The 121896-nt window shown below is 33.6% G+C and overlaps 23 protein-coding genes and 1 pseudogene across 29 annotated transcripts; 10 read left to right on the forward strand and 14 right to left on the reverse strand.

Moving 5' to 3' along the window:
• Nucleotides 1–834: 834 nt before the first annotated feature.
• Nucleotides 835–6633, reverse strand: LOC114193952 (ABC transporter C family member 3-like). Its single transcript, XM_028083958.1, has 10 exons — nt 4133–6633; nt 3884–3970; nt 3154–3801; nt 2832–2996; nt 2369–2663; nt 2045–2259; nt 1548–1853; nt 1379–1442; nt 1058–1297; nt 835–969 (listed from the first exon to the last, which is right to left on the reverse strand). Exons 1-10 carry the CDS (start codon nt 6503–6505, stop codon nt 845–847), a joined length of 4518 nt encoding a protein of 1505 aa, XP_027939759.1. The 5' UTR covers nt 6506–6633; the 3' UTR covers nt 835–844.
• A 1822-nt stretch (nt 6634–8455) lies between these two features.
• On the forward strand, nt 8456–9624 carry LOC114195184. Its single transcript, XM_028085574.1, has 2 exons — nt 8456–8558; nt 8628–9624. The coding sequence occupies exon 2, from the start codon at nt 8743–8745 to the stop codon at nt 9622–9624; it is 882 nt and encodes a 293-aa protein (XP_027941375.1). The 5' UTR covers nt 8456–8558; nt 8628–8742.
• A 3461-nt stretch (nt 9625–13085) lies between these two features.
• On the forward strand, nt 13086–19843 carry LOC114194046. Of its 3 annotated transcripts, none has more exons than XM_028084079.1 (9): nt 13086–13177; nt 13246–14286; nt 15092–15334; nt 16717–16789; nt 17935–18205; nt 18293–18505; nt 18581–18847; nt 18934–19490; nt 19581–19843. In XM_028084079.1, exons 2-8 carry the CDS (start codon nt 13356–13358, stop codon nt 19321–19323), a joined length of 2388 nt encoding a protein of 795 aa, XP_027939880.1. In that variant the 5' UTR covers nt 13086–13177; nt 13246–13355; the 3' UTR covers nt 19324–19490; nt 19581–19843. The 3 variants fall into 3 exon arrangements, with proteins under 3 accessions (XP_027939880.1, XP_027939882.1, XP_027939883.1); XM_028084081.1 differs by having other exon boundaries at nt 13267–14286; XM_028084082.1 differs by lacking the exon at nt 13086–13177 and having other exon boundaries at nt 13189–14286.
• A 1420-nt stretch (nt 19844–21263) lies between these two features.
• Nucleotides 21264–23745, reverse strand: LOC114195384. 2 transcript variants are annotated; one of them, XM_028085836.1, is made up of 3 exons: nt 22674–23745; nt 21864–22128; nt 21264–21771 (listed from the first exon to the last, which is right to left on the reverse strand). In XM_028085836.1, the coding sequence occupies exons 1-3, from the start codon at nt 23131–23133 to the stop codon at nt 21747–21749; spliced, it is 750 nt and encodes a 249-aa protein (XP_027941637.1). In that variant the 5' UTR covers nt 23134–23745; the 3' UTR covers nt 21264–21746. The 2 variants fall into 2 exon arrangements, with proteins under 2 accessions (XP_027941637.1, XP_027941636.1); XM_028085835.1 differs by having other exon boundaries at nt 21264–21774.
• A 1427-nt stretch (nt 23746–25172) lies between these two features.
• LOC114193689 (cytochrome P450 71D10-like) lies at nt 25173–27168 on the reverse strand. The gene is made up of 2 exons (XM_028083581.1): nt 26045–27168; nt 25173–25799 (listed from the first exon to the last, which is right to left on the reverse strand). Exons 1-2 carry the CDS (start codon nt 26939–26941, stop codon nt 25188–25190), a joined length of 1509 nt encoding a protein of 502 aa, XP_027939382.1. The 5' UTR covers nt 26942–27168; the 3' UTR covers nt 25173–25187.
• Nucleotides 27169–31140: 3972 nt separating this feature from the next.
• On the reverse strand, nt 31141–36192 carry LOC114193930 (annotated as a pseudogene).
• On the reverse strand, nt 35005–35478 carry LOC114195185 (glutamyl endopeptidase-like). Its single transcript, XM_028085575.1, has 2 exons — nt 35410–35478; nt 35005–35298 (listed from the first exon to the last, which is right to left on the reverse strand). The coding sequence occupies exons 1-2, from the start codon at nt 35476–35478 to the stop codon at nt 35005–35007; spliced, it is 363 nt and encodes a 120-aa protein (XP_027941376.1).
• Nucleotides 36193–45604: 9412 nt separating the features above from the next.
• On the reverse strand, nt 45605–46907 carry LOC114195186 (chitinase-like protein 1). The gene is made up of 2 exons (XM_028085576.1): nt 46678–46907; nt 45605–46019 (listed from the first exon to the last, which is right to left on the reverse strand). The coding sequence occupies exons 1-2, from the start codon at nt 46905–46907 to the stop codon at nt 45605–45607; spliced, it is 645 nt and encodes a 214-aa protein (XP_027941377.1).
• A 7173-nt stretch (nt 46908–54080) lies between these two features.
• Nucleotides 54081–58020, reverse strand: LOC114195187 (pentatricopeptide repeat-containing protein At3g06920). Its single transcript, XM_028085577.1, has 3 exons — nt 57996–58020; nt 55059–57889; nt 54081–54570 (listed from the first exon to the last, which is right to left on the reverse strand). Exons 1-2 carry the CDS (start codon nt 58018–58020, stop codon nt 55197–55199), a joined length of 2718 nt encoding a protein of 905 aa, XP_027941378.1. The 3' UTR covers nt 54081–54570; nt 55059–55196.
• A 1742-nt stretch (nt 58021–59762) lies between these two features.
• LOC114193276 (proteasome subunit beta type-7-B) lies at nt 59763–63337 on the reverse strand. Its single transcript, XM_028083004.1, has 9 exons — nt 63183–63337; nt 62850–63010; nt 62119–62260; nt 61881–61977; nt 61731–61800; nt 61527–61631; nt 60972–61070; nt 60791–60878; nt 59763–60094 (listed from the first exon to the last, which is right to left on the reverse strand). Exons 2-9 carry the CDS (start codon nt 62988–62990, stop codon nt 60021–60023), a joined length of 816 nt encoding a protein of 271 aa, XP_027938805.1. The 5' UTR covers nt 62991–63010; nt 63183–63337; the 3' UTR covers nt 59763–60020.
• A 1306-nt stretch (nt 63338–64643) lies between these two features.
• Nucleotides 64644–66094, reverse strand: LOC114193175 (serine acetyltransferase 1, chloroplastic-like). Its single transcript, XM_028082889.1, has one exon. It carries the CDS (start codon nt 65950–65952, stop codon nt 64903–64905), a length of 1050 nt encoding a protein of 349 aa, XP_027938690.1. The 5' UTR covers nt 65953–66094; the 3' UTR covers nt 64644–64902.
• A 2045-nt stretch (nt 66095–68139) lies between these two features.
• Nucleotides 68140–70395, forward strand: LOC114195469 (pectinesterase QRT1-like). 2 transcript variants are annotated; one of them, XM_028085951.1, is made up of 5 exons: nt 68140–68556; nt 68935–69166; nt 69294–69491; nt 69600–69838; nt 70003–70395. In XM_028085951.1, the coding sequence occupies exons 1-5, from the start codon at nt 68294–68296 to the stop codon at nt 70148–70150; spliced, it is 1080 nt and encodes a 359-aa protein (XP_027941752.1). In that variant the 5' UTR covers nt 68140–68293; the 3' UTR covers nt 70151–70395. The 2 variants fall into 2 exon arrangements, with proteins under 2 accessions (XP_027941752.1, XP_027941753.1); XM_028085952.1 differs by having other exon boundaries at nt 68142–68556; nt 69603–69838.
• Nucleotides 70396–72589: 2194 nt separating this feature from the next.
• On the forward strand, nt 72590–74370 carry LOC114193039 (pectinesterase QRT1-like). The gene is made up of 5 exons (XM_028082732.1): nt 72590–73121; nt 73304–73499; nt 73571–73774; nt 73855–74090; nt 74223–74370. The coding sequence occupies exons 1-5, from the start codon at nt 72817–72819 to the stop codon at nt 74368–74370; spliced, it is 1089 nt and encodes a 362-aa protein (XP_027938533.1). The 5' UTR covers nt 72590–72816.
• Nucleotides 74371–75666: 1296 nt separating this feature from the next.
• On the reverse strand, nt 75667–80303 carry LOC114193156 (mitochondrial import inner membrane translocase subunit TIM50). The gene is made up of 10 exons (XM_028082862.1): nt 79939–80303; nt 79640–79728; nt 78911–78947; nt 78608–78669; nt 78391–78504; nt 77920–78024; nt 77747–77845; nt 77314–77473; nt 77015–77117; nt 75667–76099 (listed from the first exon to the last, which is right to left on the reverse strand). Exons 1-10 carry the CDS (start codon nt 80162–80164, stop codon nt 76057–76059), a joined length of 1038 nt encoding a protein of 345 aa, XP_027938663.1. The 5' UTR covers nt 80165–80303; the 3' UTR covers nt 75667–76056.
• Nucleotides 80304–86420: 6117 nt separating this feature from the next.
• LOC114193793 (meiotic recombination protein SPO11-1) lies at nt 86421–90352 on the reverse strand. Its single transcript, XM_028083733.1, has 15 exons — nt 90252–90352; nt 90051–90150; nt 89905–89978; nt 89630–89731; nt 89006–89079; nt 88839–88855; nt 88307–88376; nt 88197–88233; nt 88017–88064; nt 87868–87926; nt 87763–87794; nt 87498–87603; nt 87208–87328; nt 87057–87120; nt 86421–86966 (listed from the first exon to the last, which is right to left on the reverse strand). The coding sequence occupies exons 1-15, from the start codon at nt 90322–90324 to the stop codon at nt 86840–86842; spliced, it is 1104 nt and encodes a 367-aa protein (XP_027939534.1). The 5' UTR covers nt 90325–90352; the 3' UTR covers nt 86421–86839.
• A 268-nt stretch (nt 90353–90620) lies between these two features.
• Nucleotides 90621–93061, forward strand: LOC114195645 (two-pore potassium channel 1). 2 transcript variants are annotated; one of them, XM_028086185.1, is made up of 3 exons: nt 90621–90843; nt 91656–92561; nt 92745–93061. In XM_028086185.1, exons 2-3 carry the CDS (start codon nt 91675–91677, stop codon nt 92893–92895), a joined length of 1038 nt encoding a protein of 345 aa, XP_027941986.1. In that variant the 5' UTR covers nt 90621–90843; nt 91656–91674; the 3' UTR covers nt 92896–93061. The 2 variants fall into 2 exon arrangements, with proteins under 2 accessions (XP_027941986.1, XP_027941987.1); XM_028086186.1 differs by having other exon boundaries at nt 90749–90843; nt 91577–92561.
• Nucleotides 93062–95185: 2124 nt separating this feature from the next.
• Nucleotides 95186–95600, reverse strand: LOC114195224. Its single transcript, XM_028085619.1, has one exon. The coding sequence runs from the start codon at nt 95490–95492 to the stop codon at nt 95196–95198; it is 297 nt and encodes a 98-aa protein (XP_027941420.1). The 5' UTR covers nt 95493–95600; the 3' UTR covers nt 95186–95195.
• A 434-nt stretch (nt 95601–96034) lies between these two features.
• Nucleotides 96035–98539, forward strand: LOC114194358 (cysteine synthase 2). The gene is made up of 6 exons (XM_028084526.1): nt 96035–96295; nt 96365–96439; nt 96673–96816; nt 97212–97598; nt 97687–97922; nt 98070–98539. The coding sequence occupies exons 1-6, from the start codon at nt 96095–96097 to the stop codon at nt 98290–98292; spliced, it is 1266 nt and encodes a 421-aa protein (XP_027940327.1). The 5' UTR covers nt 96035–96094; the 3' UTR covers nt 98293–98539.
• A 137-nt stretch (nt 98540–98676) lies between these two features.
• On the reverse strand, nt 98677–100551 carry LOC114194360. Its single transcript, XM_028084527.1, has 3 exons — nt 100283–100551; nt 99416–99513; nt 98677–99306 (listed from the first exon to the last, which is right to left on the reverse strand). Exons 1-3 carry the CDS (start codon nt 100323–100325, stop codon nt 99034–99036), a joined length of 414 nt encoding a protein of 137 aa, XP_027940328.1. The 5' UTR covers nt 100326–100551; the 3' UTR covers nt 98677–99033.
• Nucleotides 100552–101928: 1377 nt separating this feature from the next.
• LOC114193802 lies at nt 101929–103710 on the forward strand. Its single transcript, XM_028083743.1, has 2 exons — nt 101929–102381; nt 102503–103710. The coding sequence occupies exon 2, from the start codon at nt 102814–102816 to the stop codon at nt 103582–103584; it is 771 nt and encodes a 256-aa protein (XP_027939544.1). The 5' UTR covers nt 101929–102381; nt 102503–102813; the 3' UTR covers nt 103585–103710.
• Nucleotides 103711–105548: 1838 nt separating this feature from the next.
• Nucleotides 105549–106767, forward strand: LOC114193521 (nuclear transcription factor Y subunit B-3-like). Its single transcript, XM_028083352.1, has one exon. It carries the CDS (start codon nt 105828–105830, stop codon nt 106398–106400), a length of 573 nt encoding a protein of 190 aa, XP_027939153.1. The 5' UTR covers nt 105549–105827; the 3' UTR covers nt 106401–106767.
• A 1129-nt stretch (nt 106768–107896) lies between these two features.
• On the forward strand, nt 107897–108923 carry LOC114195453 (protein TIC 20-v, chloroplastic). Its single transcript, XM_028085934.1, has one exon. It carries the CDS (start codon nt 108012–108014, stop codon nt 108654–108656), a length of 645 nt encoding a protein of 214 aa, XP_027941735.1. The 5' UTR covers nt 107897–108011; the 3' UTR covers nt 108657–108923.
• A 3368-nt stretch (nt 108924–112291) lies between these two features.
• LOC114193516 (nicotinamide/nicotinic acid mononucleotide adenylyltransferase) lies at nt 112292–116140 on the reverse strand. Of its 2 annotated transcripts, none has more exons than XM_028083344.1 (11): nt 115787–116140; nt 115631–115694; nt 115349–115428; nt 115170–115243; nt 114681–114766; nt 114311–114394; nt 114054–114138; nt 113871–113950; nt 113070–113171; nt 112724–112782; nt 112292–112626 (listed from the first exon to the last, which is right to left on the reverse strand). In XM_028083344.1, exons 1-11 carry the CDS (start codon nt 115831–115833, stop codon nt 112524–112526), a joined length of 864 nt encoding a protein of 287 aa, XP_027939145.1. In that variant the 5' UTR covers nt 115834–116140; the 3' UTR covers nt 112292–112523. The 2 variants fall into 2 exon arrangements, with proteins under 2 accessions (XP_027939145.1, XP_027939146.1); XM_028083345.1 differs by having other exon boundaries at nt 115620–115694; nt 115787–116127.
• A 332-nt stretch (nt 116141–116472) lies between these two features.
• Nucleotides 116473–119634, forward strand: LOC114193675 (probable L-type lectin-domain containing receptor kinase S.7). Its single transcript, XM_028083561.1, has one exon. The coding sequence runs from the start codon at nt 116728–116730 to the stop codon at nt 118771–118773; it is 2046 nt and encodes a 681-aa protein (XP_027939362.1). The 5' UTR covers nt 116473–116727; the 3' UTR covers nt 118774–119634.
• The last annotated feature ends 2262 nt before the right edge of the window (nt 119635–121896 follow it).

Genomic DNA, 121896 nt, shown 5'->3' on the forward strand with positions numbered 1-121896 from the left:
TAAAGGTGGATTATATTTTTCTAAGTGAATTATAAATGCCATTTTATATATTAGTATGTCTCCGACATCCTTGTATTATATAAATCGCATTTTTTTAATAATATTTAAAAAAATTACAAATAGTTTATTTTATTTTTCAATTATGGATCTAAAATTGCGAGAATTTACACCATAAGATAAATAAACATTAATGATTTATTTTTAACCCATTCAGTATAATTCATTTCAAAATATATTCTTGAGGTACTCACATGGGGAGACGCAAACTTCGAAGCACCGATATAACAACATTTTAAATATTTGATGAACTAATAAAATGACTAAAGTTCTTAGATAACTTTGTGATCCGTGTTCCTCGGATTTAGGGATTAAATTAAGGATTTAATCAAACAACAACAATAATATGTTTTGAAACAATGCATTTGTTAGCTTATTTATTATAATACTGTAATGCATTAAAACAAACAAACAATCAACTATCATAAGCAACAATCGAATCAGCAAAGGCCATCGAAACAAAAAATTTGAATCACTCTAACACAAGGTGAAGCTTTTTGTTAAGAATTAAGATCTATTAAGTCATTTCAATGGAGTAATAATCTTTCTGAGTTCATCATCCCAGGTTTTACCACTCATGTAGCAGACACTGAACAATAGCATTTTTCCCAGAGAGTGATTGGTAACAATATCTCTTCTCCAACAGGTAGATTATGTCTTTGGTCTACACTACACATACCAGGAATGCATCAAAATCAATTTGATTTTCTATTTCACTATGTACAAATACAGATTTTCGTCATTGTCAAGAAACATTTTTGTTTCTGTATGTATGCTTCAATTTCAATCAGTGATCATCAGATTCCTCAAAACTGGACTTGGACCTCATAGTATACTCAGCAACAAGTTGAGCAAAAGATGATGACTTATTCTCTAGCAGTTTTGTTGGGGTCTCATACTCCTCAATAAATCCTGCAACAATGTCTATCCAAATCAGAAAATGAAACATCAAGGTGCAGAGAATATCAATGCTATATGAAGAACGAGAGCATTTCTTAACCTTGACTAAGAAGCAGAACCATATCACTGTCAAGAACCGAAGTTATTCTGTGTGCAATGGTGATAACTGTGGAGTCAGTGAAATGTTGCCTAAGAGTTTGCTGAATCAAATTATCTGTAGCTGAATCAACTGATGCAGTGGCTTCATCAAGAACCAAAACCTTGCTTTTCTTAAGCAGCACCCTGCCAAGGCAAACCAACTGTCTCTGACCCATACTCCAATTCTCACCATTCGCACTAACTACAACATCAACTTCAACATTAGCAACAAGTTCAAGATCAGATTTATTAGAGTTATGTTCAACAAGGTTCCAAGACAAACCTTTGGAGTCAAGCTTTCCTTCTTTCTTTCTAACTTCGTCTCCAAGTTGACACTTATCCAAGGCCTATTTAAAAAGAATGTTAACGAGTGTGCAATACTATCTTTCAAGAAAGATTACAAGTATCGTCTTTTGGACAGAACATAGTGTCCCCATATAAAACCAACCCACCTCCCAAATCTGTTCATCAGTGTGTTCTTCCAGGGGGTCCAGATTATTTCTTACTGTCCCTTCAAACATTGTAGGATCCTGAGGAATAATGCTTAGTCTAGACCTCAAATCATGAAGTCCAATGGAACAGATGTTGATGTTGTCAATCATAATTTTCCCAACAGCAGGCTCAACAATTCGGAAAAGCGTTTGTATGAGTGTGGATTTACCACTTCCCGTTCTCCCAACAATACCAGTTTTCAGTCCTCCATGAAATTTGCACGTAAGACCACACAACACAAGTGGAAGATGTGGAGCATAGCGAACCTTCAGAAAGGGAAACACATCATCTTAAACATAGCACAAAACAACATGTATAAATTACGTTATATGTTGGCATGACTTTCTTACCATTTAGGAACAGAAAAACTTCACATGCATATCATAAACGGAACGATCTCAGAATGAAAGAAATCAAAAGAAACCAAAGAAACCAAGAATGTAATAGCTTGAAGTACCTGCAAATCTTGTATATCAACCTCGCCATTTGAGGGCCAAGAAGGATCTGGCTGATTTTCATTTATAACAAGGGGAGGCTCACTAGGAATACTAGTATACTGAAGTATTCTCTCTACTGATATAATTTTGCTCTCCATTTTGCACAGACTCCATATCATCAAAGCTTGTATATTGTTCAAATTTAGCCCATATGTAACTGCTAAACCAGCAAGGCCTTAAAAGTCACAAAATTCATAAAAAAGGAAAACAATCATGTTCAATTCCACATTACATTAGCAGACTAAACTTTGATTTGTAACATATACCAGACTGGAATAACGCACCTGGATCTATGAATCCTGGTGGAACTGATATTATGAATATTAAGGAAAAGGCAAATATGATAGAAGACAACATATCTAAGCGGAAGCACAACCATTCCATGGCACCAGCAATGTTGAACTTTGGCCGAGAATACGCATCAGTCAGTTTCATATTTGTTTCCTGAAATCTTGATTGCTGATCAAAGCTTCTAATGGTTGAAGTACCAGAAATTGTTTCAGAAAAGTGTTGTATGAGTGGGGCTTTGCAGACTCCAACTAAACGTGTTAGTTCTTTGGCTGATGGAATATAATATTGCTGCAGAATTACAAGTTTGAATGATCTTAGAAATCATCTTAAAATAAAATTGATACATAATCCGTATAATCCGTGTAGGCAAAGCCATTGCCAGAAGAGAATGAAAGCAATGCAACAAATGTATGCCACCTTATTATACAAGTCTACATTACGCTGTCAGATTAATACCTGATAGCAAATGCTGACAATAATCACAGGTATAAAGACAACGAAAACCTGCCATGCAGCCTGAGACATCACTGCTATAATTCCTAGAAGTTGGATCATAATGAAGGCAAATGATGCAATTTGACGAGGAATGTTTGTATCCAATGCATTTTGATCCGTTGAAACCTGGAAGAGAACAGGAGGAGAGACAAGTGACACAATATTAAATAATGTGTAGTTGTCGAAAACAAACAACAAAATAAGGGTACCATACCATTAATCTAGAGGAAAAATGTTATTTAAGACAGAAGTCGTATCTCTAAAAGTAATGAGGTATACATACTCTGTTAAGCATTCGCCCACTTGGAGTGGAATCAAAAAATGACATTGGAGCACGAAAAATGCAATAGTGCATCTTGGTGAAGAGTATGGTAGCTGTTTTATAACCAGCTGTGACAAGAAGCATTGATCTGGCAAGAATGCATAAAGAACTTCCAATAGCCAAACTAACATAGATTACTATAAGAGTTGTTTCTTCAACAGGTGGTTCCACATCTGTTGAGACAGGAGTCGCCCAAGCCATCCAATAATTGCTACCAATTTGAAGAACTTGAAAAAGAATCTGAGCTAACAATATGAATGGTACAAGAGCTCCTCCATATGCTGTGGTGATACATTTCCAATAAACTGAAAAACTAACTTTACCTTTCACCCTTTCTTCTTTCTGAATAAACTGGCATTTTGGTTCACTTTTGTCAGTTTTGCCATTTTGTTTATCTGTACTTTCCTCCTCTTCTTTAGAACCTTGCGTCCCAGAGACATTTACATCTTGTTCCAAGGTGCTTATTTCATTAGAAACATTTGTGCCATCCAATGAATCTATCGTAGACAGAGCTATTTTGTGTGCACCAACAAGTTCCATAAAATCAGCTCCATAACCAAGCAAATCATTATACCTTCCACATTGAGTAATTTTTCCATCTTTCATAACCTAACGACAAAGATAAAATGACGATTTAAAAACAAAGCTATATTTTACATTCATGGCTATTAAATTACGAGAAACTACTCACCAATATATGGTCAGCAGCAGGTAAGAACTCGACTTGATGAGTGACATAAACCACTGTTTTTGAACTTAGAAGGCCTAACAAGCATTCCTTGATACAACACATGGAAAAGTTCACTTACAAAATAATACAAGAGTCGTGTAGTTGGAAGAACAAAATTTTAGAAGAGTTAAATCAATGATTATTCGCATTATGCCGTGTGTAGTTCAGGTTATATTGCAGATAATGAACAAAATAATGAAACCAAGTTACCTTGAAGAGGTGAGAGCCCGTGTGAGCATCCACACCACTGAAAGGATCATCAAATAGATATATATCAGCATCTTGGTAAAGTGCACGTGCGATTTGTATTCTTTGTTTTTGTCCTCCACTCAAATTTATTCCACGCTCTCCTATGATTGTCTGATCACCAAATGTCAAAATCTCCAGATCCTTCTTCAAGGAACACGCTTCAAGTACATTCTCGTACTTTTCCCTATCCATTTGTTTACCAAACAATATATTATCCTCAATCTTGCCACTTTGTATCCATGGAGATTGAGCAACATAGGCCTTTGTTCCACAAACCTTAAGGATGCCTGATATCTTAGGTACTTCTCCCAGTACACAAGAAAGTAAAGTAGATTTGCCTGATCCAACGGTACCACAAACTGCAACCCTCATCCCGTTAGAAACTTTAAGGTTTATATCTTGCAATGTTGGGTTGGGGGAAGATAATTCCCAAGAAAAGTTTCCATCAACTAGTTCAATTGCTGTATCAGAACTTCCCCGGGGAAGCTTCTCTACAACATCAGAGGGTAAGTCATCCATACGAAGAAATGATGCAATCCTATCGAGAGACACTTTAGTCTGTGCCATCATCGAAATTGTACCTGGAAGATTATAAATGGGTTCTTGAAGAATCTCGAAAGTTGCGAGTGCAGACAATATATTCCCAGATTTTAGGGGGACCCCTCTAAGCATACAAGTACCAAAAGTAACCACGGCTACAAATGTGGGGGCACCCTTAAACAAAAACGAGGTAACGGCTGCAGTATAGGCACCTCTTTTAAGCCAACCCTGCTCAGTTTTCCTGAGCTCAGTTATTTTTGATAGAAACTTCATTTCCCATCCTTGAAGTTTGAGAATCTTCATATTCCTTAAAATCTCGGTTGTGGCTTTCATTCTTCTATCTTTCGACTGCATCAACCTCTTTTGAAACTTCCCCTGCAATGATCCCAAGGGAACATTTGTCAGCATAACTACAATAGTTGCAACAAAAGCAACAATGGAAGCCAGCCCAAGGTTTTTATACAAAATCAAAAAGGCCAATGTAACTTTCAAAGCCACCATCCACAAATCATGTATATGCCAACTGAACACACCAACTCTTTCAGCATCAACAGCCATGAAATTGATTATTTCCCCGTCAGTGTGCCCCTGCTTTGATTGACAAGAAAGGGTCAGAGCCTTGTTATAGATCATCGTGACAAGCAATGCACGAATTCTAAGTCCAACTTGCTGCAACCTAAAGCACCGATGCAATTGAGACAGACACTCTACGATCTTTGCAAAGAAAAACGCGGAAATCAAAACATAGCCCTGGTTTTCATAAAGCCGTTGTCCATCAAGGTACTCAACAAAACCATCCATAAGATAAGGACCAACATAAGAAGCCAAAGCGTGAAACAAAGCAAGAAAAGCTGTGAACAGAATCTCCTTCCACGATATCATTACCAGCGACTTCACCAACTTTAGTGTGGTGACACTATTAATTGCACCACAATCAGCCTCAAGTTTATCTCTGAAACCAGGAAAAGCTCCAACTACACTGTCTCTGCTGTCTAGTTGAGGAACATCCTCAAGGTCCAGGGTCTTCTTATTGCCAACAGCTATAAGAGGACCCACCCAAGAGAAGGTAAGAAGGCTCAAAAAGCCAGCATACGAGAAAGGGGTAATAGTGTTCCCACCCTTGGTCTCTTTTATCTCCAAGGCATCATCAACACTTGTGTCACCGTCCAAAAGAGGTTCCTGAGTACCGTCATGTTCTTTTGCTCGCATGTGTCCTTTGTTTTTCGCAAAATACCCCACGTAACAGAATAACAAACCAACACAAGTGGAAAGCACATTAGAAACAATGCACTGAGTTGGCAAAGCAACGCGTCTTTCTGATATAACAACAATGTCCACCACGAAGCAATAGCAAGACACGAAGAGGTACAAGACGCACCAAGCTTTGAAGAGGAATGAGAACCTTCTCTCGGCAGAACTGAAGAACCTCCTGTGCAAGCAAATACAAACAACGCCCCACGCAAGTGTTCTGAGCGCCAAATCCAAAAGATTCACGAACTTCTCTTCTGACCAGCCACTAGAGTACCAGCAGAAGTAATTGAACAAACAGAGGAGAAAACTGAACGTAGAAACACCAAGAGAACAAAACACGGTTGTTTTGAAGAGGATGTTGTCGTGTTTCTCCTCCGACTCATCCCTGATACGTGTTGTGAATTTCTTCCAAGTCCATGACAGTGAAACCGCGATGAGTAACAGAAGGTGGAAGAATCCGGATAAGCCATGAAGGAAAACGGGTTGGAGGAGAACATTGTTGGAAAGGTGTATGTAGGAAGGGTGTAAGAAAAGAGACAACATGGTAGTTAAAATGAAGTTGAAAAACTAAATTTGCTGAACTTGAATATGTGGAGTGTGCTTGGAAGAAATGGGACAGTACAAGACAGTTCGAAGTTTTTGAGGTTACAAGGAGTGGAAATTGTGTGTCGAAAAGTGTAGTAAAAAATGTAAGACAGAAAGAGTCAAAAAAAAAAAAATGGGGTTCGTTGGGAAGACGGTAACTTGGTGGACAAGACTCAAGTTTAATTGAAGGAACAAAATGGTAAAAGAGACAAAAGGGTGGCATTCCCAGAAAAAGGAACAAGCTTTGAAAAAAAAACCACCATTAAAATGAAACATAGTCTCGTTGTTTTTTTATTTTATTCTTGTCGGCCAAGTAGAAGGTGACGTTAAACATGCATTTCTTTAACCTAACTCTTTAATATTTTCCTAAAGTTACCAATATTCAAATGAAATATTAGAAGCTTAATATAAATTAAGACTCGTTTAATATAAATTACACGACTTGGTGTTGATTGATATCACTCACCACTCACCTAAAACTAAGCTCTGAACACTCCATTGCATACTTTATCACACACTCAACTTTTTTCCACATTTTCCACATCATACATAGTTCAGTCACATGTTTATGTCAAATTTAAAATCTTAGTCATCTATTGTACATGTCCTGTTCCAAAACCATTTAATAACTTCTTCATACTTGGAATTCATTTCATCACACATGTTAATCACTTTACATCAGACAAACATCTTTTAACTCTTTCTTCTTCTGCATTATAGTATATTATACATTCAAATTTTATACACAATCTTCAATAGGAATTTATAAACATGTAGAATTGTATATCCTATAGAATCGTTATCTTATATAAGTTCTACAAAGAAACATATCTTATATATTAACATTTGGTTTCCATTTTTTGTTATATGAATGGTAAATTTATATAAAAGCATGCGTACTTTTCCGGTATACAGAATAATACATGTGCTGTGTGAAACTGTATAAAATGGTTTTTAATGTTTTTACACACGAAACACTACTAATAAAGATTGAAGTTTTCGTATGAAAAATACGATTAAAACTAGTTTGTTAATATTTTCTCTACAAAATGATATTTTGTATAACGGTGTTAAATAATTATAAATAAACACATAAGACATGTATTCTGATTTACATTGTTAAACATATTTAGACTGAACAAAAAAAATTTTCAGCACTGGAAGAATGTTTTCGAAATTTCTATTCATTATACAATTATACCTTCACAATAATTCTTATATCCTATGTTTGAGGGTTTAAGTTTTGTGATGGAAATGTAAAATCTGTTGCCTTCTACCACCACAATCACCGTATTTAAAAAAATATATATAGAATTTCGTTATGATTTTATATTAGTTAAAAAAATATAAATCTTATTTAAATTATTAAATAATGTGAGAGTATCAAATAACTAAAAAGTATAATTAAGAAATTATTCTATTTTATCTCATTTATATCAAATATTTAATTAATATAGTCAAAACTATGTTTAACTTTCAAAGTCTCTTTTATAACAAATATTTTTAATCATATGTAAAAATATTGTTGAATAAAAATAGCTTAAAAAAATTACTTCTCCCGTCCTACAATACAATGTGATGATAATTTACTATTCTTTCCACATGTGTATTATTTTCACATAGAGTAATTAATTTGAGAATAACTTAAAAAGAAAAAGAAATAATGTTGTATTAAAAAAGGAGTATGTCAATAATTTTTTTTAATTATAATAGAAGAAGCATGTCACATAATAAGAAATAAGAATGCCAACATTTCTTTTTAAATTATAACTATTGAAGAAGCCCGTCACAAAAATAAAATGTATTTAATTAATATTTAATTTTTGTGAAATATATCCTGTACTTTCTCAACTACTACAAAGTTACTTATTGAAATCTTTCTTTTGCTATCTAGTCTTTCATTCATTACGTTGTTCCCGCCCTTTCTCACTTCATCTTCTTGCATACTCCTAACACAGATTTTCTGCTTCTAAATCAAAATCAGCATCAACAAAACACAAAACACAGTCAGGTACGTTTCAAATGACATCTCTTTTGTTCTTTCATTCTCTTCTACTTAATATAAACTCTCATTCTGCAGATCAAATTTCATTTCTTCTTAGCAAGTTTACTTGCACCAGAGGAAGTAACGTAGTAGCACCTTCTTCCTTTGCTAGTTTCCCCCACAAAAAAAGTTTGCGTCTTTTGAACCTCTTATGGCATTTCAACCCAAAACCGAACCTGGGTCCTTGCCTTGGTCCGTTTCTACCTCCAATAAAAAAGAATACGGTGAAATGAGCATATCCGAGCTAGTTTCTGTGCTGCGTATTGCGTATAAAATTGTGGATTTTGATAAAATTGATAAAATTGAGCAAGAGTTGGTAAAGAGGGAAGCAAAACATAGGGCGGAAATTGGGCCACTCCGGGAGAAGATTGAGCTGGAGAGGCTCAACAGAATTGAAGTCGAAGAGAGACTGAAAATCAGAGAGGAGCAATGTGAAGAGGGGAAGAGAGCCCAGGAGAATTATGAGCAGTTGTTGGAGAAAGTGAAAACAGGTGGCTTGGTTGAAAAACATGCTACTGAGGAGTTAAGGAAAAAGAACGTTGCTTTAGAACGTGAAGTGTGTGAGCTGAAGGAGTTCAGGAAAATAATGCTAGATGAGATGAAATCTGTGGCTGAACTAAGGGACACGATCCGTGTGTTGAAGGAGGAGAAGGTTGGGGACAAGAATGCTCTTGATGCCCTTAACATGAAGAACATTGAATTGGAGGAAGCAGTTGAGAAGAATTTGAAGTTGGAGAAGAGATATCGTAAACTCCGTGCCAGAGTTATGAAGTTGGAAGAGAATATCATGCTTTTGATGTGTGAAAATCACACTGAAGTGGAGCTTAATCCTGCAGTTTCTTTCGCTGTCAAAGACGAAAAGGATGTTCAGTCTCCCAAAAAAGGGAACAAGGAAGATGCTGTAGGTGCATTAGGTATGGAAATTAAAATTCTTGCGCTTTATGTTCTATTATATTTTGTTTCCTTAGAAAACTGCAAGTCATCTCTTTTTGTGTTTTCTTCCTTTCTACTGATAACTTTTTCCTTCAAATAATTGCAGAAAATGAACATTTACAAAGGGTTGGAAGGATCAAAAGAAAACGAGCTTCTGATATCGAGGCTTCTACTTCCACATTTACATCCTCTGCTGATTTATTTGAAAAAGAAAATTTCCCTGTAAAGAGAAGTAAGTTCTCTAATTAATATTATATGTGAAAATTTTGAGTTGTTCTTAGTTTAAAATAATAAGCGTGTTGGAATTGTATATCTAGCTATGGTAGTCACACTTCATATCTTTCTGAATGATTATAACATTGGCGCAAAAAACTACTTTGCTCGAGGACTATTATTTGTTGGAAAATTTGACTTATATTTAGTAGAGTTTTCTCTTCTAGTACTCATGCATTAGTTTTGTCAGCTGCTGTCACCATATCAGGGTAATCCTTTTTTCTTAGGCATTCTGATACATGAATGTTAAAGTTAATATATAACAGCAGTAAGTATACCTCCCTCATGTTCCTCAACAAGGTCATGATCAGCTTTCAACACACGTAGGAGGAGTATTTGGAATGATCAATTCACAATCTTCACTCGCTTTAACCTCCTTCTCTATGGTGTTCCTCAACAGTGTCATCACCCTTTTCTCTATGGTGTGGTACCCAAAAATGAATTTTAAAAAAGAAAATAAAAAGCAAGAACAACATATCTTATTCTCTTGCATAGAAAAACATTAGTCTGTTTAAAGTGGCATTTGGCACTAATCATTTCAACTCACCAGTCTAGAACAATCAATTTAAAACACAATTACGATACCTGTTGTTGTATATTATTTTTATTGCTTCTTTTTAGTTATATTGACCTCTTGTTTTTTCTTGGCACAGGTGTCATGGACACATGTCTTCAAAGTCCTGCAAAAAAGATAAAAACAGGAAATCAGGCTGATAGGACCCAAAGCGTAAATGGGTCCAGTGAGCCTCTAATTCATGAAGTGAAACAAGGTTCAAGATGGGGAAGGGTATATGTGAGAAAGAAGTAGAGTTTCCTCTCCTAATCAAATTTTTATCCTTTTTTGTTTTCATCTTCAAAGCTCAAATTTGAGACTTTGTTGCTGCAAGTGTACAAGTTCAGTGTAACTCAGACCAACATGTTGTAAAATTGTAGTAAAAAATTTATTCCATTATCCTAAATCTCCCTCTGTTTCACTTCTTTTTCCTTTATTAGGATTTGTTTATTTTGTTGGAACTTCAACATCGACTCTAGTCCTTAACACATTTCTTTCTCATCTTACTCTGTTAGTGTTTGAAGATGTAGGTAAGATTACTTGTATATTCTTCCTCTCTTAAGGTATTTTTCTCTTTTTTTCACTTAGTGCCAAAATAATTCTTTTTATCTCCACATATTCTTGGTTTATTTAAATTACAGTTAATATTCATGAATGTTTGGCATGTTATATGTGTTCCTGCTTATATAACTGCTGTGACTTTGCATTGTCCGATAGATTGAATTTGAATTCTCTAGTAAATTTACTGATTCACATATATCAACTATAGAAACTTAAGAACTGCTAGAACCGAGAGAATGTGTCTGTGTATGCAATGACCAACCCTCTAGTAAATATGTACTTAACTGTATTATGAAAATTCATGTATTTAACTCACGAAGATTTGAATGTGTAATACAGGTACTTGAAGGTCTTCAATGATTCGTGGAAGCAGTTTGTGCAGATTCGGTCTAATGCATCTTGGGAGGTAAATGCAAATTTATTATTGTTTTGTTAAATGTTAGTAATTGTATGAAGTACAATGGTGTACAATTGATTGCAGAAAAAGAGAAAAAAAAAATCAAGAAATCCAAAAGAAGAACCATACTCTTCACCTGTTATCTGGAGGGAGTTATCAGGTAATATATATAATCAGTGAGGATGTTATATTATCCATTGCACACCATTGTGAAAAGATTATGTTAGGACACTGGTTTAAGATGTTTAAGATGCTCATTAATCAAGTTCAAGCAGTGATATTAAACGAATTTTTTTTAGGGAAGTATTTGAATATTTCAATCATACAATGAGCATGTAAATCTATAGAAGTTAGAAATGTTCAAGACATGTACAGCTATTTCCAAGCATTATAACAATGTGCATTTCTTTTAGTCAACAATTATGTAATATGTTTCTTGTTTCTTTAGTGTATGCTGTGTTTTGGTGCTACAATTATTGTGTTGAATGTTCTGTTTTTTTTTATGTGGGTTATTGCCGAAATATTGTTGCTTATTTAATAAATAGTTGTCCAATTTTGTTTGTTAAAATTTGTTTTAATATTAAAAATGCATGGATATATTACACGAAAAATGACATCACTCTCTATATCTTATCTAAGAAAACTTCATTTTATAAACTTTTCAAACCGGCTTAATCACCTATATTGATACTTCAATTTTTAATTGCTAAAATTTTATAATAAAAAATAATATTTAAAACAATTTTCTAATTACAATATAAGAAATTTAATTGACTATTGTGAAATTTTAATGATACAATCATTATTGCATTTGAAAAAGATAAAAAAAAAATGTGTTTAAGATGTTGGGCTGACTAAGTAAATCGGTCCAACGCATTTTAAATCTGGTCCATGAAATATATCCAATTGTAGGCAAGTGCTTCCTGTACTCCATTAATTTTCTACGTAATTAAAATATATCAAAACAAATAAATTAAAAGATTAGTTTACCCAAACTAAATTAAACTGAAAAATAAATCAAATTTATATATTACTTTGAAATTTTTATTCATTGCACACTTATTATTCCTTCACAATAATTATTATATCCATTGTTTGAAGTGATGAAAATGTAAAATTTGTTTCCTTCTACATCACAATCACCGAATTTAAAAAAGGTGTAGAATTTCTATTTAATATTTATTTTAAAAGTTAAAAGAAAAAAATATATTTAAATTATTAAATAATGTTGGACTATCAAAAATTAAATAATGCGGCCTATTAAATATAATAAAAACAATTATAATTAAGAAATTATTCTATTTTATCTCATTTGTAGCACATATTTAATTAATATAAATTCAGTCAAAACTATGTTCAACTTTCCAAGTCTCTTTTATATAAAATAATTTTAATCATATGTAAAATATTGTCGAATAAAAATTACTTCTCCCTCCCTTCGAATAGTTTACTATTGTTTCCATACCATATAGATGTATTATTTTCACATAGAGAAATTAATTTGAGAATAACTTAAAAAGAGAAAGAAAACAACGTTTTATTAAAATGAAAATGTCAATAATTTATTTATTTTTAATTATATCATGGTAGGATAGAAGATGAATCTGACGCAATAGAAAATAAACGAGAATGTCAATATTTTTTGTGAGATATATATAATTATTGTAGGATAGAAGAAGCCTTTCACAAAATAAAATGTATTTAATTAATACTTAATTTTGTGAGATATATACTTAACTTTGTCAACTGCTACAAATTCACAGTCTTTTCGTCCTTCCCGCGTTTCATCTTCTTGCCTATTCTTCGCTAGCTAACACAGATTTTTTGGTTCTGATCAAAACCAGCATCATCAAAATCAAAACACAGCAGGTATGTTTCAAATGACACTTCCTTTATTCTTTCATTCTCTTATCTGAAAACAAACACTCGTTATGCAGCTCAAATTCGATTTCTTGTAGCAAATTTACTTGCACCAGAGGAGACAAAGTAGTAGCACATTCTTCCTCAGTTTTCCTCACAAAAAAAGTTTGCGTCTTTTGGATCTCTTATGGCATTTCAACCCAAAACTGAACCTGGGTCCTTGCCGAGGTCCATTCCTACCGCCAATAAGAAAGAATACGGTGAAATGAGCATATCCGAGCTAGTTTCTGTGCTGCGTATTGCGTATAAAATTGAGGATTTTGATAAAATTGAGCAAGAGTTGGTAACGAGGGAATCAAAACTTAGGGCGGAGATTGGCTCACTCGGGGAGAAGATTGAGCTGGAGAGGCTCAAGAGAATTGAAGTCGAAAGACCAAAAATCAGAGAGGTGCAATGTGAAAAGGGGAAGAGAGCCCAGGAGAATTATGAGCAATTGTTGAAGGAAGTGAAAACAGGTGGCTTGGTTGAAAATCATGCTATCGAAGAGTTAAGGGGGAAGAACGTTGCTTTAGAACGTGAAGTGTGTGAGCTGAAGGAGTTCAGGAAAATAATGCTAGATGAGATGAAATCTGTTGCTGAACTAAGGGACACGATCCGTGTGTTGAAGGAGGAGAAGGTTGGGGACAAGAATGCTCTGGATGTCCTGAACATGAAGAACATTGAATTGGAGGAAGCATTTAAGAAGAATTTGACTGTCATAGAGGGGTTGAGGAATGAAATTGGTAAACTGACAGACGAGAAACACGGACTTAAGACATTATTTGAATCTATGGAGAGGAGATATAGTAAATTCTGTGTCCATGATGTGAAGTTGGAAGAGAGTACTATGCCTTTGATCAGTGAAGATGCGTCTCATCGTGGGAACACTGAAGTGGAGCCTAATCTTGGAGTTTCTTTCGCTGTCAAAGATGAAAAGGATGTTAGTGACTACGAGCTTGAAAATGACACGGGGGGACCTGTTCTTTTACAAGGGGATGAAGATACTCATTACTCTGTTGATATTGGCAATGCTCAGTCTCCCAAAAAAGGGAACAAGGAGGATGCTGTAGGTGCATTAGGTATGGAAATGAAAATTCTGTTCTCTTTGCATCTCTTACTTCTATAGTACAGATTTACATTTATATTATATCCTTTAAAGATATTTAATTGGATCACACTGAGTTGATTAATACACTTTAGTCATATTTCTTACCCTGAACCATGCCGACTTTTTGAGAGAAGGAAATGGCTATTGGCGAGAACCATGTTTTAGTATATTAATTGAAAGGGTGTGGTGAGGCAAGCAATTCTTGCTCAAACTGGATTAATTGATGACTGGACCAGATTATATTAAAATACTAAAAAAATCATCAGAGTTTAAGAACATACACTCCTCACATCATCCAATCTTGTTCTTGAAGTAACAATATCATGGCTTGACTTGTTGTAGAGTCCTGGTCATCTATAAAATTTGAGGGTCCTAATTTTAAATCATAACATTGATGTTTTCTTCTGCTTTATGTTCTATTATATTTTGTTCCCTTAGAAAACCGCAAATCATCTCTTTTGGGTTTTCTTCCTTTCTCCTGATAACTTTTTCTTTCAATAAGAACAAAAGAAAGAGCAAACAGAAGCAGGCAATAAGGGTAGCTTATTTTGTTTATCCATAAATCAAGATTACATGTATCTGCTCTGAATTTGATCAAAGTATACGGTGTTAATTACTTGAAGAGCCCGAGGCTGAATTTTTCAAGAAATGCTGAGACAACATCAAATTTTTACTTGTATTCCAGAATCTACTATTTATTCTCCTAGCTTTTGACTGAAGTATATAATGTTAACAAAATAATGTTAAGTTTTAACACATATTCTTTGTACATGCAGGGGTAAAATTCAAATTGGAAAAGGAGATCGTGGACCTAAGTGATGATGATGATGATGATGATAAGTACACATCACAAGGATTGCATGGAGAGAAAGTTATTTCTCAAATAATTGAAGAAAATGAACATCCACAAAGGGTTGAAATGATCAAAAGAAAACGTGCTTCTGATATTCAGGCTTCTACTTCCACATCTACATCCTCTGCTGATTTATTTGAAAAAGAAAATCTCCCTGTAAAGAGAAGTAAGTTCTCTAATCAATATTATATGTAAAAGTTTAGATTAGTTCTTAGTTTAAAAATATCAGCTTGTTGGAATTGTATATCTAGCTATGGTAGTCACACTTTATATCTTTCTGAATGATTATGACATTGGCAAGAAGTATGACTTTGCTCAGTGGCTGTTATTTGTTGGAAAATCTGAAGTACAGTTTTCTCTCCTAATCAAATTTTTATATTTTTTTGTTCATCTTCAAAGCTCAGATTTGAGACTTTGTTTCAAGGATATAAGTTCAGTGTAACTCAGACGAACATGTTGTAAAATTTTAGTAAAAAATTTATTCCATTGTCCTAAATCTCCCTCTATTTCACTTCTCTTTCCTCTATTAGGATTTGTTTATTTTTTTCTCATCTTATTATGTTAGTGTTTGAAGATGTAGGTAAGATTAATTGTATATTCTTCCTCTGTTAAGGTATTTTTCTCTTTCTTTCATTTAGTGCCGAAATAATTCTTTTTATCTCAATATATATATATATATATATATATATATATATATATATATATATATATATATATTTCTACTTATATAATTGTTGTGACTTTGGATTGTCCGATTGAATTTGAATTTTCTAGTAAATTTACTAATTCACATCTATCAACTATAGAAACTTAGGAACTGCTAGAATCGAGAGAGTGTGTGTGTATGCAATGACCAACCCTGTAGGAACTGCTAGAACAAGGACAGTAGAGTATCCTAACATAAAAAACCCAACTATCATATTCATCAGCTGAATTAGTAATTGCATAAAACTTGTCCGGGTAACACTCGTGCATTAGTTTTGTCAACTGCTGTCACCATACCGGGTAATCCTTTTTTCTAGGGCATACTGCTACATGAATGTCTAAAGTTAATATATAATAGCAGTAAACATAAGATCTTCACAACAAAAAGATAGTAAAATACAAGTAAAAGGGATAATAAGATAAAGTCAATCTATGTATACCTCCCTCATGTTCCACAACAAGGTCAGGATCAGCTTTCAACACACGTAGGGGAGTATTTGGTATGATCAATTCACCATCATCACTCTCTTTAACCTCCTTCTGAACGCTGGATTCTTTTGATTGTCATTTTCTTCTCTATGGTGTGGCACCCAAGAATGAATTTTAAAAAAGAAAAAATAAAAAACAAGAGTAACATATCTTATTCTCTCGCATAGAAAAACCTTAGTCTGTTTAAAGAGGCATTTGTCACTGATAATCATTTCAACTCATCAGTCTAGAACAATCAATTTAAAACACAATTTCGTTACTTGAGGATATTTTGTGTCTAAAGAAGAGACTTTAATTAATAATTGTTACTTTTAATTTCACTATGATGTATATTAATTATTCTTCCATGTTTAGCACCATTGGCAACTCCCACACAGGACACTCCCTTGTTTTCCTCACCATCATTGTCTCCATCATGCCAATTTAGGTAGGTCCTCAAACCCTCTCTCTCTATTATTTAAGAAATTTTTTTATCCAGCATGTTTTGATTGAATGTTATGATGAAATGTTCATTTTAAATTATAAGACTAAGAGTGTTAACACCTTGCCATTTTGTGTGTTTAAAATTTTGGTTATGGACAAATACAGATGTTATGTTGCCGAATTTTTGGCAGATTTTTGTGAAAGGTGGTTGTCAAATAGGGGATCACATTTGATCCTGAGAGCAATATCGAGGACTAAGCCTCACATTTCTCTTTGTAAAATTGTTTCGTATTCAACTAATGAGTGAATATGTGTTTGTTGAAGCAACTAGCCCATTCAAAGTTACGTACAAGCAACTGACAATAAGAATTGGAAAGCATGGTTTAGTTTTAAGTAAATACATTATAAGTAAATAAAACTAGTTAAACTCAAACTATCGTAAAAAAACCTAAGGTAAAAATGGTTGTTTCAGGTTACATAAAAATTACTAAAATTGTAAAATGGGTTAACTTTAGCCCTAGATAACATTTTACGTAGGGGAGATTTTGGTATAGAATTTTTTTTTTTCCATAGCTTCATATCACCAAACTTTAGTTGTTCGTTAAATCTAATGACCATCAGAGTTACACAACACATTTTAGATTAGTAGGTTCATTTTTACCAAAAATGAGTTCATTTTAAGATCTAAAAGCTTAGATTATGAATCTATGAATTTTTACGTGAAACTTCTTTCTTGAATCCTATTTTTAGGCATATAAAATTCTTTTTGAAGACTTGGAAGGTTTCTTTCACTGAATTTTAGACTAATCTTTCAAAACTAATTTTTTAGGTCCTTCAACCCAAAACTTGAAAGGGATGCCATTTTCAAAAGATTTAAAATTTTCAAGAAAACCAAAATTCACAACTTTGTTTTAATGTTTTCTAAATCTGATTTGAGTTTCCCTGAGATGATGAGACCTAAATCTAGACGAAGACAATGTAAATGGTAGTCATATTGAGCATGATGAAGACATGTTAGAGAATATTTCAATCTAAGTCATGTTTGTTTATACAACACATACACATATATATGTTTCATTTAAATATGTACTTAACTGTATTATGCGAATTAGTGTGTTTAACTCACGAAAATTTGAATGCGTGGTACAGGTACTTGACTAGTCCACCTTCTCACAGTGGTACTAAGGTTTTAGTTAAGAAGGTTAGAGGCAGCACACGTTTGAGGAACTTGACAAGACGAATCAGTGGAAAGAGACTTCAAGTCCACATTGATGCAGCTACAGGGAGGCCATCAGGTCCGAACCGTGACACATTCACTAGCTATTTAGGTGCATTGGCACGTGAGAAGGTGTCGATTTTGCATCCTTCATGGGATCACGTGAAGGAGTCAACAAAGAAGTTGCTTTGGGAGGATATTTTGGTAAGAAACTTGATTTAAGTTGTTTATCCTATATACATTTATTCTTCTTATTAAGTATATTCAATAGGAATTGATTTATGTATGTAGGCACACTTTGAGATAGTACCATCTGAAGCTGTCAAGGGGAAGACATTATCTTCAATTGCAAGCATGTGGAGACACTTTAAAACCTACCTCACTACGCGATGGGCTTTGAATGAGGATAAAATTAACCGAGGAATGACTCCATGCAATATATATGGTATCGATGAGGATACGTGGAAGCAGTTTGTGCAGACTCGGTCTAATGCATCTTGGGAGGTAAATTCAAATTTATTATTGTTTTGTTAAATGTTAGCAATTGTATTAAGTTCAATGGTGTACAATTGATAACAGAAAAAGAGAAAAAAAGCTCAAGAAATCCAAAAGAAGAACGATACTCCTCATCGGTTATCTCGAGGTGGTTATCGGTTATTGGAGGAGAAATTGATGGCTGAAAAGATCAAATTAAGGGAAGAGCAGACATCAGAATGTGATATTGAGGCTCAGACCAACACTAGTCCCCCTTCTCCTCCTTCCCGTCACGTTAAATGGAAGAGGGCTCGAATGACATCATCAGGCCAATTCACGTCAGAATCAGCACTTCAAATTGCTAAGCGCATTGTAAGTCTTCTAGTCTAGTTTTAAACTTTGTTCTTATTGCTAAAAGCACATTCTTTAGGTATTTATGATAAATTGGTTGATTACAGGATTCCCTGGAGAAGCAGTCCAAACAGGGTATGTTTCATCCCTCCGGACGTCAAGATATACTGGCTACTGCTATTGGACGTCCAGAGCATCCTGGTTGTGTTCGTACAGCTGGTAAAGGTGTGGGAATACGACAATATTTTGGACCATCCTCTCCACATGTTCACACTGCTTCATCGCTGAGCCATGAGGAGTTGGAAAAGATTGAACAACAAATAGCTGCGAGGTTGAAGACCCAAATCACTGAGCAGGTCATGCGGGAAATGTCTTCAGTTGATCCTTCTTCACTCTCCTCACAAGCACCTCAGTCTCCTCCTTTAGCTCCTCGTGTTAGCACAATGGAAAGTTCTGCTGCTGTAGTTATAGACCCGTCAAGTGACAAGACTCACTGACACCAATAGTTGGAATGAGTTATAATGAGGCTCCTATATTATCCACCCCACACCATTGTGAAAAGATTATGTTAGGACACTGGTTTAAGATGTTTCACTAATCAAGTTCAAGCAACACAACCTTGAAAGACTTGTTTTATTTGGCCCCTACAGTAACATTAAACAAGGTATGCTCTTGAATTATATATATGTGTATTAATGTTAAGAATCATTTGTATATACCGGTTACAGTTATTAATTAATTATTTTTTGGTTAGGATTCTGATAGCCTAGCAAAGGGGTTCTTCTCTAGCGTGACACTGTAAGAGCTGATAACTTTTTGGCTGAATCTTTTGCATCCTCCTTTCCAGAGATATAGTGAGATGTTTTCTTTCCTATTTAAAATGATGAATGAGAACATGTCAGTTAACATAAATTACAGGAATGATCTGGAACTTTTTGTGGGAAGTATTTGAATATTTCAATCATATGGGGATGTAAATTTGTAGAACTTAGAAATGTTTAAGACATGTATAGCTATTTTGAAGCATTATAATATGTTTTCTTTAGTATATGTTGTGTTCATATGTGTTTTTGTGATACAATCATTGTGTTGAATTTTCTGTTTTTTAGGCTGCTACTGCTGAAGTAGGTGGTTGAATTTTCAACTGTTGTTTAGTTAATGAACATAAGTTGTCAAATTTGCTTGTTAAAATTTGTTTTAATATTAAGAATGCATAGATATATTACACCTAAAATGACAGCACTTTCTATATTCTTATCTAAGAAAAATTGAAGTTTCAGTAATGATTTGTTTTTTCCCATTTTAAACTGTTAATTTTTTTGTTAGTTTATTGTTATAGAATTAATCTATAAAGTATTGGTGGCTCTTCATTATTAATAAATTAAATCGTATGTAAATTTGAGTTAAAAAATAATTCATATATAAATTTAAGATAATAAAGTGTAATGATAAGTTCTCTTATTAGTCTTTTATATAATAAGAATGTAGTCTAAATAATAAAATTATTTTAGTTTCTAAAAAATAAATTAGTTTAGCTGAAAATGGTACATATAGTTAACTAAATTAATAATTTGATTTAGTTAAACTTGTTTCAATTATACTTTTAGTTTAGTTCGGGTAAACTACTTTTCAATCTACTTGGATTTTTATATATTTTAAGTTCAACTCATTAATTTCTAGTAGGATATTGATACAACTTTATCTTTATCACTTGTTTTATTTTTATTTTTATTTTTCTTCAACATATATATTTGTTAAGGAAATATTAACATTTATTGAAATGCTAATTTAATTTTTAGTTTAAAGAAAGGATAATGTAGATACCATAATATAGAAATGGTTATCTACAGTTGTAAACAGTTTAGTTCAATTTTGTTGTTGAAATTAACTATTAACAATCCTATCTGATTCTTGTGTGGATGTGTTGGAATTTGAAAATCAATAAACTAATTACACTTAAACACATTTAACGTAGCAAAATGTAGAAGAAATGCAAAAAATGAGTTTTTGAGCACATCTGAAGCTGAAACATTGCAATTAATTGGAAAAAACCTTCATATTCATTTAATAATAATAATAATAATACAGTTAATTAAATTAATTTTTTTCAAAAGAATACAGAGTGTTTTTATTGTATTGTAGTCTTTATTTTTTTTATTATTTTCTTGTAGTTTCTTTCCTTAATTATAATGTGATGATATAATCTATGACACGCCAATGATGATCAAAAGTTTCATATGAAATAATAAAATAATAAAATCATTTAATAAAATTGTAAAATTGTGTTATATAACCACTTCTACCCAATTAAAGCTATTTTTCAATTAAAAATTAATCATACTTACTTCTTTTTCTCCGATCACAATTTTACATACACACAAAACAGAATAAAGTTGACATTTATTAATTTATTGTACAAAGAAAGTATATTAATGCTCCCAATGTCTTGTGTTATTTGTTAACCGTTATCAGAAAATATAAATAGAAGTGTTCATTTCACAATACCTTTTAACACTGTCACATGTGACAGGGATGTAAAGGGGAGAGGGAAGACCAAAATGTTGCAGAGGAAAGGAATATCTTGGCCCCATTGATGCAGATAGTTTAGAATTTTGTCATGCAAAAAGTATATTGAATAAACACCAACTTTCTGACCAACATGTTGGTCTGAGTTACAGTTACACTAACTGTACTCATATCCTTCAAACAAAGTCTAGAACTTCACCTTTGATGAGTCTGATTCTTTAATAAAGATCAGTCATATAGAACAAAGTCATAATTGGTAGCAAAGTATTTTTTACTCCAAAAGACAATACGTGTAACTCTCATAGCTACATATACAATCTCAAGAAGCCAGTATTTGTAAACTAAGAACTAATCTAAGGTTTCACATAAAAGATTGGCTAGAGAAGCACCTGCTCTAGATTCTGCGAGTGAGGAAGTATCTGCTGGACAAACACAAGGCTGAGTTAGTTGTTGTTTTCAATATAACCAAACAAATAGTGAGGATATTTACGTAGTACATTGTCTCATTTACCCTGGCAAACTGTATGTATCAGAACTGGCCGGCGAAGTTTTAACTCTCTTTAGAGGGGGATTATCCATTTCATATAAATCATCACTGGATGTTGATCGGGAAGAAGTCTGAATATCAGAAGCACCAGCACGTTTTCTTGTGAGCGTTTCAACCCTTTGTGGATGTTCATTTTCTCCCATAATTTGAGAAATAGCTTTTTCTCTATGCAATCCTTGATTTGGACACTCATCATCATCATCATCAGATAGGGTTATGACCTCCATTTCTAATTTGATTTTTCCCATGCAGACACAAGAAATATATGTTAAAACTTATTTAACAGTATACTTCAGGCAAAAGACAGGACACTAAAAAGCTGTAGATTCTGTAATACAAGTAAAATATTGGTTGTTGCCTCAGTATTTCTTGAAAAATCCAGCTAAGGGATCTTCGAGTAATGAAAAATGTATACTTCCATCAAATTCAGAGCAGGTACATGCAATCTTGTTTGTATGGGAAAAAGCAAAATGAGTTACTTTAATGATTGCGAGGAGTGTATATTCATAAACAAGATTAGATGATCTTAGGAGTGTAAGTTCACAAATTGTGTCTAATAATAGTTGCAAACTATGATTAGTTTTTTGGTATTCCAATAGCTATTAACTTCTCTCAATAAAATCATAATGGCTGAACCTATCAAGAAATATGACCAAAGCACATTAAGCTATTCAGTTTGATGCAATTCAATATTTTTAAAGGAGATTATATGAATGTAAATCTGTATTATAGATACAAGAGACCAAACAGCAGAACAGAATTTCATTTCCATACCTGATGTAATATCCTTGTTCCCTTTTTTGGCAGACTGAGCCCGGAAAGGAACATGCTCTCCAGTGTCATTTTCAAGCTCGTAGTCATCAATAACCTCTTCATCTTTGACAGCATAACAAACTTGAGGTTTAGGCTCCACTTCAGTGTTCCCACAATCAGAGGCACCTTCACTCATCAAAACCTTTATATCATCTTCCAACTTCACAACACTGGCACAGAGTTCACCATATTTCTTCTCCAAAGACTCAAATAATGTCTTACGTTCGAGCTTCTCATCTGTCAATTTATCATTTTCAGTCCTCAACCTCTCTATGACGGTCAAATTCTTCTTAACTTCTTCCTTCAATTCAGTGTTCTTCATGTTGAGAGCATCAAGAGCACTCTTGTTCCCAACCTTCTCCTCCTCCAACCTACTGATCTTGGTCCTTAGTTCAGCCACACATTTGACATCTTCTACCATTTTTTCTTCAACTCCTTAAGTTCACAAACTTCACGTTCCAAAGTAACGTTCTTTTTCCTTAACTCCTCCATATCCAAGCCACTTTCTTTCATTCTCTTCAACAGCAGCTCATAATTCTCCTGGGCTTGCTTCCCCTTTTTGCATTGCTCCTCTCTGATTTTCAGTCTTTTTGCTACTTCAATACTGTTGAGTCTCTCCAAGTCAAGCTTTTCTCGGAGTGACCCAATCTCCGCCCTCATCTTGTCTTCCCTGTTCTTCAGTTGTTCTTCCACTTTATCAAAGTCCTCAACTTGATACGCCACACGCAGAACTGACACAAGCTCCGAGATACTCATTTCGCTGTTGTGTGTTCCAGAGGTCGTCAAAATGGAGCTATGAAAAGACCCGGGTTCGGTTTTGGGTTGAACTGCCATGAGAAGTCCAAAAGACGCTGACTTTTTTCTGTGGGTGAAGCGAGTGAAGGTAATGGAAGTTGAGAAAACGAAGGAAGAAGACGAAGGGAGAAAGGAAGTGTGATTTGAAACGTATGAAGGAAGAAAGGAAATGTGATTTTGAAACGTACGAAGGAAGATGAAGTGAAAAAAGTGGAAAATGGAACGACGAATCAGAAATTTTTGCACTATAAACCAAAACAAAAATTCAAGTATTGGAATCAGTAACTTTTGCTGTTGCATGTGAAATTATACACCTTTTGGTAAACAAAAAGGATAACTAACCATTTTTGTTTCTTTGCTCCAACTCATGCATTTCTTATGTAATTTGACTAATTTATATTCCTTCTCAAAAGAGTGTTTATTTTTAAAAAGTGAAAACATATTTTAAAATAATGAATGAAGATTATATATATTGGAAATTTTGTATTTTAGTTTCACAGTAAGATAAGAAATGTTGAAGAAAAATAGTCTAAACTTTCATAATCCACATGTTTATATGATGATATTGATTTTTTTTTTCCTTCTTACCAAAATAACGTTAAAAAGTGTGTTAGTTATTCTTGTATCTTCTCTGGGGTTTATCGTTGAGAAATACTTTAAAAATACAAATAAAATAACTTAAAAAAATGTATAATGACCATTTAATTTAAGAGAGGTAAGTAAATGATAAATATCAAAACAGGAAAAAAGAAAATATTACTAAAACCTGAGAGAAAAATGTTATTGAGGTCGGATGCAAGATTTATCATTTAAATATTTTGTTTCCAATAATAGTCGTAGAAAGTAAGTATTGGATACTTACAATCACAAAAAATAGTTCACAAATTGTGTGTGTGTTTTCTACCAAATTTGCAGTAATTGAATATTTCTTATTTCTCCGCCTTAAAATCACTTTTACGGTCTCAGAATAATTACAATTTTAATTTCTGAAAAACTCAAATAATTAATTTTCTCACTATTCAATGGAATATTTCATTTTACTTTCCTATTTTTTTCCCTCAAATTAAAACATTTCTTTTGTCACGAATCTTGACAATCATATTATACAACTTATTAATATTTTTTAATACAGTGAAAAAAAAATCTCAAATTATAATTATTGTATAACGGAGAAATAACTTATTTAAGCTATCTTCTTATGTTAATCCTTTGTACAATTAAAATGAAACTAATGCATAATAACTGATAACCGAGTATTGATTTTCTTTATTTTCAATCTGAACAATATATTTTCACCGAGACAAAGGAATACATTTATATAACCTCTAGATATTCATATTTGATCTTTAATAATTATCACTTATGTTAATTAAAGTGAAAACAACACTAATAATAATTATTTTTGAAAGAATGAATAAAGAACATAAAGAACTTAAAGAATAACGTTGACAGCATGGTGAATTTGGAACTCCCTCTTTAAAGTAGGTTTCAAATATAAGGTTTGAACTCGAGACATTGGATTTGTCATAAGACTAGATACTATTATTATAAAAAGGTTAACTCATTCGTACATAGACACAATTTCTTAACAAATAAATTATAATAGGAAAATAAAATGGCAGAATTGATAAAAAAAGAAAATAGATATATTTGATTGATTCACAGTAAAATCTGGACATTTTAAAACTTGGTTTTTGTTGAGTGGTGAGCGATAGGAATCAACACCAAATCATGTTTCCTTTTCATTGTCAACCCAAAGGATTCAGTCATATCAAGGTCTTGAGGCAACTTCCAATCAAAATGGAAAAGCAAATTTGCAAGTGAGAATTCAACATTCACAATGCCAAGATTGATGCCAGGGCATATCCTTCTTCCAGCTCCAAATGGAATGAACTCAAACTCACCACCTTTGTAATCAATTGAGCTTTCAAGGAACCTTTTAGGATCAAATTTCTCAGCTTCATCCCAGTGATTGGGATCCCTCCCAATGGCCCATGCATTAACAATCACTTTGCTTTTGGCTGGTATCTCATAACCATTGATCTTACATTTCTCACTGCATTCCCTTGGAAGCAGCAATGGAACAGGTGGATGCAGACGCAATGTTTCTTTCATAACAGCTCTCAAGTACTTCAGCTCATGAATCTCTGTTTCATCCACATACCCTTTTCCATCAAAGATTCTTCTTACCTCACTTTGCACTTTCTCCATCATCTCAGGCTTCTTCACCAGTTCTGACATTACCCAATCCATTATTGTTGCTGAAGTGTCACTTCCTGCACTGAATAGGTCCTGAAAGAAATATCACAATGTTGTGTTACTCTTCTAACAATTTTCATTGAAGTTCATCTGATAAATAATGTGTTTATCTTCAATAAATTTCAATCAACAGTCATGTCCAAAAACTTGTATTATGTGATATACTTGGACTGTATCAAACAATCATCAACTAGACCAGAAAAAAGCAATCATATGAACAAAATATTTGACTTTATATACTTGGAAATTTTTCAGAGTGTTTGTTAACAGAAACATACCATAAGGGTTGCTTTGACAACAGTGTCTGATAGGGGGTGTTCAAGATCACCATTTTTCTGAAGCCTTAAAAGAACATCAACTATATTTTCCCTATCTTCTTCACCAAAAGTCCCTAAAGTTTTGTCTCTGTGGTCTCTAACAATGTTCTGAAGTACCCGATCCATTCCTTGATGAATCTTCTCAACTCTAGTCCTAATCCCAGTAATAACTTGAAGAATTCCAATAGAAGGATAAAGATCAGAGGCAGAAAACCCTCCAACTGTCTCAACAACACCCTTCATATGTTCCTCATAAGCCTCTTGATCTTCAGTTCTTTTACCAAAAAGAATGCGTGATATAAGCCCATATGACAGAGAATTCATCTTCTCAGTGAGATTAAGAGGTGACCCTTCACTCAAAGATATCTCCTTGACAAAATCTGACAACTCTTGTAGCCTGATCGATCTGAAGGACTCAACACGCTTCGGTGTTAGTAGTTCCATGGTGCAAATCTTTCTCATCTGCCTCCAATAGGATCCATAGGGGCTGAAGGTCATGCCCTTAGAGCCATAAGTGATAACATCAGCAGCAAGCACACGAGGCCTATTTGCAAAGATGATATCATGTGTGTTCATCACTTCTTTGGCCATTTCGGCTGAAGATACCACTATGCAGCAAAGCTCACCCAGCTGCATATGCATGAGTGGACCATGTTGACGTGCCAATGTTGCTAGGGACATATGAGTCTGAGTTCCAATTTGGTGTATGTTCCCTATGAGGGGTAGCTTCTTTGGCCCTGGTGGCAACTTAGAATTTGAGTTCTTGGTTTTTGATCTCCAGAATATGTTGATCAGCATGAACACTAAGATGAAAAAAGTAAGGATTGTAGATAAGGAAATGTGAAGCTCCAACCCCATGCTAGCTAGTTGGTTCTCAGATTTTTCAACCAATGGCTTTCTGAATCAAGAATCAAGAATCAAGATTATGATAACTTGTTAAGGAGAAGAGTAACAAAAGCTTGGAGAAAAGTATGATTTGGTTGGGAACATGTTGAGTATTTAACCAGAGATTCAAAGCATGGTGCTTGATTGGCTAATGAGAAAATGCAAAAAACATATTGCTGCTGATTAGAAATAAGGAAACTAACAAGATAAATGGACACTGCAAAAAGAAAAATATACATAACTCTCATTATTTGATTTTCATCTTTTACCATCAGATAGTTTAATATGCATCATTAATTAATGTATCACTGTCTTTTTCTTTAAAAAAATTAATGACATGTAAAAGAATAAAAAATAAGAATCTAAAAATTCACAAACTGCTGCAAGCACCACTTTTTGCCATATTGAATTTTCAAAGTATTTCTATTTATAGTAATCAGATAAACATTGACTTGAGTTAATAAGGCACGTATGAAAGTAATAGAATTCTTTAAAATTTAGAAGTGTAATTTGTTTAGTTTAGATTAAAATAACAGTAGTAGATGAAGTTTAAGACTAAAATGACTTTATATTATTAAACTCAGGGAATAAAATAACCTAAATATGAATTTTATTATCCAATCAAATAAATATGAATTTTATTTATTTAATTAATAAATGATAGTCCTTTATAAGTAAATTAATGTAAAAATATATTATATGATTAAAAAATAATAATATTTAATGAAGAATACATACTTTTGAAGATATTACTAAGTTTGATCCGTTACATAAACAATATTTTATTTCCTTTTCAAAAAAAATGTCTTATCCTTATAAGTCAACTTCTCTCGAAGAAGCAACACTATACGAAGAAAAGAAGCACAAGCTTGGAAAAAAATGATTTTGTTTATGAACTTAAGAAATATATTCACCAAGAGATTGTAATCAATGACGCAAGGACGACAAATGAAAACACGCGAAAGAGTTTATTAATATATAGTGATCAATAATGTTGTAGTTTGTCAAAAATCATGGAGAAAAAATATTATAATATTCAGCTGTAGCCATTACTTTTGTTATTCTCACTATATTCATAAAAAGAAAAAAAAATAGCTATAGCCTTTTTCTTATCACGAGTAAAACTTAATAGTTCGTTAATAAAAAAAGAGTAAAGTAAGATTTATATGTTAAAATATAAATAAATCTTAACTACAAAATTTCTTTAGCTCAAATTTTAACCAAACAATGTATAGAGTTTTGTAAAAGGATGTGAGAGCAAATTGGTTATACTTTTAACCACTAATTTTAAATGGATGTCTGTCTAATTAATTGCATAATCCTTATAGTTTTATAGTTCTTTAAATTAAATAGTCCATTTAATTATTGTTATTTATATTATTATAAACATAATTACTATCAATATAATATAATTTATTATCATTAGTATTGATATTATTAACTGTATTTTCTATAATTACTTTAACATAAAGAAACTAATGAAATTAAATATTTTAAAAGTATAATAGCTGAAGTTTAAAAATAACTAAACTTAAACATTAAAGAAATCCACTCATTTTAGAGAGAAAAAAAAATAAACAAAGTTGAGACCGTTCCATCCTAAACCCTAAACAATTTCACATACCTATTACTGTTATCAACATTATTATTATATAAAGATACAAAAAGTATGAGATTACGGAATAGTTTTAAATACAAAACAAAATTATGTTTCAAACAAGGAAATTATCTTTTTGTTCCAAAACCAAGATGAAAGAGTGAAGTAAAAGATATGAAAAAAAAAAAAAATGGCTGATCAGTCAATCATAGGAGAAGGACATGATAGTGAAATAACTCAAGATTAGATCCATAACTAGAGATGGCAAATAAACCCGTCCCCATGGGTATTGTCCGAACCCGTCCCCGTTTTGACGGGGAATCCCCGCATTGACTGGGTATGGGTACGGGTATGGGGAATCCCCGACTTTTTCAGTTGGGTATGGGGATGGGTATATACCCGCCATAATACCCGTCCCCGCCATATCTCCATTCTCGTTTAAATTATTAAAATATTCACAATTAATCAAGTAACCCCTATATATATATATATATATTTTATTTCTATTTTTTATTTCTTTTAATTATTTCATTTGTCATGAAACTCATTCTCATCTCCAATATATTTTTTATCTTATCATAACCTTTATGTCATTATGTTAAAATGATGTATGTTAATTAAAAAAAATTATGCCTCACATTTGAATATTTATATTATTTTTTAATATTTTTATTTATTATAAATTTTTCTTTCACATGAGAATGTTTATACTCTCAATTTAGGGTAATATAAAAAAAAATATTTACTTATTATTATTATTAATTTTTGTTTAATTTGAAGAACTCTTTTTTTTCATTAAAATAATTTTCGTTATTTTTCAACCATTAAGTATATATGTTGATATTTGAAAAGTTTTCTTAATTCTCTAAGATATTTTTCGTCTTATCATACCTTAGTTATGCATTTGATTTGTTTTTTTTCGATAGTCTCTCAAATTATTTCTAAAACACACATTTGTTAGTTTTTTAATATTTTTATTTATTGTTTTTATTTTCATCATGTAGAATAATATTTCGATATATTCTATCTAATTATTTTTTGTTTTATAACTCATTATTAATCATAATGTAATTTTTTCACTTTAAATTCTGTTTGAAGTGGTTAAAATTATATATATATATATATATATATATATATATATATATATATAATGATATTTAGGAATAGTATATGATAATTCACTACAAGAAAAACATGAAATGGTGACTGATTTTTCGTCATTGGTGGTAGTAGTTGATTTATTGTCTGAATCAATAACTAAATTAGTGACCAATTCAATGATCGAATCGGTACTTAATTTAGTGACCAATTTAATTACTAATTTATTTGTAATTTAATGACAATTTTTTGGTCACTAATGATATTTCTATTTAATTTTAACCACTTCAAACATAATTTAATAATTAGTTCTCTAAGGTATTTTTCATTTTATCATACCTTAATTATACATTTGATTTCTTTTGTACGATTTCTTTCGATAATCTCTCAAATTATTTCTAAAACACACATTTGTTAGTTTTTTAATATTTTTATTTATTGTTTATTTTCATCATGTAGAATAATATTTCGATATATTCTATCTAATTATTTGTTATTTTATAACTCACTATTAATCATACTGTAATTTTTTTCACTTTAATTGTATAAATAACTTTTATTTACTACAATATAAAAATTTAATGTAATTGCTATGAATATTTTTTTGTCACTATCCAACATATATTGAAGTTCAAAAGATACAAAATCTATGTCAAAATTTTATTATTATGTTTATTATTTGTTCTTTGTGTCATTTTGATCAAGTGATGTATTATAAATTTTATTAGTATATAAAAAAGAGATTCATTATAATTTAAATAATTGAAGTAAACAAACATTTAAAATATATTTTAATTTGAATATTTGTTTTCCTTTTATTATTATGTTTATTATTTGTTCTTTGTGTCATTTTGATCAAGTGATATATTATAACTTTTATTAGTGTATAAAAAAGAGATTAATTAGAATTTAAAAAATTGAAGTAAACAAACATTTAAAATATATTTTAATTTGAATATTTGTTTTCCTTTTATATTTTTTTGAAATATTTTTTAATTTTATCAACTAAGTTCATCAATGTTGTAGTTTGCAAATTTAATAAATGTTTTGGTTCACATGAAATTTTATTTGGTATTCTAATATAAAATGTAAACAATTATAATTTATTTTAAGGTATTTGGCATCGAAGAAAATCCTCATAATATTAATATTTCATAATATTATGTTTTCTTTACCGTAATTTTTTTTCTTTTATAAAAATTAATATTAAAGTAGTTAGAACACGGGTACGGGTATGGGTACGAGATTATACCCGTTACCCGATGGGGATGGGAAAAAAGTTTGATACCCGTTGGGTTTGGGTATGGGGATGGGGATGAATTTTTTATGCGGGGATGGGTATGGGATAGCGAAACCCGTCCCCGCCCCGCCCCGTTGCCATCCCTATCCATAACCACAGCTTTCTCTTTCACCCTTTTTTTTCTCATAATCACATTCTTATTTCACTCTTTACTTTCTCATCACAGTTTTTGTTACATTTTCTCTTTCACTTTTTTTCTCTTTCCACCTTTACACCCTATTTTTGGGATGTATATTTATTGGCACCCAACACCAAATGTCATTACAGCAACTTATCACAAATAAATCTCAAATGATGCCAAAATCACTACATTCCAATAACATCATGTAAAATATATATATATATATATATATATATATATATATATACTTTTCCTGAAGTTCCAATTACTTTTGTAAGAAAATTTAAAGAGTCTGAAAATGAATCATCGAAGAGGAGTTGATAAATGAGTGAGACTGGTAAAAAAACGGCCTCCAACTTCCATTTAACTCAGTATAGATAGAACCTGTAGACACTCTCCATTGCCAGTCAAATTTGAGTTAATATCCTTCCAACAATGGAAAAAAGTTACAGGAGAGAGAAATCAATTGGGAACTTCCCCCTGCAATAAAATTTATAACACATTAAGAATATACCTTGAATCATGATTATGTTTTAAAAATAAATTATAATGAAGGCTCTGAATCCATGGTTTAGAACATTTATACCCATGCCTCAAACAAGCATAAAAAACATAAGTTAACAAGGTGATTTGAGAACATGGACATAGCATATCGACAACTGCATGATTATTGTCCTGTTTTTAATCATAAAATATATTTATTGCTCCAACATCTATAAGAATCTAAACAATACAATATGCAATATTACAATCTTCCAAACAGATTACAACATGTGGCACATTTGTAAATCACACAAACAAATGAAGTTATAGACATTCGTTCCCAGGAAAATCATCAAACATGAATATCCATGTGAATCTGAAACACATACTAAATATTGGTAAAAGTTAGAACGATGTGTTGCATAAAACGATCAAAACTCATTTACATTGTAATTAGTAAGAATTATCTTTGAGTCTAGGACCATTACCTTTTCAAAAGAACTGGGACATAAAAATTTCTTGCTTTGTCTCAGGATTTGCATAATCAGTGGGAAAAGGGTTATCAACGCAAGCACTTTCTGAGAAGACCACCACTTAATTCGGTGTACAATATATACAACCTGTTCTCAAGACAATCTTGTTGCATGTTGAGACTTTGCCATTTCCCTCAACACAGCACCAACAATCGCTGCCTGCTCAAGACAATCCACCTTATCCAAAGCATCTAAAAGAACAACACATGTTTTACTATATATACGACAGCCTTTAAGTCGAGTTTCCTCAAAAAGTGTATATGCATCCATTGCCTTATTGGCATTGCTTAATCCTTCAATCATAGCATTATTGCAAGCTGAATCAGGTATGCCCCCACTTGACTTAAATCTCTCAAAGAGGTCTTTTGCCTCTAGAACGTTCCCAACCCATGCCAGTCCCGAAATCATTGTGGTGTATGTGATAGTATTGGGTTTTAACCCTTGTTTCTGCATTTCTTGCCAGAACACAAAGCCCTTGTTAAGGAGATCCAATAACAATGTTGTAAGCGCGGGTGTCCAAATGTAGTCCTTGCTCCTTCATCTCATAAAACAACTTGTGTCCAAATGTAGTCCTTGCTCCTTCATCTCATAAAATAACTTGTATGTTTCTCTTGAAAATCCTGCTTTCACAAGACCATGAATTAAAATTGAGTAGTTCCGAACATCAGGAGTTAAACCCCGAGCCTTTATTTCTTCAAACAAAGCCCTCCCTTTCTCAATTTCACCAGCTTTGAAAACACAATCCATGTAATTATTAAGGAGCATCAAATCAGGAAAACAACCCCTATGCATCATCTCTTTATAGATTTTGTGACCATCCTCCTTCCTACCACACTTGAAGAAATTCCTAATAAGAGATGTATACACCACTGCATTTGGAGTCTGATCAGAATCCAACATCTTTTCATAAAGCATATAGGCATCGTTCACCCTGCCATGTCTGCCTAGGCCATCAATAAGTTAACAAAAAGTGACTGTGTCAGGGGTGCAAACTTTATGGTCCAATTCTAAAAATAAGGAACAAGCTTCATCAAGTCTTTGAGCTTTACATAGTCGATCAATCATAATATTTACAGTCATTATATTAGGGAATAAGCCAGCCTCTTTCATGGAGTCCAGAACTTTCAGAGCAGCTTCATGGTCCCCTGCCTTACAAAGCATGTCAACTAAAATATTGTAGGTTGCAAGATTTGGTGCTCCATCTATTTTCATTTCTTCAAAGACTCTAAATGCTTCCTTAACTTTTCCCTTCCTTCCGAGGCAAGTCAGAATGCAATTATAGGAAATTACACTAGGTATACATCCTTTTCTCTTTTGCCTCTCAAGTAAGCTGTATGCTTTATCAAATTTCCCAACTGAACCATAACCCATTATCATGGTATTATAAGCGTAAACACAAGGGACACTCCTGTTTCTATCAAGCTCTTCAAACAACTCTACAGCTTCATCCAACCTCTGTGCCTTGCAAATAACCCCTATCATACTAGTATATTACACGTCATCAGGTATCAACCCTTGTGATTTCATTTCATGAAAGAATTTCCAAGCCATATCCAACTTACCAACTTTTCCGAAACAGTCAATGCATACATTATAGAGAACAATATCAGCATTAAAGGAGTTACTCTTCATCTCATCCAGCAAGGATAGAGCAGCATCAATGCGGCCATCCCTGGCAAAAGCACGAATAAGTGTGGTAAACCAATGTACGCTTACCTCATAACCTATTTCCTGCATTTGATGCAAGAGAGTGAGCATGAGATCGGCTTCATGAGCTGTAGAAAGAGCACCAATCAGTGTGGTATAAGCCGAATAAGCAGAGAGAAACTTGAACTTCCTCATAGTTTCAATAACACCAAAAGCTTTTCTTAGCTTCCGAGACTTGATAAAACTAGAACCCAACTCGATACAAGTATTATTAGAGGGTCCAAATTCAGCTTGACCCATTTCTTCAAAAATCTGTTCCAAGTAGTCCAAATTTCTTGTCCTGGCCATGAGCATGAGAAGTGCGTTGTACACTTCAGGGCAATGCAGTCGTTCAGTCTTTGTCTCCACCCACCTAAAGTACTGCAATGCCACCTTCACATGCTTCAACCTCCTTACTACTCCAACTACCAATTCTGGTTAAGGCATGTCATCAAACGTGTTGAGGGCGTCCTCAAGGGTAGGTCCCCAGGGACTAGTGTCCAACGACCCGAACGATCCCAAAGACTCAAATAAGGCAGACAATCCATACAAGCCCGATGACTCAGACAAGCCCGACAAACCTGACAGGATTGACGATCTGGACGAGCCTGAGGACCTAAACGATGCTGACAACCCAGACGGGCCCGAGGACCCGGACAGGCCTGACGACCCGTACATGCATGACGACCCGGACCGGCTAGACGACCCAATGCGCCTGACGACCCAGACGGGACTCACGACAGTAACGGGCCGACCACCAGCACGAGCCCGACAACCCAAACGGACCCGACGACTCGAACGAGCCCTAGGACCCAGACGGACACGAGGACTCGGACCGGCCCGAGGTCCCGAACGGACTCGAAGATCAAGACGAGCCCGACGACCCGCACGAGACAAACGACTCGGATGTGCCCGACGACTCGGACGAGCCCGACGACCCGGACGGGCCCGACAACCCTAACAGAGCCGACATGTCCTGAACAGACCCGACGACTTGGGTGGGCCCAACGACTCGGATTGGTCAGACGAGCAGGACGATCCCAACGACCATGACTGGCACAACGACCCAGACGGGCTCGTCCGAGGCGTTGTCCCATCTTGATCCTTGGGCTCGTCACAATCGTTTGGCCGGTCCGATTTGTCAGGCCCATTAAGGTCATCGAGCTCGTCAAGGTCATCGGGCACGTCTAGGTCGTCGAGCCCGTCAGGGTCGTTGGGTCAATCTGGATCGTCAGGCTCGTCCGGTTCGTCGAGCTCGTTCGGGTCATCAGGCACGTCTTTGTCGTCGGGCCTGTCTGGGTGGTCGGGCCCATTCGGGACTTCGTGCCAATCCAGATTGTTGAACTCGTCTTGATTGTTGATCACGTCTAGGTCATTGGGCTCGTCTGAGTCTTTCGGCACGTCCGAGTCGTCGAGCTCATCCAGGTCGTTAGGTTCGTCCGGGTTGTCGAACCAGTCCGGATCGTCAAGCTCGTCTGGGTCGTTCGACCTGTCTTGATTGTTTGGCCCGTCCTGTGCATTGGGTCTGTCCGAGTTTTCCGGGACATCCAGGTCGTCGAGCCCGTCTGAGTCGTCGGGCCCGTTTGGGTCGTCGGGCCCGTCCGAGTAATCTGGCCCACCCACGTCGTCGGGCTCGTCCGTGTCGTCGTGCCTGTCTGTGTCATCGAGACCATCTAGGTCGTCGGGGCCCATCTGGGTCGTCGGGGCCCATCCGGGTCGTTAGGGTCGTCCAGGTCGTCAGGCATGTCCGGGGCGTCAAGTCTGCCTGGGCCGCCGCTTCTCAAAGCTCAATGTTTTTTGTTCCTCGCTCCCTATTGCTCACAACTTCATGCTCCTGCCTCCTCGCTACTCCTCGTTCATGCTACACGAAGCTTCTGCCTCTTGATTACTCCAGGCTCTATGCTCTTGGTTCATCGCTCATCACTTCCCGCCTCTATTGGTTGTTTGCAGCTCCTACCTCTTCGTTGCTCCTTACTGCTCATGCTCCTCGCTCCTGGGTCGTTGTTGCTCCTGCCTCCTCACCGCTCCTCGCTCCATGCTCCTGATCCATAAATAATGATTAATGATATAAGGAAATCTTTATCATAAATAACTTATAGAGCTAATTTCATTAGAAGAAATTAGTAATCAAATGTAATATCATAAATAACATATACATATCTATGTTTTCGTTGCTCCTCGATCATCGCTCCTTGTTCGATATTTGTCATCCTCGATCCATGCTCCATGTCTGTCACTATTGGCTCCTTGTTGTTGCTGCCTCCTTGCCTTGCTTCTCCTCGGTTCTCAAAGGTCCAAAGCTCCGTGCTCCTGGTTCTTGCCTCCCTGTTGCTCAATGCTTCATGCTCTTGCCACCTCGCTACTCTCGTTCCTTGCTATATGCTACACGATGCTCCTGCCTCATCGCTCCACATTCATTGTCTATTCTTGTTGTTGGCAGCACTTGCCTCCTCGTTGCTCCTCCCTCTGTGCTCTTCGCTCATTGTTGTTGGTGGCTCGTCGCTCCTCCTGCCTCCTCGTTCCACGTCACCCCCGCTACTCCTGCCTCCTCATTGCTTCTCACTCACTCTTCTTTTCTCGTCGTTGATGGCTCCTGTCTCCTTGCTACTCCTCGCTCCATGCTCCTGAATCCTCATTCATCGTTTCCCGACGCTCCTGGCTCCCTTCTCTCAGTTGCTCCTGCCTTATACTCCATAAATAATGATTAATGATATGACAAAAAAATCTCTATTATAAACATGTTGAACTAATTACATTAGAAGAAATTAGTAATCAAATATCTTAAACATATACATATCTGTGTCCCTGCTGCTCTCCTCTCCATGCTATTTGTTCCTATCTCTTGATTCTTCGCTCCTAGCTCCTGCCTCTTACCTCCTCACTCTTCCTACCTTTTTCTTTTCCTCGCTCCTTATTGCTCATTGCCTCTCACTCTTCTTTTCTCGTTGTTCATGGCTCTTGTCTTCTTGCTACTCCGTGCTCCATGATCCTGCCTCTTTAAAGCTCCTCGTTCCTTACCACTCTTGCCTCCCAGTTGGTTCTGCTTCCTTGATGCTCCTTGTTTATCGCATCATGCTCGTGTGATCTCTTTTGGTTGTTAACTTGTTCCTCTCTACACAAAACACACACACCCACAAAACACAAAATACAAAAGATAATATAAAGAGGTTCAATACAAAAGATAATACAAAATACAAAACACACGCAACACAAAAAACACCTAACACAAAACAAAACACATAAAAACACACACACACACACACGACAAAACACAATACAAAACATACACAACACAACAAAACACACACACACACAACACACCAAACACATAACATTAAAACACACACAATACAAAACACACACAACACAAAAAACACAAAACACACATCACAAAAACACACAACCCAAAACACACACACACACACACCACAAAACACAACACACAACACACAACACACAACACAAAAACACAAAACACAATACACAGTACACAGTACACACAACCCCCACAGCACACACACAGCCCACACCGCCACCACAGCACACACAACACACAAGATGATATAAATAAAACACACTCAACACAACCACAAAAACAAATAAAAGTTACACTAGGACAAAAACAGTCAACACAATCACAAAAACATCGAACACAACATAAAACGCACACCCCAAATCACAACAAAACACATACAACAAAAAACATAAAACAAACACACCACAAATCACACAACAACAAACACATTACAGAACACAACAAAATCACCCATAACACAAAACACATAACATATACAGCAAAGAACACACAAAACATAAAACAAAAGACACAACCAAAAAAGTACAAACCACAAAAACACCCAACACAACTACAAAAACATAACAAAACGCATACAACACAAAACATTCAAAACACACAACACAAAACATACCAAACACATAACACACAACACATAATACGAAGCACAAAATAACACATGACATACACAACATAAACAACATACACAACACACAACACAAAATATACAATACATGACGCAACATAACACATCAAAAAACAAAGCACAGAACACAAAATATAACAATACATAAAACAAAAAATATAACACAACACAATACAAAACACAACACGAAGCACAAAATAACACACAACACACACAATACATAGAACACAGAACACAAAATACAACATAGAACACAGAATACAAAATACAACACAAAACACAACACAAAATAACATAAAACACAAAATACATAATAACATAGCACACACAACACAGTCCACACAGCACACACAACACACACAGCCCCTATAGCCCCCACAACACACACACTATAAAACACACAAAACACAATGCACAAAACACACACAACAAACACATTACAGAACAAAACAAAATCGCACAGAATACAAAACAAACAACATATACAACAAAAAACACACAAAACATATAACAAAACACAACCAGAAAAATACAAAACCACAAAAACACCCAACACATCAAAACGCATACAACACAAAACATTCAACACACAAAACACAAAACAACACACAACATACACAACATAAATAAAGCATAGAACACAAAATATAACACAATACACAACACAAAATATAACACAACACAACACAATACAAACACAAAACAGGAAGCGTAGAATAACACACAACACACACAATACACAGAACGCAAAAAATACAACACAAAACACAAAATAGATAATAACACATAGCACACAACACACACAGTACACATAACCCCCACAACACACACACAGCCCGCACAGCCCCCTCAACACACACAACACACGACATCGAAGATAATATAAATAACAAACACCCAACACAACCACAAAATCAAATAAAAAACACACTAAGACAAAAACAGTCAACACAACCACAAAAACATCAAACACAATAACGCAAAATACACGTCCCAAATCACAAGCAACATACAACACAAAACAGACACACCACAAATCACACATACTATAAAACACAACACACAAAATATACAACAACAAACACATTACAAAACACAACAAAATCACACAGAACACACAACATATACAGCAAAAAACACACAAAACACAACCAAAAAAATACAAACCACAAAAACACCCAACACTACTACAAAAACACAACAAAACACATACATCACAAAACATTCAAAACACAAAATACACAACACAACATACCAAACACATAACACACAACACATAATACAAAGCACAAATCAACACATGACATACACAACATAAATATACACAACAGACAACACAAAACACAAAACAGACAACACAAAACACAAAATATACAATACATGACGCAACATAACACAACAAAAAAACAAAGCACAGAACACAAAATATAACACAATACACAAATCAAAAAATATAACAAAATACGAAGCACAAAATAACACACAGCACACACACACACAATGCACACAATACATAGAACACAGAACACAAAAAATACAACACAAAACACAAAATACATAATAACCCACAGCCTGCACAGCACACACAACACACACACAACCCCTTCAACCCCCACAGCACACAAGACAATGTAAATCAAAAACACCCAACACAACCACAAAAACAAATAAAAAACATACAAGGACAAAAACAATCAACACAACCACAAAAACACCGAACACAACAACACAAAACACACATAGCACAAATCACACACACACACAATGTACACATAGCACACACACAACTCACACAATACATAGAACACAGAACACAAAAAATACAACACAAAACACATAATAACAAACAGCACACACAGCCCACACAACCCACAACACACAACACACAACACACAACACAATGTAAACCAAAAACACCCGACACAACCACAAAAACAAATAAAAAACACACAAGAACAAAAACAATCAACACAACCACAAAAACACCGAACAGAACAACACAAATCACACACCCCAAATCACAACAAAACACATACAACAGAAAACACACACACACACTATAAAACACACAAAACACAAAGCAACAAACACATTACAGAAAACAACAAAATACAAAGCACAAAACAAAACACGGCATAAACAACATACACAACACACAACACAACATAACACAACAAAGAAAAAAGCACAGAACACAAAATATAACACAATACATTTCTCAATTAATACATTTCACAAAAACTCATAACAAAACCACCTCAGCAATTAATTTCATTTCTCTACGCAACATCAATTAAAATATAACAATAATAATAATAAATGAGTAACAAATTTAATCACAAAAATCACACGCCCCTGTTTCAACTTAAACTTTTATAATACATCAACGTGTAACTCCAAATACACCCAAAAAATGAATTCAAAATTCACAAACCAAAACCACAAAGCTATGAAGAAATCAGCACAAACAATAAGCATATGTCTCAACAAGGCTAGATTAAATGTAATGCCTCGACAGAGCAAAGATCCCTGTGTAAAAGTCATGGTTAAGATAATTTAGCTACCAACATTTTCCTAATAGATAATTTAGCTACCAACATTTTCCTAATACTTTAATTCCTTTACTAGCCCACAAAGATTCCAACTAAATATCCAAGTTCACATTAAATCTGATTACCTTTTCCTAACACTCAAAAATTTTGTTAACAAATTGGTGAGGGTGCCTCCGACCTTTTCTAATAGAATCCAACCTCACATGAAGCCAAGAAACCGAAACCCCTAAATTTAAATAAATACAACGACATCTTTAGGCTAAAAAATAAAATAAAATTAAAAGCTACCCATCTAATTCAACCCACAATCCCCGGCTTTTTCTCAAGTCATAATTAAACTCCTTTGAACCATTTGCAACACTATCAAAACCACAAAAAATGCATTCAAATATATAATCATAACCACACCCGCACAAAAGTAAGACCCACAAATTAACAAAAGTGGAAAGAAATTTAAAGAACAAGGAATGTGAAAGATGAGACCCTGGACCCCACAATAAAATCAAAACTCACGTGCACTTCGACGACAGTGGAAGCTCTCAATGATTCCCGTATCAACTTGATGATGCTTCTCAAACTTCTAACCTGCATAAAAGATAATATCTATTTAGAGAAAAAACAAACTTAGGATACCTATCATTCATGAGCTTAATGTTATCACTCCAAATCATACAGATCAATCTTAACGATAGAAAATTTGTGCAAGTTCACCAAAGCTACAGCCTCTTTATCCATGTTTGAACTGATTTGTAGACTTCACCTACTCCATGGAAACTTCCAATCAAACAATAGACTAATATCATAATTTACCATTAGTGAAAACTACTAAACGTGTGAGATTCCTAAGAATGACACAGACCAACGGGGCAGGTAGTGGAGGTTGGCTTCAGGGCATAAGTGAGCAAATAGTATTCCAACAAACCATGCAAGCTCACATCTGTTTATGAGATCATGAAACTTTCGCAAGCATAGCTGTAAGTCTAGGTGGACAAAGCATTTTTCAGTTCTACTGCATCAAATCTATGCTAGCAAGAAAAGGTACATTTTTCAATTCTCAGTACTATAAAAAAACGCAAGATCAACAAAGATATGGGATTTGGTTTTTAACGAAAGGAAACTGGCAGACAATTTTCATCCCACTGTAATAATATAAATTTATTCTCCGTCGAATCTCATAATATAACTCCAAATCACATAATTATTACACTCAATCAAATCAAACAACTACAATTTTGCCCCACCCAACATCCATTCAATCAAGGAACCAATGACAAATGAAGGCTACATGCAGCCTTTTTCATTTAGCTAATATACTGCACAATAAAATGAGACAATAACTTATTTTGGTCATCTACATAGCATTGTATATGCTAATGAGAAATTCTGGAAAAGAGCAATAAAATTGACACTAATAATAACTAAATAAACACGTTTTAAAACAATATTCAGAGCTTTATAATCAGGGAAAAAAATCTTGCAATAATTTCTTTACATTTTCTTTGGAACTCTTGCAAAAATTAAAATATTATCTATAAACATTTACAAAATATAAAATATTATCTATAAACGTTTACAAGAAAAAAAAAAAAAAGGCAACAGAAGCTTAAAATGACACATACCTCTTCCAAAGGAGGTGTAGAGGGTAACCAAACGCTGCTTCTCACACACGCCAGCGTAGTAAGAAAACCCCCAACGTTCAAGAGGACATGAAGGTAGGTCCCAACAGCAGCAGCAACAACGGCGAAACAGAGTAAAATAAACCTACAACAATCAATCACAGAACCAAATTCACAAACCAATAAACAAAAATTTACCATGAAATCGAAATAATCCAACACAGGCAAGGCTTTATAGTACATATTGAACCTAGGCAATTGCCAAATTAATTTAAATGAAATATCACACATACCAAAGGCACGAGTTTCAGAATTGCCATTGTGGTATCCTTTGAACTCTGGATCACTTTCAGTACCCCAATTACTATACATTATGTGATTTTTAGATAACCAGACGCTAGGATGAAGAAATAAACAAATTCATATTCCTTACAACGTCAGTTCAATTGTAGCCTTCTAAGAAAATGTCCAAACCGTTTTATCAACTGGATTACTTGGAGCTTTTAACGTATCCTAAAAGACAAAAAATGCAAGAAAAACATCAAGAGCATATCCACATAAAAAATGGGTATATGAGGTTAGAGAAAGTTTACGGTAATTAGGATTATTTAGAGAAGATTTAATACTGCCATCACAGTATATACATATTCCACATCTAGTATTCCAATTAGCAAGACTAAATTTTCATTCACAAATAGGTACAAAAATCTATATCATACCTCTGCCAAAAACGTATAGGAACATTTGATCCTAAACTATCATCCAACAATTATTGTTAAGATAATCCAGAATCCAAAACGTAATGGCTATGATCCCAAAAAGTATATACTGTGACAACAATATTGTTAAGATAATCCAGAATCCAGTTTCTTAAACAAACTAAACCAACAAACAAACTATCATCAACATTCATAGCATTCATTGCAGGTTTATTATCAATAGAGTGCAGCGAGGCAGTTAGCTTTCAATGGAAGACCAAAACATTACAAATTAAACCCTGTTAAAAACAATAGAACAATTCAATGCAAAGCCACCACTTTTCTCTCCCTCTGAACCTTTTGAAGAATGTAACCCATATCTCGTGTCTACATAAGCAAAAGCTCTCCCTCGCTAACCTAATGAATAATTAATGAAAAAATAAATTAATAAACAAAATGAAGTTGGAAAGAAGTGATTTAAACGGTGATTGAATGAATAGCCATTGGGAGAAAGGGGAGACTCGCGGTTAAGAACACCCTTTGTGAGCACGATTGGGAATGGTGTTTCAAAATCAGGACATGTTTGGTTTTGAAAAAACCTTGCTGAAACGTGACGCGGCGGCGGTAGAGCACAACGGTGGCGGCGACAACGGAAAACTTGTTGAAGGGCCGCAACAGTCGTTTACAATGGCTTGAAAGAGAAGAAGATAGTGGCCAGTTTTCTGCAAAGAGAGCGAGAAAGTAAGAGAAGCACGAGTAGTGAAAAGGGTTTTCTTGACATTTCTACAGAAAATTATTAATTTATGAACAACAAAGAAAGATTGCAGTGGTTTTCTTGACCTTTCTACTTCAATTTACATAATCTACTATATATATAAGAACCAGTAGGAGATAATCTACTATATATAAGAACCAGTATGAGACCCGTGCTTACGCACGGGTCCTTTTTTTTCTTTTTTTTTTTTATTTGGCTAAAAAAATTAATATAATTATTATTATATTTGAATCAATAATTTATTTATATAATTATATTTTATTATTATATAATTAATATAATTATTGTTATATTAATAATAATAATAATAATAGATTATATTTATAATAATAAAATTAAAAATAATAATTAAATATGATTTTATTTATTTTAAATCATAAAATTGATAATTAATTAATAATGCGTAATAAAGTTACATGATTAAAGTTTAAATTATACCTTTGAGTTATATACTATATAAAATAAAATGTATATGCATTGTTAAAATAAAATGTAGGTATAGTATATAATAATGTCTCTTACAAAATAAATACAACATGAAATTGATGTTCAAATTTTTAAATAAAAACATACGTAGAAATAAATACATGTATATTATATTAAAATAAAATGTATATACACATGGTGTGTTGTTAAGGTAGAACGCAAACATAATGTATAATATGGTCTTGTACCAAATAAATACAACATGAAATTAATGTTAAAATTTTTAAAGAGAAACACATGTAAATATGTAGATGCTTGTATTATATATTAAAATAAAATGTGTACGCACAGATATGGTAATGTAGAAAATAAAAATAACATGAAATTAATATTAAAATTTATAAATAGAAACACATATATCGACAAACATATACAAAAATATTAAATATATTGATATATAAAATCAAAGATAATAGTACTAACATTACTACTACTAATAATAATAATCTCAATAATAATAATGTCACTACTACTATTGCTCATATTAATTCAAATAATAAGATGATCATATAAAAAATATGCATATAATCGAAATATGATCTCGTAGAAAATAAAAATAACATGAAATTAATGTTAAAATTTATAAGTAGAAACACATGTAGATATCAACAAACACATACAAAGATATTAAAATATATTAATATATAAAATCAAAGATAATAGTACTATAACATTACTACTACTACTAATAATAATAATGTTATTATTACTGTCTGTTCATATTAATTCAAATAATAATATGATCATATAAAAAACATACACATAATCAAAATATGATCTCGTAGAAAATAAAAATAACATGAAATTAATGTTAAAATTTATAAATAGAAACACATGTATATTTTTTTATGTATCTTTTTAATTGGTTCAAAATGTGAACCTTATTCCTTGAATTCACTTTTATAAAAGCTATGAAACTCGATTGATGTTTTAAAAAAAAAAAACTATGATTATAACAAAGTTCACGTGAAAGTAAATCCCACAAATTAAATGAATGTGATATTATATTTTTTAGCTTTCAAGTATTCTTTAGACTTATTTTTCACGATATTTTTATTAACAAAAGTTCAATCAAGTTCTTTAATTAAAAAAAAAAACTTAAAACCAAGTTTCTCAACTTTAAAAATGCAATAATATACCAATTTACTTGTAAATTGTCGTATATTTGATGATAAATTACGTTAAACACAAGTTAAAACTGTTAATGTTTATTAGTTAATAGTTTTCCTGATAATTGGATGAAAAATCATACTCAAAAATTTAAGAATCATATAAAATAAAATAAATGAATAATGAAACTTAAAGAGTAACTAACCGTAATTAAATTAAATTACACACAAATAGATTAAGGGATGCGTAATAGTTCTATTTACTTGTAATTTTAAATAAGTGGCATAAATAACCGATATGGTTAGCCACTAATGAAGACCAATATGACTTTAAAGAAATGAAGATATTCAAATTTACATTGCAACCAAGGAATGTATATGTAATAATGATAACTACAAAATGCCCCCATAACGTACATATATACCAGATACAAATTTTTCACGATGTATGGTATTACAATATGACTTAACTACTACACAACAACGAAGAAAAGCTAAATGAATCCGCACACTAAATGAATCTGCACACTGCCATACACAGTTCAAAATTATTGACATACCAATAATTTAAAGAACCCTTATTAACTTACACTTTAAAAGGGATTGGCACAACAGTATCATCGCATGCTAATAAATGTAATCTAAGTTGATGAGGCAGCTTTGGAAGATGGATTGAAAGGAACCTGCTCAACGCATGTAAGTAATTCATGGGGTCCAGCCTCTTCTCTACCAACTCCAAGAAGATCAAGATAGTACATGTAATGGGAAACGATATTGTTCATGGTGTCCACATCACCTTGACCACAAACACCCTCCCCATAGAGAATGTTCATTGTAGTGCCAAAACTAGGAACGCGATTCTCCATAGTGTCATTCTTGGTAGGCTTACAGTTGCCAACGAAGGCATCATGAGCAGAAGGTTGATACTTCTTTATTGGTGTCATCCATCTCCATATTGCAGCCTGGAAAGCAAGGGTTGCATTCTGCTTTATGTATTCTAAATGGCTTAGAAGATCCACCTTCAAAGCTTCTCCAACAGCACCGTAGTTGTAGTTCCTGAATTCATCATGTCATTAAGTATAACCTCCACATTCAACAAGCACAGCGATGGTGATAAAACCTAATGAATCTTTTTCTTATTGACTATTTATATGTTTCAACTTTCAAATAAAAAATGCTCCAATAAAATATAACCAGAATTGCCTTCATAAAATACAAGTAGCCTTAGATGCTGCTTAATTTGATGAGATGGCCAAATATCTACCTATTCAGACCAAACATAACTGGTATATCAGAACAATAAAGGTAAGGAATCAGGCTTATGATTGTATTGGTTTCAAATATATACTTAGATTCACCCACCTATTGAGATATCTAAGGCACTATTACTAAAATGTCATTCATATGACTTGTATGTCTGAATGACACTTAAGAGGAATTATTAGATAATCCTATATAACAAAAGCAAGGGAAACTTCAAGGAAGGTTCCCACATAGATTTCAAAAGGTTTATTATAAATACACCCTTAGCTTCTTCTGTTTCACCAACAAAAATACATGCACACGTAGCTATCTATACGAACCGCAAGAAGATACCAGTTTTGGGGTTTGTGCAGCAAAAAGGAAAGGCTTATTGCATCACATTTTGCACTCCTTGTGTCCTTGTGTTTGTTCTTGCTAAAACCTCACGCAGGTAACAAAAATGGATTCTCACCAACATGAACCATGGCTACTGGAGAACGGGAATCCGAAGGTTTTGACCAGGGAAATGAGACATGGTCGCACTGCACACAGCAAGTCCTCAAACTCACTTCGCAAGAAGTCTGATCGAACTCTTGTTTCCAAGGTTCCATGTGCCACTCTTTGAAACTTGCTTCTCCACTTGCAAGAAGTTATTCTTGGCACCAAGCTTTCCATTCTCATCCCTGCCATTCCTACTGCCATTGTTGTTGAGTACTGTGGCTTTGGAAGAGTGAGTTATTCTCTCTCATTGCTCCATTCAACCTCTCAAACACATGTTTCTTTTATAAGTGTTCTATAGCTATCTGGGGCCATGAATCACAAGATGATTCTGGAATGCTCCCAACAATCAAGTGCTTTCTTCCTTCATGAAATCTTTCTCCCCTTCATCAGATAATAAGAATAGAAGATACAATACAACTTTTAAAGTTAAATATAAAGAAAACATATTTAAGCAAAATCACAAATTAGACTCTTGAAAATACCAATAAAGAGAAGAGATAAACAATTGATCCCTTTTGAAATTACAACATAAACATTATCAACGTTCATGAGAACAAATCTGCACCTGTACACAAACTATGTTTCTAAAGCTCCACTTCATTTTGTGAATAAACATTAACAACATATGACGAAAGCAAATACATGCATGATGATTTCAAATTGAAAAACTAAAATCACCTTTTATTCATATTAGAAAGAAACTACCATAGTGATGTTCTACGGTGCAACCTGATTTGTTATTGGCTCCAATTAGTCTAGTTAGTTTATCTTCTAAGAAAACAAATATATAACCAAATTCAAAGGGTATATGCTAATAAACAAAAGATATCTTTACCATGAGTGAGAACAATCAAATGTAGCCAATCTTCATTAGGGTAGTCTTTTCTGATTGCCTTTGCAAATTGCAGCAAATGTTGAATTTGAGGTTCGTCCAAACCATGACTGTTATCATCCACCACCACATTCTCTTCGTTATATATATATATATATATATATATATATATATATATATATATATATATATATATATATATATATATATATATATATATATATATATAAACTAATCAAATAAAATGTTACTTATCTTTCTCCTACATTTTAATATATAACACAAAATAAACTAATTTAATAATAATTATTACGAAAACTAACACATGTTACATTTTATTAAGTAATTATATAATCAGTTCAAATAACTTAAAAAAATAAAAAATAAAAGTTACCCGTGCGTATGCACAAGTATAAATACTAGTTAAAAAGAAAAGATTTAACTTAAAGCTTGGACATTGATAGAAAAGAATGAGAAGAAAACGATGAGCAGTAGGTTCAGAAAATGCAATAGAGCTCTTTCTATATTAAATTTCCTTCCAATAATCATAGGAATTAGGGATTTGGTGGCAAAATAAGAAAAATCTAGAATAAGAAAATGAAAACATGATGGAAAACTGTACCTGAAATTTGAAGGAAGAGATAAAGAAGATGAGAAAGAATTTGAAATTTGAAAGAAGGGATAAAGAAGATGAAAAACAACCTGAAATTTAAAACTAAAGAGGAAAAGCTAGAAAAAGAAGGAAAAGAAGAATTCCAAAAGAGAGAAACGTGAACAAATTGAAAAACATAAAATCTCTATGCAATATGAATGTCGAACCAATTTAAAATTTCACTTAAATTGCAAACCAATTTGAAAGTCGGGCGTTGTAATATAAAGTGTGAAATGAATTCAAAATTGCTCACCTAAATGCTCGACCAATTCGAAAGTTGCTAATGAAGTGTAGTGTGCAACATATCTTGCTTTGGTAAAAAATACCACGCCCTGACCTAATTCCTCTTATTCCAAACCAATTTTAATTTTTTTTTGAAAAATAATCTAAAATTTAAAATCACGGAATATTTACACAATTTAAATAAAAATGTTTAAATGATATAAAATTTGTATGTAACGTTCAAAATTATCGTAAAAAATATATATTTTAGCAATTTAATATAACTATTACAAATACACTGCTAATAGAGAATATATTTTTTTAATATATTGTATTTAAATACTTTTGTCCTCGTAAAATAAGCTTTTAAATTTGAATTCTTGAATTGAACAAGTATAGTTTTTTCAAGAAATGAATCATAAATGAAGGAAAATTAAGACAGACCTTGTTTGGCCATACCCCCACCAGGGTGATTGCAACATTGGAATAGCTTATCAACGGCTTAGTTCTCTCTCGCATTTGTTTTATCAGTTTCCTTCATTGCTTCACATGGCTACTCCTCGTGCAAGTATCTATCGGCAGAAAATGAGTCCTACCACAAATTACTTCTTCGTGAAAGTCGATGAGGCTGTTCCGTTGAAAAGCTCTGGCTTCAGTTTTGACGCAGAAACCCTTCCCTCGCAGGCTATTGCCACTGAACGCTTTCACCTCTCTTTTGTGGCTCATTCTTCGGGTAATTTGAAAATCTGAAACTGCTTGGATTAGCTTTTTCATTAACTTTTTCACATAAAATTATAATTGTTTTATGTTCCAAATTTTGAGTACACAAATTTTAAAATTAATAAATATAGTATTCGTAACTTAATTGAAATAATTCTTTTTTACTATGTCAAGAGGATTTCAGGTTCACGTTTGAACTATTTACGTTTCAATTCAAATGTCGGTCAGAAAATTATATTTGGATTAAAATAATTATATTCACAGCTGTTAAAGTTTGTGAATAAAACTATATCAAAGTTTGTATCAATAACAAATTTCAATTTTACGTTCAAATTTAAAAACTAAAAACATATTTAATCTAGTTATAATAATCAACCATGCATGCATATTCAAACTAACATGAAAATAAAAGGAAGATATTCAAACTAACATGAAGATAAAAGGAAGGAAGTTTTCACCACATTCATCAATAAGAGTGTGAATCTGAGCAAAGCAGATGAATCTATGATGATGACAGGGATAGTGGCTTCACCAGTTGCCATGGTGGTCAAGAAAACTGGACAAAGTGTGTCTCAATTGAACGTGATCAAAGCCATACCTGATGTTGCATTTGTTCCAGGAACTACCATTTTAGCTCTCATCGCCATTAAACTCACCAAAAGAATGGCTTTCAAGAATATTCCTTCCATTGATCCAAAAGAGAATACCCTTTAGCTTTTTCGTTTCATATTCATATGCATGTATCATTCATGTTTCATGTTGTTTCCAATGCAAATATTTCTCACATTGATATATAGAAGGTTTGTAGAGTTTTATTTTTAAAATACATTCCAAAAAGTTGGAAAATGAAAATATATTTAAATTGTTAGTTTCAACTTATAAGGTGTATAAAACCATTGAATCTATCAGAACAAATTTTAAAACCAATAACTAGATATAATATTAGTTCCTATCTTAAATAAATAATATCAATTAAAAAATATGTTGAATCTAAGTTTAATTAGTTGGATGATACCTACTTTCGTTCATATGTATCAGTTTGGTATTAACTTAATTAATGACTTTTACCACTAAATTTTAATATAAATATAAATATTTAATTTTGTAAATCATTTTAAATATCAATAATGTTAACGGTATTAAGACAAAACAGGATTTTTAGAATAACAGTTAAAAATAAAAGAGAGAATCATCTTTATATATTATTATAAATAATAATATAAATAAATATTTTTCAAACATAAAATTAATTATATTATTTATTTCTTAATCAAGATATTAAATATAAAAAAATAGTCATGATTATATTTTTTTATTTTTTTAATCTGAATATTAAATTAAAAAAAAACATCGTGCTCGAATTAGTTGGTATACATCGGGTGTGCAGATTGAAAATAAATAATGATATAAAATACAATGAATTTTAAATTCAATAATAAAGTTATTGTCATAAAAAGGACAATTTGTATAATTAATAATAATTTATAAAAAAAAAAAACTATAGTAAAAATGGATATAAATTATAACCATAAGGTATGAGAGTGTTACTAATCACAACAATTTAAATAAAGCATAATTATTAATTGTTCTGAGATTAATATTTTATATATGACTAATTGTTATCTAACTATTTTAAAGGAAATTATAAAATAATTTTTTTTAATATAAACATAAATAATATTATCTGAATTTGTAAACTTTTTAATATTTATTACAAGATTTATTCATTTTACGAAAAATTACATCACACATTTTTAAATAAAATCTTGTTAAACATCATTATAAAATAGATATCAATACACACAAAACAAAATAAACTACTCATAAATAAACACATTTTAAAACAATATTCAGAGCTTTAAGAAATCCACATTTTTGGGGTAATTGAAGAAAAAAATGAAATGAATCATAAAAAGGTAGAAATTAGAAGGGAACCTTCTTGAGGTGATATTGAACGAGGGGATAGTTGAGACGGAAGTGTTCTTGAGCGTACCGTAGTTCCATCGGTTTCTTGAATCGAAGAAGGAAGTGAAGGCCTCCATTGCTTTGTTATAGATAATAATATAAAAAAATATTTTCGTCAAACATAAAATTAATTATATTATTTATTTCTTAATCAAGATATTAAATATAAAAAATAGTCAATAATAAATATATTTTTTTATTTTTTTAATCTGAATATTAAATTTAAAAAACATTATATTATTTATTTCTTAATCAAGATATCAAATATAAAAAAATAGGTAATAATTATATTTTTTATTTTTTAATCCAAATATTAAATTAAAAAATAAAACATCCATGCTCGAATTAGTTGGTATACATCGGTGTGCAGATTGAAAATAAATAATGATATAAAATACAATCAATTTTAAATTCAATAGAAAAAATTATTGTCATAAAAAGGATAATTTATATAATAATAATAATAATAATCTATAAAAAAAATCATAGTAAAAATGGATATAAATTATAACCATAAAGTATGAGAGTGTTACTAATTACAACAATTTAAATAAAACATAATTATTAATTGTTATAAGATTAATATTTTATATATGACTAATTGTTATCTTGCTATTTTAAAAAAAAATTATAAAATAATTCTTTTGATATAAAGATAAATAGTATTATCTGAATTTGGGAGTTTTTTTATATTTATTACAAGATTTATTTATTTTACTAAAAATTATATTACATATTTTTAAATAAAGTCACGTTAAACATATTAGTAGATATAGATCTCATAGATTGGAGTAATCTGGTTTCACCTGTTGCAGAAACACTATAACTTTACCTTGTTACTTATCAAGCAAAATATAATAAATAAAGTAGAGAAAAAACAGCGGCGAAAATTATCTGGATGCAGTTGGTCGAGTTGTGCGCGGTGAGGACTCGAACATAAGACTCGTTCTCCAGCAACGGCTGAGGGTGGAAGATTCAAACGGCGGCAACATTTGGCGCAGACTTCAAGAGCGATAACTGATAACTTGAATGTGTCCGAATCCAATGGACTGTGGAGAAAAAATCCAAATTCGGGTACTCTTTGAGTATATTTTCAATTATGGAGAACCTCCAAGTGCCACCAACCAAACACATCGCAATTTTCAACCGCAGCAACTCTTCCTTATTCAAAACATGCTTACTCTCGCCGGAAAAAGGGAGTCGGAGAAAAAACTTAACGGGTAAAAAACTTTAAAACCGTTCGAAGTGGAGGAATAATGGAGAGAGAAGAAGATAAGGGATACAACGAAAGGGATGATCAACCCGGTTAAACGCCAATTAATCTCACAAACCCATTTCGTACCGGTGATAAATGGTGTTGCGTTGCATAAGAAGGTGGCGGGTACCATGAGGCTATTTGGTATGACTAGAGAGAAGTGTGAGAGCCGCATGAAGAATGAGAATTTTGAAAAGTGTACACACAAATTTTCCATTAACATTACACTTAACTAGCGATTACAAAAGCACGATAATGCACGTGTATTTGTATTTTTTAATTTTTAAAAAAGTTAAATTATGATTAATAATAAATATATAATTTTTAAAATAATTGTTAAATATAAAATTAAAAAGAAAATATGTAAAATAAATTTAATTAATGATTTAAGACAAAATAAAATATGTAAAAAAATATTAAAAGTAAATTATTTATAAAATAATTAATTTTTAAAATAATTAAAATGAATATTATAAAATGTGGATAAAAAAAAAAGAAAAATCTCCTTAATATGAATTGCAGCGCCGTGTTTGAATTAAAAAATGTTATAACCACTTTCTTTCGATTATTCTTCGCTTTCCTTAATTAACAAACATTTTCTTTCTGTTGTATATTTTTTTGAAGAAAGATGGTTGAGTCGGGTAAAAGGATGAATTTGTAGATTTAAATCAGGTAAGATTTTGGAGGATATTATATGTTTTTATTTGAATTTTAGTGTAATATAACATTTCTATGTACATACAACATAAATATATTTCAAATAATTTACTGATGTTTGTATTTTATTATTATTTAAAATATTATCACATTTATTTCAGAATATTTATATATTATCCGTCTCAATTAATTTGAACGTTGAAGGTAGGCCGAAATCTTTTTTTAACTACATGTACTTCTTTATATGTGATCCTCATATATTTGAATTCTACCTATTACTGAAATATTCTAAATTAATTTATTTTCTTTTCAAATTGATGAAAGGAAAATATTAGATTTTGATCATTTTAACCGTTACAATATCAGTAATTATGAGCAAACAAATATTATAGTTGTGGAGATTGCGTTTGATCAAAACATCCACATTTAATTTATATAACCTTTAAATCTAAATCTCTACAGTTATATCTATATACAATTTCTTTCCTCTAGATTCATTCAACGTTAATTTTAAATTCTTTTTAATAGTCAAAACTGTTTTATATGTTCATGTTTTATCGTGTTAAACAATATTTTTATTTTATATTGACATTCGAGATATTTAGATTATTTAACGCATTTTAATTCTAATACCAAATACTATTTAATACCTAAAAGAAACTGTATTTTCTGTATTTTCTATAATTACTTTAACAAAAAGAAACTAATGAAATTAAATATTTTAAAAGTATAATAGCTGAAGTTTAAAAATAACTAAACTTGAACATAAAAGAAATCCACTCATCTTAAAGAGAGAAAAAACAAATAAACAAAATTGAGACCATTCCATCCTAAACCCTAAACCATTTCACATACCTATTACAGTTATCAACATTATTATTATATAAAGATACAAAAAGTATGAGATTACGGAATAGTTTTAAATACAAAACAAAATTATGTTTCAAATAAGGAAATTATCTTTTTGTTCCAAAACCCAAATGAAAGAGTGAAAAAGAGCTTATGAGACAAATACAAAAAGATATGAAAAAAAATGGCTGTCAGTCAATAATAGAATAAGGACTTGATAGAGAAATAGCTCAAGATTAGATCCATAAGCACAGTATTCTCTTTCACCTTTTTTTTCATAATCACATTCTTATTTCACTCTTACTTTCTCATCACAGTTTTTATTACATTTTCTCTTTCACTTTTTTCCCCTTTCCACCTTTACATTTATTGGCACCCAACATCAAATGTCATTACAGCAACTTGTCACAACATTGAAATAAATCTCAAATGATGCCAAAATCATTACATTCCAATAACATCATGTAAAATATAAATATACTTTTCCTGAACTTCCAATTACTTTGGTAAGAAAATTTAAAGTGTATGAAAATGAATCATCGAAGAGGAGTTGACAAATGAGTGAGACTGGTAAAAAAATGGCCTCCAACTTCCATTTAACTCAGTATAGATAGAACCTGTAGACACTCCATTGCCAGTCAAATTTGAGTTAATGTCCTTCCAACAATGGGAAAAAGTTACAGGAGAGAGAAATCAATTGGGAACTTCCCCCCTGCAATAAAATTTATAACACATTAAGAATAATAATGAAGGCTCAGAATCCATGGTTTAGAACATTTATACCCATGCCTCAAACAAGCATAAAAAACATAAGTTAACAAGGTGATTTGAGAACATGGACATAGCATATCGACCACTGCATGACTATTATCCTGTTTATAATCATAAAATATATTGCTCCAACATGTATAAGAATCTAAATAATACAATATGGAATATTACAATCTTCCAAACAGATTACAACATGTGGCACATATGTACATCACACAAACAAATGAAGTTATAGACATTCGTTCCCAGGAAAATTATCAAACATGAATGTCCATGTGAATCTGAAACACATACTAAGTATTGGTAAAAGTTAGAACGATGTGTAGCATAAAACAATCAAAACTCATTTACATGAAGCAGCCGGATACTTTGGAATTTGAATAACTATTGTAATTAGTAAGAATTCCCTTTGAGGCTAGGACCATATACCTTTCCAAAAGAACTGGGACATAAAAATTTCTTGCTTTGTCTCAGAATTTGCATAATCAGTGGGAAAAGGGTTATCAACGCAAGCACTTTCTGAGAAGACCACCACTTAATTCGGCGTACAATATATACAACCTGTTCTCAAGACAATCTTGTTGCATGTTGAGACTTTGCCATTTCCCTCAACACAGCACCAACAATCGCTGCCTGCTCAAGACAATCCACCTTATGCAAAGCATCTAAAAGAACAACACATGTTTTACTATATATACGACAGCCTTTAAGTCGAGTTTCCTCAAAAAGTGTATATGCATCCATTGCCTTATTGGCATTGCTTAATCCTTCAATCATAGCATTATAGCAAGCTGAATCAGGTATGCCCCCACTTGACTTAAATCTCTCAAAGAGGTCTTTTGCCTCGAGAACGTTCCCAACCCTTGCGAGTCCCGAAATCATGGTAGTGTATGTGATAGTATTTGGTTTTAACCCTTCTTTCTGCATTTCTTGCCAAAAAACAAAGGCCTTATTAAACTTTCTAACCTTACAAAGACCATTTATCATAATACTATATGTTACTTCATTCGGAGGGCATTTCAAGTTTTTCATGTTCTGGAAGCACACAAGAGATTCATCAATTTCTTCAGCTTTCACTAATGCATCAAGTAAGCAGTTCCATGTGTACGTGTTTGGAGTCAGATCTTTCTGCATCAACTCCTCCAAAATTAGATATGCTTCGTCAATCCTTCCAACCTTCCCAAACCCATCAACAAGACTACTATAGACCACAACGTTCAAATCAACACCTTTTGATTTTGCTTCTTCAAATAACATATATGCTTCATCAAGTCTGTCAATTTTGGCAAGTCCATCAATGACTGAACCATAAGTTACAACTGTTGGTGGGAGACCCTTTGCCTTCATTTCCTCCAGTAATTGGTAAGCTTTGTTGACCTTTCCAGACTTGCAAAATCCATCAATAACAATGTTGTAAGCGCGGGTGTCCAAATGTAGTCCTTGCTCCTTCATCTCATAAAACAACTTGTATGTTTCTCTAGAAAATCCTGCTTTCACAAGACCATGAATTAAAATTGAGTAGCTCCGAACATCAGGAGTTAAACCCCGAGCCTTTATTTCTTCAAACAAAGCCCTCCCTTTCTCAATTTCACCAGCTTTGAAAACACAATCCATGTAATTATTAAGGAGCATCAAATCAGGAAAACAGCCCCTATGCATCATCTCTTTATAGATTTTGTGACCATCCTCCTTCCTACCACACTTGAAGAAATTCCTAATAAGAGATGTATACACCACCGCATTTGGAGTCTGATCAGAATCCAACATCTTTTCATAAAGCATATAGGCATCGTTCACCCTGCCATGTCTGCCTAGGCCATCAATAAGTGAACAAAAAGTGACTGTGTCAGGGGTGCAAACTTTATGGTCCAATTCTAAAAATAAGGAACAAGCTTCATCAAGTCTTTGAGCTTTACATAGTCGATCAATCATAATATTTACAGTCATGATATTAGGGAATAAGCCAGCCTCTTTCATGGAGTCCCGAACTTTCAGAGCAGCTTCATGGTCCCCTGCCTTACAAAGCATGTCAACTAAAATATTGTAGGTTGCAAGATTTGGTGCTGCATCTATTTTCATTTCTTCAAAGACTCTAAATGCTTCCTCAACTTTTCCCTTCCTTCCGAGGCAAGTCAGAATGCAATTATAGGCAATTACAGTAGGTATACATCCTTTTCTCTTTTGCCTCTCAAGTAAGCTGTATGCTTTATCAAATTTCCCAACTGAACCATAACCCATTATCATGGTATTATAAGCGTAAACACAAGGGACACTTCTGTTTCTATCAAGCTCTTCAAACAACTCTACAGCTTCATCCAACCTCTCAGCCTTGCAAAGAACCCCTATCATACTAGTATATGTCACGTCATCAGGTATCAACCCTTGTGATTTCATTTCATGAAAGAATTTCCAAGCCATATCCAACTTACCAACTTTTCCGAAACAGTCAATGCATACATTATAGAGAACAATATCAGCATTAAAGGAGTTACTCTTCATCTCATCCAGCAAGGATAGAGCAGCATCAATGCGGCCATCCCTGGCAAAAGCACGAATAAGTGTGGTAAACAAATGTACGCTTACCTCATAACCTATTTCCTGCATTTGATGCAAGAGAGTGAGCATGAGATCGGCTTCATGAGCTGCAGAAAGAGCACCAATCAGTGTGGTATAAGCCGAATAAGCAGGGCGAAACTTGAACTTCCTCATAGTTTCAATAACACCAAAAGCTTCTCTTAGCTTCCGAGACTTGATAAAACTAGAAACCAACTCGATACAAGTATTATTAGAGGGTCCAAATCCAGCTTGACCCATTTCTTCAAGAATCTGTTCCAAGTAGTCCAAATTTCTTGTCCTGGCCATGAGCATGAGAAGTGCGTTGTACACTTCAGGGCAATGCGGCCGTTCAGTCTTTGTCTCCACCCACCGAAAGTACTGCAATGCCAACTTCACATGCTTCAACCTCCTTACTACTCCAACTACCAATTCTGGTTGAGGCATGTCATCAAACGTGTTGAGGGCGTCCTCAAGGGCAGGTCCCCAGGGACCAGTGTCCAAGACCCGGCATACATCATGCACTGTCTTCCTCATGGCCTCCGATTTCAAAGCATCGTCTTGGGAATGGGAGGTATCATCCATAAAGGAATCAACTTTAGCTTTCCCATACGATTCAGACGAAGACCCATTTGAAAAAGAGGATGAAAACTTGCAAGACAAAGGGTCTATTTTCCCACATTTAAGAGCAAACCGAAACTTTAGAACTGCAACCAAAAAATAAAAATCAGATTACAAAAGGCAACCGTGAAACGGGTATACATATGATACTAAGAATGCAATTATCTAAGAGGAAGAAACAAAAAAGACGACCTTGGGCCCTTGAGAGAATCTTCATGTGCTCACACACTTCAAATCTGAAATGATAGATACGAACAAAGTAATTGGAGAGAAACAGGGTAGACCATGAACTAGACCTGTATTTTAGTTGTATAGTTGCAAGTGAACAAACATACGAATTATACGAACCTTGTTCTCGTTTGTAACGTGCTTATTCTTTTCTTTTCTCTCCTGCTACAATTAACTGATTCTGAGTTATAGTAAAACTTGGACTTAGAAACACCGCTTATGCATAGGCTGCACATCAATTTTATACCGATTTCAACCTAAATTATTATATCATAAATTTATTAATTAATTTTACAATAAATATTTTAATTGTCTGCTTATAGTAATCTTAGTTAATTGATAGTATAAAATTATTTTATATTTACACTGCATGATTTGTGTTCATAACACAAATGATAATATCAGTAAATTATAGTTTAAATTAATATTAATTTTGTTTAATTAAATATTCAACTGAAATATATTGGTTTCTTAATTAACCCTTAAATTATATAATAATGAGGTTCGAAAATATTTATTAATCTTAACAAAAACATTGATGTCAGCAGTCACTACGTGTCGATGCACTAAAGTGAGTTATCATTTTTATTTACTAAATTTTAGTCTTTCTATTATTTAAAGTTGTGATTTACTTTTCATATTTCCCAAATATCCAACCTTTTGTATACTCAAACAAATGTTATTTCTCATGTTACAAAGATAAGTGTAGACAAATACAACATTTACACCATTTACACCATCTACGTATTTATTAGTATAACAAAACTATTACATATAATTTATTTTCAATTAATACTATTATTTGAGTACTAATATTGTTTGAAAAATTGAATGTTTTTTAAATATATTTTAAAAAATAATATTAAATTGAGTTATAATGTCACCAGTATTATCACTTGTATCATTCAAATTATCTTAATGTTTTCCGATGTGTATGTCAATATTAGAAAATATTTTAACATTTGAATTAGTATAAAAAAAGAATTGTATTGGTTTTGTTTACATGTAGGAAACCAACAAATATATAGATAAAAAAAAGTCGTAAATAATGTTAATAAATAGTTTAACTCTTTAAGACCAAAAATTTGTATATTCATAAGCAAACTGGGCTATTGAACTTAATTCAATATACTAATTAGTACAGGGATTCAGAATATGATAATAACAGGTTGAAATTAATACATATAATAATAGGTAAATAAATATAATATTACTTATTCTCATGTTTTTCACAATCCAAAGTTTAGACGAAAGCCAACAACCTTAGAAATGTATACCATATCAAGTGCTTATTAACAGAAAAAAATCCCATAATTCAAACCCAAGCCATGTGGAACTGAAAGATAAGACCAGTTATGTCCATGCCACTGTGTTATTCACACTACACTGTTCCCAAAAAATAGTAAACACTCACTCTTTCCCCAAAATAACACAATTATCTTCAAAGAATTTAACTAGGATGACAACAATGGAAATTAATTAAATAACTACATTGGTATACATTGAATGGAATTTATTTTGATGGCAAAGATCAAGCATATCTTTTGTCACCTATAGTGATAGATATACAATTTGCTCCTTAGAGAGTTGTTTACAAAATATTGATTCCTTATTGTATAAGTTTACCAACAAAGTTAATATCGTTAGACACCGTTTCTGCATATATATATATATATATATATATATATATATATATATATATATATAAACTTGATAAATAAAAAAATAATTAAAAAAAACATTTTTCATCATTCAAATTGTATAGAGCTATTCGGTGCTTATTTGCTTCTATTTGGAGTTTTGTTAATGAGCATTTTCTCGCGACAATCCAACTAACTTGAGATTTGACCAAATAACTTGCAACAATCTAATTAAATTCAAAAAAAAATTGGTAATAAAAGCCAAAGTTCTGACAGTACAACAATTAAATATCACAGCCATTGACTAAGTTTTCATACTCAAACACCAACTATTTTTTTGGGAAGATCGTTACTCTTCCATAGCATCCCCTTCAATCACTTCAACCTTCTCCTTCAACGGGGTAATTTTTGTTAAGAGGACCTCTGCAATGAAGAATTTATATTTATATTTAGTACAAAACCAGGAACATTTTCTAATCTGATTGAAGAAAGAAAAAAGGAAGCAGAATAAGGATGTGCAAACACACAGAAAAAGCCAGGTAATTCAGTGTTTTACTATCTTCTCAAACCCTCAGAAGGAATCCTAACTGATTCCATTCTCAGCTACTTTCCTAACACATACACGTACAGGTTGTCACACTGTAAATGCTCATAAAATCCTTAACCATCGCATTTTTCCCCTGCCCTCCATATATGGCCTGACATATGTGTTACCATTTCATCCTAACATATGTCCAGCTATTAGGTACCTTAGATTCTTTAATTCGAAAAACATGTACATCAAATTCGAAACTCCGTCAAGTACCCAATTATTTAAAGAAATAGCAACAAAAGAGGCTATTCACACAATGTTAACTCATCAGTTCAAGAAGATAGTTCAAATAGGACTTACAAGGCGGCAAAATGCAAATTACTAGAATTTGAAAGGAAATTGCAAAACTTCAGCTATTATCTAACTTCGAATACTTCACAACACAAAATTCCCAAAATATAATGTTCACATGGTGACACACAATGTCATACTAGACTACAAACAGTTGACAGTTTACACAATGCTATGCAAAACCATAAGAGTTGTTGCAGTTCAAGTACAATAAATTGACAGAGTTTGCAACAAACCTGTCTTTTTGGGGAACTCAAAGCCTTTTGGATTGACATAGGTGCGTGGATTTGGTAGAAGGTGGTTCCTGAGATAGTCCTTGTTTCCCTGTGAAGCATTAGTGAAGAAATTGCATAGAAATTTAAGTTAGATGGCTCTCCTCAAAGAACAAACTGCAGAATTGAGCATGAAGGCACTGACCTTAGTTATCACACAAACATCAACGTTACTTCCACTTCCCAAGTCATTAAAAATACCAGCACATATTGCCTCAACAACTATCTGTATGCCTTCATCCCTCTACACCACATCAAAATGTTGATATCAAATTAAAATTTCTACTAAATTTCAGCATTTTGACATTATAAGTTAAAAACGTCACCAGTATCAATTATCAATTGTAACAAATACAATGAGCAGTTTCACATTTAGAATTGAAATTGACATATTTGCTTCATACCACTCCATTGAAATGATTATAAATTGAACAACTTCTTGACAGAACGCAATCAAACCAGTGTTATCAATGGCAGAAGGCCAAAACTCCCACATACAAACATTTTATTGTGGTCTACGGAACTGTTATAGCAGACCTCGCTTTGCAAATTGCATATGGCAGCTGGAAAAAAAATCCATCACACCATTCCACCATGGCACCACCACTTAACGAAAATCTACCAAATGAACTCCTCTAACAAAAGGTGTCTTTCCTAAAAACTACTATAGTAAATTCTGTTCCTTAATATGCTTACTTACACTCAAATTTTCCTTGTACTTGGATTCAAATACAGACATTGCAGCAAGTGAACCTGATCCCATTGTTGCAAATGGAAGGGTGTCAGTAGACCCATGAGGATAAATCTGTAAAACAAGTCATCAAAGATAATGAGAAATTGAACTATAGGCATTCAAAACAAGGAAACTTGAGTATAACAGAAAAGTTTTAAGCAATGAACTAACTGTATGCAAATGAGGTCCAGTGATATCAACCCCACCAAGCACTAGAGCAGCGGAGACATGACCTTGATAACTGCACAATGGTTTAAAAGAGTCAGATCCAGTCGCTGATAGAGAGAAAATTTACCTCATGAGCAAGTTCTGAAACTCAACTTGAATAGGTGTTTTTTAAGAAGAGTCAGAGCTGTAACAACTCGTGATTCTCGACCAGTGTGATAACGATGTAGTTGCAGCTGTGAGCTAACCATGTCTACAGTAAATAACAAACTTCACATTTTCAACTGTTCTACTATACTAATAACATCAAGCAAAAACTAAAGATGATCCATATGCAACTACCCATAAGGCATAACGCAAAAATGCGTAAGAAAGATGCATTTAACACAAATACCTGTTACGGCCTCTGTATCAGCAGCTGTGCCTGCTCCACAGCAATATATGTTGGGTGCCATATAATGAATTTTCTCACAGTTTTTATCAGCAACTATAGGTCCCTCAGTTGCTCTAGTATCAGCTCCAAGAATGACTCCATCCTGAGGCAAATTTATTACATGAGAAAATTCAACTTTGGATATAATATACAAATTAAACATTAAAATACAAGAGGGAAAGGAATAACATTCCTACTTAATGCAACATTTCCGAAACATAAAAATAAGATATCCAGAGCCAGTCTAGGCTTACCATATTCTCTCCCTATAAAACAATGCACAATTTCAGAACCAACTATTGCCATAACAAAAAAATAATAATAATTAAGCATTCAATACCTCACAACCTAAGCAAATCTACCCAACCATCAACACTCAATTCAACTAAACTCTTAACATTTACTTAAGATAAACTTCTTCATCTGCAGAAGGAAAGACAACAAGAACAAATTATTTAATTCATACAACATTCCCAAGCCGAACAATGATTTCACATCTTGGATCCATGATTCTATGGGAAACCACTCGCAATCTCAGTTACAAAGTCACGATAAATAAAGAAGCAAACAAAGAGTGAACACAAACCCTTGTAGAGAACAAGTAAACCTCAACAAAAATATAAACCACCGCGACGAAGAAATACGTCATAACAGTAGTAAGACACCAGATAGAAGAGTGGCGGATTCCAAACCTGAAAAACTAAACCGACAATAGTGGTCCCAGTTTTCAAGAAGGTTGGGGCCTTGAGACCCTTGCTTTCGAGCATTGCATTTCTTCGGCATAGATCAAAACTGAAGCCACCCTTGGGAGGAAGATCCAACGACGGAGACATGTTCGAAATGCGAATCGACCCTGCAAAACCAATTCACTAGAACATGAAGTAACTGTTCCCAATTCAACAAAAAAGAAGATAAAAACGCGATGCTCTGAAAACCTAGGGCTTTGAAAACTGAGAAGGGAAAAAGAGAAAAGAGAAAGAAAAAAAGAATTAAGATGAAACGAAACGAAACGAAACGAAACTCACAGTAAGGAACTGCGCAGGTTTTTCAAATGAACGGTGATTATCAGAAGAACCTCTTCTTCCGCCGTATGGAAATTTATGCAAAGTGCAGTATCTACCAAGGCAGTTCTTAGTTTGGGTCCATCATGCTCCCTTTTCACCTGCACCGTCAGATTTAATCTGAAATGATCAATGGCTCAGATGAATCTAAATAGCTTGTACAATGGGTTACTCGATCGATACCTTGATTTTTTTATTTTTTATGATTAATTCTACTCTTACTCCCTTATATTATTTTTCTGCATAGATTAGTAATTTATATATATATATATATATATATATATATATATATATATATAAATTTGTTAGAAGAATATAAAACGTACACATGCTTTAATTAATTTAAGAATATAAGTAAAGACAATAAAAATATACTTTAGTGTACGAGCATACATTGTATTTCTTTTAGATGAATTGTTTATCTTAATTTTATGATCATAGACATTCTATATAACAATTTATTTAAATGTTTAGTTTGATAAGAGTAGTGTTTAAATGAATTATTATTTACGATTTAACCATATTCTACACATTCTTTGTTTTCAACTATTAAAATAACGCAGAAATACCTAAATGAAGCGTTTTTCTGAAAAATAAAGACGGAAAAATTTTACTATATTATTAAAGTAATTTTATTGTATATTTTATTTTTGTTCAGTGGAATTTTTTTCCTCAAACATTGTATCTTTTATCATTTATCATTTGTTTTTTCTTTTCTTTTAAGGTGGGAATATACTTTTTATTGCTTTTTAACCAATAAATAATATTTGAAAAAAATATGGTTTATAGCTGGAAAGATAAAGGATCTCATAACATTGGATAACAATTGTTCGTATAGCTGTAATTGAATTAAGTCAAGACTATCCATTTATCTTAATCTTCAACCATTTTGCATTCCCCTAAAAACTTGTAGTTAGAGTAGCAAGAGACTACTATGTACAACAACCATGTGTTACTTGTCAAATAACTATGCAGTTGCATGCATCAAATCCTTTTACCAGACTTGGTAAAAGCCAAAAATTTTCGAAGAAGGGACTTTCTCAAAATTGTGTAGCTTACAAAAACTGGAAAAGGTAGTTTTTATTTTATACTACTAATGAAAACTGGAAAAGGTAGCTTTTTTCTTATATCATCCTCGGAATTTTGGATGTTTAGCCTGTTATGGCCTGATAGACGAGATATCAATGAACTTTACCTCAAAATTATAAGATTGTGATTGTCTGTGCTTTTTGATTTAAGAACTTTTGTTCTTGGTTAACAGGACATGTTAGATATAAAATCCATTCAGAAACCTACACATGTAAGTTTTTGAAAGAGTAATTCCTTTGTAGATACCTCTGAGAACACGCGTCAGACCATAGAAATAAACATTACCACTTATACACATTAATCTCCTCAAGGTTACGCAACAAGAAAAAAGGACAATGAAAACAACAGCAGTGAAATTCACATATACTAATAACACAAGCATACATTCATAAGTATAACTGCTGAGCATACATAACATCCTTAAATCAAGGAAACTCTCATTGTTATTTTCCTTCCTATTATTGTTAGTAGGAGAACATGAATTCTCTCTTACCAAACAAGAGGCACCCCAATCAATCATAATCACTTCACCTAAAGTCCTAAACTCAAAATTCCAAAGCATGCTTGAGAAACACACTGCATTACACTTGAAGGTCTAAACACAATAATCATAGAAATCAGAAATATGTGAAGTATGGTCCATCGTCAAGCTAGGAATCTTATCCAACTTAACAGGGTTGTTCTTTCCTCCTACAAGCTTAGCAGGGTTACCAACAACAGTAGTCCTTGGAGGCACATCCTTGATGACAACTGAACCAGCACCAATTTTTGCTCCTTCACCAACCCTAATATTCCCCAAAATACATGTTCCAGCACCTATCAGCACCCCATCACCAATTTTTGGGTGTCTGTCTCCAGAAACCTTACCAGTCCCTCCCAATGTCACACTATGCAGAATTGACACATTGTTCCCTATCACAGCCGTTTCTCCCACCACAATCCCAGTTGCATGATCCAGCAAAATCCCACTTCCAATCTTCGCCCCCGGATGAATATCCACCGCAAAAACCTCAGAAACCCGGTTCTGAATCATGACAGCAAGAACCTTCCTTCTCTGAAGCCACAGTTTGTGAGCCACCCTGTGAGCTTGACATGCCAGAAAGCCTTTGAAATTCAAGAAGCAGTGCACGTGGCTCAGGCATGCCGGGTCTCTCTCCTTAACTGCAACCAGATCACTCTTCACAGCACCCATCATGGCTTCATCAGTCTCCAAAACCGTCACGAAAAGATCAGAAAGGGTGCTGCTAGGAAGCGACGCACTGCTGAGTTTCACGGCAAGGTGATTCGCCAACGCGGTTTCCAATGATTTGTGAGAGAGAATGGAAGTGTTGTAGTAACTTGACAAGATGGGTTCCACAGTGACATCGAATCTTGCTTCGTCTTTCATCTTCATCCAAACATCTCGCTCAATAACTTCATCATCTTCGATTTGTTCTACAGAGGAACCACTGTGCAGGGTGCTGACACTGTGTCTGCAAAAGGGTGTGAAAGTGAAACTAGGTTTGAAGCTTTTGGGGTAACCCCACCAATGGGTTTGGAACACTTGTTTTGGTGATGGAGTGAAAAGGGTGGAGTGGAAGTGGCTAACGAAAAAGAGCGAAACTTGTTTTGGTGTTGAACGCAAAAGGGAGTGCTTTCTCAACATGATTTTGAGGCAAAATTGAAGAGTTTGAAGGAAATCACAAGGTTTAAGGTTCAGAAGAGCAGATTCCACTTTCCAATTTCACTGAATGAAAAACTTTGAAGACAGAGACACATTCATACATCACTTCATTGATAATATATATTATATATAATATATAATATAACAAAACAAAACAAGAAGTACTTGAATCATTGGTGGATTGGTCAAAGATAGATTTTTTTGGTGTTCTTCAGTGTGAGAACCCTTTTCCCTGCGAAGGATGCATCACATATTCAAAAAAGTTTACATTTTTAAATTTAATAACCAATCTCTTTTAATATATAAATCAGGAAATTGCAAGCATATCCGCAAACCTTTTTATACCTTATAAAGTTTGGGCAAAAAATATCAATAAATTCCTTTCTTAGTAAATTGAATTAAGAAATGTTATAATAATCAACCAATCAATTAAATGATTCATTTATCGACCCTATCTAAAAAAATACAATGTGAAAAGTCATTTTAAGTTGTTTTTGAATCACATGCCACAACTAAACTGTTTGTGAAAAAAGGAGAATCTTTCGGGTATGGTGGATATCTAAGGTCTTGAAAATATCTTTAAAAAGTTGCATATTTTAAAGCTATTCTGCATTATGGGCATTGTATAGTGAATGGATTATAAAATTGAAATTTCTTTCGAACCAAACATGGAAGAGAAGACATAATTGTCTTGTTCCTTGGCGGCTGGTTTACACATATAAAAGTTTGATTGTACTTTTATTTCTCCTACTTTAATTTATTCAAGATTTTAACTTCAGTGTCAGGTTTTGTATTTGGCTTACTATTAGTTTTTAAAATTAGGTTCTTCAAACTATATTATAATTCATTACTGAATATATAGCATAAATATGACATGGATAAAGAAAAATAGTTAATATATCTTGATTAAAAATGTATTGGTCATTTTGTTGTTTTTTAAATATTATTTTTATTTGTGTGTAAATATTATTTTTATTTGTGTAAATACTTCCCAAGTTGTTAGTAATTTGCATAATTTTGTTTTATCCATTATTTTCTATTTTCACTTTATGGGCCAAACTTACAATGTCCGACATGACCGATCCATGTCCAAATAAATATGGCCCAACGGATACTCTACAAAATAAATAAGATAACTACTTTCTGCACCCCCATAAAATTTTTTCCGGCTTCCTACTGGAAAATATTTAAGGGTTAAGTATGTTTTTGGTCTCTCAAGTTACTGGAAAATATTTAAGGGTTAAATATGTTTTTGGTCTCTCAAGTTTCAATGAATCTTGAAATTAGTCCATCTTCGAAATTTTATATCAATTTAGTCATTCATCTTTAGAAATGCATGGATTTAGTCCTTCTTATCAAATTTTGTTAATTTTATTTGATATTTTAAATGCATTTTATAATAATATCTGAGTTAACATTGAAGCGAAAATGTGTGTATAAACAATTCAAATACTATGAGATGCGTTTGAGACGTCAAATAAACTTAACAAAATTTGGTTAAAATGACTAAATTCACACATTTTTAAAAGTGAATGATTAAATTGGTCAAAAATTTTGAAGAGAGACTAATTCTAAATTTAAGTAAAAATTGAGGGACCAAAGCATATTTAACCCAATATTTAAATATCCTTCACGATTGTATCACAGCATAAGGTGGTATCCATGAATGAAAGTAAAGTTTCTTTTAATTGATTTCTTATAATGAATTATAATGGGATGAGTGTTAATACATCTACACATAAAAAGAGGAATTGAAATGAGTAACAGCAAGTAACTCACTTTCATTTTTTTTTCCTGAAGGCACATTTATGGTTTTCACCCTAACCATGAGCCATTATTTGATCTGAGTTAAGCATAAAGTAACTTTTGATATTTTCTGAGGGTTGGTTTTTCTCTAACTTTCACTGTAGCCACAGACACATTGAACATTGCGTGCACTGTAATGCAATCCAATTCTATATACAATAAATTGAAGTATGAAACCAAATTGCGTAATGAGGAACAAACAGGTTAATTTGGTGGTTGGTCCCCTAACCTAACAGTGTCCACCGTAACCATTTATATGTATGCATGCATGTTGACCAAATCAACTTCATACAAATTAACACAAAGAAATTATTTCAATAAAAATATTCCATCACTGTTCGTACAAGTTGCTCATGAGTTGTTTATAAACTTAAACCAGACCAACAAAATCACTCCTTTCAGTTTTTCAGTTCATGCATGATTCTCTTCATCAATTTCTTCATTCTCATTCTTCGTTTCATTTCCTTCATCACATTACTAAGTTAAAGTGTGTTGTTTATAAGTAGTTGGAGGAGGAATGAGTAAGATAAGGTTAATGTTTTTCTTGGTGTTGTTGTTGAAGTGTGATGGTGATACTGATAGTGATCATGCTGGAAAAGTGATTACGTGGGATGATTTCATGGTGGATGAAGAGGGTACAACATCCAACGTTGGTGGTCGAGTTATCGTGGTCGATCAAAGTGGTAACGGAGATTCAACAACGGTTCAAGCAGCAGTAGATATGGTTCCACAAAACAACACACAAAGGGTCAAGATATACATTTATCCTGGAGTTTATAGGTTTGTAATAACATAACAGTTAAACCTTTTGTACTCATTTCATCAAACAGTTAAGATTTTCCATAAATTTTCTCATGCCTCTTAAGCCTCCTCATCCAAAGTTTTCTCTGCTAGTTCACCTTGATGAACACTTTTTATCAAACACTTGTTTTCATGGCTTTGTTGACTTTTTTGTTTGCTTTCTTTAATCACTTGTAGATAGTTGTGTTAGATTAGATGGATCATTTGCATATTTTTTCTTTTAAATGTAAGACAAAGCTCGTGTCTTTGTTGCTAAAAAGAGTTAATGGAGTTACCCAAGATCTTCATTTAGTCATTGTTATGGTAATGAAATGTGCAGTAATGAATGTTTTGGTGGCACGCAATTAACTTATGCAGAGAAAGAGTGCATGTGCCGAAAAGCAAGCCGTTCATTTCATTAATAGGTAAACCTAACATAACTATGAATGCAAAAATAGCGGCTATAGGTAATGGCATTGGCATAGTTATTATCACAAACAGTACAAAGGCATCAGACAAAGACTCCAACGGCCAAGAAATGGGCACAATTAGTACAGCAACTGTATGGGTACAATCTGATTTTTTCTGCGCCACAGCTCTCACAATTCAGGTAATTAATTAAGATCTAAACACAATTATTCATTTGTAATTAGCTATTTTCAGAAGAAGGTTTCTAAACAATGTCTGATTTAAGTTTGATGAGCTATTTATTGCTTTTGTTCTATCTGTTTTTGCAGAATTTGGTAGATAAAGATGCAGATAAACGTCAAGCAGTAGCATTGCGTGTGGATGGTGATAAAGCTGTATTCTATGGAGTTAGGCTTGTGGGGGAACAAGACACCCTCCTTGATAACACAGGGATTCATTATTTCTATCGAAGTTACATTCAAGGATCTGTTGATTTTATATTTGGCAACGCTAAATCGTTGTTTCATGTAAGTAACTTTTAATTTTGATTGCTTCAAATGTTTACTTTGTTCTCCACAAACAGTTTATGCAGAATAATTTTTTTCTGACACTTTGGTGTTGTTGGTGGGTGGAAGCAGGAGTGTGTTGTATACTCTGTAGCTGAGTTTTGGGGAGCAATTGCAGCTCATCACAGAAACTCAGAAGATGAAGACACAGGTTTTTCATTTGTAAATTGCACAATCAAAGGAACTGGTAGTGTTTTTCTTGGGAGAGCATGGGGGAACTATGCAAGAACAGTGTATTCAAACTGTGACATGGATGATGTTATTAATCCCTTGGGGTGGAGCGATTGGGATGATCCATCAAGACAAGGGTATGATTCCAACTCATTTAGATTATCTCAATTGTTGCATCACAAGAAAAAGCTGTTAGAAATCTTCAAGAGTTTAGAGATCATAACAGATGATGATATGAAAAAGAAAAATAACATTTGAAAATCAATGTTTGAAATTGTTCTCTTTTTTGTGGTTTTGACAGAACTGCAATGTTTGCGGAGTATGAATGTTCAGGAAAAGGATCAAACAGAAGTGAGAGGGTGGAATGGTCAAAAGCTCTAAGCAGAGAAGAAGCTGTGCCTTTTCTGAGCAGAGACTACATATATGGAGATGAATGGCTTACACTATAGAAGCTTCTTCGGTTTTTTTTTTTTTTTACCAGTGATTTTTTTTTTTAAATTTGCAAAAATAGGTATTTTTTAAAAGATTACGGATATGGACGAGTCGTGAGTTCTTTAGGTAACTTCGTTGCAAAAAATGTTTTAGAATCACACAATTTTAGTACACATCATTTTTAAATAACTTCAGTTTAGTTTTAGTAGAATTTATGTCACAAAAAATTAAAATATTATGAATTAAAGTTGTGTTATCTTAACTTTATTTCAGCTTTAAAAATATTTTAAATTAAAATTGTGTTATCTTATAAAAATTGTGTTATCTTAACATGATTTTTCACAGTCAAATATCCGTATTCTCTATTTTTTTAAAATTATCTATTTTATAAATTGAAAAAAAATACAATACTTTAGTAAAAAAATACAATACTTTAAAAAAAGTAGCTTTATTAAAGGAAAAATAAAAATAAAAATGTGAATACTAAAATGATATCTTTCTTTTATATATAGGCATAATAGGTATAGATAAAGCTCTGTATTTATAATTACAAAAGGGAAGTTTAATTCAACTGTGAGTTTCATGAAAAAAAAAAAGTATTTGAAAGGTATTCAGTCATACAATATTCAGCAAAATTCATACAAATGTAATTTTGAAAATCCATTTGTTTCACGACATCATTTTGTAACTTTAGGAATAATTATCTTTTGAAATATATATTATATTGATATTGCTGTAAATACGTTCATGGATGTCAAATAATTTAGAAAACTTAAAATTAATTTATTCAATATTGAAAATAAACAAAATACATTGATAAGAATGCAGTAGAAATAAGTATTTACTACAAACAATAATTTTTTTCCATTAAAATATCACTTGTCATTTTTCTGTACCACAATATATATAGACATTTTTTCAAATTATTTTTGTGTCATTTCCTAATTGAATAATCTTTATTAAATTAAAAAAAATATTATTTATAAAAATACATATAACCGTCCAATTTATATCTAAAAATAAAATTTCATAATTCTTTGAGTAAAGAATAATTAAGAACACAATTCTTCAAGTATTCTCCTTACAAAATTATTTATTTGTTTTTTATTTTCTTATCTTAATTTTAGTATAATTATCCACATGTATGTTTATTCTCATCTTCCTGGAAATTAAAAAAAGACATTGAATATATTTTCATGCATAGTTGCAGGAACAGTTACAAAAATAATTTATACAACTTCATCACTCTAATTCTTTTCTGTAACTGCCAATGATGGAAGCATGGGAGAGAAAGAGAGATATTAATAGTTTTTATTGAGAGTTTAAAGAATCATGGAACTCATGGCACCGTTAACTCCATCATCGTGACTCATCACGCACCTTATTAATTGTTTTTCACTTTAAATCCCAGAAACTGTGATGAACCTACAACTTTAAATCATTTCCAGTTTTTATAATACTCTCTCATCATTTATTATCCTTATTCTCATCTTTAACTCTTCTTTTCTTCCTCAGTTCAATGTGCAATATTCCAACTTAATAATTGATCAAATGTTAATTCAGAATTAATCTAACATAATGAACTCAGTATGTTAATTAAATACTATATTAAGCCAAGCACCTTCATGAATCTCAGAAGTTACATACAATAATTTCACTGCTATTTTACTCATTAATTTCATATCATCTCACCTCATATATATATATATATATATATATATATATATATATATATATATATATATATTATGCAAAACAATTGCATTCACAGAACACTTGAACATTCACACTGCTATCTGAACCATAACTTAAAAAACCCAGCTCAAACCAGATGAAGATCAAACGTTAAACATTGTTACAGAACAAAAAAGAAAAGCAACATGCAAAGCATTTCAAACATGTCTAAGGAAATATTTTTTTTTTTAACAATGGTGACAGTTACTATGTATATATATATATATATATATATATATATATATATATATATATATATATATATATATATATATAAAGGAGGGAAAAAGAAGATTTGAAAGTCTTGAATCAAGCAAAAAGAAAGAAAGATCACGACAGAAGGTGGTATGGTGTGGAAGTTACACTCAAAATTCGCACCCCATGAATCTTCAACAGTTCTTATGGTTGCTTTGTTCATCATTTCACACCATATATCACGTTCTGTTCTTTTATATGATAAACTTTAAAAAAAGGATAAACTTTAAAAATAAGTACACTTTCAGTTACCCAACACTCTTTCTTCTGCGTTAGGGAAAGTCTCATCTGTTCAACGTTTATGCTGAGAATAAAAAAACAAAACAAGAAAACAAGTGTCTCAGTCACATAGACAAGGTTGTCTAAACTCCTTGTATTAAACTCAAAAACGAACCTATGTTTCTTTTCTTAGTCTCTCTTTATGTTTCATAAAAACGACGTGCATGGCTCACTAGGATTGGAACAGACGAATGCATATATCATCATAACGCTCGCACATTTATTGTTATCAGCTACTCCATGCCTCAACTCTAAAAAAAACCGTTACTCCACTTATTCATCTGTAACACAAGCTTTTTGTTCTCATCTGGAGTTTCGTTTTCTCACTTTCGTCTTATAATAACACCTCAACGTTTTTGACACACGCAAATCCTCTATCTCCCTTCGTGTGCTTAGTTTCTTATTCTACACAATAATGATAATGATGGAGTTGGTGTCTTCCGGAGTTGTGTTCTTGTTTGTGTCGGTTTTCTTGATGTGGGTTCATGTGGGTTTATCAGAAGGTGAAAATGGCCATGGTGGTATCAGGAACTACATTAGTTGGGAAGATTTGGAGGTGGATGAGCAAAGGTTAACCTTGAAGCGCCATGACGATGTTCGAGTTATTATTGTTAACAAATATGGTTGGGGACACTCCGAAACTGTTCAAGGTGCCGTGGATATGGTTCCTGTTAATAACAAACATAGGGTGAAAATTTACATTTATCCAGGAATTTACAGGTATTGCAGTTTTGTCATATTTAAAGTTAGATTTCATCACCAATGTATCATTATCATTCAGTTATAATCAAAAGCCTTGTTTGTTTCTATTCAATGCCTCGATTCTTGTTTTGAAAGCACAATCTTTTGTTTTTGGGTAATGAAGCTGGGATTTGGTTGGTGTTTTCATGCAACATTTGCAGAGAGAAAGTGCGTGTGCCTGGGAACAAGCCTTATGTGTCATTCATAGGGAAAAGAAACCAAACAGCAACTCCTGTTATTACTTGGAACAGCAAATCATCTGATAAAGGCACAAATGGCCAAACATTAGGCACCTTTGATACAGCAACAGTTGGAGTGGACTCAGATTATTTCTGTGCAACTGGGGTCACTTTTGAGGTAACAACACAATTTTTGTATAAATTTTGTTACTGCACTGGATCATGTCAAATGGCAATGTTTGTGTGCAGAACTCAGTGATTGCAACGGCTGGTGTGAAAGGAATGCAAGGAGTGGCACTGAGGGTGAACAGTGCAAGAGCCATGTTCTATCAAGTGAGGATTAAGGGAGCACAGGACAGTCTCTTGGACAACACAGGAAATCATTACTTCTTAAACTGTCACATTCTAGGAAAAGTTGATTTTATCTTTGGCAGTGCAAAATCACTGTATGAGGTAATAATATAAGATGAACCTTTTTTTCTTTTCTATGTTACTAGAATAAAAACTAGTGACCAAGTTTCTTTATGGTGCAGAATTGCCTTCTTCAGTCAATAGCAGAAAACTTTGGAGCAATAGCAGCACATCATAGGAATTCACCAACTGAAGACACAGGTTTTTCTTTTGTGGGGTGCAGTATCAGAGGAAGTGGCAGAGTGTACCTTGGCAGAGCATGGGGGAACTACTCTAGAATTATATACTCCAAATGTAATATGGATGACATTATTGTTCCTGAAGGGTGGTCAGATTGGAATCACTCAGATAGAAAGAAGTAAGATATTACTATGATTGAAGATGATTACATAGAAAATGTGATTTAGTTACTAGCTTTGTTGTTTGTTGAGATATGAGAGTATTTTTGCATTGAAGAATTGATGTAGAGAATATATGTATGGAATTTCAGGACTGCAGTGTTTGGTGAGTATGAATGCGATGGAAAAGGAGCAGATAGAAGCAAAAGGGCAGCTTGGTCAAAATCGTTTAGCTATCATGAAGCAGTGCCTTTCCTTCAGAAGAGTTTCATACATGGAGACCAGTGGCTCAGACTATAGCATTATATAATTGATTATTAAGTTTTGTACTTGTTAATTATCTTACATATCCCACATATTGAATGCTTTTTATGTGTATGTGTGATATGTGATTAGAGTACGTAGTATATGCTTAATCTGTATCATAGTAATAGAGAATATTGATGTGCTCCTACTCCTGTTAATACTTGAAGCAGCACTTGCCATGAAATGAAAGCACTATCTTTGGCATGTTATTTGGTTACCGTGCTATGCTTCTTCTATTGAATGCACTAAAAACAGAAGGACAATAGATGAAAATAAAAGGTTTGTGACGAAGGAAAAATAAAAAGGGTGTATACATGATTGGTCGGTGGACCATTTACTTAAATAAATAAAATAAGCATTGTTATTATCTTGGAACGCGAAATGGAATGAAATGAACAGTGGAATAGATCAGACTGAGTTAGGAAACATATATGTTACCTTAATTATTCGAAAAAAAGTAGTTCTTTTGTAAGAGTGTTAAAGGTATAATTTTTGTTTCATATATCTCTATCTATACAGACAAAGTGACTCTGCAATGTATAAACTTTTATCTAATCTTTTTTTTTAATCTAGGTTTTCACTGAAAAGTTACAATTCATTTCGAAATAGATTGAAAGAACTTCACTCCGAAACTCTGTCAAGCAGTGACGTTGATCTTTAATGAAAAGATTTTGATTAATGTCAGACTTATACCACTCAATTTAAGTATACGTATAGATTTACTCAAATTTCAAATAATATGATCATTTTAAAAGAATTATTATCAACATCGTTTATCTCTAAATATTAAAATTAATATTTCACGTAGCCGAAGAGTTAAAAAATTAAAATCTTCAATTAGCTAATAAAAAAACAGTAATCCCAATAAGACTAAAAGCATACTTAAATTTTTAATAAATAGATTGCTATCATCAATATCATTATAGCACCATTTAATTTCAGATATTAAAAAAAGACATTTTAGAAAAATAAAAGAACTAAATTTAAAAAATTAGTTGAAAGATTAATACAAGTAATTCTCCGACTTTTTTTTTTAAAACTCCAGTAGTCGTATCTCAATAATCACTATACGTTCTTCCTCTAAAATGCAAAATCAAAATAAAAACTTCCAATATTTTCTTGGACACTTTACACTCAGACAACATAAAACCTTTTTTGTAATATACATCGATATTCAATATGAAATTGAAGGAATAATTAATACTCGGATATGCAAGCAACTAACATTAGATGTTCAATCAAATAAAAATATGATATACCCTGAACAAGTGACAAAAATTTCCAACTAAATGAACTATATAACTCGATCGGGTAAAATCTTCTATTATGTCAGTTGTAAAAACTGTGCAACTGCATGGCCAATTCTGAGCAAATATAATCAAGAATAATAACCTACTCCGGCATCAAAAACTCATCAGGTGAAAAGGAACTCCATCCTCTTCAATTAATGTGTGCTTTCCAGCAACAAAATTACAACAGGCAAAAAAATAATGGTTCAAAGACATGGGTTGCAAGACTCCCATAAAACAAAACCTACATTTTCTCTATAGTACGTAATAACTTGTCAACTCGCAGTGACCTCAATCAATCGGAAACTGATCAATCGAATGAAATTGACAATCTCATTTGCTAGCCTCAACAAAGAACAATTGTTATCGACTTGCAATGAAACTGGCAATCTTATTTCCAGAAACGACCACGATGCTTCTGTTCTTGCATTCTCCTGCATCATTTGGAAACACCCAGAGTAAAAATGTTAGCCAAAGAGAACATGATAAATTACTAATGTATCAATTAAAAGCACAAAAAGAACCTTCAGCCACCAACACGAACTCAATCTCTATGATTGAACAGCAATTTCATCACAATCTTATGGGAATATACATAAACTACCCAACAATATAGTTTGGAAATATTTTGAAGCTCGTAACATGTAGTACAGACAATCTCAATGCACCCAAATCCTTAAATAAAATGGTCGAAACTTGGGCTGGGTGGAGGGGTGAACAGCAATTATAAATTATAATATCTATGAAAGCCACCCCATCTGTTTCCCACTCCCAAAATCCCATTGTGGAATATAACCCGCGCTCATAGATGGATCAGAAAACAGGAAAAATACAACACTATAAGTTCAGCATCCATGCTCAAGACCGTCCCTTATGCCACACTAACATATAGGAAAGATAGAAATATCCTCAAACTTGATGCAGAAAAAAAATCCTGAGAACTTGAAATGCAATTAGACCAGAAAAGTAAAGGTGCATTAGGTTTAATTCCTGTTCATTTAGAGTATATATTTTCAATGACGATTACGTAAATGCCACTTTGTTTTCATTTTGTTTCTTGCTTTCAAAGTTATGCAAAGGAAAATGGAATAACAACAAAAAGCTTAGTTTCGTCATTTACTTAAAAAAATTTGAAAACAACACTACACTCACACAACTATCGGTAAAAACGCAATTGAACACAAACCAAATGCCATCAACATGTTTGACTTGTCTCTTGTTATTAATTTTATTTGTTCATTATAATTATAAAAATTATATACACTGCTTTCATTGGTTTTTTATTTTAAAATTAAGAAAATGCTAAAAAGAGTATAATATTCAAGGTTTGCTAAAAGATTAAATGTTACCTCTGATGCTCTTTGGAACGCCTGATAAATTCACTGGGAATATCACATCCTTCGTAAGAGGCTAGCACTGGTCTTATATCAGATGGACTACTACGGGCAACAACTGCAAATAAATATAGGAGAAGGTAAAGCAACTTTTATAAGTATAAATGTAACCACAATAATTTCAAGCATGAATTTGTTTATAACTACATCTCAAGGGAACAGGGAACAGAGTTACATTGAAGGAGTGATATAAAATAAAAAATTATAATTCAAAGATGATCTCATTCTTCAACATATCTTAAAGGAAAGCTTACACTCAAGAAATGGTATAAAATCCAAAAGGGCCGTGTCATCTATATCTTGCTGCTGCCATGCCTTAATGGGGACACAGTTCTCAGGCTGCAGGCAACTTTCCAGAGCATGGCCGCTTAAATAAAGGACTTTTGCTGGATTTCTGTTTAGTTTAGAAAGATCCTGCCAAGCAAAGGATGGAAAAAGGGAAAAACATCTCATTAAAAGAATATCCATGAAACCACATGTGATATATCATAATAAAACTGTAGGTTTTCTGTTTACATTCTTCAGATGTAAGTAAAATTACCTATTACTATTATTATATTATACATACAAACAGGTAATATCGCCAAGACACTAGTTCTTATTATTTTCCATGATTGGCTATACTCCTTCCACAGGAATTTATATGTATAATTTGAGAGACAATACTATAAGAACATAAAAACATACTCTGAAGTGTTTCCCATCCTGATACTTAGTAGCTGGCCTTGATAGCCTATATCTGATGCAATGCTTGGTATCCAGCCTTTCTATAACAGGGTCAACAAACTGCACAAATCAACAAATGTAAGGAAATCTTATGCAGGGGAAAGTATAGAGAATATAGAGAAGAATCAGATTACCATATTCTGTTCGTCTGTGTACACTACTATTTCATAGAACTGAGCTAAATGTTCCAAGAAGGCATCAACTCCAGGTCTTTTGAAAGTCTGCCAACCTGTATCTCGCTTTTCATACCATATGAAAGTAAAATTCAATATTATAGTCATAGTAAGGACCGCAGAAATGCAATAAGAGATCCAATGCATTCTTTTTTACACAAAGTACATAAATAATTGAGGAATGTAAGCAAAGCATCACACTCTTTACTGTTGGTTGAAATTCACGAGTATCAAATTCATTGGCTCCGACAACAGTTTAGTGCATCTCACATGAATTTCAACCAATACAAAAGAGAGTTGAAAAGAGAATGCTGCTGTGGTGCTGCCTGATGGCACTTCTCATAAAGGGAATTGTCCTAAAAAAAGCATAACACTACCTAGCAATTATATTTTTTACCAGCAAATAAAAAGTGGGCACAGTAGACATCTTACCGTCCAAATGTAGTGAATCAATGTTTCATTGAGATCAAGAACAAGAGTAAACACATGTTGCTCTTGAGGAAGCAAATCAGGAAGGAGCTTGTCTGTGTATGGTTCAGTATAACTCTAAAAAGAAGCAACAGTACCACATTAAACAAGGTAAGAAATAGATTATCTTAAAATGGCAATTTGTCAACCAAAATCACCATACTAAAAATCAAGCACATACCTGAACTAGTTCTTCAATTAGCCTTCTTGAATCCAAATAAAACTCTAATGCTTTAGTAGGCACTGGAGTATCACATAAAAAAGAATTACCATGTCACTAATAACAAAGGCATACAAATTTATAACGAATTGGGAATTGAATACCACAACTTGATAACATACCACATTCTCATCCACTTTTTAAACAAAAAAATCTTCAGTATATGTATATGACCGATAAGTTAGCATAAGTCATTTACTTAAATGAACAGAGCAACCCTAATACAGGATAAGTGATGTACAGACTAAAGCTCAGAGAACGCACCGGCCATTGCAGTTGAATATAGCAAACCTTGAAATTTCTGCACAAAACATGGACTAGAACATGTCACCTTAGGATATACTAAACTGAAGAAACTGATACCTTTTATATCAAAATCAGCCAGAATCCATAAATATGTAAAAGTGAGGTCCAGTGTGGAGCATTTAAAAGATGGAGAATAACAGGAATTAATCCAATATCAATAAAGGATTTACACAAACAATGAAAAACTACTGTATCAAATGACGAGCAGTGTTGGCAACAAACTCTTTTGAATACACTATATTTAGCTGAAATTTATTGAAAATCAAAATTTTCTGTGGGTTTTACTTCTTACTTAATGAGTCCATAACGAGTCCATCTTGATTTTGTAATTTTCTATAAATTTTAACCAATAATAATTTGTGTTATAGAGTGTGTCACTGACAATCCCAATCAAACTATTATCTAGACGTTAAAGTGGTGGACCAGTCACCCACAGAAAGAAAAATTAATTAAATGGTGGCAAAGTAAATTCTACGCACAAATGTGGAAGTTAGTAACATATGCAGCCCTACGTATAATATAGCAATAAACAACAACCCAAAAGGCCGTCTCATCAACAAAATTCAGGTTAGGTATTAAACCCGCATTAACGATTCTAACAAATCCAGATAATAAAATCAAAACATAGACTCAGCAAACAAGATTGAATATGAAGACAGCTTGAAAAGGAAAGGAGTCAGAACTTACATCGAGCGCAGTGCCTCCATCAGCAGCAGTGTGTTTGGCAGACTCACGGAAGGACTTCGTTTTCTGTTCTATTTCCTCCAAGCTGTAAGCTGCAAATCGCGATCCAACAGAAAAACAGAATAATCAATTAAAATCAATTCCAGATTAATATGATTGAACAACAACCCTGACCTATAAAAGTGGCTATTCCGAAATAAGTAACACGCTTACACAAAGAGAGACACGTAAAAGATACTTAGATTCTACGAATGATCAACCATAAATGACTACAACGAAATGGAAAGAAAAAGAAAACGAACCGTAAGAAGCGTAACCGGCTAAGCCGGTGGCTCCGGTAATCGCGCCGACGATGGCGTATTTGAGGAAATTCCAGCGCCTGGGAGAAGGAGGAGGAGGAAGAGGAGCGGAAGCTGCATTGGGAGAAGGAGGAGGAGGAGGAGGAAGAGGAGCGGAAGCTGTATTGGTGCAGAGGAATCGCTTCGATGCGAATGAAATCGCGCGAGATCGAAGGATCCCCAACGACATGGTTGGATTCTTGTGAGCAGTGACAGAGTGTAAGAGAAAGAGGTTCAAGTAGGGTTTTGCTCTGGCGCTCTCGAGAAAGAATCACCCATCACCTTCTGCAAGACCCTGTTTGGCTACGTGCTATTCCTTTCCTTCGTATAAGCGCTTTTTTTATTTATATTTATGTACCAAACAAATGGTCAATTCTTTTTCTTTCTATTAAATATTAATTAGTTGCTGCTTATTGGCAATATAAACCGCCTTACAAAAAAAATTAATTATAAATACGTTATTAAATACAGATTATCTCTTTCATTATTTAACGAAATTTAACTTACGATTTAATTAATTAAAACCGTTTATTAAAAATATAAAAGAAATGAATATTTATTTGAAAACTAAAATATATGATTTTTTATATTCAAAATATACAGGAGTTAATGTATATTTCGAAGCTGAAGACTGAATGTTGTTTAATTTTATATGGAGAGAAATTTGTCCTTAAACTAATGAATCAGTGATTAATTACTATAAGTTGTTTTTGGACCAATTTTTTCGAGTGTTTGTGGTTGTTAGTATTATACTTTAGAAAATGTTTATTTTTTTCATGCTTGGTCCAGGACATTTCTATTCGCACACCGTTTGCTATTAGTATCTCCTTGTTGTTATTTTTTTTTTTTTTCATTTTGATAAACATATTTCTCACCCATGTGTTTTATCTCGTTCAAACTGTATAGATGTTTGTTCATAAAATTTTGGCACTAATCTTTTGTCATTTCAATCTTTATAATTGAATATATGTTAACTATTATTTCAAATACAAATCTAATTCATGGGCTTGCTCAACTTGATTACATTCTCTTTGGGAAAATGTAGATTCATGTCAAAGCTTTCTAGAAATGCTAAAATATAAAAAACTAGAGTCCAAGTTACAACTTGAGCTTCCATGCATGTCTATCTTTCTCTTCTTTCTAAGCCCAGGTTGTCTTTTGTTTCTTTTTCATTTTTCCTACATTGGAAAACTCAAACAAGAGAACCACAGTAGAATTGCAGAATTACTGGGAATAATCCAAAAGCAGAGCTTTCACTTGCACAGCCAGCAGAATAACACAGGAAAGTTGAGATGTATTATTAGGTGGTACGCAGTTCCATGATCATTTTTTGTCACTTATGTGCCATGTTCAAATTCAAACACCAACAACACATAAGCATTGAGCTCATAATTTTGAACTTATACCGTGGGACTAAAGTGGAGGTGACTCTCCGACACCCCTTATAAATGGCGTGTCTGTGTCCGACATCTACCGGACACTGACACTCGTATGATACTTGTAGAACATACTATGTCTAATCTAAAAGATATTTTTTTATCTTTGACATAATTTTGATGATTAAAATAAAAAACAAATCTTATTCTATCACTACTTTTCACAAATTGGATATTAGATAGATAGATTGAATTCATTTTTGTGTTAGTTGACAATGTGTTAGTTGATAGTTTCAAACTTAACATGTATATACATGCCGTGTCTCGTATCCTATGTTTTTTCAATTTAGTCGTATCTCTGTGTCCGTGTCCGTGTCGTGTCCGTACCCGTGTCCGTATCCGGACAACATATTGTGGCTCTATCACAAGTGTGAAATATGCCACTTGACATAGAAACTTCAAATTGGTGAACATGAAGAAAACATTGCCAATATCTTTTACAAATAGTACTTAGACAACTGGCTACTCACCCTGCATGTAGTTATCTTCATTTATGGCACTGTCCATAAACACCAGCTGAGCCTAATATGCCATATGCCTCACAATTATTTGCCCTCCAAGGGCATTTCAGGAAACAAAAAAACAGTATTATCATCACACCACTCTATATAAAGAGGTCACTCCCATACACCAACCACACCATCTCATACAAAACTCTGTCACCAACCCTTTCTTTAGCACACTATGGATCAACTTAAAAACCAGAATATAGCAACCTTCACTCAGAGCCTAAAAGCTCATTACTATCTACTTATGATTACTCAATTATTCGTTTCAGTATCTGTGTTTTCCTTCCTCTTCTCACCTTCTTCCTTGCTTGTTTTCCTCCATTACTTCAAATTCTATTTCTCTACATTCCCTTCCCAACTCTTCACCCACAACATAGACAAGAACAGCATGTTTCTCCTCTGCAATGGTCTCCTTGTTTTTGTTGGTATCACGAAGTCTCTCTCCCGGTCTAGTTCTGATGATAAGCCTTCTTCGTTTGTTAAAGATGATGGCTCACAATCCCAGTTCTCAGTTGCTGAGGCCAGTGATTTAATGTTGGAGATAACAGAAACTGAGGTGCAAACTAGTGAGCCTGATGAGCATGAGAACACTGCAGCAGAGAAAGTAAAAGAAAGAGAAAACTTTGCTGAAGAAGAAGTACTAGAAAACATGGAGAAGATAATTGTGGTGGATGAAGGACAAGAAAAAGGAAGTAGCATACAATTGGATGAGCTAGATGAAGAAACTGAACAATTGGATGTAGGCGAAGGAGAGCAAGATAAAGGGTCAGAAATTGATTACATTCTGATTGAAGAGGGCGTAGAAGAGGAAGAAGAGAATGTAGAAGAAGAAAGCAGCATGCTGAGCACAGAGGAGTTGAATAAAAAGTTTGAAGATTTCATTAGAAAGATGAAGGAAGATCTAAGAATTGAAGCTCAACGGCAATTAGTCATGGTTTAACTTAGTAACAAAAAACAGTGATCTTCTTCTTTTCAGTCTTAGGGAGGCCTAGTTATCATTTGTGAGATCTTTATCCTTTTCACCTCTAGCTGTATGTAATATATGTATCTCCTGAAATTTTGCACAATTATTTCTCTTCTTATGCTCTGAATATGAATTCCTGTCATAGGATTTAACAAAATGATGTGATACACCAGAATAGAAATAAATTTGGACAATGTTGTATTCTGGAATATAAGATATGGTCTTAATTGGGTGAAAAGGAAACAATCTTTTATTATGCGACAACTCACATCAAATGATTGATAGCAGAAGTATTTGACGTACTGAAGAGAATTAATGCAGAGTAGATGTGATAGTTCCTATTGTTTTATTAAAGAAAAGATTAGTGATATGAATGCAAACACACAAGTGATTTAAGAACAGAGATTCTTCATATTAAGAAGAATGTCAGTACTATGTTTAATTAATTGTCTGTTATCAGTATTTATATCATTGTCTGGCCAACAAGTGGTAAGAAAACCTGTTCAACTGTGGTTGTTCTCTATTGTTCAACACAGTTCCAAATAATTGAAAATTGTACATCACAAATCTGATTCATACAGTTCAGCAAAAAAGGGTAGCTCCTCACCGATTGCTGAGAAAATAATATATAGATATTATTCCCATCAACTTAAAGTACAAACATGGTACGATCTTATTCTTATTCTTTTTATTTATGTATATTTTGTTTGTTAGAGGCTTTCATTTTCTTACCAGAAGGTAGAAAGTGACTATGCAGAAGCTATGCAAAGTTTAAAGTATGTTACTCTGCTAAAAACCAGGTTTTGCAATTACTTGCATGCATGTGTTAGTACTTTAGAACAGTTACTATCTATAACGGATGTCCTTTTGTTATTATTCTTTTCACTTCCATCAAACACGGAAAATTTACTTTTTATGCATTAGAAAGATTGATCTACGTACGTTTATAGGTCTCTCAACGTGGCCAGTAGCAAATGCAAGTCAATCATTGCATGCGCCCAACCTAGAACAGCCTAGTGAAAGTGAACTTTCATAAATATAAAATCCCAATGGCCCATGAAATATCAATAATTGACTCACAGTTCTCTCAGATTCAAAGAATTGTTAAAGAATATATATATAGAGCAGTTCACTTCTCCCAACAAAATGATCTTACACAAAATTGAAATCGAATTTCTCATTCCAACAAAATGATCTTACACAATATGTGCTACTTCTTTTTTCCATAAAATGGTGAACGGTTGGAAGTCTCACATTAATTAGATATAAGTTCAATTCAAAATATATAAGCGAGTGCAGACTTCATCTTACAAGCCCGTATTAAAAGTTTGAGTTAAGTTTAAAGTTCATTTCTTAACATAATATCAGAGTCATCAATTATAATATATTTTAGCGAAATTTGTCCATTATGACGTGGTACAACTCTAGTATTCTCTGTTGTCTATACGTTTTGATTCCTGTGGGAGGAGCCAAGAACCAGGAGAAAAATGGTCCTAAAGGGCAAGAGATTATTCTTCTAGGCTCAATGAAGTTTATATAACACCTATTCATGAACAAAGGCAAGAGGGCATGGCATAATGTACGGAAATCTTATATTAGGTTAACATTAATCTATTTAGAATTCAAAAAATCATATAGAGAGAGATTTTTGTTTTTATTTCTGAAAGCGACTGTATCAATTATTTACATGCATGGTGTACATATGGCCAAGAAATCATAAATGCCATTACATGATTATGCAGAAAACTATGTGCGTTTCATTTTCAGTTTCTCTTAACCGGATTATCATTAAATGAGGTTATGTTCCATGTGGATCCTTCCCACCAAAGTGAAGTCAACCTCGAAAGTGAAAGTTTTTGTTTGATATTTCCCTTCTGTCATAGTATGAAGGGGGGACTAACTCTCATCAGACAATAAAAACTACATGACATAGCAAAGTCCTCTTGATATCTTCCTTCTAGATAAAAGAAAAGTTAAATATGTTTAGTCTTTGTTTCAAACTTTATACATTTTTGTCCTGAAATTTAAAGATAATAGATGTAGCCTTTTTAGTTCATCAGTTTCAACTATTTTTACGTGTTAAATAGTATTTCAGTACTGCATTTGAGTTGAAATGTGTCAAATGATATATACATAGCTCAAGCGTCAATCTGAAATACTCTTTAATAGGATAAACAAAATTTAAATTGTGAAACATGGACAAATTTCAATTTTGTATCTAAATTTATCACAAATTTCAAAACTACTGTTTTGTGTCCCACAAAGTACTATAGTTCGTGCATGCATAAGAAAGGCAATAATAGAAAGAAAGCAAATCCAAGATAAAGAATAAAAGGGTACAAATGTAACATTGTTGCATCAAAGGGGAAGGTGTGGCAAGGGTGCAGCTGAGATGAATTATTGATCGGTCTTGATGTATAAAACTAAGCGTGGGAAGTTGTATACATAAATCATGTTGATGAGGACAGTGCATAAGATTGTCCATTCAATATCAATAATGTATAACTACAATCAAAATAATGAAGTGGGGTCTTTTAATTGGGTGCCTTAGGCCCTTGAAAATAGGGTTAATTTCATGCGGAGAATGAGAAATGGGAGCTGTATGCTTGCAATTGATTACATCACTGATTTTGTATCAATAATGCACTTGAAAGTAAATACATGAATATAAATCCAAGAGGAGTGCACACATGGTGTACACCACACATATTTTCGGCACTCACGAGAGAAACTATTGTGTTCTTTGAGATACATTACTCTGCATATGTGTGATGTTAATTCTACTAAATCATGTTAAAAAGGGCCTACTTCGGAGAACTGATTAAGAAATGCTCAATTGCATTATCTTAAGTGTAATATTTTTAAGGTTTAATCATATAGGAAACATCTCTTAATATTTTTAATTGAGGCTTAATTTAAATTTTTTTTTTATATTCAAAATTATTATATGTTTTAATTGAAAAGAAATACGAGATTATTTTTCAATTAGAATAATAAAAATTATTTGTTAATTCATTAATCATAATATTATATTTTTTATTAAGTTTCTCAACACATGTAGGCAAATAAAAAATGACGATAATAATCATTGAAAAACCAAATAATTGAAACTCATAAAAAATATGAAATGTTGAATATTCAATAAAAAAATTAATTAAAAATTAATTAAAATTAATCAAATTTATGAGACACTTAAAGTTTATAAAAAAATAATTAAATAACTTTTAAATGTACATTTACCCTAATCTATCAATATTGTTTGAGTTGTAACCAAAACTATATAGGATAAATTTCAATGTTATATATGTATGAAAAACTAATGTCTTTAATTTTATATAGTATAGTACAGATTTTTGTAATATCTTCACTTAAAATCTCAAATATAAGATTTTTGTAATATCTTCCACAAAAATCTCGTATCAAAGTAAACTCATGATTTACTTAAAGAGAGGATAAGATCTCAAAATAAAAATTATATCAAAGATGCTCATTGAATGGATTAACAATCACTAAAAAGGAAACAAAAAAAATGGCATGCAATGGTACATAAGATGAAAAACAAGCACACCTTAACTTTTGTTTTTTCTCTATCATATATGCAACGCAATTTGCAGGCTTTTTTAGTAAGTATTGTCGGTTCAGTATATGTCGGCTTTAGTGTCGGTTCTCCTCTGTAGCTTTACTGTAAGGCTTTCAAAAATTCTTATAAGGCCGAACCTTCAAAACCAAGTATTTCCAGAAAGCATTTTGAAAATTAAAATATAAATTTTCTACAAACATTCTGTGTTCACAGTTCTAGAATCTTTCTCGAAAGAAAATTTCGAACCAATGCTAAATCTTTCTGCAATAAATCGTTTAGGGAGCCTTAATCTTCCAGAAATTGTAATAAATGCATGTACCGATCATGCCCTCATCCAGTTGCTAGTGTAGAACTTGACACATAAAAGACCAACATGCTACATAATCAATTTACGTTCAATTTTAGATGGGATGTAAGAATCTGACAAGAATGAAAGTGCGTGCGCAGATAAGGCTTCAATCTCAAACTTTACTCCCTTTTGCAGCATCAACTTTAGCTCTAACCTTCACAAGCAACAAGGCAATATAAGCAGCATACAATCTCAATCCAGTTGAAAAAGAAGGCCAAGGACATGGACTGTATGTGACCAATACCTCCATTGTGGTACCTCCCTTTGAAGGTAGCATCGAAGTAACATGGCTTCAACTTTTCTTTTGTCTAGAAGAAATATTGAGAGTACTGTATTTAGTAGATCGGATGTGCAACCAGGTCAATCCGACGCACTACAAGTAATATCTTATTTACCTTCTGCAGTCAAAGGAAGGAGACACTGCTTTGGAACAAAATATCTCTCGGAATCTGAAGGAAAAGCTCCAAGCCAGTTTATCTCTGGGACACGAAGATGTTTCGTGTCATAAGCCATTTGCTAACATAATCCAGAGAAATAGAGTAGTTAGGTAGGATATGAAACTCTAACTACACCATTATAGAGATAGATTCAATCCACTCAATGATCCTATACACTTGATAATCAGATCCTTAAAATTATAAGCTTGTTGATGTATTTCTCAATTGATAAACTTACAAATACTGACCATTGAACCAAATCTGTAAGTGGTTAGAATGTCAAAGCCATAGGGATCACAATCTACCAAGCAATAAACAGGCAGGCGCAAATTCTCTACCAGAAGCCGCAAAAACCTGTTAGTATACAAAATGCATAAAATCACAGATATATCAAGCATGTAAGTTCCTAACTTTGCGCACAACAGACACATTTGCTAGATTTACGAAAAGCCAAGTTGGCATATGGCTTGATAGCATAACATGATAAGCATATGAAAAAAAAAAAGTTCACACCTTCTTGTAGGAATATCTGGGTAGCCTCTTCCCTGTATAAAGATAGAATTTCAAACAAAGAAATATTATTCCAAAAGAAACTAAGGTCTTCAGAAGATTGCTTACAGTGATGACAATACAGTGATTTGTATTGCAGAATTGATCGTTTGCCAGTCTCTGGAAAACTGCAAGTGAAGTTCAACATGGACGGTCTTTTCAATAGAATCTTCTGTTTTTTTTCCTTCTTTTTCTCCAGAACAAAAGCATTTGTTTACCTGATTCTTTCTCCACAACTAATATGTATTGTGCAACACTAATGATATCTATGACCAGGTTAGGAAATGTTTCTCCGCAATTCTAATCACTTTGCATTTTAACTTAATATTGAAGTACCAAATATAATTATAACAAGGAAACTGAACAATTGCAGTATTTTCACCTTGAAACAAGGATACCTTGAACATCCTCAACACGAACGGGAACGGGGTGGACCTGCACAAAAGCCAAATGTATGCGTTTAGTTTAAATGGTAAAAACCTTTATTCAGATCATTCTTAGTACTTACACTGTTGGGAGAACTTATGCAATCAAATTTCCTCTCTCCTTCAGAGAATCTTATCCAGCCCATAATTAACCTACAGCATAAACAAACTTGATCCATAAGTCTTAGCACCTTCTAGTTAAACGTGTCATTATAATATGAAAACCTCAATAGAAGGCAACAATTATCAGCTTCGAGAAAATTAATTAATCATTACTAGTACTAAAGCAGCAGTAGAGATAAATCACGAATGCTAGCCTCATTATTGTACGTTAATGGAATCATATTTTCTCACTATCATCAATTTTAACATCAATGAAACAGGGGAGGATCTCATAATTTTGAAGCAGTAGGCAACTAAAAATACGTGTCCTTTGAACTTCATGACAATTTCTATTTTCTAGATGCGCCGAGAGGCGAGATTTTATTTTTATACAAAAATGTACCCACATTCATGAAATATTATTACATGTGAAAATAAAACCACTACTACTATTTAGGAAAATTCTGACAACACAGTGCATTTGCCAAGATTGAGTGTGATCTCATACTGTACCCGTTCCCTGCGGAAACCTGAAAAAAGGAATATTAAAAAAAATAAGCATCCCAAACGTGTCTCTAATATCAAATGAGTTGCAAAGCAAGTATATCGGGAACTCAGGTAGAAGTTATTTTCGCCAAAAGAAAAATGACCAAAAAATTAACGATAGAGCAGAAAACTACCACATTAAGGTTATGGCGACTGCACTGCATAAGAATACATATATCATTAATTGCTTGGTCCACCACTGACTGATCTGCATTGTCAAAAAAAAAGATACGTGAAAAGAAATCCAGTGTCATGGGAAGTTAAACCTTTACCATAAACTTTAAATAGATATTGGCACTGACTTTTCAACAACCTAATATCAAAGATTGTGACAATTTGAACTTGAGTATAACTAAAATTATGGTACATTTTTGCAAACTTTTGTCACTAGAAAACATCCGAGTGTTTTTTTTTTCGTATTCAAGGGCAATTGTATGGGTAGAAATGAAACTTGCAAGCCAAGCAACTTGATTTGGACCAAGCAAAAATAGAGAAACAACAATCATGTTTTAGTCAATGGCAACCTAGAACTCTAATGCAACATCAACTTATAATAACAGCCAGATGCACAGCATAAAGATCTCAAAACAAGAAGAGAAAGACGGTTGAAGCCATAAATCAGCGAGTCCTAAACTCATGATCAGCAAAGGCAATTTGGTTTCAAGATGGGATACTATTCGACTCAATTTTTTCCTCCAACCAATGGTTCTCACGTTACAGTGAAGAATACAATCCATCCAGCAAACCGAAGAACTCACCCAAAAATAAAGAAGGATACGTGTAATAAATGTCCCTCTTGGAGCTATGCTTGTTCTCTTGCAAAAGTTTCTGAACAATCAGCATCACCCTCAACATGACAACTGAAAGCGGAACCCATCCAAAAAAAAAAAAAAAAACTAATCAACACATCCAAAACAGAGAGTCTCGTAATTCTTACTCATATATACAAATTCATCTCGTGTAAACAGTTAAAGAATAGCCAAAAGGAAATATACACAATAAGTCAAAGTCGTGAAGTGAAAAGGAGAGTGACCTAGTCTGTGCGCGCGGGATTTCGTGCGGAGTGTGAGAGCTTCCTTTCCGCACGGCAAATCGGAGGCACAAAAGCTGCGTTGCAACAAAAAAAACGTGTCAGAAACGAAAAGTTGAAACGGTGATTAGTTGGAGTCAGAACGGAACCAGTTGGCGTTGGGAACGGCGCAGTAGCTTCTGAAGCGATCGATGAGAATGAGTGGCGAGCGTCCGTTGGTGAGGTCTGTGAGCAAAGCTCGAGTGAATTCTGACAATGCAGAGAGAACAATTCTTCAACCGAGATTCAAGGTGAATGCCAAAAACAATTTGTTCGAGTTTCGGTAAATGAAATTTCAATGGTTCCGTTACCTTTGATTTTCGTGAGAAGAATCACGCTCTGTGCTTGTGACTCCGATTGTAACCTCCTCCTCTTTCCCTCCATTTTTGACCCTAATCTTCTCCCTCTTCAAATTTATATATATATATATATATATATATATATATATATATATATATATATATATATATATATATATATATATATATGGTCGTTTAGATTAAAAGAAAAAAAAGAAAAAAAAAATTAAAACTAATTTAATTGATGTGAAAAATTAAGATATTAATTTTCTTATTACGTGTATTTGTTTTTTGATATTTCCTCGTTTTTCTTAGATCTATGTCTCGTTTTACTTTATAGTGAGAACAAAAGAACATCTATAACAGCCTTGATAGAGAAGCCAAAATACAGTTGACGAAAACTACCGCGTGGACCACATACATGGGACTTTTTTGTTCTGTCCCTTTTGAAAACAAACACACAACTACTAAATAAATAAACCGGATATTATCTTGCGCAAATTGGTTTATGAATAATATTAAATATGTCAGATGGGATCCACTTTCACTGAATCGGAAGCTTTCAGAAGCCTTTGTCCTCCAGCAACAGTAAACCACTTCAAAGGTTAGAGTTTTCAAAGGTTGTTGTTGTGATGGGTTTTGTTTCCTCTTCGATTCTTAGTTCAACACATGCCTTTCTTCTTCAAGCTCGGTTCCTATTTCATTGGAATCACCACTGCTTAATGGTTTCGTTCGAGTTCTCTTTTGGATGTCGTTGATTAGTGATCTGTAAATTTTGCAGATGTTTTCTCTGTAAAGAGAGTTAGGTTGAACTTGAATAGTACTGTTTTTGTTTCTAGAAATGAGGAAATTTCATGCTCCTTGAAATTGACCGCAGTTGGACAAGTCTTTCACATGAACAACCTTAAAGTATTCATTGTTGCCCTCAACTCAGATCACTAGGCTTTAGGTTGTGATGTTGAACCATATTCTATTTTTTTCAAAAGCTCTTGCAAGTTGCTGTTTTTAAGGCATAAACACTCCGATTTGTTTTTTGTAATTTTGGGTTACTGTTGCGGAACTGTTTTGGCTTACTTGGCCAGAGAAAAATACTTCCTGAGGGTAAAATCCTTGCAATGAAATTTGAATTTACTTTAAAACTGCGTTGTTTCCCAAAACCAAACTTCGTTGACTTCTGGTTTATCACATTTTCTGGTCCTTTTGTTCTGTTTTCTGATGTTGACAACATAGTAGGAATGTTATATATGATGAAGCTTGTATAGCTTTCATTAGAATTGGACATTGAGAAATTGAGAGCTAAACAAGAAGTCCCTGTTCATTAGTTGTGTTTGTTCTAGGATTCCTTTTGGCATCTAGGAGCGTAATTTGCAAAGTTGAATCTGGAATCCCATGTTGCTTGGTTGGACTGTTTTGCAGCTGAATCAGTTCCAACATCATGACCAACAATAATGTAAAGGAGCCCTTGCTGTCATCACTGAATGAGACTCAAAAGGCTAAACGGCTGTTAAACAAGAGAAGGTTACACCGCTCTAGGAGTGCTCCTAACACAGATCTTGTTCCTTCTGAGACACAATGCAAAGAATCAACTCCTCCAACTACGTCCATATTTCAGAATTTGCATCCAAATCACAAAAGAGTTGCTATCTACCTTGCAGTATATTTATGTGTAGGTGCTTTAATCTTCTTCCTTGTGAGGGACCAGATCAAGGGGACGAAAACAGATGGAGTTCTTGATGCTTTGTACTTCACAATTGTTACAATGACCACTGTTGGATATGGAGACCTTGTGCCAGATAGCCACCTAACAAAACTACTTGCGTGTGCCTTTGTTTTTTCTGGTATGGCATTGATCGGACTCACTGTAAGCAAAGCAGCAGATTACTTAGTTGAGAAACAGGAACTTTTGCTGGTTAAAGCTATGCACCAAAAAGTTGGTTCAACTAGAATATTAAGGGAGCTTGAGACCAATAAAACAAGATACAAACTTTTTGTAGTCTTTTTCCTCCTTTTGGTGCTCTTCACTGCAGGGATAGTTTTTCTGGTGACTGTTGAGAAACTGGATGTTATTGATGCATTCTACTGTGTTTGTTCTACCATTACAACCCTTGGTTATGGGGACAAAAGTTTCTCAACTCAAGCAGGAAGAATATTTGCTGTGTTTTGGATATTGACAGGTACTATTACTTTAGCTCAGTTTTTTCTCTACGTTGCTGAGCTAAACACTGAAATCAGACAAAAGGAGCTTGTGAAGTGGGTGCTTACAAGGAAAGTGACCAATTTGGATTTGGAGGCTGCTGATCTTGATGAGGATGGAACTGTTGGGTTAGTTAAGGATTCTTTGAAAGTCATATATTACTATATAATTGTTTTAACCAAATTTGGCCGAACAGTTTCTGAGATCAAGATCAGTCTATCTTAAAAACTGTTCGGCTACCTTCGGTGAAAACAACAATCAATTATGAAAGAATGATTTCATTAATTTTTATCTGTTTTTTCTTCTGATAGGGCTGCTGAATTTGTTATTTATAAGCTGAAAGAGATGGGGAAGATTAGTCAAGAAGATATATCACTTGTGATGCAGGAGTTTGAACAGCTAGATGTTGATGATTCTGGTACACTGTCAACTTCGGATATAACATTGGCTCAGTCATCTTAGACTAACACATTACATCTTGGTACAGAGTGATACTATTTTTTTTCTTACTTCAAATTGTTCACCACTTAGTCACCGAGCTGCTTATACATATAATGTAATCATTCATATATATGTATATTAAATGCTTAATTTTCTGTTCAATATAAGCTTGAAACTTTACACTTCAGAATCTTCTGTATTGTTAAATATATAATTCTGCAAGCTTATCATATGTAAATGAAATTTTTTAAATTTGTTGAAGATCCCAAGTTGCTAAAAATATAACTAAATCATGATATAGAAGTGAATGCAAATGTAATTTTTGAAAACTAAAATATAGCCACATAATGATATCGGAGTGAATGCATATCTAATTTTATTTTATTTTTTTAAAGTGAACTTTATATAAGATTGAGTTGGATTCAAATTCTAATTTTCAATAAAAATGTAGTGCAAAATTAAGTTATGAGTAAAATTTTATTACGTCTTTAATTTTGTTTAATATAACTACATGTAGAACCCCATCATCATAACATAACAAAAACTAAAGATATTTTTTTCCTTTTATTTTATTTTTAAAATGATATATATATATATATATATATATATATATATATAATTTTTCACAAATATGTATTTTGTAAAAAAGATCTTTAGAAGTAATTCTTTTTCTTTATACATATACATTTTAGATAACAATAGCACACAAATAACGAGTATCAAAATATGTCAGTGAGAAGTTTGAGTGAATTAATCTAATTAGTGCAAAAGTTAAATACTAGTTATGTAAATTAATTAACAAATGAATATTTTAAATAAGGTATGCCTCTGTTTATTATAGTTGAGTTTTAAATTTTGAAATTTTAAAAAACTAAATTTCCTTTGAGCTTTATAATTGTCTACTATAGTCCCTTTTTTTTTCAACTTTTAAACTTTAGCACCAAATATTACATACAACTTTTCATTGGCATGCCAATTTTACAATTAAGTTAAAAAACAGAAACTACAATTTGTCTACGGAGTAAGTATCACGTAACATAAATTTTAATGGTGTCGTAAAAGTAGGGATCAAAATCAATATTTTTTAATTACAAAGACCAAACAATATAATTTCGACTAGGAACTGAAAATCATATTTTTCCATCTATTATATATTGATTTAATTTAATGTCTGTTAGGCTGTAAACTTCTGACAAACAAACTGCGCCATTTTATTTTTCAAATTATCATAAGCAATTTATCTGAGTAATTTATTTCAAATTTGATATCATTGTACAAGGAAAAAAAAAATTGGAAACTTTAAACATGCATGTTTAAAGTTATATAGGTCATAAAAAGAGAAAAAAGAGATATGTTAAAGTTGTGTGGCTGTTATCTACTTCTTGTAAGATTTTGAAGAACCCTTCATCTATGACCTGCCTAGAAAGTTTGGTGACTCGGTTGTTAGTTGTGATGTGCATTCAATTTCAAAAATGGTATTGGTCCACCACACCACTAACCTTTTCAAAAAACATTATGCCATTTGTGCACCATTGTCTCCTATCTCATAATGAATCACTTTTAAAACTATCTACAAACACAAATGGCTACAACCAGATTGAAGACAGAAAAAATCATATTTATTTTTACCCATCTCTCATCTTTTTTATTTTCCTTTATACAATCAGAACGATAATATATTATATTATTTCTGATAAACAACTACTATTAAAAATAATTGACATAAAGTGAAATCCTTAATCAATATTTTTTAACTTGACGTAACTGTTTTGAACCTATCCACACTGTTCGACAACGACACTTCCACAACTGTCCAGATATTATGTTTCTAAACAAATTTGTGTAAGAAATTCTCACCGTAAATTGTTTAGTCAAATCAGAAAGAGTAACTCATAGAGAGAAGGGTGATGTAATAAAGCAACAAAATTGTATACACCGATCGGTGACGGAAAACAACAAAGTTTCGCGTTGGTGACCTAAGCATTATTTGAATTTCATCAACATGTACGCCACTTCTCATCCTTCACTTCACCATCACTGTCAACAAAATCTAAAAACACTGCCATAGCAGCACCGTTTTTTCTGCAAAAACAATTTTCGAAACAAGAGAGAGAGAGAGAGAGAGTTACAACGTTAATTGACACGACCCAACCGTTAAACGGTCCATCAAGACATAACTATTATTCTTAAAAACCACAAAACGTAAATTACAAGACTGTCTCCTTTCTTCAATTAACCGACATTTGAATGAAAGAAGAAAAAAGAAGAAAATAAATGGGCGTTAGATAATGAAGGAGCAGTGTGTGTTTACCTAACCTTGATTAGTCAGACTTGTGGCGAGTGTCGAAGGGCGGGTCATGGTGGCCGGCGACGTAATCGAGGAGGCCTTGGCCGGCGCTGTGGAGGGAAGTGGCGTCGGAGGAGGGTAAAGGGGAAGTCTTGGCGATGAAGAAAACTAGGGCAAAGACTAGAGCAGTGGAGAGGAAGAGTGGCCAGAAATAGGCCAAGAGAGTGATGAATCTTGGAGCCATGAGTGTGAGAGAGAAGAGCGTGAGACAGAAGAGAAGTGCCCCGAGAAAATGGTATCTGAACTTTAACAACTTCTCTTGGATCTCCATGGGAATGATGTGCAAGGTGTTGCAGAGAGAAACTCTCTCAGACAAAAGTGTTTGTTTGGTTGATTTTTCGAACTTTCAAGCGAGAAGGGACACTAACGTACATTGATTGCAATTTCTATGTTTTAAAGATACAACACTAACGTACATTCATTACAATTTTAATATTAATATAATTCAACCTGTTAAAAAACATATTGGGTTAGATTTATATATATTTTTAAATTAAATTAAGTCCAGTCAAATATATTTCCTTAGTGAGTTAAATTGGATTGAGTGAATAAGAATAAGATTTTGAAAATCTCTCTCTCTTTTTAATAATTCGAAATAATTAAAAGTTAAATTTAAAAATCTAACAGCTTTGATACACATTTAAGAAAATATTTATTGTTAAGGGTAAAAATTTTAAAAGTTCAATTTCGTTGTTAAAAAGACAGTGCGCGAAGAATACGAAGGTGCAGGAGCAAGTTAGGGGAGTGTCATTGTAAATGGGCCAGGAGAAAAGGGTGGTCCAAGCATGAGAGAAAGCCCAATAACTTTGATTTTGTTTGTGGTGTTGGGAATGGCGGTTGTGGAGCAGAGAAACACAGGGTGGAAAGGAAAAAATGGCGCCGGTGGCAGCGAGAGGCGCAGGCGCCGTTGGTGTTGGTGTCGCAATCTTCATCTCAGTCGCTCTCACCACCTATTTCATCTGTGACCGCCGCTCCAAGAAGAAGAACATATCAAGGAAGAACGGGCTCGTGGAGGCCATCGGTAACACCCCTCTCATTCGGATCAACAGTCTCTCCGCCGCCACTGGCTGTCAAGTAACTATCTATCTCTGCTCATCTATTATCTTTACCAATTCATTCCGCTAACCACCAATTTCTCCTCAGATTCTCGGCAAGTGCGAGTTCTTGAATCCCGGAGGCAGCGTCAAGGACCGTGTTGCTCTTCAAATAATTCAAGAGGTTAATTCGAAGTAGTTTCAATCATTCGCGTGTGCTATTAGTCACTGTTTTCCATACAATTTTCAAAGCTTCGGTTCATCATCTTATCAATTTCTCACTACTCTCTATTTATTTATCTTTTTCCTTGTTTCCTTTTTAACACAATTGTTTTCGTTGGGGTTGAATGTCAAATTTATCAATCTGATTACATATACGTATCAGTCTGAAGATTTTCTCTATGGTTGATTGCGCAGGCTCTGGAATCTGGCCAGCTACGTCCAGGTGGAATAGTTACTGAAGGGAGTGCTGGAAGTACTGCCATTAGCATTGCTACTGTTGCTCCTGCCTATGGGTGCAAGGCCCACGTGGTTATACCAGATGATGCTGCCATTGAGAAGGTATTTTATAATTATTGTAATGCAATCCAGCAAGTCTGATAATCAATTTAGTACTGAACTTCGAAGGTTTGACCATTTTTTTTTCCCGTTTAATTTAGAAGAACTTGTGTACAGCTTATTCGGAGAGCTTGTGATATGTTTACATGTTGTTTTCTTCTTTCAATTAGCTGTGCAGGATTTCTTGTGAAAGCAGCTTATAGATTATATTGAAACCGTTTAACCTTATTTTCCTTTTAATTATGTAAACAACTTATACGTAAGTAGTTATTGAATATCACCTTAGATTGTCGGAGACTACCACGCATGTTATGTGGTGATTAGTACCATACCTTTTAATAATTTCTCGTAAGTTTTTGTATCTGATTGATGATTGTCTTGCTTGGATCAATCTTCAGTCTCAAATACTTGAAGCCCTTGGGGCAACTGTTGAAAGAGTGCGACCAGTGTCCATTACTCACAAAGACCATTTTGTAAATATCGCAAGAAGACGGGCATCTGAAGCAAATGAGTTTGCGCTGAAACCGAAAAATTTACAACTGAATGACAAGGACACTGCGAAAATAAATGGTTATGAATCTGATGGATACCATTATAGCTCTCTGTTTCCTAGTGACTGCCAAGGTGGGTTTTTTGCAGATCAGTTTGAAAACTTAGCGAACTTCAGGGCCCATTACCAGGGTACAGGGCCTGAGATTTGGGAACAGACCAATGGAAAGTTAGACGCATTTGTTGCAGCAGCAGGCACTGGTGGCACTGTGGCTGGTGTTTCTACGTTTCTTCAGGTTCGCCACGGCACACTTTCCTCCAGTTTTTAGATGCCACTTTGGGTGTGAAAGTTGTCTGACATATTTCTTGTCCCATGCTCAACAGGAAAAGAATCCAGAAATCAAATGCTTCCTCGTAGATCCTCCAGGTTCTGGTTTGTATAATAAGGTAACTCGGGGAGTGATGTACACCAAAGAGGAGGCTGAAGGAAAAAGACTCAAGAATCCATTTGACACTATAACTGAAGGAATTGGAATTAACAGGATAACAAAGAATTTTGCGATGGTAAAACTTAATGGCGCCTTTAGAGGCACCGATAGGGAGGCTGTTGAAATGGCTAGGTTGTTACTTACTCTGTTGTTGGCTTCCCACTTTTCTTATTTTTGACATTTGTTTATTCTTTTATTTTAAGTGTCTCAACCAGAAGAATGATTACATGAAATGATGCCTGAACTTGTTACCACTATCGTTTTTTATGTATGTATCAGGTTTCTTTTGAAGAACGATGGACTCTTCCTCGGGAGTTCATCTGCAATGAACTGTGTCGGAGCAGTTAGAGTAGCACAGGCAATTGGCCCTGGCCATACCATTGTGACCATACTCTGCGATAGTGGAATGAGACATTTGAGCAAGTTCTATAATGCTGAATACTTGTCTGAGCTGGGTTTGACACCGAAAGCAGCTGGATTGGAGTTCTTAGGCATCGAATGAATAGGTTTCCTCAGAGTTTTGAATTTTTAATGCCACTGGGTAAGTGCTTAACGCCTGCCTTGGATGGCGGTGACCACTTAGAAGTTAGAACTGAGGGTATTGTAGTGATTGATATAGATAGTTAGAACTGGGAGAGGTATGTCATTCGTTGGAAGACTTGTAATTAGAAGTCTCCAAACTTTTGTAAACTCTACCGTGATGACAAGGTATTCAAAGTGAGAACTGTTAATTTTTTTTATCAGTAATACTTACTATTTCTCCCATGAGTTGGATTCAGAATCTAATATGACTTAAGGAAATTCATTAACACCTTAATATTTTTCTTTGGTCTGCATTAATAGGCAATATTGAGATAAAGGTGTCAAGTCCATTACCACAAATAGCTACAGTTTACTGTGCGGCACAAGATCTTTATTATCAATCGACTAAGTGTGATTGGATTACAATTCCATCCATCTCAACCTTCTAAGTGAGTGTTTGGACTACAATCTTCTAAGAGTGTGTTTGGATTACAATGCCATTCAACTCAACCTTCGTACAATAAATTGAAAAGTACAAAACTTCTCTTCAACACCACCCTATCACATTTCCAAACATACCCTAAGTTATAAATTTATTATCATGGTACATAACCTCCCAAATTGGGTGTCTCGAGCATCAAACTGTATAACAAAAGGTGCCTAAAGTGGACAATCTCCAAGAAAAAATAGTCCAAAGACAGACACCAAAATCTCCAATGCATTACCTTCTCTCAAACTGAGATTCTTGGCAATGTGGATCTAACCAGTCTCTGGGGGATCCCTTTACCGAGTTCGGACTTCCTTTGCCCCCACCCACAAGCTCCCTCAGATTATCCACCTTGTTCTCCCTACCCGTCCCACCATTTCTCTTGTCAGCTTCTTTCAGTTTTTGCTTCAGCCTCTGCTTCCGGTTAGAAGAATTTAGTTCTTGCTGTTTTGCTAGTGAAGGAGGTGCTCCGTGTGGGCCCAGATAGATGTTCTCTTCCTTCTTCGCCTACAACAAACTAAAGTAATTAGCATTCAGATTGTCTACGCACTCAGTATCATCAAAGACTTAAACCAGAAAATTATAGTCTCCAATAAGAATATTTTCTTGAGCTAACCTTTGATGCAGAATTCGAAGATTCTACATTAGGAACATGAGGTTTACTTTGATCAGAGTCTCCAATTCCCAAACTTGGAATCACAAATCCATCAGTGTCTACGACAAAAAAGAGTCCACCCATTAAAAATCAAATGCATTTTTTACCCGAAGAAGTTAAGTGTTAAGATGCATCCATCTCAGGAAAGAAAGAACTATTCCATAGTCAGTGAGTAAAAATCTCCCAAGACAGTCACAGAGTTGTTCATTTTCATTGCAAACGTACAGCACAATAAATCACAAAAACTTAAACATATTTATCCGCAAGAATAAACATAAAGAACAAATAATAATAAACCTAATTCAGTGCTAGATTTCTCTGTATGCGAGGACACGATTTCAATCCAAAATAAATGCCCCTAATTTACTTTAAAAAAACAGCATTAACAAATTGAATCAGCAGGATATCAAATTAAGATGGACCTATAAGCATTCCACACGGATGTGATCCTAAGATAAGCACCGAGCGCCACAGGCAATGGCCCCAGAAAGAAAAAAACATCAGAAAAGATGACAACCCCAAAAACTAGAACAGCGAATTAATTAACAACAATAATAACCAATCCAATTTCAAAATTTTTGCGTTGTGATTCAAATAAGATCCATATATAACGCAGAAACAAATCATCCTTGCCATCTTCAACAATCTAAAAAGCCTCCATTTACAAATCCATCAGTAAAACCCCACCCCTAGAAGAAATAGAAGAAAGCACACAACACAAAAACAACCTCAAAAAGATCCTCTTTTTTTTTCTACCCTCGTTCATTGTTCCCGGTGGTGTCGTCCAGAACCAAAAAGGACAAAAATTGAAGGGAAAAAATGGCATACCCCACTCGTCTTCTTGTTGTTGAATCTGAGAAGAGGGGTCCATCGTAAACTGACGACCATGGATTTGAACGCGCACTGGGCGATGAAGCCCGGTTGAAGAGAGAACACCCAAAATTTCACCAACACAAATCTCGAGATAGAATATTACGTTAATAATCAATCGATCGAGTGATTGAAGATGCTTTTTTGTGGAGGAAATTGAGAGGGCAATTAAACCCCAACTCTAGGGTTTCACTGTGCGCGTTTGATCGCGTACCTGAATTACCCCTTTGATTTGGGGCAAAATTGTATAGAGATTGGACTGAAGTTCTCCACTGCTAAAGGGTAGTTTTGTCATTGACATTCTCGAATGGGATTCCTCAGAGCATATGCTTGTTTTTTTTTTCTTTTTTTGGTTGGATGATTGACAATTTATTAAAGAAAAGATTCGCAAATATTTTACATTAGGTCATTTTTATAGAAGCTGCCCTTCTTGTATTTTAATTCCTAATCAATATTCAAAATGAAAAAAAAATATTTTGTTATAACTTTAATATAATATTTTCCTTTTCACACCTTTTTTATATTCTTCTCTCATTTCCATGACCAATATATTCGTGTTATTATAACTCCTTCCAATTTATTAAAAAGAACAATCTTATTACATAATTTGAATATAGTTCCGCGTAATGAAATTTCAAATATGGTTTTTTTATATAATTTAAAATATCAAATTCACATATTCCAAATTGGAATACAATCAATACTAATATATCCTTATTTTTAGTTTCAATATTATTTAATTATTCACGTTACAAAGTCACTGTGAAACAATTATAGAGTGATTCGTTTTAATTGAACTAATTATATTACTTTTAAATATATTTGTAGAGTTATGCCTCTCTATTTTACACCAATAATCATTTTTTTTATCATGACATACATTTCAAATTAAAATTTATTTAGTAATTTAGACACTTATCTCAACCATATATTAGAATTAAAAACTAATAGCACTCAATTTACTTGAATTAAGGCATAATATAATGATAAAAAGTGAGAGACTTTTAAAAATGTCAAGAACAATAATCATTGAGGAGAAGGCATAATAATCCACAAGATTTCCCACCAAGAAACACAATCAAATAAAGGTCACGAAAAAGCATTTGATCAATGCGATGTCTTTTTGTGAATGGCCTCTGTTTCCACGTCTTTCTTGTCTGTTGTTCTTCATTTTCTATACCATCATTTCTGCGTTGGCACGAGCAAATGATTATGAGAGGGATTAAGGCTAAGAGTTGCATAAAAAGGTAGAAAAGAGTGGAAAAGCTGACACGTACATTTCACATTTATGATATTGTTTGATTATGCTAAATACTCTGGTATCTATAGTTTCATATCTTTTACAAATCAAGGTAACAACTAGTATTAGATTTATCTAATTGAGAACAAAATCTAGGCATGTAGCTGCATAAATTACTCAACCTACTCTTTTTTTTTACCTAGTCAAGTTATACCTAACTCAATATCTCAAAACTAGATGATGATTATATTTTACTTATTATATATTACAGTATTATACATTGATGTGAGATTTTTTGTACTTTTAAAAGTCTTGTATTGTACCAATGAACATTGGAACCAGTTGGTAGTACTGATAGCTGATATAGTGTGGAACAGAAAAGGAATGGAGAGTAGCTGACAATGTTATAGATATCTTCTGTAATGGGGCCTCCACTCCATTAAAGTCTGCATGAGCATGACATGCAGAAGCAGAAAAGAACTTTGAGGACAATTACTTTTGTATGTATAATGAACCTAGGTAACAATAGTAGAAAGTGGATAAATCATTAATTACAAAACATTGCTGATTGCTTATTTAATGTGTCTTAGTTTATTAAGAATTGTAGTTGTGTTTGCCGGGGAGTTTTTGTCAACCTGTCATCATATTCATACTCAAATTTCATTGAAGCAAAAAGTTACATTGATACCAAATCAAAGGTTTGTTTGATGCAAGTGATGGAAATCTAGTACGGAAAAATGTCATCTGGGGAAGTGTCTCAAGAAAGGAACACCCATAAAGAAGTGTTCTTCGGAGAAATCTGTAGTTTCCTGATTCGGTGTGTTGGGTTTCTGCAAATGGGTTTTGTTTTGTTGTGATGTGAGTGAAATAGAGGGAGAAGCAAGGTCCTTGTTCAGCACATTATCCATTGATTTGATCAAATTGTTTTCTTGGGTCAGGTATCAAGCCATGTTCTTGCACATGCATTCGACAAGTCCAAGGCTTTGAGGTTGTAAATATTCTCGGAAAACAAACAGCTTTGCTATCTCCAAGAGAATCAGATGCAGATAATGAATAATATAAGGTTTCATGTCAGAGAAAAATAGAAGAAACAACTGGTTTGAACTTGATCTTCCAAGAACCAGACATCACCACACATCACCCTTATCAGGTTTGATGAAAAAGAACTTGTTTTTTTTCTTTGGGGTTCTGATCATGATCTTACGAGTCTTCTTGTCATTGAAAAGCTAAAAAATTTCCTCCTTAGCGAATGATCATGGTGAAAGTAACAAAGCAACAGATCTGTCACAAGCTGTGTTCAAACTTTTGCAGTTTGTTGTCACCAATCCTTCTGGTTCTTGTCCTTCTATTTTCACTTTTCATTTTCTTTTCACTTTCTGAATCCTCTCCTTCCCTTCTCACCCTACTGATTGCTCTTCTATCTACCATGTTTCTTGTCACAATGACAAAGAAAAAAGGGTTCTTACATGAAAATCTCGTCCAAGATAACCAGAAGAAATTGGAAGTAGAGCTTTCATTAGGAGATATTACAACCCAACAAAGTGAAACTGCTCAGAACCAAGTTGAAGCAAAGTCAGAGTCCTCGTTTTTATTAGATAGTGAAAGCAGAAACATCACTGATAAAGGCTTTGAACTCATTGCTGAGGAGTATGAGCAACAAGCTGATCCAAAATCAGATACTTCACTTCCATCTGATTCTGAAAGCAACACCAGCTCAACCATGAGTGAAGAGAGTACTGAGATTCGTCACTGTAGAAATCAAAATCTTGGTATATCTGATAAATTGGCGTTTGATAGTGATGATTATGATGAGGATGAGGATGGCTTGATTGAAATCAAACTTCCAAACAACCACTTTTCAGAGTTGTGGCCAGAATGTTTTTTCAAACAGCAAGGTTTCACAGAGCTCTTGGCAGAAATTAATGAGATGAATGAGGATGAAAACCTAATTGAGATTGATATCTACAAGGGATCCACAAAACACCAAGATTTGAGATTGGAGAAGGAGTTGGTTTGTTGAGGAAATCGTTGTTTTCGATTAATACTAATTTTTGTCTTGAAGTTTAGCATAATTTTGTTCTATTTTGCCAATCTAATGTATTATTATGGTCAGCAGAATTCTTGAAACGATGTTTTTTCTCTGGTTTCTCTGCTTTGCTTTCAATAGACATCGATGAACATTAATTTTAAAATATTTTTAAAATATTAAAAATAGTGTGTTTTTAATGCTGAACTCTGTTTTCTTATATTGCTAGAAAAGGAACTTATTTTTCTTGAATCTAATAATATGTATTAGATTATCCTTCACAAGACTGAATGGGTTCAAATAGCATTGTGGAGTAGCAAATAGCAATGGGCTATTCGTGGACCATTAAAATAGTTGCGTGGTAACGGGTTATTAACCCGTTGTTTACTTGGGCTTTTTAACGACCAGAAAAGGACTCCCTGCACAGAAAAAGAAAACATAGAAAGAAAAAAATACAAATAGTTAACGAAAATAAAAAGCACGTAAAGAGTGAAATGTGGGTTTAAATGCCTTAAGTACTTGATGCCGTAATTTATGCATTTGATTATCGTTCTAATGCTTAATCCACTCTGCAGAAATTATTTTCTAAATAGATAAATATGTTTTTTTTCCTCAGATTTCAGTTTTTAGTGAAATTTAGAATTAGTCATTATTCAAAATTTTTGACCAATTTAGTCTTTCATCTTTAGAAATGTATGAATTTAGTCATTTTAACCAGATTTTGTATGAATTTATAAAGATGAATGACTAAATTAGTCTAAAGTTTCGATGAAAGACTAATTCTAAATTTCACTGAAACTAGAAATACCAAAAACATATTTAACCATTTTTTTAAATGATTACATAGAAAAAACATAGAAAAAACACCGATAACAAATGAATTCATTTACCATCTTCCTTCCTATAATTATTTTACCAAAAGCAAATAATAGGAAACAAAAGGTAAAAGACATGACATTAAAGGAATGATGCATTGGTGGGTGACCAATGCAAAGTCACCATTAAGTATAACTAAGCTTGTGCCATCCATTTCCTTAAAGGTATGTGTCTCTCTATCATTAAACTATTTCTCATTATTTTGCAACCTCATGCATGGCCTTTTACCTACTATCCCTTTCAAGGTTATTATTGGAAAATTCCCTATTTATTATCTTTGTATTTTTTTTTCTTTTAGAAACTTACATAAAATCTCTTTTTTATTTTAATAACATTAGAAATTACGTCAACTCTTTTAATGTTTGAAAAATATTATTGCAATACACACCTCTATTCCGTAAGGGTGATCATTAGTCATTATAAATTTGAAAAACAAATTCATGTACTATCTACTCCAGGAATACATGACATTAGTCATTGCAAATATAAAATTTTTTCAGTTATTATAATATCTCACATGTATAAATATTGTAGGTATTGAAAAAACATGGGAGAAATTTCCAACGTGTTTTAATGGCAACATGGCAATGATTTGGGAATGTATGTCTTATATTCTGAGTTTAGATAGATATTTGGAATATCTAATTTTGCTTCAAATGGAAGAAACCTATTCACTCAGTCCACTACTTCTGCTTTTCCCAACAACTAATTATTCACCTCTAATAATTTATTATACCACTTTCCTTGTGGACACTCACACTCAATAAATGCCAAATTATAATTAATTACAAATTTTGTTTTAATCTTAAAATTGTTGAAAATAATTATTTGTTTGCAAAATTATATAAAAAAATTAAAATAATATATTAGTCTTGAATTTTAAAGGAATAATACAAGATATCCAATAGAAAAAATAGAACTTTGTAGAATCTTTTATTATTTTGATGTAACCAAATTTTCTTTTTCTGTTTTTATTTACCTTTTTTATCTCTTTTTTTTTATCAGCATGAAAGTAGCAACGAGATCATGGATAAAAGTTTTGAAGTCATTGCTGAGTGGGCGATTAGACAGTCCAAGTCAGAGTGGAGCATGTAGCGGATACGAAACCAACGGTGGAGATCGTTGCTCCATCGTCAAATCCAATGGTGAAAAAGCCCTCCGTGCAAGCACACACTTATCGACTAACAACGGTGAGGAAGGGTCCACGTGTCCAGCAGATAGAGGCTTATTAAGCCTCTGATCCAACGGACCCTGCTCATTCCATTCTTCCATTTTTTTTCTCTTCACTCTCTCGCTGGAAGTCAACTGAAGGCAGAGTAGAGTGTTGAATTTGTTGAGCCTTCGGAATCGGTGCTGAGTCCATGGCTGACTCGGACAACGACTCGGGGGGAGCGCAGAACGCGGGGAACAGCGGCTTCAGCGAGTTATCGCCTCGGGAACAGGACCGCTTCCTTCCAATCGCCAACGTAAGCAGGATCATGAAAAAGGCTCTGCCGGCGAACGCCAAGATCTCCAAGGACGCCAAAGAGACCGTGCAGGAATGCGTGTCGGAGTTCATAAGTTTCATTACCGGCGAAGCTTCCGACAAGTGCCAGCGCGAGAAGCGCAAGACAATCAACGGCGATGACCTTCTGTGGGCCATGACCACCTTAGGATTCGAGGACTACGTTGAGCCTCTCAAAATTTACCTCCAGCGCTTCCGCGAGATCGAGGGAGAGAAGACCGTGGCCGCGCGCGACAAGGACGCCGCCGCCGCCTCCTCCGTCAGCGGCTACGACTACTCCCCGTCCTCCGCCGCCGCCATGATGCATCATCCGGGACACGTTTACGGGTCCCCCGCGTTCCATCAAGTGAGTGCCGCTCCCGTTATGGGTAAGCCTGGAACTGGGCCTGGGCCTGGGCCCAGTTATCCTGCCCCTGGTAGACCCAGATAGATACACACATACATCCACGTGGTCCTCCATTTGCCACTCCTTTTTCTTATTACTATTTAATATTATTTTTGAAATCCTAAAACCGCATATGCATGACTCATCATCATCGTCATCATCATCATAACAAAGACTAATGCTTCATTAATTAATTGGAGGCTTGCGTTAATTTATTTAATTAAACTGTGAAGTGAAGAAAATTGAAGGAATTTTTCATTTGGGTTGTGCACGCACTCTGTAAAGTTAAGACCGTGACGAGTGGGTGGGTTAGTAATGTTACTGTTACTGTTTATTCCTATCATACTACCCTATAGTGTTTCTTAAATCTTTTCTTATTTATTTATTTATTTTTGTACCATATGTATTATTTATCACTATTGTTATAATTGTTTATTTATTTACCTCCAATGCAAATTCTCAAACATGTGTACATAAACAACAAAACATTTGTAAAGTGATCACTGTTTGCTCAATGATTTCAATCTTCAAAGGCAAATTCAAACCAAACCACAATTCTCACAAAATATCTGCTATAATGTATGATGAAATGCCACTTTTACTTTATGTCCACCTTTGTTTTTCTTGTTCCAGTATCTTCTTTGGGCCTTACTTTTCGTCACCGCTTTCTAGTGAAGTTGTCGTGGGTTTGCTACCAGCCCAGAAAGCCCAAAACTGTAGCGTCTGCACGTGGAATCATGTGTTTATTGGCATTTTCTTCGGCTAATCAACCTTTGATCAAATATAAAACTGGTAATTAATTACAGTTTGGAACGTTCATAAACAGATCTAATTCAGCAACAGTTGAAAAAGTAGTCTAAAATAAACCGAAAATCGATAGGATAAATCATCATTTTATAATATTAATTACGTTTTTTATGAGTATTTGTAAAATTATAACATATAACTTGAATCTAGTTATGAAAAAAAATAATTAATTAAAGCTATATATTTTTATAATCTGTTTGAATTAAAATACGTAAAAATAATTAGTAAGTTTTGTAGATTTATACCATTGTTCCTTGTAAACCAAAGTATAAAAAAAAATATGATACATAAACTGCTATTATATTTATTACATATTTTATCATTTGTTTAATTTATTTTTTTTCAACAGTAAAGATTAAGCTGAAGTGTTTTAAATTAAATCGATGGAAAGATGTATTAAGAAAGTTAATGTAATTGTGTGGACGATTCTTTTATTCAACATCGATTGAATCTAACATTCATACAGCAGTAATTAGAGTATAGATATTTAATTTATTTTTGAATGTCACCATTCTTATTTAATTTCTCATTTGGTTAAAACTAGAGAAGAAAACTACAGTATTTATAACATAATGGAATTTTCTTGGTATTTAAATCAATGGAAAAAGGGGAAAACTGCACTAAAATATCTATTTTATGTTTTATTGTACAAAAAATTCCATTATTTATGTCCAAGGAGATAAGATATTTATAATTTTTTTCACCAACTGAAGCAAAAGATATTTTCCAATCGTTGTTGAAATAAGAAAGATTGTGACGCTATGTAACCTTGTCCATCTTCTTCTCTCTCCTCATCTTCTATCCCCATTTGGCATCACAGTATCCAAAATCGAATCTTTTGGTCGAACCATGGCTTGCTCCACCTTCCTCTGCCCCGTAGCTTCTAGCTTCTCACAAAAACCACTTCAATCCACCTTTCTGCATTCCTCCGTCAACCCCTCTTTTCTCACACTCAACATTCTTCCAAAGAAATTCAGAAAACCCCACCAACTCAGAAGCCTTGTGGTGGCCAAATCCAATGGCAGTGACTCTGCCGATGTTCCTGACCGTTTGATTTCAGCACTCTGTTACTTTTACCCTTTCTTCGATGGCATACAGTATGGAAAGTACGTTATCACTCAGTTCTATCCTGTTCAGGCCATTATTCAACCACTGGTCCCTGCAATAAGAGTTTTCAAGAGCTTCCCCTTTAACGGGTTCCTAGTGTTTTTGACCCTTTATTTTGTTGTGGTGAGAAACCCCAATTTCAGTAGGTATGTGAGGTTCAACACTATGCAAGCCATTGTCCTTGATGTGCTGTTGATTTTCCCTGACCTCTTGGAAAGAGGGTTTAATCCCAGAGATGGGTTGGGGTTGGATTTGATGATGAGTTTGGATAGCACCGTGTTCTTTTTCCTCTTGGTGTGCTTGATTTATGGTTCTTCTTCGTGCTTGGTGGGTCAAATCCCCAGATTGCCCATTGTTGCTGAGGCAGCTGACAGGCAGGTTCTTTGAATCACCAACCCCCATTATTCATAATTTACTTGTATAGCAAAGCAACTTAAGCCTAGGTAGTGGAAAAGTTTGCTTTTTCACTTCCTTAATAGCTGTAGAAACCTTCTGCGAAACGCATTTTAGTTGTTTATTACATTTCTGGATTCTAGTATGTCTTTCTATATCGGGATTGGATTGTCGCAAGACGATGAGAAGCTTCCCTTTCTACATTTTAATTGAATTCAATGTTATTTCTCTCTGGATTTACTGAATGTTTATGGTTTTTCAGTTTTCACGTTTCTCGCACACAAAGACACATCAACTTATTAGTTCTTACATTGTTAGGTTTTAGTTTGAGCTATCTGAGAGTTCAGATATCAGAGTAGTGTTTTTTACAGTGGTAAGGGTGGAGGAGGCACAAATAAAGGTACTCTGCTATGTTGAATATTTTTCTGTACATGTTTTTTGTATAGCCATTTGATAAACTTTTCTACATATGATGGAGGCAAGGCAACCAAAAGAAATTGTTTGCTGCATACATAAATAGCAATGCAGCATGTAGCTGTGGATGGTATTAAACTATTAATGTCGATTTTCTCTGCTTTTTGCTGAAAGCTTGACCAAATTTTTTATGTTGCTGTTATTTGAAAAGTTAGTAAATATTGAAGTACGCAGATCCCTATACTAGATCTCAATGCATTTCATGAGTTTCTCACCTCTTTTTGATCAGTAACGTATTTGTTTGATAAAGGATAATCTGTGAGACAATTTCTGGATTTTACCCATCCTCTTCTATCTTTTATAGCTTAAACACATGTAGAATTGTCATGATGGAGTGTGAGCCCGACTTGAATGTGAAAGTGGTAAGAATTCCTTAAATATTTATGACAAGACTTGGTTAGTTCCTTAATCTATATGACAAGCTTTTCTGAGTGATACAAGATGGTGTCAATGCTTCAAGGTGGTGGGATTACGATAATCCTAGAGGGTTTAAGCAATCTATATTTAGAATCTAAAGGTGTTACATGAAGTATAAATTCTGATGTGCGAATGTAAAGTTCCATCACTCTTAACAAGTTGCTGCCATACCATACCTACTCATGTACTCTCCTCTTTTCTCTCTTTAATATTCCTCTACTCTAATAACGTAAAACACGCGTATAATTGGTGTAATTCTCAATTTTTCAAGTAATTCTCAATTATAACAGTAGCTGTGACTTTTTTTTTTCTTCTTCTTGTACTCAATTTAGAGGAAATCATATTCATATTAGAAGAGATATTTTACATAATATTTTATACTGCATTATTTGTAGTTACAACGTCATCTATAATTATTGACAATCGGATATTATACAACAAAAAAGGATCTCTGATGTCTGATCTAAAACGATCCTTAATATTTCCTATCACACTAAGACTATGAACAACAAAAAGCAGCCAAATTCAGAGGAGAAATACAAAAGAAGAAAAAAGAGTGATAAGGGGAGTTAGAAATGGCAGAATCATAGATGTAGGGCCTCGAGCTTTCCCATAAGGCACGTAGGTGTAGGGATTAGGAGGGGTAAAATAAGGATTTGGTGTTCCATAGCCATAACCATAACCAAAAGTGTAAGGAGCTGGAGGGCTACAACACTGAACACTTGCAGCTGGAGGACACTTGGATTTGCCTTTTCCTGTCTTGTGTGGTGGTGGTGGTGGTGGAGGAGGAGGAGGAGGAAAGACACCATATATAGGGTAACCAGAAGGTGGTGGTGATGCACAGTTCTCACAAGAAGTTGTTGGGGTTGGAATGGCATCAGCTAATGCATCCCCATGAGCTTTAAGGTCAAATTTGGACTCTGATAATAACCAAAGGGCTGTAACTACAACTCCCAGAAACTCTGCTTCAAACATCTTCTGTTCTCTGAAGCTTAATGTTTTACTTGCTTTAGACTAGGAAAATTCATTTATAAGAAGCAATGATGGGGATTGCAATGATGAACTTACAAAAGCTTTAGAGGAAAAAACTTTTCTGGATTTGCTGTTTTCATTTGCTAGCAGGCACCTGATTTAATACAGTCTTGGATCTTTCGCTTTTCTTTATTCTACACATAGGATATGGTGGCAGCACATTTGTCATCATATTATTGAACTAACACACACTAATGTCCTCCACTTTGCATGACTATGTGCTAACGAATTGATGATAAAGTTTGCAACCTTGCTTTTTCACTTCTCTTTCTATCCTTAAGACCTTTTTTAGACCTTGTTATGTTCATCTTAGGTAAGTGCTGTCCTACCATTCATGATGGAATTCCTCGCCATGATGATATCATTTTTTTTACACCAGAGCACTGATCCAAAGATAGATAAAATATGTAATGTTAAAGCAGAAAAGACAAAAAACAGAAATTCTTGTAAGCATATATCATTTGACATTAACTTTTTTGACATAGCATTCAACTTCGTCCAAAACTTTAACTGATTTGGAAGACCTGTCCAAGTTATGGCTACTTAAACGGTCTTAATGATGGGAAAAAATCATGGATCTATGTCTTCACCTTATTCCTTAAACACTATCCATTTTGTCTGCAATATACACAGTTCAAGAATCACTTAAACCATCTTATTTCATAATATCTCTTATGTGTCCTTATTTTGTATATATTATCTTTACAAAATTATCAATGACAGTACATCCTCATGGAAAACATGACTAAGATAAGGCAATAATGCAGAGTTAAGCAATGAGCATATTATTCAAGAATTCACATCATTGTCATGAGTTGCAAAGTCATCTCTAACAACACAAGGGACATCATCGATCTGAACCTTCGAGATAACTACTCTGCTTTGGAACCAAAGAATGTTGGGGACAAAAGAATCGCATGCAGATTGCGGTCATATATTATCCTCATAAAGATTTTGGTCGGAATTAAAATGTCTCGTGATGCTTAATTTATGCGTGTGTCACATTATTTCTTCTGTGATCTGTTCTTATCCTTGCAAAATTTGTTGGATGATGAGAACGACCTGTTTTTTTTACACGTTTAAAAAATAATTAAAAACTTTGTGTGATGTAGACATGCAATTGAACAAGTGTTTGCACTCTATTTAGAAATGGAGGCCCTTGTAAATACTGTTTGTTACAAAATGGGTCATTTCATGTTCTTTCTTCATCCAATATTTAACATGATATTTAATTCTTCTGCATAAAGAAGGTTATCATTAAAATATAATGTAAATATTTAGAATATTTTCTATTATAAATTTTAGTCACAATGGTTATTCTTAAAATTAAAATGGTTATCCCTTACACAATGGTAAAATTTTTTCATTACCATCTAATCTTTGGATTCACTCTTTATTTAAAAGGTTATCACTAGTACATATGATAATCCATAAGTGATATTTAACATGTAAATATAAAACCTTTATATACAACTAGCAATATTAATTGATAAATAGTTATGTTATTTAATCATGTAAACATGAATTCAATATCTTCAATATCTAACATATAAAAAGGTTACTGAGATATCAAGCTTTTAAATAAAATTCAATAATTGGAGGGACTAAAACCGGAAATATCTCGGACTCGAACAATTCACACTAACACACTTTTGTAAAAGTTGTAGAGAAAAAAATAAGTATGAAATTATAACAATAATCTTGAGTTACAGAATTTGCATGTCATAATAACAAGGCTTCTCCACTCGCGGTTCCAACAATGTTAAAGTGAGCAACTTTAACTGAGTACTTGCATTTGATTATATAAATAAATATAATCATTTTATTTTTCCGCAAATTATAACACAATTATTTCTTCATCGAGAATGGGCTCATATAGTACAATGGCTCGTGCAAAGACCCATATGTTATACAGAATGTAATAAAAAACAATAATAGTTACTTCTCAATTAAGTTCAAGTATAACTGTTGCTCTCTGATATAGTCAATCACTTCATCCGCAGTAAGGTATTTTATTGATAATCCTCTTGCAATGCAATCCCTGAATAGTAAAAACGACATTGAAATATGAACAACGTCTCCTTTTTTTTAAATTATCGTCCAGTAACTCTTGAAAGTAAACAAGGTCATAGCATTACCTTACTCTGGTTGAGCTGATTTGATTTGGTACAAGTTCATCCACCACTTTGATATTATCCTAAAAAAATTGCAGAGGAAAATTTAAATATGCATAAAACTGAGTAGCAAACCAATTCATTCTTGTTCATTATAAAAATGCATAGCAAAACCCAAAGACAAACACTAAAGTTAGATCCCCGAGTTGATCCACACGCCTTTGTATATGTACATCAAAATTTGACCTTGATATGGTTAAATACAAATACACAATAAACAGATATTTGGAAATGTCCAAAATTGATAAACCACATTTTCTTTTAAACACATAGGGAAATAGAAATAGGTGAAGCTCGGAATGTGAAGTACCTGATTCTGATTCAGAATTTCATTTTCAGATATAGTCTTCTGAATGTCTTGTCCTTCTCTGCTAATGCATACTACTCCATAATCTTTGCATATAGATCGAACCTAAAGCACATTGGCAAAATTATAGTTCATTGTTTCCACAACCTGTCAAATCAGTACTCTGCAACATATGCGGCCATTCATCTGTTTATCCACTAGTCATCCAATCCATTACCATAAATCAATCTGTCCATTCAACTATAAAAATAAAACTAAATAGATTAGTTGAACTAGAATACCATCTATTATTGGATTGATATTTTGCAATGCACTTAATATGAAGTGGTTCAATTGCTACAAGTTACTTTCTTTATGAAACAAATATTCAGTCTATGGTATTTGGGTCAAGGAATGATTGTAACTATTAAACTTTATTTTATAAAAATACTTTTAGAAAAAAAATATAATGGATTGTTGGACCTCTTTTATTGTGAGTTACGGATGGATTATCCATTTCAATTCAAGATGTATCCAATTCATTAGTTTGACACTCCTGATCTATATTCCACCCATGCTTCGTGTCTACATGGGAAGAAGGAAGAATATTTGACACAATAAGCTTGTCATTTCTAAAAATAAAAACACCACAAAAATCAATCTAATTACATTGAATTTGAATTCCACAACCATTTAAGACTCATTTACCAAAATTATTAGGAGGGGCAGAGTCTTGTTCCAAGAATTGTCAAATAACTCCATGTTGAACTAATCTGTGATAAACAATATTATATTTTTCTATTATGTTGATGAATGCATAAGTACCTGGTCAGGAATCCAGAATCCAGGAATGCCAAAAGAATGAAGGAGATCAGAACCACAGAGAAGCATGACCTTGAGGGATTCTACACTAATCAATATAAAAATAAGTTATTGTATTGTTATAACATTGTCAAAAACATGTATAGAAAGAAATGAAAGCCCAGAAAGCTTGTTTGTCGAGCATACCTCTGGATACCAACCCTGTCCCACAAACAGAATTGTAGACTCTGGAGAGAACAGTTAAAGAGCGTTGATACGTGCTCTGACTTGCCTGTAGCAGTTTATAGCCAGAAAAAAATGCAAAACATTAAGAAATAAGGTTGCGAGAGAGTGAAATATTTCTTGCAATACATTGACATCAAAGCACAGTCTCTCAAATTCTTTTCACATTCAAAGGGAATAAAAAGACATGCGCAATCTAGCAAATAGAAAGAGTAATATACCTCCCATTGATCAACCATTACAAAATCTGAACTTTTGCAGGCTAAATGGCATAATTGTATTCGATGTTTAGCAGATATTAGGCCCTACACAATTATACAAGCAAAATTCAATTAGACCAACATGTGGCAGTGAAACTAGCAGCAACACTTAACATACGATTTGATCTCTTTGCTGAAAAAGTGAATTGAAAACTCAGTTGTGTTTTAAATCTCAAATATATTGCTAATTGACTCTCGATAAATTCAGTTTCCCCCCTAGCTATGTTTTACTTTATTCAATCATTTATTTTGCTAACAAGGTTTAAGTCTCGCAAGCATGAATATAATAAATGAATAATCTTTTTTCTCTACTTGCTTGGCAACAACATACTTTTTTCTTGTATGCATCATTCACCGGAGACAAGTAACCTCCAATTACGCAGTAGCCGTTTGAATTCAGCGCATCTCTTGCAAGCTCTGAAGATAGCATCCACAATTTTTTTTAAAAGATCAGACAAACAGAAAATAAATGAAAAATTAAATGAGAGAATACTCTGATCATATAATCCCATTCTCATTTCACGCACTTATGGCTACTACAGTACTGAGAACCAATGAACATTTATTCTTTTCGCATGATGTATATGAGATCTTAATACCCCCTCCCCCTAATGCTTCTTCACTCAACAACAGAAAAGAAAAATATCAATCTTTCAATTATCAATACTTTCAAGAGTGAAGATACAGTCAAGATGTCATCTTTTCGTTAATTCATTAGTACCAAAGCAGTATGAATGTCTCAAGGTAGAGAAACAACAATTTTATAGAGTGAAAGAGATGGGAGACAAAGGAAAGAAACTGAGCTCTAAATCCAACTCACCAAACATGCGTAAATGCATGAAAGTAGGTGGGTTAAAGCTTCCAGTTGCCACCAGAATTACGTATATCTTGTTGCTGTTCCATTGGGAAAAAGAGAATGAATGTCATAATTCATGATTAGGTCAATAGAAAACACCCCAACAAAATTACCCATAATAAATAAATAATAAAGGAACATACTTGCTAGTGTTTCCAGGATCGGGTTCATTATTAATCAAATTTAAAGCCAATTTATCCAGCGGCAGTGGAACATCCATGACCTGAAGCCATTAAAATACCATCATTGCTGAAATCAAAATGATAACAACTAGTTTTTCCCTTGATTAAGTGAACTTGAAACTTGAAATAAAAGTTTCAAGCTCTAAATAGAGCACAATATGTGTTTTTATTCAGCTAAACGTGAAGAGATGGAGTTTCAAGCTAGAAAAAAAATGAGAAAGCAGAGACAAACCGGTCACTAACAGCTAATTCACAAGCTCGATACTTTTCAATCAAATTTAATTCGACGAGAATGAGGTGCAGGTGCCTGTTGATGAAGCAATAGAAGAATTAGCGTCACACAATGTATAAAAGCAATGAATTATAAAGAAAAGAATTAAAATTAGGGAGAGAAGAAACCTGGGTGTGTTGCTTGAGGAGGTGAGAGTGTTCTGTAATTTCACCATCTAACGAATACCACAAATACTACAATTCATGAAATTTTCTTTCTTTGTTTCATGAATTTGATTCCTTCAACGAAGACGTCAAATTCCAAATTCCAAATTCCAATATTCCATTTCAATGCTCACACCATACTTCACGCTTCTTTTTTTTTCAGTATAATTCAATTAGATGGGCCAACACATCCCCCCAATCTGACACCAGCCCAGGTTGAAAAAGTTGACCGTGCCCATTATCGTACAGGCTTTTACTTTCTGCACCTCCACAACTTCTTTACGCATCCAATCAAATTTTTAAATAACACATTTACCTTCTGTAATAGTGACTTTCGAATTATATATTTTTTGAACTTTCCAGAATAGTATGTTCAGAATAGAATTTTGGAAATAAAATTTCTAGAATACATTAAATGCATTTTGAAACAATTTTTTTGGAATAAAATTTTAGGAACGAACTTCTTGAAATGAATATGTCTTTAGAAACATCTTTAGTTGAAATATATTTCCGAAAAAACTTCCTGAAATATGTAAGATATATTTTGGAAAGAGTGATAAAAGATATTGAAGTCTTTTCGTGTTATGTTATGTTAGAGAAAGCAATATCCAAAAAATTAATAAATTTATTTCGATTTACATGCTTTTTTAGAAATTAATAAAATTACTTATTTAATTTATTTTTGTTAATCCAATAAAATAAATGAACACAATATAAATTTGAGTTAAATTAAATTAGTGAAATTTCACCCAAACTGTATCCACCCAACCCCAAGCATGACTTGGTGAAGCTTAGATGGAAAATAGAAAAATAAAGTTATATTTTTGTCGTTACAGAGAGAGACAGTGGACACAGACACTCTTCTCCATCGATCGATTGATTTCTTGTTGATTCTTGGAGAAGGCATGGCTACGTGCATGTGCATGCTTGTCTTCTTCATCATCTTCATGCTCTTCTTGGGCGCTCTGAGTGAGGTGGCAGCCACACAAAACAGCGTCAGCTTCGACTTCCCTTCTTTCACTCCCAACAACAACAACATCACCCTCCTCGGCGATTCCTTTCTATGGAGCAACGGCGTCGTAAGACTCACCAACGTCGCCTCCACCTCCAGCACCGGCGCCGTCATCTACGCCTACCCCATCCCATTCTTCCACCCTCCAACCGCCACCTTCGCCTCCTTCTCCACCACCTTCACCTTCTCCATCAACAACCTCAACCCCGCCTCCTCCGGCGACGGCCTTGCCTTCTTCCTCTCCCCCAACACCGCCTCCTCCAACCTCTCCCTCTCCGCTCCACTCGGCCTCCCCTCCTCCTTCGTCGCCGTCGAGTTCGACACGCGCTTCGACTCCCGCTTCGGCGACCCTAACGAGAACCACGTCGGCTTCGACGTCGACTCCGTGAAGTCCCTCAAAACCGGTGACCCATCCTTGCACGGAATCGACCTCAAGAGCGGCAACACCATCATCACATGGATCGACTACGACGCCGGTCGAACTTCTCTCACTGTTTTCTTGAGCTATTCACTTCCGAAACCCGTCGACCCCGTCCTCTCCGTCAAGTTCAATCTTTCTCAACACTTGAGAAACCCCGTTTACATTGGATTCTCCGCTTCCACTCAAGGAATTACCGAGATTCACCAAATCCAGAGTTGGACCTTTCACACTGCTTTTGCTCCCGCAAGAACGAGGCTGCACCCTCACAACGTTTCCGTGGTGGGAACTGTACCTGTTTCAGGTTCACGTTCTGGCTCTCGGGGTTCTGCTTCTGTTTCTAGTTCAAACACTAAATTCACTTCCAAGAAGCATGATAAGAGGGTTGGCATTGGTGTGGTTGTTGCGGGATCTGTCTCTTTCTTTGTGGTTTTTTCAGTCTTGGGGTATGTCTTTGTTCGAAAATCTCGGGGTGAGAGAGAAGAAAAGTTTCAGAATGGTTTCGTGGCGTGTCCCAGGGCGTTCGATTACAAAGAGTTGAAGTCTGCGACAAGAGAGTTTCATCCGAGTAGGATCGTTGGGCACGGATCATTTGGGACGGTGTATAAGGCTTTCTTTATCTCTTCAGGAACCATCGCTGCAGTGAAAAGGTCGCGGCACTCTCACGAAGGGAAGACCGAGTTTCTGTCTGAACTTTCCATCATAGCCGGTTTGCGGCACAAGAATTTGGTTCAGCTGCAAGGTTGGTGTGTTGAGAAGGGAGAGCTATTGCTGGTGTACGAGTTTATGCCCAATGGAAGTTTAGACAAGATGCTTTACAAGGAACCTGAAGTGGGAAGGTTGTTGAGTTGGTCTCACAGGGTGAACATCGCTGTTGGGTTGGCCTCTGTGCTGGTTTACCTTCACCAAGAATGTGAGCGGAGAGTGGTTCACAGGGACATTAAAACTGGGAACATTTTGCTGGATGGAAACATGAATCCTAGGTTGGGGGATTTTGGATTGGCAAAGTTGATGGATCATGATAAGAGTCCTGTGTCCACTTTGACGGCTGGAACAATGGGGTACCTTGCCCCTGAGTATCTTCAGTACGGAAAGGCCACTGATAAATCTGATGTTTTCAGCTATGGGGTGGTTGTGCTTGAAGTGGCTTGTGGAAGGAGGCCAATTGAGAGAGAAGGGTCAAAAATGGTGAATCTGATTGAGTGGGTTTGGGGGCTGCATTCTGAGGGGAAGGTGATTGAAGCTGCTGATAAGAGGTTGAATGGGGAATTTGAGGAAGAAGAAATGAAGATGCTTTTGCTCTTGGGATTGAGTTGTGCTAACCCTGATACTTCTGGGAGGCCTTCCATGAGAAGGGTGCTTCAGATTCTGAACCATGAGGCTCCACCACTTACTGTGCCAAAAGTTAAACCAACACTCACCTTTTCTTCTGCACTTCCCCTCACTATTGAGGACATTGTTTCTGACACTGAAGAAGAGTTCAGTACCAGCAGGTCTGTGTGTGAGATCAACTTTGACTGAGCTCAACTTTTTCTCATACACAGTGACACTTCATTCACTGAACTACCGTGTGTGTGCTCAGGGTACAACAGAAGAAGCTTGTTTTTGTTTTAGTCATGGCTCAAACAAGTTAGAGTAACAAGTGTTTGCAATTTTGTAAGTGTACAAAATGCGGAAATTAGAGAATTGATTGAGTCACAAGTTTGTATATTGCTACTACTATTAACCTAGATTGTATATTTTAGCAATCATGCACTCATGTTCCAACGTAGAATTCTCGATGAGGACCTTGTTCATAGAATGGGCGTTGGGCTTCCTGCACCCCATCATTACTAAATGCAACTCGTAGTAATAGAGTAAAATACTAAAATAACCTTACACCAAACCAATGAAAAAGAGAGAAAGAAGGAGAAAGAGAACATGTTACGAAAAAAAACAACATTTTCGAAAAGTTTATTCCAAAATAGGACATTTTGAAAGATATTATAAATTTGTTCTAGAAATTCTATTATGAAAAACTTGTTCTGAGAGACATTTCATGTGGGTTTTAGAAATTTTATATTAAAACTTTTGTTCTGAAAATCTCATTCTAAAATCATATTCTAGAAGTCACTTTAAAAAGGTGCAAAATGATTTTTTTTTTTAAAATAGGGGAGTGTGTGAAGAAATTACATGAGGGGTGCAGGGAGAAAAAGCTCATTCTGTTATCAAACAAAGAAAAAATGACACCAAAATTAAAATGTAAAGTTCAACACAAGAATTAATGTTAACTTTTTCGTTTTTTTAAGAAAATAATTGTCCAGTCTATAATTATAGAAAAGAATTATAATTTCTGTTTTATCCATTAACTTCATTTTTTGACAATATCGTATGAAGCTTTTAAAATCGAAATCTGGTAAAAAGAATAAAATTAATTTTCGGAAAAAAAATTAAAATATAAATAAAGTTTATATATTTGAAATTATTTACTTATTATAAATTTAATTTTATATCATATGCGTTCCACAAGCCAAAAACTTGTTAATGTTTTAATTTGTTATAAAACTAATTTAAATGAAAAACCATCTATTTATAAACATAAATGCACATCCTTGTTATGTGATAAATATAGCATTTAAAAAGTTAAATTAAAACTATTAATTATCAAATGATTATATTATGTTTTTTATTGTTTTAATTTGAAATTACTATATGAATAAGATTTTATATGTAATTTAACTTTCTTATTTTTAAAATTTTACTTTTCAACCTCTAACACTTATTTTAGCATAAATAGTATTATATATAAGTACATGCTCTTCTGGGATCCCATCCAGTATCTTCTAAAGGAATTAATTCAAATAAATAATATGTCATGGAAATTAAATATTTGGTGAACAGAGCATACTAATTCTTAATTAACTTCATCTATTTACTCATAAGCACTTCTCGTAAGTTTAAGTTACAAGTGAAGGAATGTCCCACGTCAAATGACCAAAGAAATGAAGTTCAAGTCTAAGTTCAAGTAGAGGGTGGACTAGACTAAACTCGATCGAAGGTTGAATTGGGTCGATTAGGTCGAATGTTGAGTTAGGTCAAAGATTAAGTTAAACTGAGTCAAGTTAGACCACCTCAGTTCGGATCGAAGATTGATTTAACCGAAATTTGAATCAGACCAAATCTAACTAGAATGAAGGTCGAGTCAGACCGAAGATCGAACCAGTTCAATATGATTGAAAATCAAGTTGAACCAAAAATCAAAACAAAGAAGAACACAAGTTTGAAGGTCTCAAGGATTAGAAATTAATGTTTTGAAGGGGTCTCAAGGATTAGAAATTCGTGGTTGAACAAACTATCAAAATGGATTGGTTGGAGGCTCAAGCTCTTCCAGAATAAAAGAATAAAAGTATGTACTATTTATTATAATAAGGCATGAAGCAATTAAAGTTATGCAGCTACAGTAAGAGTGTTAGTTTTTAATTCATTAACTGAGGCTCAGACAACTAATTGGAAGCACTCACTTGATCACTGAGTCAATTAAAGCGTCTATTCTAAACCCTTCACTGTTGTTTCAATAATATCTCTCACATAAATCTATTTAGTGGGTGGGTGGCAGAGTTACGTTAGAATATATTGTTGTCAGTTTATACTTTATCTATCCAGATACCATATTTGAATGGTTATTCTCAATAACAAGTTTCATTGTATCAACTATATATATACCAAGAGAGGAACATTTTGGTTGACATGTTTATGTCTATCTTACTCATTTATAGTCCTTGCATACCAATGCCTTTAATTAACTTCGAATAGAATAGCCAAATGTAAAAGCTGTCATGTTCCATCAGTACTATGCGACATATTTCACACTTTTTTTTATTGAATGAGTTTAACAAAATAAAAATATTGTTTAAACTATTATTTAGGTTCCTGATAATTACATTAAAAGTCATATGTAATAGTTATATTTGAGTAATAATATTTCTTCAAAAAATCTTCTAAAACTAATTTCCAAAATATAAATTGAAATTAGGCTACTTATCTCAAGTTTTTCAAGAAAGATCAGCAAATATTGCCTCGAGTGTGTGTATTGAAATGGATTTCCTTGATGACTTGTAAAAAATGATGTTAAGTGATTCCATTACTGAATTTTATTGTTACCTTTATGAGTAAATCCGTCTGAGGATGAAATCAATCCCAAATGGACCAAAACTCACCTTTATAGAGTGATAATGGTAAAAACTTTAACATCACGTAAGCAACACTATTTCCTATGTATATCAGTTTATACTGGTTGTAGGGTGGATGCAGAGTATGCAACTGGTTGTCCTTCCAATTATGGTGGTGCATAAGGGTGCTCATAAAAAAGGTGCTATATACAGAACTAGAAATGTCACAAGAAAAAAACTCAACCAAAAGAAAGAAAATAGGTCATTTTCTGATCTATCTTTTTCTTCCTAATCCCACTGCAGCCATCAGGGTGGTGTTATTACTTTAAACATATTTGCATTCTTATCAACAATGGAATGACTTCATCAACATTAAAATCATGCTTCTTAAACAAAATTAACCTAGTAAAATCATAATAATATATAAGTGAGTGTTAAGAAGATGATATCAGAATGTATTTCGTTGATTTCACTATTAAGCTATCATTATCAGACT

Source organism: Vigna unguiculata, chromosome 8 (genome assembly GCF_004118075.2).
Source record: "Vigna unguiculata cultivar IT97K-499-35 chromosome 8, ASM411807v1, whole genome shotgun sequence".
Lineage (NCBI taxonomy): Eukaryota > Viridiplantae > Streptophyta > Magnoliopsida > Fabales > Fabaceae > Vigna > Vigna unguiculata.

Coding starts and splice junctions, on each gene's coding strand:
- LOC114193952 (XM_028083958.1), bottom strand. CDS start 6,505: ATGTTGTCTCTTTTCTTACACCCTTCCTACATACACCTTTCCAACAAT. Junction 2,260..2,368: donor ACCAGGATTCATAGATCCAG/GTGCGTTATTCC, acceptor GTGACTTTTAAG/GCCTTGCTGGTTTAGCAGTT. Junction 970..1,057: donor GGTTCTGCTTCTTAGTCAAG/GTTAAGAAATGC, acceptor ACATTGTTGCAG/GATTTATTGAGGAGTATGAG.
- LOC114195184 (XM_028085574.1), top strand. CDS start 8,743: ATGGCATTTCAACCCAAAACCGAACCTGGGTCCTTGCCTTGGTCCGTT.
- LOC114194046 (XM_028084079.1), top strand. CDS start 13,356: ATGGCATTTCAACCCAAAACTGAACCTGGGTCCTTGCCGAGGTCCATT. Junction 14,287..15,091: donor GGATGCTGTAGGTGCATTAG/GTATGGAAATGA, acceptor TTGTACATGCAG/GGGTAAAATTCAAATTGGAA. Junction 15,335..16,716: donor AAATCTCCCTGTAAAGAGAA/GTAAGTTCTCTA, acceptor TTCCATGTTTAG/CACCATTGGCAACTCCCACA.
- LOC114195384 (XM_028085835.1), bottom strand. CDS start 23,133: ATGGTAGAAGATGTCAAATGTGTGGCTGAACTAAGGACCAAGATCAGT. Junction 22,129..22,673: donor GAACAAGGATATTACATCAG/GTATGGAAATGA, acceptor AAATCAAATTAG/AAATGGAGGTCATAACCCTA. Junction 21,775..21,863: donor GATACATACAGTTTGCCAGG/GTAAATGAGACA, acceptor GTGTTTGTCCAG/CAGATACTTCCTCACTCGCA.
- LOC114193689 (XM_028083581.1), bottom strand. CDS start 26,941: ATGGGGTTGGAGCTTCACATTTCCTTATCTACAATCCTTACTTTTTTC. Junction 25,800..26,044: donor TTGTCAAAGCAACCCTTATG/GTATGTTTCTGT, acceptor TATTTCTTTCAG/GACCTATTCAGTGCAGGAAG.
- LOC114195185 (XM_028085575.1), bottom strand. CDS start 35,478: ATGGGCCCCGACGACCTAGATGGTCTCGATGACACAGACAGGCACGAC. Junction 35,299..35,409: donor ACACGGACGAGCCCGACGAC/GTGGGTGGGCCA, acceptor CCCAATGCACAG/GACGGGCCAAACAATCAAGA.
- LOC114195186 (XM_028085576.1), bottom strand. CDS start 46,907: ATGGCAGTAGGAATGGCAGGGATGAGAATGGAAAGCTTGGTGCCAAGA. Junction 46,020..46,677: donor AGTAGCCATGGTTCATGTTG/GTGAGAATCCAT, acceptor TGATGAATTCAG/GAACTACAACTACGGTGCTG.
- LOC114195187 (XM_028085577.1), bottom strand. CDS start 58,020: ATGAAGATTCTCTCAAGGGCCCAAG. Junction 57,890..57,995: donor GATTCTCTCAAGGGCCCAAG/GTCGTCTTTTTT, acceptor TTTTGGTTGCAG/TTCTAAAGTTTCGGTTTGCT.
- LOC114193276 (XM_028083004.1), bottom strand. CDS start 62,990: ATGTCTCCGTCGTTGGATCTTCCTCCCAAGGGTGGCTTCAGTTTTGAT. Junction 61,978..62,118: donor TGATACAGAGGCCGTAACAG/GTATTTGTGTTA, acceptor TATTTACTGTAG/ACATGGTTAGCTCACAGCTG. Junction 61,632..61,730: donor CTGGACCTCATTTGCATACA/GTTAGTTCATTG, acceptor CTTGTTTTACAG/ATTTATCCTCATGGGTCTAC.
- LOC114193175 (XM_028082889.1), bottom strand. CDS start 65,952: ATGTTGAGAAAGCACTCCCTTTTGCGTTCAACACCAAAACAAGTTTCG.
- LOC114195469 (XM_028085951.1), top strand. CDS start 68,294: ATGAGTAAGATAAGGTTAATGTTTTTCTTGGTGTTGTTGTTGAAGTGT. Junction 68,557..68,934: donor ATTTATCCTGGAGTTTATAG/GTTTGTAATAAC, acceptor TAACTTATGCAG/AGAAAGAGTGCATGTGCCGA. Junction 69,167..69,293: donor CCACAGCTCTCACAATTCAG/GTAATTAATTAA, acceptor CTGTTTTTGCAG/AATTTGGTAGATAAAGATGC.
- LOC114193039 (XM_028082732.1), top strand. CDS start 72,817: ATGATAATGATGGAGTTGGTGTCTTCCGGAGTTGTGTTCTTGTTTGTG. Junction 73,500..73,570: donor CAACTGGGGTCACTTTTGAG/GTAACAACACAA, acceptor GTTTGTGTGCAG/AACTCAGTGATTGCAACGGC. Junction 74,091..74,222: donor AATCACTCAGATAGAAAGAA/GTAAGATATTAC, acceptor ATGGAATTTCAG/GACTGCAGTGTTTGGTGAGT.
- LOC114193156 (XM_028082862.1), bottom strand. CDS start 80,164: ATGTCGTTGGGGATCCTTCGATCTCGCGCGATTTCATTCGCATCGAAG. Junction 78,505..78,607: donor TAATTGAAGAACTAGTTCAG/GTATGTGCTTGA, acceptor GCTTCTTTTTAG/AGTTATACTGAACCATACAC. Junction 78,025..78,390: donor TGATTCACTACATTTGGACG/GTAAGATGTCTA, acceptor TGGTATGAAAAG/CGAGATACAGGTTGGCAGAC.
- LOC114193793 (XM_028083733.1), bottom strand. CDS start 90,324: ATGGAGGGAAAGAGGAGGAGGTTACAATCGGAGTCACAAGCACAGAGC. Junction 89,732..89,904: donor ATCCCGCGCGCACAGACTAG/GTCACTCTCCTT, acceptor TTCCGCTTTCAG/TTGTCATGTTGAGGGTGATG. Junction 87,604..87,762: donor CCAGATATTCCTACAAGAAG/GTGTGAACTTTT, acceptor GTATACTAACAG/GTTTTTGCGGCTTCTGGTAG.
- LOC114195645 (XM_028086185.1), top strand. CDS start 91,675: ATGACCAACAATAATGTAAAGGAGCCCTTGCTGTCATCACTGAATGAG. Junction 92,562..92,744: donor GATGAGGATGGAACTGTTGG/GTTAGTTAAGGA, acceptor TTCTTCTGATAG/GGCTGCTGAATTTGTTATTT.
- LOC114195224 (XM_028085619.1), bottom strand. CDS start 95,492: ATGGAGATCCAAGAGAAGTTGTTAAAGTTCAGATACCATTTTCTCGGG.
- LOC114194358 (XM_028084526.1), top strand. CDS start 96,095: ATGGCGCCGGTGGCAGCGAGAGGCGCAGGCGCCGTTGGTGTTGGTGTC. Junction 96,296..96,364: donor CCGCCGCCACTGGCTGTCAA/GTAACTATCTAT, acceptor ATTTCTCCTCAG/ATTCTCGGCAAGTGCGAGTT. Junction 96,440..96,672: donor CTCTTCAAATAATTCAAGAG/GTTAATTCGAAG, acceptor TTGATTGCGCAG/GCTCTGGAATCTGGCCAGCT.
- LOC114194360 (XM_028084527.1), bottom strand. CDS start 100,325: ATGGACCCCTCTTCTCAGATTCAACAACAAGAAGACGAGTGGG. Junction 99,514..100,282: donor ACAACAAGAAGACGAGTGGG/GTATGCCATTTT, acceptor TTTTTGTCGTAG/ACACTGATGGATTTGTGATT. Junction 99,307..99,415: donor CTTCGAATTCTGCATCAAAG/GTTAGCTCAAGA, acceptor AGTTTGTTGTAG/GCGAAGAAGGAAGAGAACAT.
- LOC114193802 (XM_028083743.1), top strand. CDS start 102,814: ATGATCATGGTGAAAGTAACAAAGCAACAGATCTGTCACAAGCTGTGT.
- LOC114193521 (XM_028083352.1), top strand. CDS start 105,828: ATGGCTGACTCGGACAACGACTCGGGGGGAGCGCAGAACGCGGGGAAC.
- LOC114195453 (XM_028085934.1), top strand. CDS start 108,012: ATGGCTTGCTCCACCTTCCTCTGCCCCGTAGCTTCTAGCTTCTCACAA.
- LOC114193516 (XM_028083344.1), bottom strand. CDS start 115,833: ATGGTGAAATTACAGAACACTCTCACCTCCTCAAGCAACACACCCAG. Junction 114,767..115,169: donor CATGCATTTACGCATGTTTG/GTGAGTTGGATT, acceptor TGCTATCTTCAG/AGCTTGCAAGAGATGCGCTG. Junction 112,627..112,723: donor ATCAGCTCAACCAGAGTAAG/GTAATGCTATGA, acceptor TTTACTATTCAG/GGATTGCATTGCAAGAGGAT.
- LOC114193675 (XM_028083561.1), top strand. CDS start 116,728: ATGGCTACGTGCATGTGCATGCTTGTCTTCTTCATCATCTTCATGCTC.